The following is a 127,995-nucleotide window of genomic DNA, read 5'->3' on the forward strand; positions in this document are numbered from 1 at the left end:
GCTACTTCGTTTATTCTTCTTTTTCATTATTTTTGCCTCGCTATTTTCACATATTTTTCCATAAGAACTTCTAAGTCAGCTTCTTCAGTTCCAAAAAAAAAAAAAAAAAAAAATGGGTTGGCATTTATCTCCCTGGCTCTCTCTCCTATTCCTCTTCCCCCACTCACTCTAGGATCTCCTGACTTCGGCAATATTGACATTTTGGACCGAATGCTTCTTTGCTCTAAGAGGCTGTTCTGTGCACTGTGGGATACCGAGCAGAATCTTAGCTTCTATTAATATTTAGTAGAAGCCAATAGCAACCCTCTCCCCCTCCAGCTGTGACAATGAAAAATGTCTGTAGACATTGCCAAATGTCCCCTGGAGGGCAAAATTGCCCGTGGTTGAGAGCCACTGACTCACTCTGACCTAGAACCCTGGCCCCTGCTGTCTGGAGCCTGGGGGGTCCCCTCCTGCTCCCTCGCTGCTCCAATCTTTCCTCAGTGGTCCCTTCTCAGCCTAGTTCACACGACAACTCCCTCATCTGCTCCACACTCTCTCTCTACAGCCTCCTTGACTTTTCTCTATTGTACTTTTCATCTTCTGACATACCATGCAATTTACTTTTTATTTGGTCTGTCTCTCCCACCTCTGTAAGAATGTAAGCCCCATGAGGACACGGATTTTTGTCTGTTTTATTCACTCCTGTTGCCAATCCCAGAGGGTCAGCGTCTGGGAAGGGGCTCCTTGGAACAGCTCTGGGCTCTTTCCCATAAGAGGAGGGCTGATGCTCATCTTTGAGTTCTCCCGCGGGGGCTGGCGACACACAGGCTGAGGTGACCTTACCTTACCTGGCCAGCTCTCCAGCCTAACGGGAAGGGCCATACCAGATGGCCCCTCACCCCGCGATGTTTTCCCTACACGGTCCAGTGGAGGAGGAGGATGGAGGAGAGACCGTTCCTTGGCAGGCTCTGAGAGGACAGAGGGGGGAAAGGCCCTCCTTCCTTTCTTGTGTTTCCTGATTCTTCCACATGGGCCACCCCCGTCCACAGTGCAGGAGTGTCTGAGAGACCGGGAGGCACAGCTGAGCTCCGGTCTCTCCTCGCTGGGTGTAGTTCCTTGCCTGTGAAATGGGCACGATGACCCTGCTGAGATTCTGAGGGCTCATGTCAGCCATTGCGGCTCCTCCCCAGGCTCTCCTTTTCTGCAGTGGTTCTGAGGATGCCCATCAGGACCACATGAGTCCCAGATCCACCCCAAGGCACGCTCCAGATGGGGCTGTAGCTGTGACCTGGTGCCACCCAGGGAAGGAGTAAGACTTTTAGAAGCACCAAGCCCCAGAATGATTATGTGGCCCCTCCCTCTTCTTGCGTAAGTCAACAGAAAACAAGAGTACGCTTGTGAGGAGACCAGCGCCATTGACTGTGGAGAAGATGCTGTGTAGGGTCCTGCCTGCCCCTCTCCCTGCACTGTCTCTGGGACCCCTCCATGCGGCCCCACGGGACATTACCAGGTGGGATGTAGAAAACAGCTCTGCTCAGAGCCCACAGAACCTAGGACAGGGCAGGTCTGAGGCTTGGTGGGCTGGCCCTGCAGGGAGGCTGGGAGCAGGCTCCTGCCCGCTGCTGGGTTGCGGCAGTGTCCCGCGGTTCGCCACTTCACATTTATAGCTACAGTGCTTCTCAGCTTACTGTCCCTGCGGTGGGAGGCCTGGCTCTCTGGTAACCACCGCTGTGGTTTGCTGGGTGCCTGCCTGAGTGCTGAGCTGTGAGGGAGGCTCAGAATTTTCCCAGGACACTGAGGCCGAGCCCAGAGCCTCAGGCTTGCCCTGGTCTCTTCCTGGAACCTGACTGAGGCTGGAGGGAGCCGCCAGCATATTGAGGGGCTCCTGGCACCCCTGCTGTAATCTGGTGTTCCAGCAGGAGCAAGAACCTTGCCAGAGAGCAGGGTGTTCCTCAGGCCATGGGGGGACTCCTGAAGACAAGGGAATGGACGGAGGAGGTGAGGGCATCCTGAGGCTAGAGAAAGGGCAGGAGCCAGGTGACAAAGTCCTCTTGGCCCCTGTGGTGCCACAGCCAGTGCTGTTTTCAGAGCCACCAGCTCCTCCCCTGCTGCCAAGAGCCCAGGTGGGCCTATCTGGCCGCTTACAGAACCAGGGATGGGCTACCTGGAGCTCGAGGTTTGACGTGTGCACAGGAAGCCTCCAGATGATTTCCAAGCTGCCAAAGCTGCTGCTCTCCAACCCGAATTTCTTTCCCTGCTGGGTTCCACAAACAGTTCCTCTGCTGGAGTGGCTGGTCCTGTGCCATCCCTGCCTCACAGTGTGACTTGGTGGGTCCTCTCTGCAGGTGATGCCCCCTTTGGCCGCTGAGGACTCTGAGGCTTGCAGGGGTTTGTCCAAATGGAGGAGCAGGACCAGAACCGAAACCCTGATTCCAAAGCCTCTGCTCTTTGCACTGCGCCATGGGGCCCCCATGCATGATCCGAGCTAAGGAGTGGGACCCTGCTGGCTTGACAGAGGCCTGGGAGAAGCAGGGCTTAGCTCCTTCTGTGCACCAGCCATCCATCTTCTGCTCTTTGGATCAGGTAAGGGACAGATCCTGCGACAGACTGACTCCCTGCCTGCCTCCTCTCCTCTCACAGGGCCCTGGCTCTGGCCTGCTTCTCACTAACTGCAGTGTCAGGGAGGGAGGGAAGGGGCCAGTTTGAGACAGGCCCCTGTGATGTCTGGAAGCTCAAACCCTGCAATCGAGGGAAACCCCAGAGAGCAAACAGGGGAGCGGAGGTGGGGCAGGTAGGGCTGTGATTACCGGGTGGGGTGTAGAAGGAGCTGGTGCAAAGGCAGGACCCACCTTGGGGAGGTGAGATGGGAGGGCTGTTACCTAAAAACAGACCAGATTTTCATATAAATAGAACATCTATTCACTGTGTTTCTTTTTTTAAAGTTAGGATTTCAGTGTCTTCTTCCTTAGCAAACATCCCTGGCATGCCAGCCTGGGGTGGTTTCAGCCCAATAACATGGGCACTTGGCTGGTTCAGGTCATGGTGCCCTTAATCTGAGGCTGAAGCAGTGGGCGGTATGTGTGTGCGCGCATATGTGTTTGCAACTGCAAAGAGCAATTCAGTTCTACATTTACTGACCCTTGGTCGACGCTTCTTCTGTGCTGAGAGATGGGGTCACAGAGAAGAATCAGGCTCTGTCCCTCTCTTCGAGGATACAGCCTAGTAAATGGGGTTAGCTTGGTCTGTGTGAATCAGCAAAGTCTTCATCGGATCTATTTTAGGCAGAGTTTTAAAGACAAATAGGAGTTTTCTAGATTCTTCTTTTTTTCTTCCAAGAACAGTTGCTGAGCACCTACTACATGCTGTGCATAAAACTAGCGACAAAGGGACAGGACACAGATCCTCCCTTGAGAAGTCTAGCAGGAGACAGTGATAAGCATCGTGACAGTACAATGTCTTGAGGGCTAAAACAGAAGCATGTGTAAGATGCACCATTGGCTGGAAGAGGGAACCATCCACGTGGGGACGTGAGAACAAGGGCCTGTGCAGGGAGTGGGCTTGTCCCCTGGCGTGGCTGAGGCAAGGGAGCAGTGCAGTGTGCACCAGGAGAAGAGGGGGGCTGGGAGACAGGCACTGGGCCTGAGCTTCCTTGGGCCTAAGGGCTCAGCAAGTTGCCCAAGGGCGTGGGACCACCAAGGCGTTGCTGAGGCACAGCCAGGAGCAGGCCTGGTGGTCTCGGGCCAGTTGCCTGTGGATGCGCTGTGTGGTCCAGGGGTGTTAGGATAACTCAGTCCCAGCTCTGATCCCCTCACTTATGACCTGAGAGGCCTTGGTCATGCCACCTGAGCTCCATCTGTTCATGTCTCAACTGGAAACTGTGATAACACTAACCACACCCCTCGGCAGAGTGACGGGAGGAGTAAATGAGATGGTGAGTGAAGGGCCCGGATAGAGCAGGTCCTGCAACGCCTGGATGAAAGGATGCTGTTCTGCCTCCCCCGCAAGGCTATGGGGAGGCAGGACTGGGCCTGGGAGGGCCATGTGGAGAAAGGGCAGTTGGCCCTCCTGACTCCTGCTGGTAACCCAGGTCCACGAGCAGGGAGCCAGCCCCACTCTGGCTCTGTCTGGGTGCCATCGTGGGGCTGAGGGGTGGTGCTCACACTGGAAGAAAAGCTTAGTTGGCCTAGGCCTGGTCAGCCAGGCTGTCCATGGAAGCCTGGCCCCTTCACACTCCTTGGATGTTTTTCTTCTTCTTCTTTTCTGAATTTAGGCCCCTTTGGGCAATAGCAGCCTGTCTGTGACAAGTGTGCGGAACAATCAGGGCTTGGCCCATCTGACCCTGGGACCCTGGTCAGGGCCAGGGAGAGCAGCATTTGGGAATCTTCGAGGGTGCAGATGCTCTGGGATAGACCTGCCCAAGGTCTGGTCCAAGGACGGTGCTCACCTCCGCTTCCAGGCCCCTGGCTCAGCCCTGAGGCCCAGGGCTCAGGTTGGGCCAAGCGGTAGCATCTCAGCTGCTCCCACACCATCCGGGGTCTTCCCGAAACCCTGGTGCTGACTTGGCCTTCGTGGAGGCTGCCCTGGGAGGGGCTTCAACGAGACAGGCCTTGAGAAAGGCCCATTACCTGCCAGTGCTCGGCCTCCAAAATAGAATTTGAAGGGAGCAAAGCCTTTAATTCCATGTGTCCCAACAGCAGGTCGGTGTGGGGATAACTATGATCTGACTGGTCTTGAGCTATAATTACGGAGTCAGAATAAAAAATTACAGGCATTGTGTGGGCTTGTTTTAAATATAATGTAATCCATACCATCCTCTCTCTTATTTGCTAGATTTGAGGTGGAGGCTTTGGCAGTTGGCACAGGTTTTGCCTGACGTGTAGCAGATAAAAATGGCCTTTGCTCAGTGAAGAGGGCATGGTGGGAGGCCTCTGAGACCCTCAGTGTTCTCAACTGCCCACTTCCCACAACCACAGGCACGTGTGCGTCCGTGCGAGCACTCTTTGTCGATCTCATTATCTGTATGTTGCGTTTCCCAGCTGGCCTCCCTATTTCCTGTCTCCCTCAAGCCAGTCCACCAGAAACATGTCTGTAAAACCCAGCTTTGATGCTTAAGGACCCATCAAGCGCCTCTCTCTGTCTATAGGGTAAATCCAAACTCCAAGTTTCTTTATGACGTGGCTCTGATCCACATTCCAGCATCATAGCCGGGAACAGGAGCTGTGGCATGGAGGTGACGTGAAGTACAAGGGCCCTGGGGCCCAACGGCACAGGCTCCAACTCGGGCTCCAACTCTTAGTAACTGAATGTGAGTCCAGGCAGGTTCCTTTCTTTTTCTTTTTGAGATGGAGTTTCGCTCTTCTTGCTCAGGCTAGAGTGCAATGGCGGGGTCTCGGCTCACTGCAACCTCCACCTGCTGGGTTCAAGAGATTCTCCTGCCTCAGCCTCCTAAGTAGCTAGGATTACAGGCGCACACCAGCATGCCTGGCTAATTTTTCTATTTTTAGTGGAGACAGGGTTTCGCCATGTTGGCCAGGCTGGTCTCGAACTCCTCACCTCAGGTGATCCACCTGCCCCAGCCTCCCAAAGTGCTGGGATTACAGGCGTGAGCCACCGCGCCCAGCCAGGCAAGTTCCTTAACCTTAATCTGCGTGCTTTAGCTCCTCCACCTCTTGCTATTTATGTGGGGTTTCTGTGAAGACAGAATGAAATCACACACTCTTAGAACCACCCTCGGCATGTCCCTTTTCCTCTCCAAGCCTTAATTGAGCGATCACTGAAAGGAGGCAACAGAAATACTGTCTTTCGAGTTAGTTGATGTTTCTCTCAATGATATTTCTTGGTGTAGTTGATGGTGTGTGGCGAGATGGGCATGTGTTAGTTCAACCTTTCTCAAAAGTAAAATAAAAATACACATGCGAAGTCTTAAAACATGCCTATACCCTATGAGTAGGAGTCTAAGCTAAGGGAAAAATCAAATCGTGGACAAAAATTTATGCATAAAGATGCTTACTTTAGTATGTTTTGTTTTGTTTTTGAGACAGAGTCTCATCCTGTCGCCCAGGCTGAAGTACAGTGGGGCCATCTTGGCTCACTGCAACCTCTGCCTCCTGGGCTCAAGTGATCCTCCCACCTCAGCCTCCCCCACTCCAGCCTGCAAGTAGCTGGGACTACAGGTGAGAGCCACCATACCCAGTATTTTTTTTTTTTTTGAGATGGAGTCTCACTCTGTTCCCCAGGCTGGAGTGCAGTGGTGTGATCACAGCCCACTGAAACCCCTCCACCCCTCCAAGTTCAAGCAACTCTCCTGCCTCAGCCTCCTGAGTTGGTGGGATTACAGGCGCCTGCCACCATGCCCAGCTAATTTTTGTATTTTTAGTAGAGACAGGGTTTCACCATGTTGGCCAGGCTGGTCTCAAACTCCTGACCTCAAGTGATCCGCCCACCTCAGCCTCCCAAAGTGCTGGGATTACAGGCGTGAGCCATGACGCCTGTCCCAAGATGTTTACTTTGGTATATTTTTATATCCTTGAAAAACTGAAAACATACGTACCTAACATTTAGGTAATATTAGTTAAGGTGTGTCAGCTCAAAAGACTATTATGCAGTCATTAACAGTGTTTTTAAAGAATAGTTTGTTATATTGAAAATGCATATAATCTGAGGTAAATAAAGCAGATACAGAATCACATATAATGTATGATCTCAGTGATAATAAAAATATGTGAGCACAGAAAAGGCTGATATTGAAATAGCAGTTATCCTTGATGAACTGATAGGAGGATTAATATTTTCTCCTTTATAGTTTTCTGTATTTTCCAAATATCCTAGAAACAGGCATGCATTACTTGTATAATTTTTTAAAAGCTTAACATTAAAATGTTAAATAAAATGAGAGGGTGCGGATGGGCGTGGCGGCTCACGCCTGTAATCCCAGCACTTCGGGAGGCTGAGGCAGGTGGATCACGAGGTCAGGAGTTCCAGATCAGCCTGGCCAATATGGTGAAACCCCATCTCTATTAAAACAGAAAAATTAGCCGGGCATGTTGGCGCATGCCTGTAGTCCCAGCTACTCGAGAGGCTGAGGCAGGAGAATTGCTGGAACCTGGGAGGTGGAGGTTGCAGTGAGCCGAGATCACGCCACTGTACTCCAGCCAGGGCGACACAGAGAGACTCCGACTCAAAAAAAAAAAAAAAAAAAAGAGAGAGAGAGAACTTGATGTCAGAGTTCCCTTCTGGCTGTTATCAATCTACGATTCTAATGGGCTGGGACCACCCACAGGGTCTGAGAGAGGACTGTAGAGAGCCCTCAAGACCTGCCTACCTCAAAGACAAGCAGCAACAGGGCAGGTCCAGAGCCCGGAGTCAGCAACTCACTGACCACGAGGATTCACCAAGTACATCTACACAGACTTCCCTTGAAGCCAGCTGCCTTTCTGAAATCTTTCTGAAACTTTCCCAAGTGTTGAAGACTCTTCAATGCCATTGAAAGTGGGCAGTGTGAGAGCCCTGCTCCGACCCTGCTAAACCATGGGGCCTCGGTGGCCCCCCGTCCGCCTGGTGCCAAGTAGGGTTTGGCCTGAGAGGTGAGCTCTTTCTGCCACTTCAGGTAAGGGGCTCGTTGGAGAAGGCAGGCAGAGCCATTGTCACCTCTGTGGACCTCTCTACTGTCCACACATCTGGACTTTGGGGACACCACTTTCTGGCTCTTTCAGACCACACACCCCAACGGCCAGGACACACAACCCTGTCTGGTGAGTTGTCCTGAGGGTGGAGCATCTGGAACACTTCCTAAGAGGGAGTCACTGAGGGACAGCCGGCTCACTCCCAGCTACTTCTGGGATCTCAGAATCACTGGATCCAATCGAGCAGGTCAGCCCAGGTGAGGCTACCTGGAGAAATGAAAAGGGCCTTTGGTGAGGCCCTGGTGGAAGGAAGGGCACCACGTGAGTTCACAGAGGGAGCTCCCCAGGGAGGGAGCCCTTGGAGGCAGGAGCCTAGAGCCCTGTGCCCAGAACCCTGCGCCCAGCCTCTAGACTGCAGCTTGTCAGGGCTTGGCTAGGACCTCCACGAACCAGCTCCACACCTGGCCAGTTAGAAACCAGAGAAACTCCGAGGAATCAGAGGCTGAGACACTGAGACAGACAGGCTTAGAGGGACAGTAAGAACAACAGTCAGCGGGAGGCAGGCAGAGGTGTGGGGAGACACAGGCTGAGAAACAGACAGTGCCTGAGACAGGGCGGAGAGGCCCCCACTGGGCGGACTGTGCACATCAGCACCTCCAAACAGGCTCACCCTCACGATCATCAGGGAACGCAAATTAAAGTGCCCCTGACGTGCCATTCTTTTCACACCTATGAAATTAGCAAACATTAACAAAATTATAATGTCTCATGCTGTTGAAGCTGTGCTGAAACCAGCTTACACACACTGCCAGTGGCAGTGTAAATTAACACCACCTTTTTAGGGGAGAAATTGGGCAATACGCTTCCAGAGCTATGAAAATGTTCATACCTTTTAATGTGGTAATTCTGCTCCTGGGAATGTGTTGTAAAGAAGTCATTCAACAGAACCATGAAAGATGTGTATCTAAAGACCATGAGGGCAGTGCTCTCTGCTATATCCCGTGAGCTCCAGTATGGCCGCCATGAATATTTTTTAAAATAGGGAATATTAAGACTATAGGCTGGGCACAGCGGCTTGAGCCTGTAATCCCAGCACTTTGGGAGGCCGAGGTGGGTGGATCACCTGAAGTCAGGGGTTCGAGATCAACCTGGCCAACATGGCAAAATGCCGTCTCTACTAAAAATACAAAAATTAGCCAGATGCGGTGGCGGGCGCCCGTAATCCCAGCTACTCAGGGGGCTGAGGCAGGAGAATTGCTTGAACCCGGGAGGTGGAGGTTGCAGTGAGCTGAGATCGCATCACTGCACTCCAGCCTGGGTGACAGAGAAAGACTCTGTCTCAAAAAAAAAAAAAAAAAAAAAGACTATATAGTGGAACATTTAAGGGTTCTTAGAATATGTGAAAATGAGCAGAAAATAAAACCATCTGTACATTAAAATTAATAATTCCATAAAACAGCTGCCTGAAAGCTCAAGGCAGCCCCACCCTTGCTGGTGGAGGGTGAACGGTTCTTGATTCCCAACTGGCCATACAGACACTCCTGTCTTCCCACTGAGGGGCCTGCCCTGCCTCTCCCTGTCTAGAAGCCTAATCCGCAGACCTCAGACCAGTGGGGAGACAGGCTCAGCAAAGCCTGCCCACCTGGCCAGCTCATGGGGGTGGCCCTGGGGAGTCTGAATGGTGCTCACTGAGTCACATCCGCTGAGGTGTGTCTCTGATGTCACACCTACAGAGGCCAAACCAGAAAGGAAAAGAAAGAGTTGGTGGGGTTGGGTCTTGGTTTAAGAAAGGGATACAGTGATTCTGCAAGTTCTGAAGTGTCTTGCTAGTTGCAAGCACAGCGGTCTGTTTAAGCCAGCTGACGTCTGGACTCCCAGCTGGTGCATCACCGGCTGAAGACAATTTAGAATAGATTGAAGGCAAAGGAAGAAGGGATCCTGGGGTCACCCCTCCTGGACTGCCTGACAGTAGGCACGATCTCATTCTAAACTTGATCGTCCAGTTCTGCATGTTCCCACCGCTATTACCCATCACAGAAGCTGGCACTGAACCGGAACTCAGTGAATTGTGGGTGGATGAAAAAGTGAGAATGTGACATATTCTAAGACCACAGAGTATAATGACCACGTAGTATGAATGAGCACGTGTCACCAGACAATTCCGTCTCTATCCAAAGCCTGTCTAGCTTTTCAAAGGTGCCCTTCGTTGTGTTCTGGGGATGCTATGCCCCTTGTGTCTGCCCTGCTAACTGCCAAGGGGATGCCCTTCCTTACAGAGGCCAAGAACATTCAGTGACCGTGCCCAGGTCCAGACAAGCCCAACCTTGTTCATTCGCTCCACGGATAGCTACAGAACACAAAGAGGCTTTGTGACAGGCCTGCCCTTGATGTGCTTTCAATCTCACGAGAGAGACACCGGGAAACAACAAAGAATCATTCACGGAGTGATCACATGGATGCTGTAAAAACAGGCAGCAGCAGTGGGGAGTGAGAACACCCAGGAAGTGGGCTCAGAGTCAAGGACTGGGCAAGTCTCCTTGCGCAGGTGGAAATGGAGCCGGAATTTGAGGACAAACAGGAGTTTATCTGAGAGAAGGAGCAACCGAGGTCAGGGGCACGTGTGAGTTCGCTTCAGCCTTCCCCAGCTTCTCATCAGTGAACCACCGGCAAGAAATTCATCCCGACCATTCCTTCGTTCCTTCATTTGTTCCTTCCACCAACACTTACTGCATGCTGACTCTGTGCCAGACATCATTCTAGGTTTGGAGACATAGGGGCAAACAAGTCAAAGTCCTTGCCCTCCCGTGGGGAACATAGATCATAAACAATTAAGCAATGAATAAATAATATCAAGTCCCATTTCAGTAGACGCTATAGAGAAATAGAAAAGGTTGACCGGGCGCAGTGGCTCACACCTGTAATCCCAGCACTTCGGCACGCCGAGGCGGGCATCTGATCACGAGGTCAGAAGTTTGAACCAGTCTGGCTAATATGGTGAAACCCTGTCTCTACTAAAAATACAAAAAATTAGCCGGATATGGTGGTGTGCACCTGTAATCCCAGCTACTCAGGAGGCTGAGGCAGGAGAATCACGTGAACCTGGGAGGCGGAGGTTGCAGCGAGCGAGATCACGCTATTGCACTCCAGCCCAAGCAACCGTGCGAGACTCCCTCTCAAAACAACAACAACAAAAATGAAACTAATTAATCCAGAACAAGATGCCCAGCCCATGAGAGGTTGGTGCTCAGGACGGAGGCCTGGGTGAGAGAGACATCCGCAGTCAGGCAGCGGTTGCCATGTGAGTGCCGGGGCAGTGTGCAAAGTGAGAAGCTAAGGCGGAGGAAAGAATTCTGGGGACCACTGACATTTGTCGGGTGTGGGGGAGGGGGAGAGAGAGTTCAGGCTTCTGGAGAACAACAGAGGAAATACTTTTGAGGAGGAGGGAATTGTCCCCAGAGTCAAATGCTACAGAAAGGTCAGAGAAATTGGGGGTCGAGAAGAAGCCATTGGATTGGGAACGGGAAACAGCACGAAGTGACATTGGGAAGGACAGATTTGGTGAGGTTGCAGTGCAAGGGCAGGGAAATATGATCAGGACGGGGACGTGTGAGCAGCGAGTGTAGACAGCTCTTTGAAGAGCCTGGGAAATAAAACGAACTATGGCTTAGAGTGTGCAGGGGTGGGCAAGAGGCAGAGAAGAGGGAGTCCAATTAGGGCAGAGGGGAGATGAGACATTTTTGTTGACCAAGGCAAGGGATCAGGAAGAGAGGGAAAAGCTAAAGGCTCCAAGGAGGAAGATGTGACCCAGGGACTTCCCACTGCTTCCTTCCCACCCCCTCAAACTCGGGCTACCTGGGACCCCCCAGGCTTCCTGTCCAACGCCAAGCTAAATGCCCTCTGTGGCACCTGCCCCCACAGTGGTTGCTCAGCGTTTGTCTGCTCTTGCTTAAGAAGACAGAGTCCTCACCGCCACAGGGCTGGTTCAACTGTGAGAACTGTCTTCCCGGGAGATCTGACACAGACGTGGCACAGTGCACAGTGTGCTTGTCTGTAGAATAAAGTTTGTGTGTTTTTTTTTAGGTGAAGTCTCACTCTGTTTCCCAGGCTGGAGTGCAGTGGTGCGATCTCAGCTCACTGCAACCTCCATCCCCTGGGTTCAAGCGATTCTCCTGCCTCAGCCTCCCGAGCAGATGGGATTACAGGTGGCTGCCACCGTACCCGGCTAAGTCTTGTATTTTTAGTAGACGCAGGGTTTCACCATCTTGGCCAGGCTGGTCTTGAACTCCTGACCTCGTGATTCACCTGCCTTGGCCTCCCAAAGTGCTGGGATTATAGGCGTGGGCCACCGCGCCCGGCCAGATTTTATAATACATTTTTTAAGGTCTTTTTTTTTTTTTTTTTTCTGAGCCCAAATCCTCCTAGCTTTTCATCGTTTGATTCTAGTTCTGCTCTTGAGGCTGCCTCTGACAAAGACAGCCCTTCAGAGAGCAGAATGAAGTGGTGCCTGCGCATTCTTCCTGTCTTAGGCTTGAATATCCCCTGCTCTTCTGATGGCCTGCAGGGTTTCTCCTAACCACATCACACTCTCAGTATCCTTAGGAGTAGATCAGTAGGTAGAAGACTAGGCATTTATTCCTCTTGTACCAACAGTGGCTGGTGGTTAAGAGCATAAGCTCTGGAGCCAGCTGGCCTGGGTTTGGATCCTGGCTCTGCTTCTTCCTAGCCAGGAATGCTGGGTAAGTCACCTAACCTTCTCAATCCCCAGTGTCCTGACCTACCTCATCGAGGTGTGAGGAGTGCATGAGTTAGTACATGTAGGGTGCTGCAAACAGTGCCTGGGGGAGACTGAGAGCTCAGCGTGTGTTCGCTGCTCTAGGATATTAGAGTTCCAGGCCAGGTGCAGTGACTCACATCTGTAATCCCTTTGCACTTTGGTTGGCTGAGGCAGGCGAATCACCTGAGGTCAGGAGTTCGAGACAAGCCTGGCCAACATGGGGAAACCCTGTCTCTACTAAAAATACAAAAATTAGCCGGGCGTGGTGGCGCTCATCTGTAATCCCAGCTACTCGAGGAGGCTGAGGCAGGAGAATCGCTTGAATCCGGGAGGTGGAGGTTGCAGTGAGCTGAGATCGCACCATCGCACTCCTGCCTGGGCGACAGAACGAAGATGGTTTTACAGGATCTTGGTTTAAAAGTAACTAGACACCTGGAAGTATTCCCAGGAAGGTGAAAAATATCCAAAGACAAGGATCCAGCCCGTGGATGGAGACTGGAAAGTGGCTGCAGTTATATCACGCAGAGAGTGCTGCGATGCCTAGCAGGAGCAGGTACTTGTGCCCTGTCTGTTTCAGAAGCTTCAGGCCTGGCTTCAGGCTTCTGTCCTGCTTGGCAGTCGCCTGTGGTTTCCAACTCCTCCGAAGTCCAGACTTTGCTGCTGTGCGGGGATTGTCTGCCCTCTACTGTCCATTGTCTGTCATGGCACACGCTTAACAGATGGCCAGGAACTCAAGAGGGGGCACTAATTGGGAGAGACCTTAGAGAGGCACTTTTCTCCAACTCTTTTGACCATGACTCGCAGAAATATATTTTACACTGTGATTCCAAACAAAAAAGTTTCACAAAATAATTTTTACCAGCCGGGCGCCGTGGCTCATGCCTGTAATCCCGACACTTTGGGGCCGGGGCGGTGGCTTACGCCTGTAATCCCAGCACTTTGGGAGGCAGAGGCAGGCGGATCACCTGAGGTCAGGAGTTTGAGACCAGCCCGGCCAACACTGTGAAACGCTGTTTCTACTAAAAATACCAAAAAAAATAAAAAATAAAAAATAAAAAAAAATTAGCTGGGTGTGATGGCGCGTGCCTGTAATCCCAGGGACTCGAGAGGCTGAGGCAAGAGAATCTCTTGAACCCAGGAGGAGGAGGTTGCAGTGAGCCGAGATGGTGCCATTGCACTCCAGCCTGGGCGAAAAGCAAGACTCCATCTCAAAAAAATAAAATAAAATAAAAAGAAATGTATTGTCTTAGGCCTCTCCTGGCCAAATACTGTGCTGAATCTATCAGTCTTAGGACTTTTAGAGAGAAAGCTCCACACTATTATCTCCTTGGAGGCTGGATATCAGTGTATGGACACCTTGACAGAGCCATTTTGAGACCTTCCTAGACCATACACATTCTTATTTTTGGAGATCCTGATCCATATCATATGATGCATACCAAAATTTATGCACATTGGGACTTACTGTCTTAGTCCACTTTACATTGCTATAAAGGAACACGTGAGGCTGGGTTATTTGTAAAGAAAACAGATTTATTTGGTTCACAATTCTACAGGCTGTACAAGAAGCATGGCAACAGCCTCTGCTTCTGGCGAGGGCTTCAGGGGGCTTCTACTGATGATGGAAGATGAAGGGGAGCAGGCATCACAGGGAGAGAGCAAAGGAGCAAGAGAGAGGGGAGGTGCCAGACTGTTTTCAGCAGCGATATCCTGCGGGAACCAGGAGTGAGAACTCAATTCCTGAGGGATCCGCCCCCATGGTCCAAATACCTCCCACTAGGTTCCATCTCGAACACCAGGGATCAAATTTCAACAGGAGATTGAAGGAACAAATATCCAAACTATATCACTTATTAATTTCAATTTTGTTTTCTTTTTGTATTTTGAAGCCAATCAATTTTTCGGGCCTCAACGATTTTTGCAGGCCCTTGAAAAATTCACAGGCTTTAGGACTGTACCCTATTATGACTAATGGGTGAAGTAGCCTTGGTTAAAAAAAAAAAAATCTGATCAATGAATACACACTAAGGAGAAATTTAATTACTTAGCCCTTCTCTCCTGGTCTTTTTTTTTTTTTTTTGGCGGCTGTGGGGGGAGGGGATGGAGTCTCGCTCTGTCACCAGGCTGGAGTGCAGTGCTGCGATCTCGGCTCACTGCAACCTCTGCCTCCCGGGTTCAAGTGATTCTCCTGCCTCAGCCTCCCAAGTAGCTGGGACTACAGGCGTGTGCCACCACACCCAGCTAATTTTTGTATTTTCAATGGAGACGGGGTTTCACCATGTTTGCCAAGATGGTCTCGATCTCTTGACCTCGTGATCTGCCCGCCTCGGCCTCCCAAAGTGCTGGGATTACAGGCCTGAGCCACTACGCCCGGCCTCTCCTGGTCTTTTTAAAGGGAAACGTGGACAGGCCATTAACACTAAATACATGAGTTTCCACTGGTGAAATCTTTGCTACTCTGGTAGACTGATGGGGGCAGTACCACTGCAGGTGGGCCAAATGCCATGCGACTGGCAAGGTGTTCTCACTCCAAGCCTCAGTTTCCTCACAGTAAAACAATGGGATGAGATTAGCTTGATGATATTCAAAGATTTTGTTTTAGCATTGGGACCCTTTTGCAAATGAAATCTTATGAGGCAAAAAGCAGACCTGGGATGGATAGACTTCTGAGTTTAACAGCTATGCAGGATGTCTGTGAAGATATCCAGGAGAACCTCCCCTAGGTGCCTGCAGAGATAGAGAGGTTTACTACAGGCAAGGACAGGTTTAGGGACCCCAGGAATTCCTGAGGCCTTGATTGGATCTCAGCTCTTAAGAACACAGCAGTGTTTTTCAAACCTCACTGACAGTGACACACAGCCAAAAATAAAGTTTGCTTCAAGATATGGTACATATGTAGTGAAATACAAGTTTTCATAAAATATATACACTGTAAAATAAAAGATTGTCCCACACGCTGGCTAGGACAAAGATGTTTTGGGAATATAAGCCACAAAACTCTTCTTGGAAATCAATTGTATGTCTAATTAAATGCTTAAGCCATTTTCTGAGGAATTTTAACGAGATTATGACCTCTTCTTAGAAACCAGTTACCTATGCACTCAGCTAATGTCAACCCTGGAGGGAAGGAACCCAAGGGCCTTTAACTGTCTTTTAATAAATCTAATAATCCCTAACTAGAACTTCTTTTCTTTCTTTTCTTGTATCCAGTCTAACAATGATTATCTAGTCATTCTCTTTTCCTCTAAAGTGTCCTTACCCATAGGCACTTGTTGAATTGACTTAGCAAAAGCCTCATTTCTTGCCGCAATATTGTAATGAAAACTTTGACACTGGGTCATAACTAAATTGTCCAAATCCGGCCAGGCGTGGTGGCTCATGCCTGTAATCCTAGCACTTTGGGAGGCCGAGGAGGGTGGATCACCTGAAGTTGGGAGTTCAAGACCAGCCCGGCCAACATGGTGAAACCCTGTCTCTACTAAAAATATAAAAATTAGCCGGGCGTGTTCGGCACTTGTAATCCCAGCTACTCAGGAGGCTGAGGAAGGAGAATCGCTTGAACCTGTGAAGCGGAGGTTGCAGCAAGCCACTGCACTCCAGCCTGGGTGATAGACCGAGACTCTGTCTCAAAAATAAATAAATAAATAAATAAATAACTAAAATAAATTGCCCAAACCCACCTCCTTTCTTCCCCTTTCCTCTTTCCTTCCTTTCTTCCTATTAAACAGTGTGATGTATTCTGATATTGTTCTACTGATATGTTTTGTTCTACTCTATTTCATTTTTTAAAATGCTGACTGGGACCCCCTAAATTGATGTCACCAGTCTTTTTTTTTTTTGAGACGGAGTCTTGCTCTGTCGCCCAGGCTGGAGTGTAGTGGTGCAATCTCGGCTCACTGCAAGCTCCGCCTCCCAGGTTCACGCCATTCTCCTGCCTCAGCCCCTCCGAGTAGCTGGGACTACAGGCGCCCGCCACCACGCCCGGCTAATTTTTTTGTATTTTTAGTAGAGACGGGGTTTCACCGTGGTCTCGATCTCCTGACCTCGTCATCCACCCGCCTCGGCCTCCCAAAGTGCTGGGATTACAAGCGTGAGCCACCGCGCCCGGCCAATTTCACCAGTCTTTAATGTATTGACTGCAGTTTAAAAATCACTGGGATAGCAATCCTGGTGGACCACTTTATTAAGACAGAAACACATTGTTGCCATTATAAAATAAAATCAGAGATGGAAACCAGGAAGGATAAAGGCACATGGTGAAAGCTGAGCAACTGTCTTCTGAAATTAAAAAAAAAAAAATTAAAAGACGGGGACAAGCCAAAAACTTTGAGAATATGTTTGCAACGCAAATAAGTGAGAATTTGTCTTCAGAATATTTAAAGGACTCAAGTAAGAAAAAGACATGAAAGAAGCAAAACAAGCAAAGATATGAACAGAGAAGTCACAGAAAAGAAAACCCACAGGGGCAATAAGCATATGAAAGGATGCTCTACCCCACTAGTAGACAGGAAAGAACAGAACCTGGAATTACTAAAACTTTGGAAACTTGGAGGAAGGACCCTGGAGAGCTGAAACTCAGACTTTTGATAAGGGGTGCCAGTTGGCTGGTGCTGGTATTTTGAACAGGGATGCGATAAAACTGCTTCTTCAAACATTAGAAAGTTGCAAAGTGGATTCAGCTGCCACTAAGGGAAGGAACGGCTGCTACCAGGGTGAAGTAGTTACTGGTGTGAGTTCAACATGGAGCCTGGTGGCAAGGCAGGAATATGACTTGCAGAGACCTAGCCTTAGACACGAAGCTGAGTTTAGAAGGTAGAGGGTTGGAGCCAAGGACGAAGCCTAACTCCCACAGTCAGTTCTATTGGTTAATCAGCATTTATATTTAAACTTCCATACTAAAAAGAAAAAATGGGCCAGGCGTGGTGGCTCACACCTGTAATCCCAGCACTTTGTGGGGCTGAGGCAGGCAGATTACCTGAGGTCAGGAGTTCAAGACCAGTCTGGCCAACATGGTGAAACCCTATCTCTACTAAAAATACAGAAATTAACCGGGTATGGTGGCACACGCCTGTAATCCCAGCTGCTCAGGAGGCTGAAGCAGGACAATTGCTTGAGCCTGGGAGATGGAGGTTGCAGTGAGCCGAGGTCGTGCCACTGCACTCCAGCCTGGCTGACAGAGTGAAACTGTCTCAAAAATAAAATAAAATGAAATAAAATAAAATAAAATAAAATACAATAAAATAAAATGTTCTTTTCTATCTAACACAATGGAAATATTCTTCATAGAAATAGAGATGCTATTAGTCTCTTCTTGAGAAAAGAGACACACAAAGTCCCAAAAGTCACTGCATCTCTGGGAGAGAGTAATAATATTCATCTCTGAGCTATGATAATTACTCCATAAATGGAGTCACAGTCCTGTCTGAATATTCTGTTATCTAAAAACTAAATTATAAAGTTAATCTTCCACAAAATGTATATAAAATAGGAGGAGACCTCCAGCTGGAGTGAAGTAAGGAACTGGATTTACCCTCTTGCCTGAAATAACTGAAGAAACAGACAAAAGTGGGCCCCACAGTTGCCCCAGCTTACTCCCTGGAGAAAGCTTTCCAGCTGCAGAGGAGGGAGGAGCAACCCTGGCAGAGTCCTATCATCCTCCTGAGTTAAGGAGACAGAGAGAGCTGGCAGTACTGGGAGGCCAATACAGCCAGAATTCATAGGGCAGCATGCTGAAATTGAGGGAAATAGAGAACTCTAGAGAAACAAAGGTCCCCATCGAGTGTTCAGCTGAATACAGAAGAGAAGGGGATAAGGTGTTACCTTGAAGATAGGATGTATCAATGACAGGCACCTCAGATGGCCACAGCAATGACCTCAGCCATCAAGTGTCCCCTCAGAAGATGAGACTGCAGCTCATGGAGCTGGAAGTCAGAGCTGCGCACCCAGCATTTGGCCAGAAGCCAGGCCATTGGAGAATCCGTGGGCAAGAAAAGTGGAGGTGGCGGGAATCCTGTGCTGGGCAGTTGGAGCTGCAGCAGGGACAAGGTGTGGGGAGAGAAGGCATGAGTGCCGGGCACTCAGCGATTCCCGCCCTCCCTTGCATGTTAACCTCGCCCTTCATCCTCCAAACGTGTTCTGCTTTCCCCGTCTCACTGCTGCCGCTCCCTACAGCTCCCATCTCCTCCCCTCCCTTCCTACCCGCTCGGTGCATTAGCACCCTGCCAGCTGCTTCGCCTCCAGCATTCTGCAGAAACTGCTCTTCTGGTGCCTCCTCCAGCCTCCACTTCCCCTTTCAGTCCCCACAGTGTGGACAAGATTCAAACCGCCTGCTTCCTTCATCCCACACTGTTTTTCGAAATCTAATCTTTTAGCCCCACTTCTACACAAATGACTAAATCTCTTGTTCTCAGCTGCCTGCTGGACAATTTAAACGTCTTCCCGTTCCCTCCGCATTGGCCAGACAAAAGTCTACCTGGGCACCCTGTTCTCTTTATTGGTGCTATTTCTGCAGGCACCTGGCCTGGCTCCCCTTTCCCCTCTCCTTGATCTCCCTCTGCACTCGCATCCACCTGTCCTCTCCATCCCGAAGGTCACTACCCACATCCGAGCTCCCCTCCTCCTGGGGTCAGTGCTGGCATATTGCCCCAGTCCCTGTTTCTAGCATCTCCCCCCTCCAACCCACCCTAAACACCACTGCCCACACCGCGTGCCCACAGCACGTTTCATCACAGCCTTCTCCAGCTTCCCACCTCATACTGCTTAGCCTGGCTTAGTCTGGCCTCTGGTCCAACTGTCCCCTAGGAATCTCTTGACTCCTCTACCTCAGCCTCTGCCCAGTCTGTCTTGCCCCTGAGGACCGGTCCTTCCTCTCCCGCTGCTTGTCTGAGACCTGGCCCTCCTCCGAGGCTCATGACACCCCACCTCCCCAATCCCTCCTGGCCTGTCTCTGTCCTCAGGGACTTCCTCAGTCGTGGAGCTTCTGCAGACTGGCCCCGTGTGTCTCTCCAGCTACATTGCAAGGCCTTCAAATCAGAGACTTGGCCATTTCCTCCTTTCACGTCTCCCCAGTGCCGTAGCTCAGTGCCTTTGAAGATGGTGCTCAGTGCATTTTGATAAGGGGCTGATCTGAGAAGGCTGGAGACTGGGAGCAGAAATCCTGAGTCCTCTCACCTGGATGACCATGGGCAAGAGTTTCCCATCAAGCTGCAGTTTCAGCATGACCAGAGGGGCAACCAGATGTTGCTGGCTACAGAGAATGACGTTGGCCTTGATCCCATCCAGCAGGGAGAAGTCAGCTTCAAACAATGTGCCTCCCTGGGTGGGGGAAGAGGTCAAGGGCTGCTATCAACATAAAGCATCTTCTTCCTACTCTGATTCCTCCAAGGGGGAAGAGAGAGAGAGGAGCTAACTTGTCTCCACCACCTACCTTGTACCAGGTAATGGATCATGTGCTTATTGCCTCATATCATTGTGTTTTTTTTGAGCCAGGGTATTGCTCCATTGCCCAGGCTGGAGTGCCATGGCAGGATCACCACAGCTCACTGCAGCCTGGACTTCCTTGGGCCCAGGTGATCCTCCCATCTCAGCCTCCCAAATAGCTAGGACTACAGGTGCATGCCATTACATCAAAAATTACAGGTGATAATTTTTGTACTTTTGTAGAGACAGGGTTTCACCATGTTGCCTAGGCTGGCCTCCAATTCCTGGGCTCAGGCAATCCTCCTGCCTCGACCTCCCAAAGTGCTGGAATTATAGGTGCAAGCCACTGCGCCCAGCCTTATAATTTTTATACATAGTTGAAAGAGCCTCAGTTGCACAGAAGAGGAAACAGATAATCAGAGAGGTTGGATATTTTGCCTGAGGTCACACAGCTTACAAATAGCAGAACCAGGATTCACATCCAAGCCTATCTGCCCCCATGAATTTCCTCTCTGTTCTTCCATGTCGCCTACTGATGAACAGCCACAGCACTCTGACCCTGATTCTCTTACTCTGCACACTCCCTGAATCCCTAGCACCAAGGGCCAGTCACATTTCTTCATTTGACCGTTTCTATCCACCATTCCACCTTGCACACCCTCCCTCCACAGCTACTCTCGTGTGGGAAGGAGGCCGAGCAGCTGAGCTTCTCCAGGGTCCCTCAGGACCTCTCCTGCAGAATCCCTCCTTGCTGGCTGGCAGCAAGCCAGGCCCCCAGTGGGTCCCGCAGCAGCAGCATTGACACTAGCCCACCCCACCTCACTGTTGAGCTTCCTCAGGGCTCTGATGTCCATACCTCCAGCTCCTTCTCCAGCTGGGCCTGCAGTTCCTCCATGCCTGGAGGGAACACAAGGCGAGCAGGAAGGTGAACAGAGCGCCTCAGCACCATGGGGTTGGTGCCATTAAGAAACTGGTACCCAAATAAGGCATCTTCCTTCCAGGAGTCCCGCACACTCTCTGGGGAAGGCAGTTGTTGAGCAAGTTGTGGGATCTGAGCTCTTGATCCTTCCAACCCCACCAACCATGCCCCCTTGACTCCAGCCCACCAGAGGGACCCAAGTCTCTGGTCTCCCCACCCTGCCTCTTTCAATTCCCCTGGGTTGGGTGGGATCTGGGGGTTAAGTGTCCTGGGAGACATATTGGGGTGGGGGGACTGACCAGCCAGCTTGCTTTGGCCACACCAGAAAATCCCATTGAAGTCATTCAGATCGTTCCAGCAAGTTGGAACATTATTTTATTTTTGAGATGGAGTCTCGCTCTGTCACCAGGCTGGAGTGCAGTGGCGCAATCTTGGCTTACTGCAACCTCCACCTCCTTGGTTCAAGCAATTCTCCCGCCTTAGCCTCCCGAGTAGCTGGGACTACAGGCGTGTGCCACCATGCCCAGCTAATTTTTGTATTTTTAGTAGAGATGGGGTTTCACCATATTGGCCAGGATGATCTTGATCTCTTGACCTCGTGATCTGCCTGCCTCAGTCTCCCAAAGTGCTGGGATTATAGGCGTGAGCCACCAGGTCCAGCGTCAGAACATTTAGTTTTTGATAGCGAGGTCAGCCAGCCTTCAGCACAGGATGGGGCAAAGGGTTCGAGCATCATTCTGAGACTCCAATATGACAACCACAGGCACCGATCTTGGGCCGGTCCAGTGCAGTGCAACCCATAAGCCCCTTGGCTTCCACTAGACCAGGACACCTCCCTCACCCAGCCTCCCCTTGCTCTCACCCTTTGGCCAGTGAAACCTCAAAGTCAACACTCCTGTCTTCCAGAAATTGCTCATCCACAGGGAGGTCACATAGTTTTGCCCCAGCCACATTCAGAATTAACCCATCCTTCCAGTTTCCCCACCTGTGGGGCAGGAGGGAAATCAGGCGTGGGTGCTGGAAGCATCAGCAGCTCACGTGGGGTCAGGGGAGGAGGGCTCACTGGTACCGCTTCCTTCTCTTTTCCAGCTCCTCTTCCTGGTGTTTCTGGAACAGGCCTCGAGGGTCGTCGCCCACAGTGCAGCCTAGAAGGACAGAGGAGGGCTTGGCCAGTGACTTTTGGTGAGCGCCTCTTCTCGCCCCTGCCAGGAGAGCCTCTTCACCCCGTCCTTCTGTGTGGCCCCTGCCTCTTCAGCATCATGCCCTTCCCTCAGGCTCCAGCCACTTTGTGCCAGCTGCAGCCACCGCCCCTTCCACATCCCCAAAGACCCCTCACTCCAGGTTCCAGCACCCCCATCCTGCTCCCTCTTCTCCACACGCGCATCCCCCCAGCTTCTTTCGCACCCCAGAGGCCTCCTGACACCCCCAGCCCCGCGCTCACCGGTGCCTTCGGGCAGGCTCAGGACGCCGTCGCCCTCCACCCAGCGGTTAACAAGGCTCCGGGGACCTGCACGGAGATCCAGCTGCAGAACCTGAAGGAAGTACTGTTTGCGCAGTTTCACAAACAGCAGCGGCCCCAGATACTCCGGTACTTCCACCTTGAATTCTGTCTCCTGAGGGCGACAGAAGAGGCTCAGCCCCGGTGGGGCCTGGCGGGAGGGGCACCCGGCTGAGCCCTGCTCCCTCCAGCGCCCATGCCCTTCCTCGGAGCCTCTGAGAGGAGGAGACGTATCGGGGTGAGGGGACTGAGCCAGAGAGAGAGGGACCGGGCCGAGCGGGTGGCCCCAGGGCTCGGTTCTGAGGGGAGGGGGACGGCAGGTGGGAAGGTGCGCTCCTGCCTTCACTTTCTATTCCCTGTGGTCATTGACTGTGCCAAGCGCTGGGCTGGGCGCTGCCGCGCCCTGGACAAGCGCGCTGTGGAGCCGGGACGCACTGGTGGCAATTCCCGCTGTGCGACCCCCCCACCCCACCCCGCCCGAGGCTGAGGACCTGCAGGGGCCCCATCGGCCTGGGGACAACCTTCCCGGAGACCTGGAGGCGGAGAGGGCTCAGCCAGGGAGAGTGACAGAAAGGGAAGGCAGGGGAAAGGCGCGCTGGGCAGAGAGAGCAGCGGGGAAGGGAGGGCGAGCAGCGTCTTGGAGCTGGAACTCAGAGCCCAGGTGCGCGGGGGGTCAGCAGGTCCGGAGGCTCTCGAAGGTGGCGCCCAGGGCTTTGGGTTTGGTCCCGAGAACAAGCGGGAGCCGTTCGAATGTGTTAAGCAGGAGGAGTGAATTAGGGAGACATCATTCCGGCTTCAGAAGGGCTTGGAAGGTCCGCAGCAGAGGTGGTGAGGCCGCTGGAGGTTTGAAATGGCTTTTAAAATAGAGAAAGCGGGAGGACAGACGACCGCTCTGGCGACCGCAGTTTCCAGACACCAGAGCTGTGTGGAATGAGGGGCGCTCAGGAGCATCCCCTTAATTCCAAGGAGATCGAGTAGCGGGAACATTTATTGAGCGTTTACTGTGTGTCACCAGCTGCCCATCATAGGGAGGAAAAAAAGGAGGAGGGAGCGCCTTTCCACCTTCCGTGCCCCGTCCCCTCACCATGGAGTCGCGGGGCCGCCTGCTCCGTGCGCATTTTCTCTCTTTCTGGCTCCTTTCGCCCCGCGTTCTCGGAAGCTCGGAGCAAGGGCGTGGGGTGCGGGGAGCAGGGCTCCGCGGGTTCAAGGGGACGCGGGCGGTCGGGGGCGGGACGGATATTGGGCAGGGACGCGGGAGATGCTCAGGGTCTAGAACTGACTGCGCCGGATTCTTGCTTAGAGGGATGTGAAGCGAGGGAGGAGGCGCGGGTGACACCGGGGGAGGCAGGAGGAGAGGGCTGGGAGGTGGGGAGAGGGGAGGACCTCATCCGGGCATGTTCCTTTGGCGTTCCCTAGACAGACATCCGGATTTGGGGATCTGGGAGAGAGCTAGAGCAGTGATGGGAATTTGGGCTTTCGCGGAAGAAAAAAAGTAACAGGACGGGGTACAACATCAGGTAGATATGACATGAGATATGACGGGAGGTGGGTCGGGAAATCGAGAGCGTTCTCCTGTCTTGACTCCTCATCCCTTCCCTCTCACCACCCACCCCACCCCAGGTGATAAAGCCTGAAAGGTCGGAGATCCAACAGCGCTAGCGGTTGAAATGTTTGTTAAAATACAGAAAGCGAGAGGACCGACGGCCGCCCCGGTGACTGCTGAGTTTCCAGACAAGGGAGCTCTGTGCAATGAGGAGCACAGGTGCATGCCCTCAATTCCAAGATCAGGTAGCCAGAAAATTTATTAAGCGCTTACTGTGTGCCACCTGCGTGTTTTCTGTCCAAATCAGAAAAGGATTTGGACAGAAAACACGCAGGAAGAAGGAATCAACCCCTGGTACAGCAGGCAGGCGAGGTAGGAGTAAGAGTTATGCACGTGTATGCAAGCCTGGATGGCTGGGAAGCCAACCTCCATCTAAAGGCAAGCGCGGACATACACACACATACACACACACACACACACACACGCGCGCGCGCCTCACAAGTTGGATTGCAAGAGAGGGTGAAGTGGGCGAGGAGACCCAGTCAGCCGTGGCATTTGAGGAAGGTACATTTAGGCCACTTAATTAATTCCACCAACTTTGCACACTTGTCTTCCTTGTGCCAGGCTCTGGGACTCATTCCTTTTGAGGGTAAAAGTCTGCCTCCCTGGGCTCCTGCCCCTCAGGCGCTCCCACAGCCCGGCACCGCCCCCTCGCCATTCAGCAGCCAGCGCGGGGTGAGCGGGCCTGGCCGGGGCGGGCCGGGGATGAGCGGAGCCACCGTCTCCATATTCCTCGGTGCCCCGGGACCGGAAGAGGGAGCCGTGGTTTCCGGAACTTCTCCTGCCCCTCCGGGCTTTTCCTCGGTTGGCAGGTGGCGATTCCGTGTCTTTGCCTGTTATGGCCGCTGCCGTCGCCATGGAGACAGGTGAGTAGCGCTCCGAGCCTGGAGTCTTCGCAGATAGAACTCCCCTTGGCCCAGACCGCTTCTCCCGCTTCCCCGGGGCCTCCTTCCAGGCCTCACTCTCGGCAGGCTTAGTATTTGGACAGGGAGGAGAGAAGGCTCTTGTAGCGTCTAGAAAGGCTAAGGTACTCTGCAGTTTTCCTAATTTGGTTTGTTCGCACATCTTTGCTATTCAAACACGACCCCACCAGCTTCCCAGCGTGGGCGAGACTAAGGGAGAGGACTTGTGTCTTAAAGCGTGTCCTGGATTGGTTTTCTGCTTCTCAGCTGAGCTTGCATACGTTTGAAATATCGTTGCCAGACTTGTGTATCATTCTGTTACTTGTGATTCTTACATATGCATATGTTCCATCATCTTTTAGGCTCTCTGGAGTCTCTTGTTCAGCTTGCATCCTAAGTTTTTCTTAACGGATTCAGCACGTAGCTTTTGCGAAACTTAATCACTGTTAACAATTGTTACAATGCATTATTAAAATAGGGGAAGCCACAGTCATTACAGCCTACTTCAGTGATCACTGTTAAAATTCCTACATAGTGGCCCACGAGTGGGAGGTATTGTGTCCCGTTTGTGTTGCTGTTTTCTTTGATGATTCCTCTTTACCTTTAAAGGTAACCCTCTTCCATGACTGTTCCTTAGGTCTCACTACAATCCTGCTATGCAGAAGTGGCGTTCCGTCCCAATGGACCATGCTCTAGCTTTCCAAGCTGCTAGAACTGTCAGTGTTTCTCAGCCTCGGCACTATTGACATTTTGGGACCAGTGATTCTTCATTGTTGGCAGAGGGGAGGGTGTTGACCTGTGCACTGTAGGATGTCAGGTGGCATCCCTGGCCTCTATCCACTAGGTGCCAGTAGCACCTAATGTGCTAGCCCCCCTTCCCCACAACTTTTCCACCAAACTAAAGTGTCTCTAGAGGTTGCCATATATCCTCTGGGGGACAAAATCACACAGTTGAGAACCACTGTCCCACATTCTACGCACAGAAGCCAAAAGGATATTTTTAAAATGTAAATGGCATCATGTCATTCCCGTGTTGGAAACCCTTCAATGTTTTCCTATTGACCTTAGAATAAATCTCAAATTCCTTACTGTGGCTTAGAAAACTTTCTGTGGACTGGACCCTGCTTGCTTTTAACTCCTCTCTTCCGTTCTGCTTCCATGTCTATATAATTGACTCTCTTTCACTCCAGCCATACTGGCCTTCTTTCTGTTCCTTGAACATTCAAAGGTTGTTCCCATCCAACCTTTGTATTTGCTGTTCTTCTGCCTAGAATGCACCTGTTCCAGATCACTGTTCATTCACATGTATCTCAGATTAAATGTTAACTAATCAGCAAGACCTTCCCTGAACATTTTATCAAAAGAAGCCCCTTACTTCCATTCTCTACCACATTACCCATGTATTTCCTTCATAGTGCTAATCACAATAGAAAATTGTCTTGTTTCATCATTGCTTGTCTGCCTTTTCACCAGAGTGTAAGCTCCACTAGAGCTGGGACTTAGCTTTTTTTTTTTACTGCTACAGCCCAAGTTCCCTGAATACAGACAGTTCCCAACTTAAGATGGTTTGACTTATGATTTTTCGACTTTACAATGGTACAAAAGTGACATTCAGTAGAAATAGTACTTTAAGTACTCTTACAACTGTTGTTTTTCACTTTTAGTACAGTATGCAATAAATTACATGAGATATTCAACATTTTATTATAAAACAGGCTTTCTGTTAGATGATTTTGCTCACCTTTAGGTGTTCTGAGCATGTTTAAGGTAGGCTAGGCTAAGCCATGATGTTTAGTAGGTTGGGGTATTAAGTGCATTTTTAAATTACCATATTTTCAACTTACAATAGTTTTAATGGGAGGTAACCCCATCGTAAGTGGAGGAACATCTAGTGCCTGGCACAGAGCAGGTTCTCAATAAATATGACTCTTCTCCATCTTCTTCAAACCTCAGGCCAAGTTTCAATGACCTCCTCTCACTTTCTCTTCTAAGATTATTTTTGCTTGCTGGTGGGTTTACTGTCATTTTTAACTACATCTAACCTACCTTAAAAAAGTGTATGGATGGGGGTGCCAGGTACAAAGACTTAGCATAAAGAAAACAACCATTTACTTTTTGAAACATAAACAAAGGCCAATTAATAATTTATGAGTCTGTTCCTTGCCCCTCAAGTTTTTAGCAGGCATGGAATCATTCCACAGGTCATGCTTTCAGTTTGGTCTCTGTTCCTAAGGGGTGAAGGTCTTCTGAGGGCTGTGGATCCCAAACTCACCTGGCTCAGAGGCCCAAACAGCCTCTTTGTCCATCAGCCCGATTTAGACAGCATCCTGGGCCTGAAAACCTTTTGTGCTGTCTTCAAGTGAAAATAGTTCACTGGGTCACAAGTAGGCTGGTCCAAGACGCAGGACGGTCAATAAACGTTGGCTGTGTTCACAAACTGCGGCTTGGCTGTTTCTTACATTGATTTATGGTTTGTTTCCATGAAACCGAAAATGATTGGTCCACCTGGCAGCTGGCTGGCTGGCTGGCAACTGGAGGCCTTTCTGTCCTGGCTGAGGGCCCTGGCCCCTTGGTGGCCTTTGGGAAACAGCATCTCATCGGGCCGTTTTTTCGTTCTGGCGGGCGGCCGGCTTGGCCCCCGGGGCCGGGCTCTCAGAGCAGTGTAGAGACGTCTCCACCCTCAGGGACGAGGCCCTGACTTGGCGGGAGGTCGTCTCCGTGCGCCGCGAGGAGGATTCCACGTGCCGGGAGGACACCTCGAGGATGCGAGGGAGCCGCTTCCCCGAGGGGGAGAGGGAGGGCCCCTCGCTGCGGCGCTGGGAGGTCTCCACCCGTCGGGACGACGTCTCCACGCGGTGGGACGAGGTCTCCACGCGGACCGTGGACGCCTCTGTGTAGCGGGTGGTCCCCACCCGGGGCGAAGACTGCTTGGCCCCCGGGGCTGAGGCCATTCTGCCGGCGTGAGGGGGCCAGGGAGGCCTCGGGGCACCCCACAGCCCAACGGTCACCGCAGGCAGAAGAGAAAAACTACGGTACTGCCATAGCCGGGAGCGCCACAACACGATGACGTGGAAGCACCAAGGTCCTTCGAAGGCTAAAACGCTGGGCTCCTGCCCCTCAGCCGCTCCCACGGCCCAGGCCCCGCCCCCTCGCTATTTTGGAGCCAGCGCGGGTGGGGCCATCCCAGGGCTGGTGGGGGGATGGGCGGAGCCTCCCCGCCCCATATCCCACAGTGCCCCGGGACCGGAAGAGGGAGCCGTGGTTTCCGGAACTTCCCCTGCCACTCTGGGCTTTTGCTTGATCAGGCTGGTGGAGTTTTGGTATCTTCGTTTGTTATGGCCGCTGCCGTCGCTATGGAGACAGGTGAGTAGCTCTCTGATCTTGGAGTCTTCGCAGATGGAACTCTCCTCGGCCCAGACCGCTTCCCCGTGGCCTCCTTCCAGGCCTTACTGTTGGCAGGGTTAATATTTGGACAGGGAGGAGAGAAGGCTCTTGTAGCGTCTAGAAAGACTAAGGTACTCTTTGGAGTTTTCCTAATTTGGTTTGTTCGCATATCTTTGCTATCCAGACACCACCCCACCAGCTCCCCGGCGTGGGTGAGACTAAGGGAGAGGACTTGTGTGTTAAACCGTGTCCTCCTTGATTGGTTTTCTGCTTCTCACATGAGCTTGCCTAAGTTTGAAATATCGTCGCCAGACTTGTGTATCACACTGCTACTGGTGCTTCTTATATGCATACGCTCCATGATCTTTTAGGCTCTGCGCAGTCTCTTGCATCCTAAGTTTTTCTTTACTGATTCAGCCCGTAGCGTTTGCGAAACTTAATCACTGTTAACAATTGTTACAACGCATTATTAAAATAGGGGAAGCTACAGTTATTACAGCCTACCTTAGTGATCACTGTTAAAATTCCTACATAGTGGCCCACGAGTGGTAGGAATTCTCCGTTTGTGTTGCTGTTTTCTTTGATGATTTCTCTTTAACTTTAGAGAAACTTCTAACTTACTCCTTTTAATCAGGGCTCCGCTTTTCTTAGATTTCGAAGGAAGGTTTATCTCCTCCCACTCCTAGTTTAGGAAGACCATCTCAACATTAGTCAGGTTTCTTTATTGCTCTTTCCTTACTGCAAATCAGTATTATATACAGTGACCTTTATTTTCCATGATTTTTGCTGTCTTGTCTCCTAGATGATGCTGGAAATCGACTTCGGTTTCAGTTGGAGTTGGAATTTGTGCAATGTTTAGCCAACCCAAATTACCTTAATTGTAAGTTGTTAAGCACCTCATTGAGTAGCTATTAATGATTTCTGACAGAAGAGTTGCAGTTCAAAATAGTATTTAGTTTTACACATTCTCAATTGAATGACATTACACTTATGCTGGTATATAGATATAATTGCGCACTGGGACTTGTGTTTTGAATCCAATGTGTGTTGGTGGTGGGGGTGTTATGTAAATAGATCGTTTATATTAGGGGTAACAAATCATAGTTTAAGGATTGGTTTGACCTACAGATTTTTTTTTTTTAATGCTTTTCAGTTCTTGCCCAAAGAGGTTACTTCAAAGACAAAGCTTTTGTTAATTATCTTAAATACTTGCTTTACTGGAAAGACCCAGAATATGCCAAGTATCTAAAGTAAGTTTAATTTTTATAATCCTAAGCATGTGTATACTTTATTATATAATAGATTTCTTAGTTTCACATTGGCAAAAATGTATTTGGAATCTCTCCACTTCTTTTCGTTATCACCATCTTAATACAAGACACCCTCATCTCTAACTTGTAACACTGCAGTAATCTACTCCCTGGTTATCTCTGCTTCCACTTTTACCTTCCTGCCCCCATCTCCACCCCAAACCAAACCAAGCAAAACAGCTTTCTACGCAGAAACCAACTCAATCATTTTAAAAATGTAAATCAGAACACTTTACTTTCTTGCTTAGAACCTTTCGATGGCTTTCCATTCCAGGCAGAATAAAATCCAGTCTTTTTTCTTGGGCTAAAGCCCTATATGATCTGGCCCTGCCTTTTCTGACCTTGTCTTTTACCACCCTCCCCATCTCACCGGGTTTCTTATCCCTAAGAACTCACAATCTGTAAATGTAGTGGCATAAGCCATGGGCTGAAATTAAAAGAGGGTATCTGTAAGGAAGGTGTTTCTGGGGTTATTTGGAGGAGGTGATCTTACCTGAGTCTTAGAGTTGCTGTCTTTTGTTTAAGGCCTCTTATGTGCCAGGAACAGTGCTAAATGCTTCATATGCATTAACATATATATATATATATTTACCATTCAGGTCATTCAGCAGACACTTTCATGTTAAGGTTTACTAAGTTGCAAGAAGCATATTATAACCACAAAGCAATTCCCTTTTAATGATTAAAAAAAAAAAAAAAAGAAAAAAAAAAACCACCTTGAACTCACACCACTGCTTTGTCTTAAGCAGGTAGAAAGCCATAGTGAACCTTTAAAAAAAAAAAAAAAAGTTTGAGAGGAAAATGTTTCAAACTTGTCTCGAAGTCACTTTTCTGTGTCCAATAACAATTGACTCACAAAGCATATACGTTTTATGTTGCTTGCAGGACCCTTTGCACCTTTTCTGGCTTTTTATCCATTTAATAATCCAAAGAAAAGACTTTTAAGAAAAGTAGACTTCAACGAATGTTGTATGTGTGTAGATTTACAGACTCAGTGTTGGAAGCCTTAGCCACCACCAAGTTTTAATCTTACCCACAACATTGCTGAGAGATGGTCATCTACACCCTGCAGATTTCCATTGAGCCTGTGTTACTCTGTCAGGGACAGCTGATTCGATTGTTAGCCTGATGTTAGAAAGTTCTTCCTTATATTGTGATGTAATGTACCTCCTTGTAGCTCCAGTCTGTCCCTGGGTTAAGCTAGAACCATGCTATACCCTCTTGAGGACAATAGCCTTCAAGAGAGACTGCAAATTAGCCCCTTTTGGGCGTTTTATTCAGTCTGCAGAAGATTTGTTTTTTTAATACTTGCCAACATTTAAAGATCAGAAAGTTTTATATAACAAATGCAGATTTCCAGCTACTCTTTCAAATCTGGAAGATCTAGTAACCATAGATCTTAATTCTCCCAAGTCAACAACTGGGCTGAAGCTGAGAGCAGCTGTCACTACTAGCTGCTTTCCACCTGGTAGAAGAGACACTTTCTACCACTTGGCCTGCTTCATTGATAGCCAGTAGGTGCCACTATAACATCTCTCTTCCATCTATTTTTCTCAACTACCCTCAGCCTTTGTGCCATGGTGTCCAGAGTTCTCATGAGTTGAGGTTCCCTCCTTTGGATATTTGGCAGTTGTACTTTATGCAGTTCAGCCAGGAACTAAACACAGGCCTTCAGATGTGGTCAGAGTACAGTGGGCCAGAGGTCCTTTCTTTTCTTCATGTGGACATACACCTCTATTAATTCAACTTAAGTTTATATTACTTTGGGGGGTGGGGAGAGGATCACATTGTTGACTTGCTGGAAGGATTGTGTCAACTAAAATCCTTCAGTTCTTATTTTCCTCAATGCTGTTGGGTTCTCCCTATCTTGTTTCTTTTTAAAAACACCAAATGCAGAACTTCCCTTTTATACTGCTTCTGTTTCATCTTGTTGACTTGTAGCCTATCAGAGTGTGATTCTTTATTGTCATCTAATGTATTCTGATATAATCACTGTATGTCTAAATTCTAGTTATTGACTAAATGCTACTTGAGACCATTCTCTTGGTTGTCATATTATTTTACAGTTGAAGAAACTGAACCTTAGAGAGGTTGAGTACCTTGTTAAAGGCCACCCGGCTGAAACTTACATCCTGGCCATTTTAACTGCTAATGCTGTCATGAAAGGGAGTTAGCCAGGGCCGGTGTGAATAGAGCATTCTAGCATAAGCAGCCAACAATTAGAGCAACTGTGTGTTTTTAGTGTGTGGATAGCAAACCTTTGCTGTCTTGGAAGTTACTATCTTAGAAGCATGGTATTAAGCCCTCTATTCAATGTGGTGTTCACATCAGTAGCATTGGTTTCATTTGGTAGCTTTTTAGAAATGCAGAGCTCAGGCCCCACTCCAGGCCTAAGGATTCAATCTGCATTTTAAGAAGTGACCCGTATACACATTAAAGTTTTAGAAGCATTGTTCTAGTATCCTATTTTCCACACTTTAGTCATTTGCATATCACTTGTGCAACTTTGGCTTTATCTGCATACTTCCTGAAGGGGGCCTGCCCCTCCACACCTGTAGGTATTTCTTGTCAGGTGGAGATGAAAGACTGAGAAAAGAAATAAGACACAGAGACAAAGTACAGAGAAAGAACAGTGGGCCCAGGGGACCGGCACCAGTGCCAGTCTCGCTTGAGTTCCCTCAGTATTTATTGATCATTATTTTTACTATCTTGGCGAGGTGAGTGTAGCAGGGCAACAGGTGGCGAGAAGGTCAGCAGGGAAACGTGAGCAAAGGAATCTGTATCATGAATAAATTTAAGGAAAGGTACTGTGCCTGGATGTGCACGTAGGCTAGATTTATGTTTCACTTTACACAAACATCTAACTGTAGCAGAGAGCAACAGAGCAGTATTGCTGCCAGCATATCTCGCCTCCAGCCACAGGGCGGTTTTCTCCTATCTCAGAATAGAACGAATGGGAATGGTTGGCTTTACACTGAGACATTCCATTCCCAGGGACCAGCAGGAGACAGAAACCTTCATCTTATGTCAACTGCAAAGAGGCCTCTCTCTTTCACTACTCCTACTCAGCACAGACCCTTTATGGGTGTCAGGCTGGGGGATGTAAGGTCTTTTCCTTTCCCAAGAGGCCATATCTCAGGCTGTCTCAGTTGGGGGAAACCTGGACAATACCCAGGCTTTTTTGGGCAGGGGTCCCTGCGGCCTTCCGCAGTGCATTGTGTCTCTGGTTAATCGAGAATGGGGAATGGCGATGACTTTTACCAAGCATACTGCCTGCAAACATATTGTTAACAAGGCACATCCTGCACAGCCCTAAATCCACTAAACTTTGATTCAATATAGCATGTTTCTGGGAGCACAGAGTTGGGGCTAAAGTTACAGATTAACAGCATCTCAAAGCACAACAATTTTTCTTAGTACAGATCAAAATGGAGTTTCTTATGTCTTCCTTTTCTACGTAGACATAGTAACAATATGATCTCTCTCTCTTTTCCCCACACTTCCTATATTTTAATGTATTTTAATTGCCTCAGTTAGCTTTTATGTCTTTTCAACTTGAAATAATTTCACTTACAAAATAGCTGGAAAAATAGTAAAAATAATTCCTGTATTTTCTTCACCCACATATTCCAAATATGTAAAACTACAATCAGCAAAAATCAGCACATTAATATTATTACCTAATCTACAGACCTCATTCACATTTTGCCAGTTGTTCTGCTGGTGTGCTGTATGTAGTGCAGGATCCAGTCTAGGCCCGTATGTTGCATTTTGCTGTCGTGTCTTCTTAGTCTCCTTTCATCTCAATGGACTTTTCTTTTCCATGACTATGACAGAAATGATTTTGTATCCTTCATATATCTGCAGTCACATGAAGTCTATTTGTCCCACTACTGGTGACATTAATTTTGGTAACTTGGTTGAGGGTGGTACCTTCTAGGTTTCTCCATATTAAGTTACTATTTTTCCTTGTGTATTTAATAAGTATCTTACGGGGAAAGCCTTTGAGACTATGTAAATATCATATTACATATACTTTTGCCCATTTTATCATCTTTTGAAGATACTTGCTTGAAACATTTTTTACTGTGACGATTTTCTAATTCTATCATTCTGCATTTATTAGTTTGGAATTCGATTGTAAGGAAGTACATTCCCTTGTTTTCTATTTATTATTTTATTAAAGAAATTTGCATCCATTTAGTGTGGACTTTTGGATTCTTATTTTTAATAGAATTATGAATTAGAATTATGTATTTTCTTGCGCTAAGTATTCCAGATTTGGCCATTGGGAGTCCCTTCAAGTTGGCTCCTGAATACTTTTGATCCTCCCAAGAATTTTTAGCACTTTTTCTTCTGGCACTACGTAATGTTCCAGGCTTATCTTGTACTTTCCCTGTCTTACCCGAGTCACCCTTTTCTCCAAGGAAACCTGCTCCTTGGAAACCACAATCTGGACATTGTGTGTTCATTGGTACCACAGTGTCATTGCTTCTAGGCCCTCTCAGTACACAAAGCTCAAGAACTATTTATATGTATGTATGTGTATACATGCACACACGTATACATCTGTGTATTCTATCTCTATTAAAAGCCGTAAGTACATACTGATGTTTTCAATACCAGCTCAGTAACACAGAGTTCATTCTAGCCTTTTTCCTTTCCGTTTCTATAACTCCTTTTCTGATAGCCAGAAATCTGGCTGTCCTTATCCACAGTATATCTACTTGTCCAATCCTACAGTATATCTAATTTCAGAATTGGTATATCCCGGTGGACAAGAATACAATGTATGTGCATAGTCCTCTTTCACACTCACTTTTAAATGAAAGTTGTCTTTTTATCCCTATTGATGGAAAAATGAATAACGATTAAACACATAATTACTAAAATATGTTTATGTTCTTCACGTTGGAAGCCGCTAGAAGGGAATAGCATGGTTTGTCCCTAAATTTTCACTCTGCTGACCAGTTACTGTGTTGTGTGGTCCTGAGCAAGCTAATTTAATCTTTCTGAACTTAAACCTTCTCATTTTCAAAAATATTCAACACTGACCTTTGATGACTAATCGGGAAAAAACCCTATGCTACCAGAGTGCACTAAGTTACTGTTATAGAAATGGTAGGCTACAAGATCGTTTTTAAGAGAATAACTGAACTAGACCTTGGCATTATTTACTTAAATTATGTTGTTCATTCACTTACAAACTTAAACCCAGGTACCCTCAGTGTTTACACATGTTAGAGCTGCTCCAATATGAACACTTCCGAAAGGAGCTGGTGAATGCTCAGTGTGCGAAATTTATTGATGAACAGCAGATTCTACACTGGCAGCACTATTCCCGGAAGCGGATGCGCCTTCAGCAAGCCTTGGCAGAGCAGCAACAGCAAAATAACACGTCGGGAAAATGAAAAACTGGATACAGACGAGGCTCTTAATACATGTATATAATGTATTTCTTTTGTACAGTGAAGACAAAACAAATGAAAACTCTTCCTATCTACCTTTATTATGGTAGCCCTTAGAACCTTTAGTGTGCTTTTTAATCCAACTTTTTATTGTTAATAGACTATTTCTGTTAAACCTGAATTGTTCTTTGATTTCCCTGTGGATTTTTAAGGTGTTTTTCTTTTTTACGCATTTAGCATAATCACCTGATTAAGAATGGAAAAGTTAGGTGCTTTAGACCAAATAAGGCACTGGGGCATGGGGTAGGGGTGGGCCACCAAGTATACTGAATTCTAAGGCTAGCTCTTCCTGATATATAGTAGGGCAAGACCATCTCCTAGAACCTTACTGTCTCTCAGATCAACTACTCTACCCCACTTACCTATGTAGTGAGAGTAGCGGAGCAGTGACCTCTTTAAATCACAGGACAGGAACTGCATAAAGGTTCTTAAATTCTGCAGGACAGGAAATACGTGTATTACCTGCTTTGCAAGGTGGCTTTAAGAATCACTGAATCACTGTGGCCTCACTTGACCTAGTCATGGCAGGACGACTAGTGGTTAATTACTAACTGGACTCTTGACTTTGGAACAAACATGAGGACCCTCAAATACTTGTGTTCATTTGGGAAAGCTACCATTGATTTGGGAGGTACCACAAACCAGGTGCTATGTTAAGTGCTTCCTTGAATTCTCATTTTATTCTCAGAACCTTGTTTATAGGAGAGAAAACTGAGGTTTGGACGGGGTGAGTAACTTGCCTGTGGTTACACAGCTAGTAAGTGGTAGAATCAGTGTGACTGACTCCCAGCTTGGAGTTCTTCCCACCACTGGGTTATATAGTCTCTCCAGCCGCTCTCCGCCGCCTGCCTCATCCCAAGTCAAGCACACTGAGATAGCTGTAAAACAAACTACCTCTAGTGCTCAGGAGTCTGTTTTTTAATAAACAAAACAAAACTGCCTGAATTAAGCAGAGGCTGGATTAGAGGTAATGTGCTTTCCTTCAGTGGTGAGGTTAGGTTCAACATTCCAAAATTGAAGGGGTTTCAGGAATATCATCAGTTGCTTTGCAGATGGAGAGAATTTAAAATAAAAGATACTGATCCTTTGAGAGATTGGAAGGTGTGCTCTGCACCTTTAGGAGTTTTTAGGTATTTCCGTCACCTTCAAGAATACATTCCTTTGAGCCTTTACTGCTACTTGTGAAGACTTCTTTATATCTTAAAAATATCCATGTATTACAGGCAAACTAAAGGTTCATGGGCATTTTAATAGCACTCTATTGTTTAGACACATGCCAGTTTTTTAACATCATTTATTGCTAACATGAATTCAAAGCAAGTATACAGTTTATTGATACTAGAACAAATCAGGAAATCAAGACATCATTGCCATCCTAAAATCTTAATCTTCAGAGAACAACATTTCCACCAGGTTGGCCTGAAGACACTCAGATTCTACCAGTTTTTGAGGCTGTAAGAGAAGAACAGTCAAATCTTCACTACTCCTATAAAATGTTATTAGGAGTGGAATGAGTTCTGCCTTGAATGACACTAATCTTTGAACACAGAAATTATGCAATTCAGAAACTATCATCTAGTTATAACAAGTTTTATGAAAGAATCAAGATATTTGCTGTGAGATGAATCACTAACATACTTGGCTCAAGAGACTTAAACCCCAAATACCAGGAAGCTTCACAGACTAAAACAGGAGACAGCAAGCCCAGTGCCCTCTTCTTCCCCTCAACTCTTTAATTTAGGATCCCAGGGGCATGACTGAACTAGAAGAGATGCCCTTACTTTTTAACCAGAATTATGAATTAAATAGAAAACAACTGTTGGTGCAAATGTTTAAGGAATTATGAGTCAACCTACTTTTTTTTTTTTTTTTTTTTTTTTAGAGTGACTTAACATGAAAAAGACCTAATAGCTAGATACTTACATTATTAGTTTATTGGGATTGGCCATAGGAATGGACTTTCAGCAGCACTCTGAACAACAATGGAATTGAGATGAAATGTGAAGCTCTTTTCAAATCTGGATCCACAGCAAGTTAAAAGAGTTCTGACAGTGAATTACAGGCCCAGCATATTTAAAGATACTTACTGTTCCATACTTAAGTAGTGTAGGCACTGCTGTTACTTTCAAGTTTTTTCTGAAGTCATTATTTGGATCTTTCCAACTATTCCAAGAGAAAAAGTGATCATGAAAAAAATTTACTTGGTTTATTACAGTTTGCTTAATATTTGACATATTACTACATTTAATTTGTTAGTAATCACTGTTCTTGCAAACACTTAAAAAACCTTGCGGACTATGGCTTAATCTATTTACCCTGTGCAAAGTTTTAAAGTGTGACTGAGATATAAAAGTAAAGCCAGCTAAGTTCTGGGCTTACACCAGACCAGATTCGTTGAATTACCCTTACTTAATTCAGGTGGGCATTTTAAATTTGTATTTAATAGCTTCTAATTGTTTAACTTGTCAGACATTACCTTGTAACACAAACTGGGTGAGTCCCTGAGGCCCTTCCCGCCTAAGTTTGCAATTTGTGCACGTCTGTGAGGTAGATTATACATTGCCACTTACTAAGGCTTTTCTCCTACTTGGCAGTAGATGAACACACATCCTTCACTAATGTGCTTCAGCCCTTCTCGTACGACTGGTTCAGCTTTAAAAAAAGTTGAGATAAAATAATCGCACGTCAACTCTACAATCAGGCACGTATAAACAGTGTTGTTTTCCCCTTCCCCCAGTCTTGGTAAGCACTCAGACTTTAACCTGCAGGTAACTGAAGAGGTCAGCAGAAGTGAGGTTTTCACTTCTGGTCTTAGAGCCACGTTAAGGGTAAGGACCAAATCCCAGTCCCGATTTGCCCCTGCACCACCGCGCCCATAACAATGGAAAGCACATGTATTTGCTGACCAACTCACGTACCCTGTAAGACACTAATGGTACTGGGGGAGTGAGAAGTTTTAAGGAAGTAGATTCCAAGATCATCCAGGTAAAATGGTACAAGGAAGAACGCTCTTGGCAGGGCGGGGTAGAATTTAATGGAGACATGGGGACAGCTCAGATTGCCTCGCGGATGTCTGAAACCAAGACTCTGCCTCCGCTAAGCCCCCTTTCTGGCTGTAGGCTCGACCTTCCTGCCATTTCCATTGGACAGCAGCCCCCGAATCCCGGCCTCACCCTGCACGCAGTCGGGGCACCAGCTTTTCCCTCCGGCGTCCTTAGAACCCGTAAAGTAGGCGAAAATGGTCTTGCCATTGTGCTGTTCCACGGCCCGGTGGAACTCCTCGAAGCCGGACACGCTTACCTCCTCGTAGCGGGCCATCGGCACGACGTGCAGCCGCTGCTGGAAGAGTGCACGTCTGGTCGCTGCGGGTGGGGCCTACGTGGGCGGGGCGAGGCTGTTTCCGGGTGGGCAAGAGAGGGCGGAGCGTGGGGAAGCCAGCGCCGCTGAAGAGTACGGGAGCTTCTGAGGATCACAATCCATCCGCATGGCTTTTTGCTCTAGTTTCTCAGCTCTTTCTGCGCTAGTGGCACTCCCAAGCCCAGGCTTAGATCTACCCTAATCTAGTCCCAGCCCCGACCCCATGGACACTGGCTGCAAAACTTACCGCCTTGCAACACCTGGCTCCTTAAGTAGTTCGGCGCCTCAACGGCTCCCAAGCCGCCCTGCGCCTGTTGCTATGGCGACTGGGCTGGCGGCCGGAAGCGCGGCCTAGTTGGGGGCCCCCTTGCCCGCCTCCCAGTAGCCGCGCCTCTCCCCAGGCCAGGTGGGCTCGGGCTGGGGCTGGGGGGATTCTGGGAAGTCGCATAGAGTCATGGACCTGGGGGAGAGGAGATTTGACTCGGAAAGCCTTTGTTGCTTTGTCCCCCCAGTTACCTTTTCTGCCGTCTAGGCTTTAGGGGGGCCTGGGACTGGGGGCGGGTTCCCGAGACTGGGCGGGGGTGGGATGGGTGAGGGGCTGGGAGGGAGAAAGGCTGCAAGGCCGGAGCTGAGTGTGTGAGTGCGTGTGTGCAGCAGCTTAGGGAGCGAGGTGCTAAGACAACCCCCAGGGCTGCGGTAGGGAGGAAGGGAACTACCCTGGAGCTATGAGCCGGGCGACTGGCCGTGGGGCCTTGCCCAGGCTGCGCCGGGGCGAGCAGGCGGCTAAGATGCCGGGTCGCTGCGTGGGGCCCAGCAGGTCCGGGCGGGGAGTTCGGCGGCCGTGGGGGAAGAGACGGGGCGCAGGGACGTCCCGAGGCCGTGGAGCAAGGCGCCGGGCGAAGTCCTCGGAGTGGGAGACGCGCTGTGTGAGTGCAGAAAGGCCACAAGGCTGTCAGCGGCCATGGGGGACTAGACAAGCGGAGGAGACAGCCGACGCCGCCGGGGCGAATGAGGCTTTGGGACCTCCTGGGACCCCAGGCTCCATCGAGGCTGCAAGGGACCCTGGGGCTGTGTGGGTGAACGGGGCTGTGGGGGAGCCCGAGGTGGTGGGGCCTGCCGGGGCTGTGTGGGTGACCGGGGCTGGGGAGGAGGAGACCGAAGATAGGAGTCCCCGGGGCTGCGAGAGAAAAGGTCGCCCGGGATCTCTGGGCCATGAGAGCATTCTGCACCTGTGGCTGAAGGTGCAGGCTATGAGGGCCGCCTCGGGATGTGGGGAAGGAAGTAGAGTCGAGCTCCATCCCGTGCCTGCGGGAGAGGGACCTGTCGAAAGGGGTGTTCCTGGCCGAGCTTCCTGGGTAGAGACAAGCCGTGGCGGTCTTACAGGGCCCTGGGTGAAGGGACAGGCAAGGGGGATCCCTCGGGCCCCCTCAGGGCCTACAGCTCGGGGCTTAGGGGCAGCTTATGAGGGAGCCTTAGGCTTCTGTGGACAGGGACAGGCTGGGAGGGTGCCTCCTCCTGTGAGTGTGCCTGGGGCTCTGGCGTCAAGTTCTGAAATGGCCCCGCACCTGTGGAGGGGACAAGCTGTGGGGGTTCCTGGGACTGGGAGAGAGATAGGCTATGGGCTTGTCTCAAGCCCTTGTGAAAAAGAACAGACTGTGAGCGAGCCTGGGACCGTGGGGTGGACTGGGGCTGTGGGAGCGCCCAGAGGCGTGGAAGGAGAGCTCGGCTGCGGGGGTGCTGCAGGGCTGTGGGGGAGAGGACAGTCCCCACAGATTCCTGGGGCTCTGACACATGAAGCAGTCTGTGGGGCTACCGCTGGCGTATGGGGGAGGGGACAGGCTGTGGGGTTGTCCAATGCTGTGGAGGAGGAGCCTATTTCTGTGGGTGCCGCAGGTGTGTGTTACAGGAGACAGGCTGTGGAAGAGACAGACTCTGTGGGTATGCCCGGCCCGTGGGGCACAGGACACTCTGTTGGGGTGCCCTGTGCTACTGAAGAGGAAACTAGATGTGGAGGTGACCCAGGGTTCAGGGAAAGGGGACAGCCTGTGTGGGTGGAGACAGGCTCTGGGGGTGATCCAGGGTCACGGGGAGCTGCACAGACTGCAGAGCCATCATGTCCTGGGGAGCAGGCAGCAGGTTCTGGGGGTGCCCCAGGCCTGTGGGGGATAGAACAGGCTACAGGGGTACCCAGGGCCTTGGGGAAGGGCACGGGCTGTGTGAGTGTCCCAGGGCTGTGGGGAGCGGGACAGATGGTAGGGGTGCCCCAGGCTGTGGTGGTACCTGGAGCCCTGGGAGAAGAACTGAGCCACAGCGGGGCCCTGGGCCTGTGGGACGGACAGCAAGCTCTTGGGGGGCCCCCAGCCGAGGCAGTGCCTGGGCTTGGAGAGGAGACCTGTGGTGGCAATATGCTGAGCCTGTGGGAAAGGAGGCAGGCTGTGGGGGAGCCAGAGAGTCTGGGGCCTCCAGCTTTAGGGGTCCCTGGGTCTGTGGATCAGGAGGCTGGCTGTGGAGATGTTGCATGTCCGTGTGGGAGGAGGCAGGCTGTGGGGGTGTCTGAGACGGTGGACATACCCAGGGCAGCAGATGTGCCCCAGCACAGGTGTGCCACAGCAGGGGTCCCCATGGCAATGGGTGTGCCCGGCTCTGGAAAGGTGCCTGCCAGAGTGCCTGCTGCTGTGTGGGCGTCTGGCCCTGTGTGTCAAGAAGGCAGCTCTAGAGACATTTTGAACCTGTGGGAAAGGACTCGGGCTGCCAGAGTATCTGTGGCTTCAGGGGGACCCGTGGCTCGGGAGGAGCTGTGGTCTGGTGGGGAGGAATCCGTGGCTTCAGGGGGACCTGTGGCTCGGGAGGAGCTGTGGTCTGGCGGGGAGGAATCCGTGGCTTCAGGGGGACCCGTGGCTCGGGAGGAGCTGTGGTCTGGCGGGGAGGATTGTGGTTCTGGGGCCTTCCCGGGCCGGTGGGGAAGGAGACAGACTACTGGGGTTCCTGTGGTGCCTGAGGGGCCTGGGCTTGGGGAAGAGAGTGACTCGGGGGGTATCTCAAGACCCTGGGGACGGAGACAGAGGGTCAGGGCTCCTGTGGCCACCGAAGTGCTTCCGGCTCCTAGGGTGCCTGGTTCTGTGGAGCTGGAGCCTGGCACTGGAGGCTTCTCAGGCTTGTCGGGGAGGCAGCAAACTGCAGGAATGCCTGGCACTGTGGGGCTGTCTGCAGCTAGTGGGGTGCCCGTGGCTTCCAGGGTGCCTAGGCCTGTGCAAGAGGAAACTGGCTCAGAATTGTGGGGTGAAAGAGAGACAGCGGGCGGACCTGCAGGTGCCAAGGGTCCCACAAGGATGGAGGTGCCCACCTTGACCAGGATGCCTGGGCCCATGGGGGAGAAGACTAGCTCTGGGGGTGTCTCAGGCTTGTTGGGAGGCAGACAGACTACAGGAGTGTCCATGGCTGTGGGGCTGCTGGGGTCTGTGGGGGAGGGGACCCTCTTTGAGCATGTCTCTGGCCTGTCTGGAAGAAGGCAGACTGCTGGGAGGCCTGTGGCTGCTAGAGGTTCCATGGTCGTGGGAGTGCCCACAGCTCTTGGGCTTCCTGGGCCAGTGGTAGGGGATACCGGCTCTGGGGATGACGGCTCAGGCATATGGGGAAGGAGACTGGCCACTGAGGGGCCCACAGCTGCCAGGGTTCCCGGACTTGTGGAGGGGGAGACAGGCTCTGAAGGTGTCTCAGGCCTGTGGAGAAGGAGACACGGTGGAGCCATTCCCGAGGCCGGGAGGGTGCCTCTGCCTCTGGGGGTGCTTGCAGCTGTGGGAGCTCCCATGGCAGGGCGTGCGCCTGCTGCGGTGTGGGTGACCGGGTCCTCAGGAGCAGAAGCGGATGTGGGTGTCTCAGGTCTGACCGTGCGGAGGAGACAGTCCACAGGGGGAGTGGGGGCTTCAGAGGATGAGACAGGAGGTGGGAATATTTTGGGATTGGCCGGGAGCAGCCAGGCTGTGGGGACATCTCACACCTGTGTGCCTGGAGCCAGGTTATGGAGCTGTCCAAGGTCTGTGGGGGAAGAAACAGCCTATGAGAATGCTCTAGGCATGTCAGGGACAAGAACAGCTGTGGGGGTACCCCCAGTTTCAAGGGAGGAAGTAGGCCTTGGCCATTTCAGAGACCACCTACAGCCAAGTGGGAGGAGGCTGGCTGAAGGAGTGTCTGCAGTCAGAGTGAGAGGGAGCAATTTGGGAGAGAGTTATGTGGGGGAGGCTAGATTGAGGGGGGCGTTCCAGTAGTGTGTGTAGGGAAGAAGTTGGGGCTCTGTGGGAGGGAACAGGTTCAGGGGAGGTTTGTCATGGGTTGTGGATGAAGGCACAGGCTGTAAGGGCATCTCAGCATGGCGGAGAAAGGGTTTTCGTGGAGACGCCCCAGGGTATGTAGAGGGACAAATTGGGACGTTTCCTGGAGCAGTGGGAAAGGGCCAGATTGCAAGGAGAGTCCCAGAACTTTGTACAGGGGGACAGTTTAGGGGTGGGTGTCCCTGGACTTTGTGTGTGTGTGTGTGTGTGTGTGTGGCATCACTTGAGGCATCCTGGAACTGTGGGGATCACCTAGTTTTTTCCTAGTGGAGAATGGACTATTTGGCCCTTGGCACCTAGAAGCAGCCAGGGGGGAAGTACTGACCATTTAAAAGTTGCAGATCTCCGGGTCCCATTTCTGCAGCCTTCATTCTGCAACTCCAGCCACCCACCTGTGCCGACGTCAAGCCGGTTGGGATTGCCTTGCTCATGTGCCTCCTCCCATCTGTTTTTTTCACCATGTGTCTACAGCCTTAGAAATAAGGGCTCTTAGACAGCTGTCTTTATATTCCTAAGAAGTATCTGTCTTTAAGCAAATCTAGTCTGCAAATTTTGGATTTATTCAAAAGCTTAAATTAGGGTGTTTTTTTTTAAAGACCTCGAATTTCCCAATTGATTTACTGTAGCATTTTTTGAGAGAAGAAATTCCCCAGGGATTTAAAACTAGTCAGTTCACAGAAAATCAGCTTAACTCAACAAATGCTAAATTGTGTACTATGCTCAGAGCACTTTGTTACGGGAAATAGAAGAGCAAGACAAGGCCCTTCCCATCAAGGCGCCTTGTCTGGCTGGGAAGATGAGACATATACATGTGAAATAGGTAAATAACAGTATGAGACAATACTATACGTGATCAGTACGTGAGTGGCAGGGATAGTAAAGTCTATAATGAGGCCTTCAGAGTAGGGCAAGGCAATGATAAGGGTGTAGCCCTTGACAGCTTACCGAGTGCTTTCATATTTATTATCTTGTGTACATACGTGTAGGGTGGGGGAAAGATCGGGGGAAATGAAGATTGAGAGAAATCATTCAGCTCTCCAAATGACAGATCCTGGCTTGAATCGAGGAATTCTGATGCTACAGGTTTACTTAGAGTCATTGAGAGTTATGTGCCTTCGGGTCACCTGACAGAGTGAAGCATACTGCTTTCTCACTAGTATTAAGACTTGTTAATGTAGACTGCGTGTCCAAAAACCACCCTGCCGGAACATGCTAGTTTACCATGGCAAAGCTCTGTTTTGAGAATAACGCCTTGCTGGAGACCTTTGAGATTTGAAATTTGGAATGGAAAGGGCTCAAGAGATTATTATTAAAATAGTAAGTGTTCCCCTATTTTTTTTTTTTTTTTGAAATTAAGAACTTCCAAAGTGTGGTTGCTTTTATAAATGGAAGAAACTATCGTTTACCTATCTTTAAGCAGTCACTCTCAGTATGAGGTTACTATCGGCTACTTCTAGCATATTGCTACATGCACATGGCACTGTGTTTTATCTGTTCTTTTCCCTTGTTCAACGCTGTTGCTCTGAAGTAGCTTTGTTTCGTTTTAGGAATGGTTTTAGGGAAGACTGTTGCCTGATGACAAGGCTGTCACTATTGTTCTGTACTACCTGACACGATGGGACCAGGCCAGCCAGCTTCAACCTGTGTTCATCTAGCACCTAGGACCCAACTTGATGGGAAGAGCGACCCCGGAGTACTTCAGACCCAGGTAGTTCTATTTTTGCCTGAGATTTTTATTATTAAATATTTCAAACAAAGAAAATTTGAAAGAAAAGGACAGTGAACACTTTTGAAATCACCTCCTAGATTCAGCTATTGCTAACAATTTTTTCTGTTTTTCTACCTACTCAACCATCTGTCTTTAAAATTTTTGCAGAATCACCCCAAAGCAAATTGCAGTCAACATGATACTTCTAAATATTTGAGAATACTTCTCCTAAAAATGAACTCTCCTACTTAATCATAATACTATTCTTACACCATTTCTTATAAGAAATGGATCCAAAAAATTCCGTTATCCAATAACCAGTCTTTATTCAGCTTTACTCAGTTGTCTCAAAAATGTCTTTTTCCCTAGCATTATATTATGAAAATCTTTAAAAATACAGCAAAGTTGAATTTTACAATGAACACCTCACCTAGATTCCATTATATTTCATTTATTTGTTTCATTGCATATCTATCACTCAGTCATCCCTCTAGAGATCCATTCATCAATCCATCTTATTTTTTGACACATTTCAAAGTCAATTGCAGGCACGAGTATCCAAACTACTTCCATATGCATGTTGTACATTAGAATTCACTCTGTTTAGGGCCGGGTGCAGTGGCTCATGCCTGTAATCCCAGCACTTTGGGAGGTCCAGGTGGGTGGATCACCTGAGGTCAGGAGTTCGCGACCAGCCTGACTAACATAGTGAAACCCCCATCTCTACTAAAAATACAAAAATTAGCTGGGCGTGGTGGTGCACACCTATAATCCCAGCTACTTGGGAGGCTGGGGCAGGAGAATCGCTTGAACCTGGGAGGCGGAGGTTGCAGTGAGCAGAGATTGTGCCACTGCACTCCACCCTGGGTGACAGAGCGAGACTCCATCTCAAAAAAGAAAAAAAAAAAAGAAATCACCCCGTTTACTGATTTTTTTCTTTCAATATATGTTTTACATCAGAAATGGTGAAAGATGTACACATTGCAATGTGTACATCTTTTCATATTTGCTGAGTTTTGACAAATGCATACATATGTGTAACCTATACCTCTATCAAGATACAGATCATTTCTGTTATCCTAGAAAGTTCTCTTAATGCCCCTTCCTAGATAACCCCCACTCCTCCCCTCCAGAGGCAGCCACTATTCTTATTTTTTCCACCACAGATTAGTTTTCCCTGATCTAGAACCTTATATAAATGGGATTTTGTATTTTTTTGCTGTTAAGACTTATTTCACTAGCTGTAAAGTTTTTGAGATCCATCCATGTCATTGCGTGTATCAGTAGTTTATTCCTTTTTAATCCTTTTTTCTCATTCCATACTATGAGTATACCACAGTTTATCCATTCTCCAATTAATGGAGACCTCGGCTGCTTCCAGTTTGGGATTATTATAAATAAAGCTGCTATGAACATTCTTATACAGATCTTTTTGTGAACATGTTTTCCTTCCTTTTGGGTAAATATCCAACAGTGAAATTGCTGAGTCATGGGGTAGGTGTATATTTAGTTTTATAACAAACCATTGGACCTTTTTACATAGTGGTGGTACCGTTTTACATTCCTGCTGACAATGTATGAGAGCTCCAGTTGCTCCACATCTTTGTCAACACTTGTTGTTGTCTTTTTAGCCATTCTGGTGGGTGTTTAATAATATCTTATCATGGTGTACAAAGAAATTTAAAAAATTTTTTTGACATAATTTCAGACTGACAGAAAAGTTGCAAGAATAGTCCACAGAATTCCTGGATACTCTTCTCCCAGATTCTTCAAATGCTAACATTTAGCTATGTATTCCCTCCTCTCTCTCACTATCTCTATGCACACACAAATTATTTTCTAAACCATTTAAGAGTAAATTGCAGACACAGTGCCCTTTTACCTCTATTTTTTTCCTAAAAATAAAGAATTCTATTATATAACCATAGTACAATTATCAGAATCAGAAATTAACATTAAATTAATACTATCATGTAATCTGCAGACCTTACTGAGATTTTGTTAGTTGTCCCATTAGTGTCCTTTATAGCAAAAGAAAATAGAAGATCATAAGGTGCATTACATTGTCATGCCTCTGTAGTCTCCTTTAATCTGATTTCTGAGTCTGTTTTTAGGTTTTGTGACATTGATTTTTTTTAAGAATATAGGCCAGTTATTTGTGGATTTTCTCTCAGTTTAGATTTGCCTGATGTCTTCTCACAATTACGTTCAGGTAATGCACTTTTGGCAGGAGAACCACTGAATGGTACTGAGTGCTTCTCAGGACACCCTATCAGCAAGTACATGCTGCCAATTTAGTCCCAGCACTAGCAGTGTTGACTTTCATCATTTGATTAAGGTGGTATCTGCCTGTTTTTTTCATTGTAAAGTTACTCCTTTGCTTTTTGTAATTATTTGTCTTGGAGACTATGTTAATGTCTTTTTAACATCTCAAACTTTCACCAACTACTTTTAGCATTTTTGCCTGAATCAGTTTTTTATGATGATGGTTGGCAAATGGGGATTTCTAATTTTACCCTTCCTTTTGCATTTACTTGTTGCCTTACTCCTTGCAGTCTGGCCCTTTCCCACTGCTCCAGGAAACCCCTTCTTTTCCTAGTACTTATTTATTTATTTCAGCACAGACTCATTATTATTTTTTATTCTCATTATTTATTTTGATGTTCCAATGGTCTTTGATTTAGCCAGTGAGAGCCACTTCGCGTTGGCCCCAGTGTCTCTTTGACGTGATCTCATCAGTCTTTGCCCACTTTATGGTGTAAAAAGATACTCCAAGGCTGGGCGTGGTGGCTCACGCCTGTAATCCCAGCACTTTGGGAGGCCAAGGCAGGAGGATCACTTGAGGTCAGGAGTTCAAGACCAGCCTGGCCAACATGGTGAAACCCCATCTCTGCTAAAAAATACAAAAAAATTGGCTGAGCATGGTGGTGCACACCTATAATCTCAGCTACTTGGGAGGCCAAGGCAGTAGAATCACTTGAACGCAGGAGGCAGAGATTGCAGTGAGCCAAGATCGTGCCACTGCACTCCAGCCTGGGTGACTCTGTCTCATAAATAAATAAACAAATGAATGAATGAATGAATGAATAAATAAATAAATAAAAGATACTCCAGGCTCAACTTGTCTTTTCTTTGTCCTGGCCCTGGAATTAACCATTTATCCAAGGAGACTTTGATTCTTCAGTGGAGAATGAAATTTAAAAAATCACTGTCTGGGACTGGATGTGCTCCTTGATACTATCATGTCATTGTTTTAGGCCCTCTCAGAGGACAGAACTAGGAAATAGATGTATACTTGTGTGCATATACATACATGTACACACATTCATAAATGCACATCCGTACTCACATGTCTGTAGCCACACTTTCTCATCTCCTTCCTCTTTCTTTCTTTCTCTTCCCTTCCTCCTTCTCTTGCTGTCTATGTATCTTTCTGTGTCTGTCTGCCTATATGTCTGTATTAAAACTCACAAGTTCACACAGGTATCTCCAATTCAAATCCAACACTACATATTTCCAACTCCCTTGTCCCAGAGCATGAAAGCTGGCTGTCATTATCCACAATATATTTACTTTTTTGCTCAATTCTGGAATGTACAAAAAGTAGTTTCCAAATTGTAATCCGTGTCTCTGCTCAAAAAGAAGCCTGCAAAATTAGAGTTCAGTATTTGTTTAGAGTACATTTGTCTTTAGCCTGACGGCATATAGTCCAAATGCTATATTCAAAAGTTACTGGGGTTAATTTTTTTCATCTTCACTTTTTAGCGTGGTTATGTTACTTATCTGAGACTCAGTTTGGTTCATTGGTTTCTGTTGGTATTTATTTGAGGGTTTTCCGCTATCCTTATGGATTTTTTTTCCTTCCTTTCCCTCTTCCTCCCTTCATTCATTCATTTCTTTCTTCCTGTCTCTCGTGTGTATGTGAAACATTAACATGGTTCCAAATATACAAAAAGGTATATTCAGAAAAGTTATCTGCTACTCCATTCCCTCTGTCCTTTCCATCCTATTCCTACCGGTTCCCTGTAGATAACTAATCTCATTAGTCTCTGAGTTTTGTTTTCTGTTTCTTTTTGCACAAGTGATTCAGATGTATATATATTTTCTCATGTTTTTTTATATGAAGGGTAGTGTATTATAAATATACTTTTTGTGCGTAGTGCTTTCTGCTGAACAGTATATTCCAATCTCTCCACATTAATTCATAGAAGTGTCACAGAGATCTTTCTCATTTTTTTTTTTTATATCTTTGTTTTACTCCAGTTTGTGGATAGACCATTGTTTATTGAGCTACTCTCCTCCACGGGGACTCAGATTGATTCTAATAATTTACAATTGCAAACAATATGGCAGTGAGTAGCCCTATGCATTGTGTATTGTTGGAGGTGTATCTGCAGGGTAATTTCCTAGAAGTGAGACTCCTGGGTCAAAAGTTAAATGTGACACTTGTCCTTCAAGTTGCCTGCCTGGGTCTCTTTCAAGTGTCTTTTCTTTCTTTCCTGCTCTGAAGCTTTTTAATTAAAAAAAAAAAAAGTGATGAATGCATGTTTTTGTTAGCGATGCCAAGTTCCCCTCCGTAAGAATTATGCCAATTTGCATGACCACCAGCACCTCTTCTGTGAGTGTGCCCGCTTCCCACAGCCTCACCAACAGCACGTATTGCTATACTTTCAAATTTTTGCTAATCGGTTGGGTAAGAGATGGTATTTCCATGTGTTTTTAATTTGTGTTACGAGATTGAACATCTTTTTATGTACTTAAGGACCTTTTTTTTTTGGTAAATTGGTCATATGTTTTTCTCTGTTTTTATTGAGTTTTGATCTTTTTATACTTCAATAATTATTATTATAATTATTATTACTACTTAGACAGAGCCTTCCTCTGTCATCCAGGCTTGAGTGCAGTGGCTCAATCTTGACTCACTGCAACCTCCACCTCCCAGGCTCAAGCGATTCTTGCATCTCAGCCTCCTGAGTAGCTGGGATTACAGGCGTGCGCCATCACGCCTAGCTAATTTTTATATATTTTTTAGTAGAGATGGGGTTTTGCCATGTTGGCCAAACTGGTCTCAAACTCCTGACCTCAAATGACAAACATTGTTCATCAGTCTATGTATCTTTCAGATGGTAACTATTTGTTTTCTCTTTAGCGAGCTTTTTAACTACTTCTTAAAAATCCGAAGTACTTTCCTGAAGTTTTGTCACAATGGATTATTTTTAAGTGACTCTTGATGCCTGCAATTATATAAACACATTGATTGTGAGAGCTGGGGAGGCCATCTCCAAGGTCATGGCATCACAGGACTGGGTTCATTGAATTTGTAGGCATGAATTCTCCTCAGGCTATTGACCGGTCTTTGCCAGGCTCATTCTGGTAGGCCTAAGGAGGGTACATATTTAAAGCCATAAAATCTTTTCTTTCCTTTAACCTGATAATCCCAGAACAGATCATTTATCCTAAGGAAATAATTTTAAAAAGTTAAAAAACTAAATGCATGGAGATATTAATTGAGGTAATATTTCTATTAGTGGAAAACCTGGAGCAGTCTAAATGTTTAACATTAACATTATAGTTAGGCATGAAAAGACCATTCATTGGATTTGGGAAAATGCAACAATGACAAATAAAAACTGTAGGGATATGGAAACATGTTTATGTTTAAGTGCAAAACGAAACAAAACTTGCACTTATTATGAGGAAAACTGACAAAAACTTGAGCCTGCGTAAGAAAGCATAAGTGGACTGTTTCAAGTGAGACACTTAGGGGCAGGGTAAAAGATGGATCCAGCTGCCAAATGAAGTCTCAGGAAGACCTGAAGAAGTACTATCAGATGGCTTGGGTCTATCCATGGAGCAAATTTTAAGAAAGCTTCAATGGGTTATATTGGTCACTTGCTGGGGCCTGACATTTTGAAATAGGACAGAAGTCCATAACTGGGAAATTGAAGGACTTAGTGGTTGCTGCTTGAAGCTTTCTGGGTTGACTTTTTAGAGGTGGTTCCCAGTATGACATGAGTAAACAGAAGGATAATAGTATGGGACTGGATGATTGTAGGATAGAACCAGGGGTATGTGATGAACCCAAGGGTATAGGAGAGTGGCTGTGTCTATCAGTAAAACAGAAAAATGCCTCTTAGCACTAATGATCTGGTGGAGAAATTTTAGGAATTTGATAATAGACATGTACCAACTGTGCGGTATGGAGTTTTTCTGATGTCTGCTTACTTTTATTTGCTTTTTAAAGAACCAACTGCAGTTTAATAGGAATGTTCCTACACATTCAAGCAACTTGGCGATCCGATATTCTTGCCCACATGCCATTAGAATTGAAAAACTGAAGCACTCATACGAGGACTCATACCATTGTAAAGATGGAGATGGTCCTGACCTAGGCAGTTCCGTTTCATTTTCCGTCATATCGGAAGAGAGACTTAGCTATGCTGTCCACCTAGCCAGAAGAGATGTGAAACGAAGACAATTTGAAGAACATATAAAAGAACATCATCTCAGAAGTCAGCCTCAAAGCTCCCAGAAGTGTGGACATACTAAGTATAAAATACCCGACCGCAGGGTGCAAAGGAAGGAATCAAAGAGTCAAGCAGCCTGTCAGTGCAGCCACCAGCCATCCAAAGTAGAAATCTCCAGCTCTGGTGCCAAAGTATACCTTTACTCATCTCATCCAGGCCAGTCAGAGCTTACTGTGCCAAATTCGCCACCCACCCATGATCCGGGACTTCAGCCTCATCCCAGAATAGGTGACCACAAAAACATAAGTGAACAGAAAAGCTTGCTAGGAGTCCAGCGACTCCAGAAAGAACTGAGCAGTTGTATCCACAAAATTGAAGAGGTAACTAAAAAAGGTGAGAAAAACTAGATTCTTTACTTCGACCTAAGGCTGTGAGAATGGGGTGGTTTAAATGCATTCCTTGAGGACCCTCAACCCCTACAGCAATTTCATTCCTCCCTTCTGTGAATTGGTTCACTGGAGTGTGAGCACGCAGGACAAGACAGTTAGGCTTGGAGTTTGAACAGTGTCTTGTCCCAGCTCCTCTTTCCAGCGGAGGGACATGGAAGAACTTCTTCACTGCCCTTCGAATGTGCACTGACTGAGGGCCCAGCCTAGGAGGTGGCGTTAATGTTGGCTGAAACTTAGGTCTTCTGGGACCTGAGTGCAAGTTATCCTATAATGTTTTCCCTCTTCTGGGAAAATTATTTTTCAATTTGCTCAAAAAGAGAGCATAACGTATTTATATTATAGGTAAAACCAGTTCTCACTTGGGCAGTATTTAGGTGAGTACACACCAGTGACAAGGGAAGTTGTGGGTATATGTGTAAAGTGAGCACAGGGTAGGAAGGAAGGAGTTTAATCATCATATATGGTTTTCTACAGTTGTGCAGTGTTCTCAGGGCCCTTGCATTTCCCTGCTGAGTAGAAGACTTGTTCTACGTGGAGAATTTGGGGTTACCATAACTAACAAGTAGGGAATCAAGCCCAGCTTTCAGATTGCAAGGGGTATGGAGTTGAGCATCAAAAGAAACTGTTTTGTATTAGGGTAGTACATAGTCTAGAATTATTTTTTGCATTTTCAATTTAATTAATTTATGCATATGTACATATATGCATCTTATGTAAAGAATTTAAGGTACCTTAAGAAATACCTGTGATTGAATAAGATAAAACAAAAATGCACATGAGGATATTGTGGCAAAAGAAACAGTAAGGAAAGGAAAAACATTTACTAGGGATGAGTCACAGATTTGCTTCTGAGCTCCCTAGGAGCCAGCTAAAGAGGGAACTTCAATCACTTGGAGAATTTACAAAGTCTAAGACAGAAAAAAACAATTGTGTAAGGAAAACAATTATTCCACATATTAAGGCCAGAAAGAAATTTCTCCTGCGGGTCTTCTTAAAGTGTGTGTTGTATAATATCATGAACAATTCAAAAACATTCCAGTATAAAAATAACAGAAATGTTGTGGCTTGTTTCTCTTAATATTCCTTAGTGTCAGCCTGTGGCGTGGACCCCCGCATATTTTGATTGCAAGCCCTGCAACCAGGGGAACAAAGCCACAAGGCCCACTGCTCCAGTGATCTGGCCTAATACTGGGGAACTGTTAGAACAGAGCTTCCAAAGTCTTCGTGGGGAAGGACTGGGTTGGTTTATTTTATTTACATGAATTTTCAGTGTGTCATAAGTCAGTACTTTGTGAACTATAATAAAAATATCACAGTAGCGGCAAACTGCTATGGAAACATGTAAACATATACTTTAAATTTCTGTACTTACCTTTCACGGACTAATAATAGTTTGCGATGGCCCCTGGCTGCAGACCCCCTTTGAAGTAGCCCCGAAGGCCCGTTTGTGCTTCCCAATGCTGCTCTGTAGACAGCTGCAAGCGCTGCGTGAGAATCGTCTGCAGTGAGCCTTCAAACCCCCCACCTAAGCCCGTTCCATTTATATTCATAGAAGTATGTGAATCCAGATTTTCCCCTACCATGCAGCCCAAACGAGACGAAAGTAATTAGACATATAGAGTCTCATGAGACTGCATCTGTATCTACAACTCCTGACTTCAGATTTTTGCTTTCTTCAAAACAGCCTTATACTCTTTGCATTGTTTGATGTTTTAAAGAGTAAATATTAAAAATTTGAACTTATAAAATATACTTTTACTAATTGAAGATTCCCTTTTCTTTGATAATTGGAGTATGTTGGAGTTTTGTATAAGAATTTGTTTGTATAAGTGTATTTGAAAACCACAGCTTGGAAGGAATAGATAGATTGCATCTCCTTCAGGCAGTTTTCCAGAAACAGTTTCTTTGAACCAATCTTTTCAAGATGTAGAGTACCAGTGTGTACAAGGGTATGCTTCCTGAGAAATACATGAAGACTCTAGACACTCAAATAATTTTGAGACTTGCTATCTTAATATGTTAGAGAAAAGACTTGTCTTTTGAAATCAAGATTAAGGCTGGGCATGGTGGCTCACACCTGTAATCCCAGCACTTTCGGAGGCCGAGGCAGGTGGATCACTTGAGGCCAGGAGTTTGAGACTAGCCTGGCCAACATGCTGAAACCCTGTCTCTACTAAAAATACAAAAATTAGTTGGGTGTGGTGGTGTGGACCTGTATTCCCAGCTACTCAGGAGGCTGAGGCAGGAGAATCACTTCACCCGGGAGGTGGAGGTTGCAGTGTGAGACTGGTGACAGTGTGAGACTCTGCCTCAGAAAGAAAAAGAAAAAAAAATGATTACGATAAGATACTATCTTAATGTCTCTCTCTCTCTTTTTTATTCTTCTCTTTTTTAAGACAGCCTCATTTTGTCGCCCAGGCTGGAGTGTAGTGGCGCGATCTCAACTCACTGCAACCTCCGCCTCCTGGGTTCAAGCAATTCTCCTGCCTCAGCCTCCCAAGTAGCTGGGATTACAGGTGCACACCACCACGCCTGGCTAATTTTTGTATTTTTAGTAGAGACAGGGTTTTGCCATGTTGGTCGGGCTGACCTTGAACTTCTGACCTCAGGTGATCCGCCCATCTCAGCCTCCCAAAGTGCTGGGATTATAGGGGTGAGCCACCACGCCTGACCAGGATTTCTCTTTTGAATTCAACATTTGATTATTCTCTATTAAACAGCAAAGAGTAAAGACCATGTTAAGTGTCTTTCAGGACATATTTAGTGGCTGATCAATAGGCATTTATTCATACCTTCTTTACATTGTAAAACTAATTTTGCTAAACATAAAAATAGGCCAATAAAAAGTTTTTGAAAAAATAGCAAGAATAACAGATTTTGGCTCAATATAAGGAATTCTAAAATAGTAAGAGTTGCCTCATAGTGAAATCGCTGTCCAGTGGGAATTATGGCTGGACGGGAGCTTGATGGAGTAAATGTCTTCATGTCCCTTCCATCTCTCAGTCAGTACACAGGTCCACTTACTGCTGGTTTCTTGGCTGATGAAAAATGAAATTTTCTGTTATGATAGCCTCATTTTTTTCTTAATAAAACCAGAGATCTTCAACTTTATTATTTCTGTAAGTAATCGAAGTCTTTGTAAGTTTTAATATATGGTTTATAATCCACTTTTGGGGAAAACTATTAATATTTTCAGATAGACTAGAAGAAGCTTTGGATCCAGATGAAGAACGTCGAATCCGTATCAGGAGACAGGAGCAAGCTGCTCGCTCTGCCCGAATGCTCTACGTCCTCCAGCAGCAGGTGTGAAAAGTTCAGGGAGAAGTAGGGCAGTCAGCCTTGTGTACTGCTTCCTTAGAGAGTTTCTGTTTTCCTTTTGTCTCAGAAAGATTAGCACTAGAGTATCCCATATGAGTTCTGACAGATTTGTGAGGCTCAATTACCTGAACACATGGGCAAATAATTCTCATTCTTTTTGCAGTGTGTGTGTGTGTGTGTGTGTGTGTGTGTGTGGCGCCAAACTCCTTAAACAGTGGTTCTTGACTTTTTGAGGTCATAGACCTTTGAGCATCTATTAAAAGCCACTCCTCCCCACCCCCAAGATGCTTATACATTATATAGCACATATTTTTGTGTAGGAAGTCAGGTGGATCAGTTACCCTGAACCCTTGGTCCTAGCTATGGACCCCAGTCTTAGGGGAAAGGGAGCTTGTTAGTTTCCCATCTATTTCATGTTTATAATATATAGAAGTTTGTAATAGTAAATAATTTGGTAAACAGCAAAGAGTAGAGACCATGTTAAGTGTCTTTGAGGACACCTTTAGTGGCTGATACACAGGCATTTACGTTCTTTACATTGTGATGGATTTTTAAAAAATGTTTGTTGTGACTTTCATGCCTTATACATTAGTAAGCCTTTTACTCATTTCTGGTCACTGAAGTCACATGTTAGCCTTTATTGCTTGAATCAAAAATTGTACTTTTTCATTTAAAAGAAAATGCCTGAGTTAGGTTTTGCAGTGTATTCTTTTGAGTTCTATTTCAGTTCTTATTCTACACTGCTGCTGTAGAGATTGCTCTAAAACATGAATCTTACCATGTCAGACCTCTGCTTAAAAGACTTTAGTGGCTCTCTGTAACTTAGAGGATGAAAGCTAAACTCTTCAGCGTGGCATGTAAGACTTCACGATCTGGCCCGCGTACATTTCCAGAGTCACCTCCACCTTCACTCCTTCATGCTAAATTCCTGTTACACTGGGGACCAAGGGATGGAAGGTGAACACTGCCTATTCACCATCTTGAACTGGAAACCAGTAACTGTTTTTTGGGTGCATGAATGAAGAGCCTTTTTTCATTTTCAAGTGACTTGAATTAATAATGGTTATATTTGGACAAGAGATATATCGATGTATCCTTTTCTACAAAAAAGATCAATGGAAAGGTATGAAGTTTTCTTTTTTCCCCTTTACAAAACAGGTAAAAGAAATCCAGGAAGAATTGGATAAATTGAGTCCACATAAAATTAAACACACTAAGAAGGTATGCTGCAATTAAATTATGATCAATACTTTTCTGTAGATGACATTTCCCAGTGTTTTGTTAGTATTGTGTAGGGTCCTCTGCACTAATGTTATTTTCAGTACTTGTAGAAACCTGTTAGTGAGGGAGTGAGCATCTTAAATATTCTGAATATGGTTGCCTTCCGAGGAACAGGTTCTAAAAAGTAGATTTTTGTTGTTGTTGCTGCTGGTATAAGAAATTGGAAGTAGCAGGGAAAAGACTGCCACTAGAAAACTTTAAACTTTACAACTCCCTTTACTATGAAAAAGTTTTCACAATAGAAAGCACTTTATACAGAAGACAGGCTATAAATATTCTTAGAAGTTGGGTGAATGTTAGCAAGTTCTGAGTATGGAAATAACTTCTCTCATCTTGTTTATTACTAGTCATGGGCAATGTCTAAGCTGGCGGCTGCCCATCGAGGAGCCATTCGGGCCTTACAGATGTTTGTCACTCAGTTTACTGACCGAGGGGAGCATCCACTTCCTGCTCGGTGTAAGGAACTGGGCAGCCTTATTCGCCAGCTTTCACTTTGTTCTGCCAAGCTGGATGCAGACCCTTCTGTTCCTGATGTGGTTATAGATATTCTGCAACAAATTGAGGTATGCAATTAATTCCAATTTTTGTTAGAGGTGCATTGGAAGTAATGCTTACTATTACCTAGTTTCATTAGGATTTATGGAGAATACAGGACAAAGCCATTACCTAGTGAATTAAAGCTTTGCAGAGGGCAGAAGAAACATGTCTTTTTATTTTGTTATTTTTACAGTCTAGTCTGTATTATTGTATTTCACTACTTCGAAAATTGGTAACTTGAATATAAAACATGTAACAACTTTAAACCACGTTTATTAACGAAACAGAATGTCCTATTCCCTGGTCCATGCCATTTGAGAAAAAAAATTTATTAGCGTAGAAAAAGAAACCAGTAAAGCATTCTTAGATTAGAATATCAGTGTTTAATTTAGATGGATTTTAGAAAAGAAGAAACACTTAAAGGTACAGTATATGGAATCAGAGCCTCAAATCTTGTGATATAGCTAGAGACTTCTAGAAATCACAACTGGCATGTATTAGACAGGAATTGATACTGTTCTTAGTTTTCATTGGTGACAAAGACACATTAATTTTATAGGTCTCTGAAGTTTGCATGGTGTTATCATGTAATTATGCCATGTGAACCTTTCTATGGCAGTATGCTTTGCAATGGGTTTTACTGCTGTTGTACAGATTAAGTTTTTTTAGAAAAACAAACGTTGGAGAGATGACAGTTATTTTTCTTGAGAGCTAGGCATCAAATTCTATCTTCTGACTCCCATGCTAGTATTAGTTCCCCCACGCCATACATTTTCATCCACAAATAGAAAGGTGATCTTTATGTTAGTGTGGCATAGTAAGCTGTTAGCTGTAGAAGACAGGTGGATAGTGGAGAGAATTCTAGACTAAATGACACTCCAGTTCTACCACCATTAACCAGTTCTTGGTGGTCTTTAAGGCCCCTTCTGCCTTCACAGTTTCATTATCAAGCAAATGTGTTTGTGATTTTCATTGGTTACATTCGTGTATATAGAACTCACTGTGAGGAATGCTGTTGTCAAATTCAGACCTCAGAATTTTAGGCAGCATCTCAAGTCATGTGATGCTTTTTTTAACGTATCCATAAGAAACATTTATTGGCCAAAATAACCAAATTTAGAGTACACATCTTCATAGTCCTAGAAAGGATCTGAAGAGACTCTCTAGTCCGTCTCCTACATTTTGAGCTTGAGTAAGAGTACCTTTAACCTAATGTTTCTTAAACAGAATGTTTATCTCCCCTACTTTTCAAAATGCAAGAAATGTGCTATTTTTCCTCTTGTGGCCCTACATCATTTCACAGCATATTTTCTTACTATATTACTGTTCTCTGAACTAAATCTTCCTGACCGTGTTCAGTTGTCCTTAATCTGTACTGACCAAGTGGAGACTGGGCCCTGGCTTCCCAGTAATGAATGGGTGGGAACTTATTAGAGGAAATGCCTTTTTTTAGGAAGGTGAGACACAGACCCTCTACTCTTATTGACCTATTAAGTGGTCTTTAGTTCATGAAAATGTATGTTAAGTACAGTATGTGCACCCACTTAAAAGACTGAGTTTATGAGATTTTCGTTGATGATTAAAATGCTTTTGAAGCAGATAGGATAATATTCTGAAGACTATAGTTAATTTCTAAAATGATGATCCTTTAAGATTTGAATGCCTTTAAAAGTAGTCATATTCATTATGTCTTTGCTATTGGCTTTAGTGAGCTACACATCTGAAAGTACTCACAGAAATTGTTACTAATTAATTAGATATCCTAAGTAATAACATGTTTTAATTAAGATTGTGCTAACTGTTAGAGATAGCTATTTAATAACACATTTCCCTGGAGTCCTTATTTTCAGTTTTGTGATTAAAAATCATACTTTTGTGAGATAAACTAAAAGAATAATCGATTGTTTTCATGGCAGGCTTTGGAATCTCTCCTGGAAAAGAAACTGTCACCAAAAAAGGTGAAAAAATGTTTCAGTGAAATTCGGAGCAGATTTCCTATCGGTAGCCAAAAGGCCTTGGAGAGATGGCCAAGTACATCACCAAAGGGTGAGAGGAGGCCCCTCACAGCAAAGGACACATTCCCACAGGAAACATGTCGACCTTCTGTAGCAAAACAGCTTCTGGCCGGTATGTGTCTTAAAGTGTTTATTGCAAGATATTTTATTCATTACAATTATCTGGGCTATAACAGTTACTGCACTGAGGGGAAAGTCAGGATTTAGGACCTAGCCCACAACAGATGAACTTTAACTAGGATCAGTAAATAGCAACCAAGATGCTTCCTCGGGCTGGAGGCATTCTATAGAGGAAGCTTGAGAAAGTAGCATTTCCTTTGCTGCATCATAGCGTTTGGGCTACCCAAGGCAAATTCCCATAGAGCTGGAAGTTAGAACCCTACTTTAAAAAAAGCTTTATTTTATTTTAATGACAGAGATGGTACACACACAGAGACACACACATACATTCTATATATATATATTTTTTTTTTTTTTCTCAGATAAATTTTTGTTATTCTAAGAAGTGGAATTGTTAGGTGATATAGTACATACATTTAAACAGATACTGCCAACTTGCCCATTAAAAGTGGGCACACATTTATGTCTTGACTAGCGGTGACATCAGTATGTATTTCCCCACATCTTCACCAAGTATGTTGTATAATAAAATTTTAAAAGCTTTCCAGTCTCAGTGGACAGTGGCATCTTCTTGTTTTCTGTTGCGTTTCCTCGTTCCTGGTGAGGGTCGTCTTTTCTTCACACGCTCCTTAGCCATGTGATCTCCTCTTCTGTAACTTGCCTGTTCATATCCTTGATCCATCTCCCTGCTGGGTTCTAAGTATTTTGCTTATGGATGTGTATGTCAGGATGCTGCATTTTGTTGGTCTGAGGTACACATTTGAATGCTCCTGAAATCATTATTAATTGATGACAACTTGTAGTTAATTGTAACATTTTAAAATTATAAACATTTTAAACATTTAAAAATTCCTGGTGATGTATAAAATACTGATGTATCTTATAATTGATGTTTTAGATTTGATGAAATATGGGACTTTGTTAGTTAACTCTTGTATTTCTCTAGATAGATGAGATCACCTACAAATATGTATGGACAAATCCAGTAAACTTTTTTTTTTCTTTTTTCTTTTTTTAAATTAAAGTAGATCATACAAGTTGGGGGCGGTGGGCTCACGCCTGTAAACCCAGAACTTTGGAAGGCCAAGGCAGGTGTATCGCTTGAGCCCAGGAATTTGAGACCAGCCTGGGCAACATAAGTAGACTCTGTCTCTACAAAAAATGCAAAAATTAGCCAGGAGTGGTGGCTCATGCCTGTGATCCCAGCTACTTGGAAGGCTGAGGCAGGAGGATCACTTGAGCCTAGGAGGTGGAGGTTGCAGTGAGGTGAAATTGCACCACTGCACTCCAGCCTGGGTGACAGAGTGAGCCCTTGATTAAAAAAAAAAAAAAAGGTAGAACTTACAGATAGAAAAGTACACAAAATAATATAGATTTATAGCTGAATTAATTACCAGAAAACAAAAACATCTGTATAACTACTATCCAGGTCAAGGAATAGAACATTACCGGCATCTAAGAAATTCCCCCTTGAGTTACCCCTTCCAATGTTTATCTTCTTCATCTTCCCCAGATTATTCTGATTTTTTTTTTTTTTCTTGAAGTGGAGTCTCGCTCTGTTGTCCAGGCTGGAGTGCAGTGATGCGATCTCGGCTCACTGTAACCTCTGCCTCCTGGGTTTAAGCAGTTCTCCTGCCTCAGCCTCTTGAGTAGCTGGGATTACAGGTGCATGCCACCACACCCAGCTAATTTTTGTATTTTTAGTGGAGACAGGGTTTCACCATGTTGGCCAGGCTGGTCTTGAGCTCCTGACCTCAAGTGATCCGCCTGCCTCAGCCTTCCGAAGTGCTGGGATTACAGGCATGAGCCACAGCGCCTGGCCTATTATTGGAGTTTTTAATTGTTTTAAGAGTTCTATATTCCATCTACTCACACTTAATGAGATTAATGACATATTTGAACATTTTTCTACCTGATTTTGTTTTTCATTTGCCAAAGTTTTTTTCTTTGTTGTAATTTACTACATTAATCAAAATTTTATTTCATTTTTTCCTCATTGATTTGAAAGTTATATATATCAGTCCAGAATTCAGTTGATTTATTTCTCAATCTACCACTATTCTGTGGAACCTTAATAGTTTAGTGTTCCACTTCTACCACAAGTGTAACTGTAAGAGACAGGAAAAACCAAACTGTTTTTCCTGCTTAAGACTCTGAATACTTCACCTCTGGCAACAAATGTGTGGGTTTTTGCCACACCAAACAATTCTCCAGGGGACACCAACTGGGTATCCTGTAATTCAACTCAATTCTGACACTATCTCCCTGGAATTAGTCAGATACCATGGGTTAAGGTTCAGTCCCATAAGGCACCCCAACTTCAGATACCAGTCACAAGTTCCAGATTGTGACCTATGCTTCTGAGCGACAGGCTATAAAATTGGGGTTCCCTTGACCCCCTGCTGGGGTTTGCTAGGATGGCTCACAGAACTTTGAGGAACACTTTACTTATGTTTACCCATTTATCATAAAGGGTATTATAGAAGATACAGATGAACAACCAGATGGAAGAGATGCGTAGGACAAAGTATAATATGTGGAAGGGCACAGAGCTTCCATGCCCTCTCCAGGGGAGCCACCCTCCAGGAACCCCCACGTGTTCACCATCCTGGGAGCTCCTCAAACCCTGTAGTTCTGGGATTTTTTTTTCTTTTTTTTCTGAGACCGAGTCTCACTCTTGTTGCCCAGGCTGGAGTGCAGTGGCGTGATCTTGGCTCACTGCAACCTCCGCCTCCCGGGTTCAAGTGATTCTGCCTCAGCCTCCCAAGTAGCTGGGAATACAGGCATGCATCACCTTGTCCAGCTAATTTTGTATTTTTAGTAGAGACAGGGTTTCTCCATGTTGGTCAGGCTGGTCTTGAACTCCCAATCTCAGGTGATCCGCCCGCCTCGGCCTCCCAGAGTGCTGGGATTACAGGCGTGAGCCACTGCGCCCAGCTAGTTCCAGAATTTTTACGGAGGCTTCCTCACATAGGCATGATCGATGATGAACTCAGTCTCCAGCCCCTCTCCCCTTCCTGGAGGATGGAGGATGGAGTGGGAGTTCCAAGCTTCTAAATCATGGCATGGCCTTTCTGGTGACCAGCTCCCGTCCAGGAGTCCTCCAAGAGTCCTTATTAGAGAAAAAACAAAACAAAATGCTTCCTTAGCCAGGAAATTCCAAGGGATAAGAGCTCTGTGTCGGGAACTGGGGTTAAAGACCAAATATTAGGAAAAAAGATGAACCTGGCACCCCTAGTGCTTGGGAAATTAGAAGGGTTTTAGGAGCTCTGGGCCAGAAACTGGGCTAGAGACCAGATGTATATTTTTTATTATATTACAATAAAAACCTAATTTATTCATTTACCGTTAGATATTTATTCACTTTAGTGGGATGTTCGCCTCCTTCTTTGGTAGGCAGGTAGAACTAATAGAGTATCTTCCTTCTAATTAGAAGTCTGCCTTTGCCAGCCTTTCCCTTGAGGGTGGGTGTCAGATTTATTTGTCCTTATATCCTCTATGACGAGCCCAGCATCTGCCACACAGTTAGGCACTTAAGTGCTTGTTGAAAGACTCTATGAAGAAGTGTAATTGAATAAGAAAAGATTTCTGAGCAGCAAATCACAGTAACTTGAGTTCTGGGTGCTAGGGAGCTCATTTTGATAGACTGGATGAAATGGAGAGAGCATTCCAGGCCTGCACACAGAGAAGTGTTTGCTAAATGAGGTAGAAGATTTGAGGTGCCCATCAGCTGACTAGTGAAAAGTGGACACCAGTTTCAGAGAGAAGCTGGAAAACCTGCTAACCTAAAACTCATTACAGGAACAAATGTAGGAAAGCTGGGAGGCAAAGGGGGGAAACTTGGACCAAGGAGACCTAGATTTTAGTCCCACCTCTGCCAGTTTGTGAATCTGGGTTGACTTAATCTGTCTGAATCTTATTTATTTATTTATTTTGAGACGTAGTCTTGCTTTGTTGCCCAGGCTGGAGTGCAGTGGCACGATCTCAACTCACTGCAACCTCCGCCTCCTGAGTTCAAGCGATTCTCCTGCTTTAGCCTCCCAAGTAGCTGGGATTACAGGCATGTGCCACCCCGCCTGGCTAATTTTTTGTATTTTTAGTAGAGATAGGGTTTTACCATGTTGGTTAGGCTGGTCTCGAACTCCTGACCTCAGGTGATCCACCTGCCTTGGCCTCCCAAAGTGCTGGAATTACAGGTGTGAGCCACCTCACCCAGCCTGAATCTTAATTTTTTCATCTATAAAATGGGAAGGATAGTCTTTGTGTTTTGTGACTTAGTTGTTGTAAGTGGCAAATTATCTAATTGCTAAATGCTGTAAAAATGTAAGGTGGCATTTTTAGTTCTTAATAATAGCACCAAGTTATTAAGAAAAGGCTAGATTGTGTTAAGCATATTCTAACTAAGAAAACAAATCTTTGGTGGCTATTTTAAAAGGAGTTTTGCGTGGCCATAGAGAAGTAGACTTAAGTTCTCTGGAAAATGGATTTATGGGGAACAGCTCCATGGTCCCTGACAAGGCAGAATGAATGGGACTCACCTGGGACCGAAAGCCAGAAGACTTGGCTCTGCCACTCCTTGGGAACCTTGAGTAAAACACTTAAGGTTGTGGTAGCCCTGTTAGTTTTATTTTATATTTGTTGTTTTTTCTTGTCCTTGTCTGGATTTCAGAAGGTTACATTTTCCTGTTTCTGTTTTAGGTATCACTCTACTCAATTCTTCCATTCTGGTTTCCTAAGGTCTCCTCTTCCCCACCCACCCCTGAAAAAATACCCTAGGGAGCCACTTGGATGGAAAACCCTCCCTGTGTACTCTTCATTTGGAATATACGACTGAGCCTGATTTGATCAGCTATCTTGTGATTTACATAATAGTTGGCTGGTGCAGTTTTTTCACAGCTTCTGAACTGTTCTTACATTGGTCGATTGCATTAGTGTAACTTGTCAGCAGTGAGGGTGGTGGCTTCCCTCCCACTACCAGCAGTGTCTTCAAACTCACTCCTGAAACATGCTGATTTATGCAAATCATTACTAGAAAGGTAACAGGACTTAACAGTCAGAGTTGCTTTGATGTATATAAGCTTGGGAGTTAAATAAATTACAGACCAAGGATTTAATTTTTTTTTTTTTTTTTTTTTGAGATGGAGTCTTGCTCTGTTGCCCAGGCTGGAGTGTAATGGCATGATCTCAGCTCACTGCCAGCTCCGCCTCCCGGGTTCATACCATTCTGCCTAAACCTCCCGAGTAGCTGGGACTACAGGCACCTGCCACCACACCTTATTAAGTGGAACACTTTTACCTTTTCACTTAAAGGGAACATTTTCCAGCTTCTTCAGCATATCTGAATTGCCAGCATCACTGTAGTTGCTCTTTGAGGCCATTATGAAGTCAAGTTCAAGGTTACTTGAACACAAGCAGTTTGATACGAGACAGTTGCTGTGATCACCAGGACAGCTACTAGGTGACTAACAGGCAGGGAGCATCTACAGCATGGATACACATTTTAAAACTTATGGGCCAGGCGCAGTGGCTCACGCCTGTAATCCCAGCATTTGGGGAGGCTGAGGTGGGTGGATCACCTGAGGTCAGGAGTTCGAGCCCAGACTGACCAATATGGTGAAACCTCATCTCTACTAAAAAATACAAAAATTAGCCAGACGTGGTGGCACACACCTGTAATCCCAGCACTTTGGGAGGCCGAGGCTGGTGGATCACTTGAGGTCAGGAATTTGAGACCAGCCTGGCCAACACGGTGAAACCCCGTCTCTACTAAAAATAGAAAAATTAGCTGGGCATGGTGGCACATGCCTGTAATCCCAGCTGCTCAGGAGGCTGAGGCAGGAGAATCTCTTGAACCCAGGAGGCGGAGGTTGCAGTGAGCCGAGATTGGGATTTTACTCTATATGAATTTTGGATCAACTTATTTAGATCCTTGAAAAAAAATCTGTTAGGGCTTTAATTGAATATGCATTGAAATTACGGATTATCTGGGGGGAGAACTGACATCTTTATGGTCTTTTCATTCATGAAAACAATTTATTTAGATTTTCTTTCCATTCATGAAAACAATTTATTTAGATTTTCTTTCATGTCCTTTACCTTTTAAATTTTTCCGTAAAAGCCTTGTACTTCTTTCATTGGATTTCTTCCAACGTGCCTTATAGTTTTTGTTGTCATGTTAATGAGATTTTTTCTTATATTTTCTATTAGTTATTTTGATATATGGAGATAATACTGATTTTATGTTTTCGTCTTCTATATCCAGAAACCTTGCTGACCCCTCTTCTCAGCTGTAATAGTTTGTCTGTAAAGTCTCTTTGATTTTCTATATTGTCTCATTTTCAGGTAAAGACAGCTTTATTTCCTTTCCCATTGCAGGCTGCATGTCTTATATGGAGTTCAGACTTTATTCTCTATCAAATTAGGACCCATTGAAGGGTTTGAGTATAGAAGTGACATTTATTTATTTATGTATGCATTTATTTATTTTTATTATTTTTAAGATGAAGCCTCGTTCTTGTCCCCCAGGCTGGAGTGCAATGGCACGATCTTGGCTCACTGCAACCTCTGCCTCCCAGGTTCAAACGATTCTCCTGCCTCAGCCTCCTGAGTAGCTGGGATTACAGGTGGCTGCTACCATGTCTGGCTAATTTTTGTAGTTTTAGTAGAGATGGGGTTTCACCATGTTGGCCAGGCTGGTCTTGAACGGCTGACCTCAGGTGATCCACCTGCCTCAGCCTTCCAAAGTGCTAGGATTTCAGGCGTGAGCCACCGCACCTGGCCAGAAGTGACAATTTAAGTATTGCATTTGAGAAGAACAATTTTGGTAGCCAGAAGACAGTGTGAAGATAAACAAGAGATCAGTTAGGAGACACTGTTATTCCAGTCACAGGATACTGCAAGCCTGACCTTGGGTAATAGCAAAAGGGAAGGAAGGTAAGAGCTATTTTAGAATTAGGATCAAAGGGACCAGGTAAATGAGGAAATATGAGAGCGAAGATTCAGGGAGCCAACCGTGACACCTAGGTTTCTGCTTATAAACCTGCAGTAATATTCATAGGAAGAGGAACAATGTTGACAACACAACATCTGCTTCTCAGCAGGGCTAGGATAGGTATTTGGAGCCTATCTGTGTATAGATAATCATTCTCAGCAATTTGATTTGAATAGCATTTTCCTCAGTTTGTTCTTCAAAAATCTCCATGTAGATAAGTATCAGCCTGATATGGAGCTTCCGGAGACCCAGAGGTTGCAGAGTGAGCTTGATGTATTAGATGTGGATATACTTCCGGAAGAAGGACCGTTTATTCTAGACCAAAGTGCAAGCTTCAAAGACGAGGTGTTAGCCGTGGCAAAAACAAAAGCAGTGAAAAAGAAGTCTGTGACTGAGAATGTGCCATTTAGGAAGAAAGATACTCTGGCGCCAGCAAGACAGCAAGTATGAAATCATTCCTTTCTTTTGGCCCATTTGTGTTAATCTGACATTGTCAAGGTCACATAAACTGGTATACGCTGGAGCCAGTTCTCAGGCAATTGGATGCTGCAGTCCTTGAGTCTGGCTATTTAAGTCGTTTATATATTTTAACAAAAAAATAACAATTTTTAATATTGTTACTAGAATAGAGAATTCTTTCTATTCCCGGTTCGATAAGATCTTAACTAATATGATACCAATATCCTAATTGGGCAGGAGATTTTAAAATTCAGGTTTTTTCTGCTTCTGATTTGGAAGTGTGAGATTTGAGGGGATTAAGATTTGGTTCCTGCCAGGTGTGGTGTCTCAGGCCTATAATCCCAGCACTTTGGGAAGCGAGAGGATTGCTTGAGGCCAGGAGTTTAAGACCAGCCTGGGCAACATAGTGAGACCCCATCTCTACTAAAAACAAAATTAGCCAGATGTGGTAACTCATGCTTGTAGTCCCAGCTATTTGGGAGCCTGAGGCAGGAAGATCACTTGATCCCAGGAGTTTGAAGCTGCAGTGAGCTGTGATCGAGCCACTGTACTCCAGCCTGGGCAACAGAGTAAGACCCTGTCTTAAAGAAAAAAAAAAAAAATTAGTTCCTGCTAAAGATAAATATCAATCAATAATAATTACTGCATGTTAAAAAGGCATCCTAGGGTGAGTGCTTTCTAATATGGCTTTGGGAGCCAGCAGGGTACAACTTGATTTGAAACTACGTTATATTTTAAGCTTCTGTTTAAAACTTACTTATGGCCCTATCAGTGGAAAACTGGCCAAAAGACCACCTCCTGGTTGAATACCCTTATTGTATTAGTGACATTTGGTGGTCTTGCCCAAAGGCTTCTTGAGCAAATCTGTTTATTTTCAGGTGGCCTCCAGGAAAGGAGAGTTAGCAGTTATCACAAGTTATTGACAGATAATGGATTAGGATCAAGTCTGTTTCTTCCAAAACTTCTATGGCAGGGGGTGGCCATGAATCATTGAGATGTCAAGATTGAACCTGCAAGAATTCAGATGGGTGCTCTTCTCCACAGGCAGAGCCCATTCTTGATAACATTTTTTAAATCGCTAGATTCATTCTGTTTAGACCTAAGGCCCAGAGAGGTTAAGTATTTCAATGAAGAATGTTTTACTCATTACTTGAGCTCAGGAGTTCAAGTCCAGCCTGGACAACACAGTGAGACCCTGGCTCTACAAAAAATAAAAAATTAGCCAGGCATGGTGTCTCACACTTGTGATCCCAGCTACTCAGGAGGCTAAGGCAGGAGAATTGCTTGAGCCCAGGAATTTGAGGCTGCAGTGAGCTGAGATCATACCTCTGCACTCCAGCCTGGGCAACAGAGCAAGACCTTGTCTCTTAAAATAAAAAAAAAGAAAAGAAAAAGAAAAAAGAAAAATAATTTAACAATATGGTGTGAAATTTTTTTTGTTTAATTAGGAAACAAATTGTAAATAAATAAAAATATATTTTATATATTGTTTATATGTTTAAAGGTGTCAGGCAGAGCCAGGGATTTCAATTCTACACCCTCCACCCCTGCCCCCTACCATGATTGTTTCAATTAAATTTACACCCTCCCCCAAATTTCTGCCACAGTGCTTTCTACTCAGGTTTTACCGAATGGATGCATGAATAACATGGAGAACTTGGAGCTTCAGTGAGTCAGAGGTTGAAACCATAGTTTCTTTGGTATTTGTGTGGCCTTATAATTCATACTTATCTCTCACAGGGACTCCGCAAAGCTGAAAGAAGTGGACAAAGCCAACCTCACAGTAAAAGCAGAGTGCAGCAGACAACAGTTTCATCCAGATTAAAAATGAACCGGCAGCCTGTGAAAGACCGCAAGGCACCATGGATACCCCCAAACCCCACATCCCCACCAGCGTCTCCTAAATGGTATGTGATAACTCAAGGGACTGTTTGTGTATGTGATTCTGTTTTTCCTCCATATATCAAAGGTGACCTGTAGCTTATAAGGAGCAAATTAAGTAGTAGCCTTAATTTTTTCCATTGAGCAGAAATGCTTTTTTAGGTGAGTCATACATGAGAAGTCTTTGTCCGGAAGCTTGTTGGTTCCTTCTTCTGGCTGACTGTGGTTGGAACACCCTTCCATGGGCCACCCCAACACCAGGACATGTGTGATTGAATGGAAGATGGTGGGCTTCCCTTCACTTGTCTCTTCTGCCAATAGATTCTAGTAACTTGAGGCCAGGGACTGTGTCTTTTTTATATTTGAATGTCCGGTACTAGTCACATAGTGGGCATTCAGTAAATCTTTGCTGAGTAAATAAATACTTTAAAATAATTCTGACTCTAAGTCAAGATAATTATGAACTATAAAACCATATAGATCTCACCAACACCATCTTAGTTTCAGGGAGCAATTAGGATAATGTTGACGTTACTGTCTTGTCATCCTCACTCATAGCACATTAGAATGAGAAGCTGCCATTCCACAGGGCTAGAGAGAAGAGGAGCAGGGTCCAGTTAGGTGGAAATAATCTTTGGGGGAATCGGTTGAAGATAAAGGGGAGCTCGTTTGCCGTGAGGCAGTAGTTCTTGAAAACACAATGGAAAGGACCAGGAGGTGGAATGGAAAAAAGAAAGAAGTAAAAAGCAGTCATGTCAGGGGAGAACAAGGGAGAAGATAGGTGACTGCAGGGTTCTGTCTTTGGAGCCATCAGAAGTCAGGGTGAGCAGCCCGGTGGAGGAGAAGCCCCCTAAGATTCCGAATGAATGTGAAGGAATAGCTGTGCTCGTCCATCCACTCTCATTTTCAAGTTAAGGAAACAATGTTTAGAGAATTTAATGTCTTTTTCATGTAACAGCCAGACCTAAAATCAGGTCTTCTGACTTCATAATGTGCTTTTTTTGTTTTTATTACTGTATTCTGTTTTCTGTATTTTTGTATACAAATATTAATATGGAGATGTACATTCAGTTGGTAAGCTCAATGGTTGAAGTTTGTATTACAAACCAAATATATAATGAACTGTCTTTTAGAGTGCATGTGTGGTGGGTAGAGGAGGGTAGGTGAGGCTTCTAGGCTCACAGTGCTGTTAGGCCTTATAAAGATACGGAGTTGCCTTATAATATGGAATGTAATTAGTGATCCAAATCTATATATTGTAACAGAGTTTTGTTGACACTCACCCAGTATTCTGTAATTGATCACTGTTTCTCATTTAAAATGGTGATGGCCTCTTTGAAGCAAAGGAGAGTTTCTCCCCTTTGACACTGTGCCTGAGTGCAGGAGGATCTCACTTTTCTTCACATTCAGCTTCTACTGTAGGGCCCCGTGCTACAGATCACCATTAATTTAATGCTGTTGTCGTCTCTGAGCTGGCACCTACTTGGATGAGTCATTGGATACGGAGTGAATGATGACAAAGGTATGCTTTTCCATTTATTTCAGTGCCGCATGGCTAAAGGTGAAAACTAGCCCCAGAGATGCCACAAAAGAGCCTCTCCAGCAAGAAGATCCTCAAGAGGAAAGTCACCTGACAGGTGCTGTTGAGCATGAAGCAGCCAGGTTTGTGCTGGTATTTTTCAGATCTTTGAGAATTAAAGAGCTCCTTTTATGTAGACTTGGAAGTGAACCCTTTCTTCTCCTACATTTAAAGTTGATTATTTAAAATGTAGATTATTTTAAAAAATAGAATAAATACATAAACTGTAGTTTATTAAACTTTTCGGTCAAACTATACAGCGTAGAGTGAGCTCTTCTATTTTTTCTTATTCATTCATAAATTATATATGTGTCGATTATATATCACTTGCTAGTTTTGTATGTGACACTGTTATGAGCTCTATGGAGACTTTAAAAAGGGCAAATAGGCCATAATCCCAGCCCTTGCTTATTTATAGTCAATAGAGAAGTTATGTAATTAACTATAATTTAAGATAGAACACGGTATGTAACCTAGGAACTGAGAGAGTTTAGAAACGGGAGAGGGTGACTTCTTGCTGCAGAGGTCTAGGCTTCATGGATGGAAATTAAACTAGGACCTGAAGAACAGTCAGGATTTCAATATGGGAGATGAGGTGAGAACATTCCATAAGAAGAGAACAGTGAAAACAGGTTTCTCTCTATTCATTTGGCTGAAATTATTCTTACAGTTACGGGAAAGCAGAAATGAAAGCGGTCCATTAAATAATTTGACAATATTCATATATCCTAAACCAAAAGAATCAAAGCACTTTTACATACAACAGAGTTGTTCACAATTAACTTTTCCCTTTTGTTTTTATTTGACTTCACCATGCCTATGTGGCTCCTGGGGGCTCATTGTTTGTCTAAACTTGAAGATATAGCAAGGGTTTTGTTTGAGTCTAATAAGAAACCCCAAGTACAAGTGATAGCTAGTTTTCTTGAGAACCTTTGAGACAGGTTCTCATTGCGTTGTGCATAAACGTTTTCTGACATGGAAAATGTTCTAGAGAGCTTTAGGGGTACGGAGAGGTTATGTTACCTACTGAGTAGCTTAATAGATCCTGGATTGGTGCTCTGCTCTGCGGCGGTCCTGACTTCTGGTCTGTTTCTGTGATGATGACACCCTGTAGTGTCGAGGCAGAATTGGTTTGACTCTTGACTGTCTGCTAGGCTCGCTTGGCTTGATGCTGAAACTTCCAAAAGATTGAAGGAACTAGAAGAATTAAAAGCCAAGGAAATTGACAACATGCAAAAACAGAGGTAAATATTTGCTCCTGAGGTAGGAAAAGGTAAACAGGCCTATTCTACATCTCTATACGTTAATGATAAATAGAGATTATTTAGGCCTAGCTACACTTCTGCCTCCTTAAAAGACTGTGAAGTCACTTAAGAAGCCAACGGAGGAGCCAAGACTGGAGCTCAAGGGAGCCCCGACTCTGCCTTGAGGAGAGTTGGGGTGACTCTTGATACTGTTCTCTAGGCTTGACTGGCTTGATGCTGAAACTTCTAGAAGAACAAAGGAACTGAATGAGCTCAAAGCTGAAGAAATGTATAGACTCCAACAATTGAGGTATGTGTTTGCTTCTTAGGAAGAATAGTGGATGTTTGCTTGTTCTAATTGATCTAGATAGTTCTAGCAACCAACCTGAACTGTTAAGGCCTAACTTCATTACATGAAAGAATGAATAGCTGCATGTCTACCTGTATATTATACCATATTTTTTTGCTAGGAAATGCTTCTTTTGTGTGGAGTTTGAAGGAGAACTGAAAAAAATCTGTAATTGTAGAGAAGTTCTGTCTGAAAGATCAGTCTTATGTGTATTTGCTTGGACTACCCTCAAAGGTACTTTTCTCTAGCCAGATGTCAGTCCTTCTAAGGGCAGAAGATTAGTATGATGCACATACATGTTCTGTTCATGTGAATCAACATATAGCTACTTTAGTTTCACATGTTAGCTTGAGTGCAGGCTATGGTTTTCGAATGAGGTTCCCTTTTTCTATTCACTCCATAAGTGTTTTCAAAACTATAGGCACCGTAGACATAAAGAAGCTTGTTAAAAGATTTAGTTCAGCTGCTGCTGCAATTACCTCATTTTTCCAACTCTGATAATAATTCATCTTGTAGTCACATTAACAGAACACTCATTGAAACATCTGTGCATTCTGTCACCATTCATGATGGAGTGTTCAGTCTCAGGTTAGAAGGGCTGTGGGTATATCATTAGAAGGCCAAGAGTTTTTGTCTGTAGTAAAGATGTCAAGTCATACAATCCCAGAATGTTGGGATTTGAAGGATCTTTCCCCCAACTGAGGCTTTTGGCTCCTCTCTACTATCTCTACTGAGGAACTGTCCAGTATATTTACACACACCCTCTGTGATGGGATAGTCACTACTGTCTGAGGGAATCATTTATTGCTAAGAAGGTGTGACATCAGGCTGTGTTGAAATTTGATTCTCTGTGACTCTTACCCACTTGTCCTTTGGGCCATATAGCAAAAGCTTCATCCTCTGTGTCCCATTTATTCCTCTGTGTGTTTTTACTTCAAAAATTAAACATATCACACATATAGAAGAACATACTAAATGCACATGTGCAATCCAAAATATTACAGAATGAACATCCACGCACCACCATTGTAAGCCAAGGAATCAACCGTTGCCACTGCTGCAGAAGTTTCCAGTATATCCCTCCTCAGTTGCATCCCCTTTCCCCCGAGAGGCAGCCACTGTCCTGATTCTTGTGTTGATCTTTTCATTACTCTTCTTCATAAATCTGTCAACTTTGTGTGTATCCCTAACAATATCTTGTTTAATTTTGAAAACTGAGAAACAGGTACAAATCTAGCTGAACATGGAAAGGGCAGTGTTGCTGGTAGTATCAGATGAAGACTCCTAGGGGAAGACAGGTTGAACAGAGCCTGGATCCTGATCTGATTTGTGCTTTCATAAGAGTTTGTAGGTGCCCCACTCAGGAGGTCACCGAGCAGGGTTGGGAGTGAGTCCTGCACACACAGGGCGTCCTCCATCTGGAGGGCCTGTTGGTGAGCCAGGTCCACTGGACTTCGGGAGGAAGCCTTGTCAGGAGAGGGGCTGCGCTGTAACGCATGGCTTCTCAGCTCTTTCTGGTCAGCTACTGTGGGGATGGGATGACTATCCTTAGCAGACAGCAGGTCTGCAGGGAGTAGCAGAAACTTCATCAGCAAAGGGGCAAGACAAGCCAGGAATCTAGGCTTAGACCTCCCATTTCCCATATTGTGTTGTAATCTTCAGTTTACTTGCTTGTTTTGATGGGGCACATGCTAATGTAGCTGCTGCTGCTCTTTTTTTTAAATTAGAGACAAGGTCTCACTATGTTGCCCAGGTTGGTCTTGAACTCCTGGGCTCAAGTGATCCTCCTGCCTTGGCCTCCCGGAGGGCTGGGATTAGGCATAGGTTAATTTAGCTTCTTGAGAAAGGATGAATGGGAAGTAAATCCTTTCAGACCTTTTAAGTCTGAAAATGTCTTTATTTGCTGATAAACCATCTCATATTTGCTGGTAGCCTTACTGGGTATAGAAGATTATTTTTATTGGAAATTTTTAATTAAACTTCTTATTGTGAGGTAATCGTAGAGTCACACGAAGACCCAATTTCCCCAAATGGTAGCCTCTTGGGAAACTACAGCACAGTACTACAACCAGGATATTAACATTGGTATAGTCGAGATACAGAACCTTCCCACCCCCAAGGAGCCCTCATATTGCCACACCCACTTCTTTTCTGCCCCCATTCACTGCTTGGCTAAATATCTCCTGACAACCACTCCTCTGCTCTCCCTGTCCATGATTTTGTTATTTCAAGAGTGTTATTATAAGTGGAAGTGTATAGTATGTAACTTTTGGGGACTTCTTTAATCATTCTCTGGAAATTCATGGAGCTCATCACATGTATCAGTAGTTCATCCCTTTTTGTTGCTGAGTAGTATTCATGGTGTGGATACAAACAAACCATAGTTTAACCACGTACCTCTTCAAGAACATCTGAGCCTGTGGTCCCAGCTATTTGGGAGGCGGAAGTGGGAGAATCACTGGAGCCTGGAAAGTGGAGGCTGCAGTGAGCCATGATCATGTCACTGCACTCCAGCCTGGGCAACAGAGCAAGACCCTGTCTCAAAAAAAAAAAAAGAACATCTGAGTTCTTTCCAGTTTGGGGCTATTATGAATACAGTTTCTATAAACAGTTGTGTACAAGTATTTGTGTGAACATAAGTTTTCCTTTTTTCCTGGGATAAATGCCCAGAGGGCAGTTGCTGGGTTGTATGCTTAGTGGTATGTTTTGTTTCGCTTTGTTCCAAACTGCCATACTGTTTTCCAGAGTGGCTCTGTCTGTTCCCACCAGCAGTGTTTGAGGGATCCAGTTGTGCTGCATCTTTGCCAGCACTTGGTGGTGTCACTCTGCTTTTTTGTAGGTGTTCTGATGGGTGTATAGTGGCTTCTGAACATCTTTTCATGTACTTGTTTGCTGTCCACTCAGTCTTTGCTGGCATGTGGCCATGGGTTTTTCTGCAGTGTCTGGCTGCAGTAGAGCAGTTATTTTCTAAGTTTTCCATCTTTCTAGGCTGCCCCTTTCTTGGTCCTTTTGATAGAGAGAGCAGACTTTATTTGCATTGGAGACTTCTTTTTTGTCTGTGCCTATTGGTGTTTCTGGGTTGCTGGCTTCTCCAGTACCTACTCTGGGATATATGAGGCAAAGAGAAATCCCAGAGAACTCACTGCTCTGTCATTCTTTTGGTCCCAGTGTCCCTAGGTGATGTGCCTTCTCTACTTCTCTCCGGGTCCTCTTATGTTTGCATATATTTAATGTCCAGGATTCTTAGTTGTAATTAACAGGAAGAAGTGGGGAAAGTACATTTTTCAACCTCTTCAGAAGCAAAAATCTGAGCATTTCTGCTCATTGTCTTGTTTCCAATGAGAAATCAGAATTGCTTTTTATCCTTCTCTGGAGGCTCACAGACTCTGCTTTCTCCCCAGGGTAGCTCAGATTCGTAATGATAGGACTTATTATGGGTGTGTTTTCATTGGTCAGTGGACCTTTTCAGCCTCGCAATTTATTTCCTTTAATTCTGAGAAGTTTTCGTGCTTTATTTTGTACTTTTTTTTCTTGTCTCTGTTTTCTCTATTCTCTCTTCCTAAAACTCCTGTTCTTTGATGTTGGACTTCCTTGACTGGTCCTCTGATTTTCTTATCTGTTTTTTCCTATTTTCTTTCTCTCTTTCCCCTCTTCTACCTCCTCCCCTACCCTTCCCCAGTAGGAGATTTCCTCCAACTTTAACATTTAACCTATTGAGTTTGTCATTTCTGCCAGTGTTTAAATTTTAAAATTTAAAAATGTTGAGAGCTCTATTATATTCTCCAAATATCTCCAAATATCTCTTACTCAGTGGTCGCCTATCCTTCTTTCATGGATACAGTGCTGTTTTCTTTCTGAGTATGTTAACACATTTCCTCTGCCTTTTGACCTACATAATCTTTTTCTTTTCTTCCTCAGATACCTAGTAATCTTGGCTATCTTCTCATGTTTAAACGTAGGGGGAGTGATTACTGATCGAAAACTCAGAGTATGTGGGTTGGAGTTAGTATTTTAGTTTTTTAAATAATTGTTTCTATTGTGGTATAATTTACATATAGTAAAATGCAAAGAACTTAAAGGTACAATTCAATGAATTTTGACAAATGCATATCCCTGGGTAACCAAAACGCTAATCAAGATAGATAATTTGTCCTTCAACCCAGAAAGTTCCCACATGTCCGTTTTGGTCGTTCTCTACTCCACACCCCCATCCCTCATGGAGGCAGTTGCTTTGATTTCTTTTACTCTAAGTAGCTTTGCCTGTTCAGACTTTATATGAATAGAATCATCAAGATCTACCCCATTGTGTCTGGCTTCTTTTGCTCAAGAAAATGTTTGCGATTCATCCACGTTGTGTGTGTATCAGCATAGTTCATCCATTTTAGTGCAGAGTAGTATTCCACTGTGGGAATATACCACATTCTGTTTGTTCATCCTCTTGTGAATTGACATTTGGGCTTTCTCATTTATAGTTAGTATGAATCAAGCTGTTACGTACATTCTTGCACAAGGCTTTTTGTAGAAATATGCTTTCATTTCTCTTGGGTAAATGCCTAGGAGTATAATTTCTGGGTAATAGGATAGGCAGTTGTTTGATTTTATTAAATGAGCCATATACATTATCCAGAGTAGTAGCGTTTTATACTCCCATCAGCAGTGCATGCGAGTTCGTTTCTATTGGTTTCACATCCTTGCTAACAATTGAGCTTGTCAGTCTTTTAGTGATTCTGGTGAGAACGTGGTGGTATCTCTTTGTGGTTTTAATTTGTGTTTCCTTGAAGACGAATGATGTTGGACACCTTTTCTAGTGCTTATTATGAAGTGTCTGTTCAAGTCTTTTGCCTATTAGAATTTTTTTTAAGTGTTGATTTGAGTTCTTTGTATTTTCTGGATACAAGCCCCTTGCCAGATATGTGTGCAGCAGATATTTTCTTGCAATGCTATGGCTCGCCCATAGATCTTTGTAATGGTGTCTTTTGATGACTAAAAGTGTTAAATTGTGATTAAGACCAGTTTATCAATTTTTCTTTTCTGGTTAGTCATTTTTGGTGAACTAGCTGAGAAATCATTGCCTATGTTAGGGTCTCAAGGACTTTCTCTTGTGTTTTCCTTTAAGTGTTTTATAGTTTTACCATTTATTCTTATGTCTGTGATCCATTTAGAATTAATTTTTGTATATGAGATGAAATACTGATCAAAATTCATTTTCTTTAATGGATATCTGGCTATTCCAACACCATCTGATGAAAGTAACACCTAGACTATTTGTTAAGGACACTTATGTTGGTCTTTAGATCTTTCCTTTGGCCTGTGTCAGACTGCCCAGAGAAGTTTTCTGATCTTTGGCCCAGAGAGTAAGATCAGGATGTTGCTTCCTAGGAGCTGAGTTGGGGAAGAGGGCTGTGAGTCTAATAACACAGCATTTAGCCTGCATATGTGACCCCCGCCTCTTTTCAGTATGGTACCTACAGCCTCAACTGTGATCGGGTGCCCCTAATCAAGAGACCCTCACACAGAGAATGAGCCATCAGACTTCTCCTAGAGTTGGAAAGAGGTGACTGTGTAGTTGTGTGAAGTAGGGAAAGGGATCTAGGAGTCTTAATTTCTCAAACATCATTTAGCTGTTGTCGTCAGTTTTTAAACCACTCCCTCCCAGCTTAGCCCAGGCCTAGATGTACCTGGTACTACCAGTCATGTGCCTAAGTCAGCAGTACAAATTGTGTGGGTTCTAGTTTTTCTCACTACTGGCCCTAGAAGTCAACTTCCTGTCTACGGCCATACCACCCTGAATGTGCCCAATCTCGTCTGATCTCGGAAGCTAAGCAGGGTCGGGCCTGGTTAGTACTTGGATGGGAGAAGTCACCTTTCTCAGATCAGCTAAGTTAGTTATCACTTTTTTCCTTTGTTTTCCAGCACCATTTTTTTCTTCCTTATCCTTGTGGGTGTAAAGCTAACTCTACGGTTGTTTTAGTGGGATTTGGTGAGGGAACAAAATTAGTTTCTTTTGTTTAGTTTACTAACCTCTTTAGCCGTTAATGGCAACCATTATTTTTTTAAAGTGTACTCAGTGTAGGCCGGGCGCGGTGGCTCACACTTGTAATTCCAGCACTTTGGGAGGCCGAGGCGGGCGGATCCCGAGGTCAGGAGATCCAGACCACGGTGAAACCCCGTCTCTACTAAAAATACAAAAAATTAGCCGGGCGTGGTGGCACGCACCTGTAGTCCCAGCTACTTGGAGAGGCTGAGGCAGGAGAATGGCGTGAACCCGGGAGGCGGAGCTTGCAGTGAGCCGAGATTGCGCCACTGCACTCCAGCGTGGGTGACAGAGCGAGACTCTGTCTCAAAAAAATAATAATAAAAAAAAATAATAATAAAGTGTACTCAGTGCCTAACACACTTCAGATGTTACCTAAATCCTTGTGCATAAAGTAAGGCCTAGGACCAGCACTGTCACATCACCTAGGAGCTTGTTGGAAATGCAGACTCTCAGGCCTTACTTAGACCAACTGAATTGGAATCTACATTTTCATAAGATCCCCAGGAGATTGGTGTGGCCATGAATGGTTAGAGAAGCTCGTGGTCATTTTATTTCCCTTCACCTGGAGTGGCAAATAAATATGTAAAATAGGATATTTTATTGTCTTTGATTTTAATTTTCAATTTTATTTCTAAATAGTGTTTCTGCCACCCAGTTAGCAGACAAGGTAGAGGAGGCAGTTCTGGATCGTTTGAAGCCTCTCTTGGTCAAGGCCCAGGTAATCTATCTAGTTCATTTCATTTGCTTGCTTTTTGGAAGTTCTGGATTTAAAATGAGTTGCTACAGAGGCCTCGTTGATCCTTTATAGGGCTAAGTGTCTCTGTGGCAGCTGGAAGATACCCCCAGACCACCAACTACTGATATGCCCTTCATTGCGGAGAAGGGATAGAGATAAAGGGATAAGGGGAAAGTCCTCCTCTTGAGAAAGTTGAGATTTTAGTTTGGGAAACAAGTTGGGATTGTAATCCCTGTTCTGAATGAAATGGATCTGTTGATGAAGTTAGTGTTCCATTAGCAGCTTTCACTCAAATGCTGTGTTTTTTCACCTCAGTGGTTTGGAATGATGAGCTCTATTTTTCCAAAGGAGAGAGGTGTTAGGACAGCTTCTGTGCACAATCCAGTACTTTCTTGAGGATGAAATTATATATGGTATCACCAAGAGGTTGTGCCATCCTCCCATAAGCAGTAAGCTCAATTCTATAGCCAGACCCTGTAGCTCCACCCTGTAAATAGAAACAATCTTGTGTATATGACTAGATGAGGCCACAGAAGAATATTATAAATTTCAGTGGAATGAATGACATTCGGGGTCCCTAAACAGGCCACTGAACTTCTCTATTTTTAGTTAGAGAAATGTTAAATTTGTATTAGAGTCCATGGAAATCTCAGTAGCGTAGAACTAGGAAGACTCTTAGAAATCAAGCAGTCTTGAGCTGTAGGGTGGCTGGAAAAAAAAAAAAGAAATCAAGTAGTTCAACTTCCTCGTTTTATCATTGAGGAAGCTGTGGAACAGAGAAGTTGAATGACTTGCATAAAGCATGCAGCTATTCTGACAATGTTTACAGAGTTGAGGGAAGAAAAAGGCTGGAAAGCCAAGATCAACACATGGCATTTGTTTCTATGAAGACAAAGTGCTTTGAATTGCTACAAAAAGCCTAATGTAGCTAAAGCTGATGAATAGTTCCACACAAGTTATTCTGGTAATAGAATTCATTTGTACTAATAGGAGCTATAAGTTTTTATACTCCATGAATGTATTTGTCTGTTTTAATAGAGAGTCAATTCTACTGCAGAAGCAAATATTCATTTGAAAGATGGCTCGTCAGTAAACACAGCGACAGCCCAGCCTGCACAGGAGGTATGCGTTGTGTGATATTGACATTCTGGTATTATTGCTTGATAACGTCTTTAGTTGTAATGAAAATGAAATACAGATTACTTTGCAAACACTAGATTATCCTACTCAAGAAGTATGAATATTATTTTTCACATTTGGCATGTTAATTCTTCCAGTGTATATTTAGTATTATGACTTAGGTCAGCCTTGCAAACAGAGCACAAAAATCTTAGAGCTGCAGGTTTTTGTTAGTGGCTCCATCCCTCCTCCGGATCACAGAGTGTGGTGCCCTGTGTGGCCCTGAATGTTGATGGCCTGCGGCAGAAGAATGGCTGCCTGCCCTCATTTCCTTTCATTCAGCCTAGTTTCACTCATTATTGTCCTAATTTTCTTTATACTTGGGGCCTAATGTTTATTGTTAGGCAAGCATGTTTTGAGTGCCTAATATGTGACCAGTATCTGGCCTAGCAGAGAAAAAGGTGACCCAGGAAAAAAATGAGAACATTTGAGAAAAATAAAAACACATGTTCTTGTTGTCCACTCTGTACTCTTCCTCTGGAGGACCTGTTTTTAATATTTGTAGAAATGTTTCTGCCTTGCCTAGGCTTAGAGCTGCAGAGCAGAAGGTACAAGTTGCATCCATTTAATCTTTGTGGAGTTTAGAAAGATATTTATTGCTTTAATTGCCCAGAGCAAGGCAAGGAAGCTTCATTCCAACTTCCTCCTTAGGTTTCAGAGCAGAAGGAAATTGGAATGAAGCTCCATTGGCCCAGTGACCTTAGGGGCAGGAAGAAGGTAGATTTCAAGGATGTGTCCCTATTCTGATTATTAAGCAATATTTCAGCTGTAACATATTTTCATAATCTCTGTGATTATAACTTTATCGTACCAAGGTTTTATGACATAATCTGATGTGAGGTGAGGCTTCTAAGACTGAAAGCTAAAAGCCTACATTTGGCCATTACAAATTCAGCTGTGTTATGACTTGGTGTTTTATGCAGCTTGGCCACTAAATGATATATATTTTTTTTCTGGAGGAATAGTAAGGCTAACATTTAACCCAGAGAGGCCACTCCATACTGCACTTTAATATGAAAGGAAAATGAAGTGATTATGAATGCTGGCAGTGAAATAGACATGTTTGAGTGTACTAGGAATGATCAGCCTGGTATATCAGAATTATTTTGTAGGCATTACATGATGTTTAACACAATTTATTGAAACAGAAAAGTAACTCTGTGTAGTATTTAGAATTCTGGGCTGTTGTTAAATAGCAGCTTCACTGCAGAGTATTCCAGGCAGCACCGTCAAGAGTCAGTGTTTACAAAGAACTGAATGATTACTGTAGCCTTGTAGTATAGTTTAAAGTCAGGTAGCGTGATGCCTCCAGCTTTGTTCTTTTGGCTTAGGATTGACTTGGCGATGCGGGCTCTTTTTTGGTTCCATATGAACTTTAAAGTAGTTTTTTCCAATTCTGTGAAGAAAGTCATTGGTAGCTTGATGGGGATGGCATTGAATCTATAAATTACCTTGGGCAGTATGGCCATTTTCACGATATTGATTCTTCCAACCCATGAGCATGGAATGTTCTTCCATTTGTTTGTATCCTCTTTTATTTCATTGAGCAGTGGTTTGTAGTTCTCCTTGAAGAGGTCCTTCACATCCCTTGTAAGTTGGATTCCTAGGTATTTTACTCTCTTTGAAGCAATTGTGAATGGGAGTTCACTCATGATTTGGCTCTCTGTTTGTCTGTTATTGGTGTACAAGAATGCTTGTGATTTTTGTACATTAATTTTGTATCCTGAGACTTTGCTGAAGTTGCTAATCAGCTTAAGGAGATTTTGGGCTGAGACAGTGGGGTTTTCTAGATGGGATCTCATTAAACTAAAGAGCTTCTGCACAGCAAAAGAAACTATCATCAGAGTGAACAGGCAACCTACACAATGGGAGAAAATTTTTGCAACCTACTCATCTGACAAAGGGCTAATATCCAGAATCTACAATGAACTCAAACAAATTTACAAGAAAAAAACAAACAACCCCATCAAAAAGTGGGCAGAGGATATGAACAGACACTTCTCAAAAGAAGACATTTATGCAGCCAAAAAACACATGAAGAAATGCTCCTCATCACTGGCCATCAGAGAAACACAAATCAAAACCACAGTGAGATACCATCTCACACCAGTTAGAATGGCCATCATTAAAAAATCAGGAAACAACAGGTGCTGGAGAGGATGTGGAGAAATAGGAACACTTTTACACTGTTGGTGGGACTGTAAACTAGTTCAACCATTGTGGAAGTCAGTGTGGCGATTCCTCAGGGATCTAGAACTAGAAATACCATTTGACCCAGCCATCCCATTACTGGGTATATACCCAAAGGACTATAAATCATGCTGCTATAAAGACACATGCACACGTATGTTTATTGCGGCACTATTCACAATAGCAAAGAGTTGGAACCAACCCAAATGTCCAACAACGATAGACTGGATTAAGAAAATGTGGCACATATACACCATGGAATACTATGCAGCCATAAAAAATGATGAGTTCGTGTCCTTTGTAGGGACATGGATGAAACTGGAAAACATCATTCTCAGTAAACTATCTCAAGGACAAAAAACCAAACACCGCATGTTCTCACTCATAGGTGGGAATTGAACAATGAGAACTCATGGACACAGGAAGGGGAACATCACGCTCCGGGGACTGTTGTGGGGTGGGGGGAGGGGGGAGGGACAGCATTAGGAGATACATCTGGTGGAGCCAAGATGGCCGAATAGGAACAGCTCCGGTCTCCAGCTCCCAGCCCCAGCGACACAGAAGACGGGTGATTTCTGCATTTCTGCTTGAGGTACCGGTTTCATCTCACTAGGGAGTGCCTAACAGTGGGTTCAGGACAGTCGGTGAAGCGCACTGTGTGCGAGCCGAAGCAGGGCGAGGCATTGCCTTACTCGGGAAGCGCAAGGGGTCAGGGAGTTCCCTTTCCTAGTCAAAGAAAGGGAAAACAGACGGCACCTGGAATATCGGGTCAGTCCCGTCCTAATACTGCGCTTTTCCAACGGGCCTGGAAAACGGCACACTAGGAGATTGTGTCCCGCACCTGGCTCGGAGGGTCCTATGCCCACAGAGTCTTGCTGATTGCTAGCACAGCAGTCTGAGATCACGCTGCAAGGCGGCAACGAGGCTGGGGGAGGGGCGCCCGCCATTGCCCAGGCTTGCTTAGGTAAACAAAGCAGCCAGGAAGCTCGAACTGGGTGGAGCCCACCACAGCTCAAGGAGGCCCGCCTGCCTCTGTAGGCTCCACCTCTGGGGGCAGGGCACAGACAACCAAAAACTCAGCGAGAACCTCCACAGCCTTAAATGTCCCTGTCTGACTGACAGCTTTGAAGAGAGTAGTGGTTCTCCCAGCACGCAGCTGGAGATCTGAGAACGGACAGACTGCCTCCTAAAGTGGGTCCCTCACCCCTGAGCAGCCTAACTGGGAGGCACCCCCCCAGTGGGACAGACTGACACCTCATTCAACCGGGTACTCCTCTGAGACAAAACTTTCAGAGGAACTATCAGACAGCTGAATTTGTGGTCTCACGAAAATCCGCTGTTCTGCAGCCACCGGTGCTGACACCCAGCCAAACAGGGTCTGGAGTGGACCTCTAGTAAACTCCAACAGACCTGCAGCTGAGGGTCTTGTCTGGTAGAAGGAAAATTAACAAACAGAAAGGACATCCACACCAAAAACCCATCTGTACATCACCATCATCGAAGACAAAAAGTAGACAAAACCACAAAGATGGGGAAAAAACAGACCAAAAAAACTGGAAACTCTAAAAAACAGAGCACCTCTCCTCCTCCAAAGGAACGCAGTTCCTCACCAGCAACGGAACAAAGCTGGATGGAGGATGACTTTGATGAGTTGAGAAAAGAAGGCTTCAGACGATCAAACTACTCTGAGCTACGAGAGGAAATTCAAAACAATAGCAAAGAAGTTAAAAACTTTGAAAAAAAATTAGAAGAATGGATAACTAGAATAACCAATGGAGAGAAGGGCTTAAAGGAGATGATGGAGCTGAAAGCCAAGTTTCGAGAACTACACGAAGAATGCAGAAGCCTCAGTAGCAGATGCGATCAACTGGAAGAAAGGGTATCGCTGATAGAAGATGAAATGAATGAAATGAAGAGAGAAGGGAAGTTTAGAGAAAAAAGAATAAAAAGAAATGAACAAAGCCTCCAAGAAATTTGGGACTATGTGAAAAGACCAAACCTACGTCTGATTGGTGTACCTGAAAATGATGGGGAGAATGGAACCAAGTTGGAAAACACTCTGCAAGATATTATCCAGGAGAACTTCCCCAATCTAGCAAGGCAGGCCAGCAATCAGATTCAGGAAATACAGAGAACGCCACAAAGATACTCCTCAAGAAGGGCAACTCCAAGACACATAATTGTCAGATTCACCAAAGTGGAAATGAAGGAAAAAATGTTAAGGGCAGCCAGAGAGAAAGGTCGGGTTACCCACAAAGGGAAGCCCATCAGACTAACAGCTGATCTCTCAGCAGAAACTCTACAAGCCAGAAGAGAGTGGGGGCCGATATTCAACATTCTTAAAGAAAAGAATTTTCAACCCAGAATTTCCTATCCTGCCAAACTAAGCTTCATAAGTGAAGGAGAAATAAAATACTTTACAGACAAGCAAACGCTGAGTGATTTTGTCACCACCAGGCCTGCCCTAAAAGAGCTCCTGAAGGAAGCACTAAACATGGAAAGGAACAACCGGTACCAGCCCCTGCAAAAACATGCCAAATTGTAAAGACCATCGAGGCTAGGAAGAAACTATAGCAACTAACGAGCAAAATAAACAACTAACATCATAATGACAGGATCAGATTCACACATAACAATATTCACGTTAAATGTAAATGGGCTAAATGCTCCAATCAAAAGACACAGACTGGCAAACTGGATAAGGAGTCAGGACCCATCAGTGTGCTGTATTCAGGAAACCCATCTCACGTGCAGAGACACACATAGACTCAAAATAAAGGGATGGAGGAAGATCTATCAAGCAACTGGAAAACAAAAAAAGGCAGGGGTTGCAATCCTAGTCTCTGATAAAATAGACTTTAAACCAACAAAGATCAAAAGAGACAAAGAAGGCCATTACATAATGGTAAAGGGATCAATTCAACAAGAAGAGCTAACTATCCTAAATATATATGCACCCAACACAGGAGCACCCAGATTCATAAAGCAAGTCCTCAGTGACCTACAAAGGGACTTAAACTCCCACACAATAATAATGGGAGATTTTAACACCCCACTGTCAGCATTAGACAGATCAACGAGACAGAAAGTTAACAAGGATATCCAGGAATTGAACTCAGCTCTACATAAAGTGGACCTAATAGACATCTACAGAACTCTCCACCCCAAATCAACAGAATATACATTTTTTTCAGCACCACACCACACCTATTCCAAAATTGACCACATAGTTGGAAGTAAAGCTCTTCTCAGCAAATGTAAAAGAACAGAGATTATAACAAACTGTCTCTCAGACCACAGTGCAATCAAACTAGAACTCAGGATTAAGAAACTCAGTCAAAACCGCTCAACTACATGGAAACTGAACAACCTGCTCCTGAATGACTATTGGGTACATAATGAAATGAAGGCAGAAATAAAGATGTTCTTTGAAACCAACGAGAACAAAGACACAACATACCAGAATCTCTGGGACACGTTCAAAGCAGTGTGTAGAGGGAAATTTATAGCACTAAATGCCCACAAGAGAAAGCAGGAAAGATCCAAAATTGACACCCTAACATCACAATTAAAAGAACTAGAAAAGCAAGAGCAAACACATTCAAAAGCTAGCAGAAGGCTAGAAATAACTAAAATCAGAGCAGAACTGAAGGAAATAGAGACACAAAAAACCCTTCAAAAAATTAATGAATCTAGGAGCTGGTTTTTTGAAAAGATCAACAAAATTGATGGACCGCTAGCAAGACTAATAAAGAAGAAAAGAGAGAAGAATCAAATAGATGCAATAAAAAACGAAAAAGGGGATATCACCACCGATCCCACAGAAATACAATCTACCATCAGAGAATACTACAAACACCTCTATGCAAATAAACTAGAAAATCTGGAAGAAATGGATAAATTCCTCGACAAATACACCCTCCCAAGACTAAACCAGGAAGAAGTTGAATCTCTGAATAGACCAATAACAGGTTCTGAAATTGTGGCAACAATCAATAGCTTACCAACCAAAAAGAGTCCAGGACCTGATGGATTCACAGCTGAATTCTACCAGAGGTACAAGGAGGAACTGGTACCATTCCTTCTGAAACTATTCCAATCGACAGAAACAGAGGGAATCCTCCCTAACACATTTTACGAAGCCAGCATCGTCCTGATACCAAAACCTGGCAGAGACATAACCAAAAAAGAGAATTTCAGACCAATATCCTTGATGAACATTGATGCAAAAATCCTCAATAAAATACTGGCAAACCGAATCCAGCAGCACATCAAAAAGCTTATCCACCATGATCAAGTGGGCTTCATCCCTGGGATGCAAGGCTGGTTCAACATACGCAAATCAATAAATGTAATCCAGCATATAAACAGAACCAAAGACAAAAACCACATGATTATCTCAATAGATGCAGAAAAGGCCTTTGACAAAATTCAACAACCCTTCATGCTAAAAACTCTCAATAAATTAGGTATTGATGGGACATATCTCAAAATAATAAGAGCTATCTACAACAAACCCACAGCCAATATCATACTGAATGGGCAAAAACTGGAAGCATTCCCTCTGAAAACTGGCACAAGACAGGGATGCCCTCTCTCACCGCTACTATTCAACATAGTGCTGGAAGTTCTGGCCAGAGCAATCAGGCAGGAGAAGGAAATAAAGGGTATTCAATTAGGAAAAGAGGAAGTCAAATTGTCCCTGTTTGCAGATGACATGATTGTATATCTAGAAAACCCCATTGTCTCAGCCCAAAATCTCCTTAAGCTGATTAGCAACTTCAGCAAAGTCTCAGGATACAAAATTAATGTACAAAAATCACAAGCATTCTTGTACACCAATAACAGACAAACAGAGAGCCAAATCATGAGTGAACTCCCATTCACAATTGCTTCAAAGAGAATAAAATACCTAGGAATCCAACTTACCAGGGATGTGAAGGACCTCTTCAAGGAGAACTACAAACCACTGCTCAATGAAATAAAAGAGGATACAAACAAATGGAAGAACATTCCATGCTCATGGGTTGGAAGAATCAATATCGTGAAAATGGCCATACTGCCCAAGGTAATTTATAGATTCAATGCCATCCCCATCAAGCTACCAATGACTTTCTTCACAGAATTGGAAAAAACTACTTTAAAGTTCATATGGAACCAAAAAAGAGCCCGCATCGCCAAGTCAATCCTAAGCCAAAAGAACAAAGCTGGAGGCATCACGCTACCTGACTTTAAACTCTACTACAAGGCTACAGTAACCAAAACAGCATGGTACTGGTACCACAACAGAGACATAGATCAATGGAACAGAACAGAGCCCTCAGAAATGATGCCGCATAGCTACAACTATCTGATCTTTGACAAACCTGACAAAAACAAGAAATGGGGAAAGGATTCCCTATTTAATAAATGGTGCTGGGAAAACTGGCTAGCCATATGTAGAAAGCTGCAACTGGATCCCTTCCTTACACCTTATACAAAAATTAATTCAAGATGGATTAAAGACTTATATGTTAGACCTAAAACCATTAAAATCCTACAAGAAAACCTAGGCAATACCATTCAGGACATAGGCGTGGGCAAGGACTTCATGTCTAAAACACCAAAAGCAATGGCAACAAAAGCCAAAATCGACAAATGGGATCTCATTAAACTAAAGAGCTTCTGCACAGCAAAAGAAACTATCATCAGAGTGAACAGGCAACCTACACAATGGGAGAAAATTTTTGCAACCTACTCATCTGACAAAGGGCTAATATCCAGAATCTACAATGAACTCAAACAAATTTACAAGAAAAAAACAAACAACCCCATCAAAAAGTGGGCAGAGGACATGAACAGACACTTCTCAAAAAAAGACATTTATGCAGCCAAAAAACACATGAAGAAATGCTCCTCATCACTGGCCATCAGAGAAATGCAAATCAAAACCACAGTGAGATACCATCTCACACCAGTTAGAATGGCCATCATTAAAAAATCAGGAAACAACAGGTGCTGGAGAGGATGTGGAGAAATAGGAACACTTTTACACTGTTGGTGGGACTGTAAACTAGTTCAACCATTGTGGAAGTCAGTGTGGCGATTCCTCAGGGATCTCGAACTAGAAATGCCATTTGACCCAGCCATCCCATTACTGGGTATATACCCAAAGGACTATAAATCATGCTGCTATAAAGACACATGCACACGTATGTTTATTGCGGCACTATTCACAATAGCAAAGAGTTGGAACCAACCCAAATGTCCAACAACGATAGACTGGATTAAGAAAATGTGGCACATATACACCATGGAATACTATGCAGCCATAAAAAATGATGAGTTCGTGTCCTTTGTAGGGACATGGATGAAACTGGAAAACATCATTCTCAGTAAACTATCGCAAGGACAAAAAACCAAACACCGCATGTTCTCACTCATAGGTGGGAATTGAACAATGAGAACTCATGGACACAGGAAGGGGAACATCATGCTCCGGGGACTGTTGTGGGGTGGGGGGAGGGGGGAGGGACAGCATTAGGAGATACACCTAATGCTAAATGACGAATTAATGGGTGCAGGAAATCAACATGGCACATGGATACATATGTAACAAACCTGCACATTGTGCACATGTACCCTAAAACCCTAAAGTATAATAAAAAAAAATAAAATAAAATAAAATAAAAAAAAAAAAAAAAAAAAAAAAGGAGATACATCTAATGCTAAATGACGAGTTAATGGGTGCAGGAAATCAACATGGCACATGGATACATATGTAACAAACCTGCACATTGTGCACATGTACCCTAAAACCCTAAAGTATAATAAAAAAAAAAAAAAAAGGAAAAAAAAAAAAAAAAACGAAGAACTGAATGAAAACAAACAAAAGCAAACAAACTCATCAAAGTTGGCATGGTGAAGGAGAAAACTGTTTTTAGTATGTTAGCTTATAAAAGAGCTGGGATACCTTGAACACAAATTCTCAGTATTCTCATCTTTAAAATGGAGGAGACATTTGCAAGTAAAATACAGCTCTCTGTAGATTTACTTATAGGCAAGATTCTCTCTCATATCAGGAAAAGGCTTTTGTAAAAGTACCGTTATAACGTATCTGTCTATTGCTGCTACTGTTGTCATTAACTAAACTTGCACATGAAATATATATTTTTCCAAAACGTATGAGTTCTTTTAGAATTAAAAGTTATACATACACATGGCCAAAATTTTAAATAATTCAGAAGAAGTATATGAAAAGTTATACCTCCCCACAAGCAGGTGCCGTTTGCTGTTCTATACTCTGCTTCTTTATTTATAATATATTTTTGTGCTCTTTCTGTATCATTGCATTGAGACCTTCCTTATCTTTTTTAATGGGACATAGTATTTTTGGTGTTCCATTCTTTATAGATGGAAAATATACACATGCGAGCATTATTGGTTGTCTCTTGATTTTTTTGTAATTTTATTATATTGATTATTCAGTTTGATTTTTATTTCTTTAACTTTGACGAAGATTGGACATTTTTTCATATCTTTATTGGCCATTAACATATTTTGTTCTGTGAATCATTAAAGGTCTCTTAAATTGCTGTAGCTGTAACCATTCATTGAGTGTCTTATTTCATGCCGAGCACTGTGCTAAGTGTCTCAACATGCAAGCTCTTATGCAATCCCTACAGCTCTGAAATACAAGGTTATTTCCATATTACACATGAGAGGATTGAGGCCCGGAGAGGTCAAGTAAACTTGCCCAAAGTTGCAGGCTTATGAGTGGGCAGAACCAGAATTTAATTCTAGAAATATTTCATCCTATTGCCTGATACAATTAATTCCCCCAGCAAACATTCTTTGCAAAAGCCTCTTTCAGGGCAGATTATAAACATGCATTCAAATCAAGAGAAATACAGAGCATGTAAAATTGCTTTGGAAACTGGAAAGTGCTTTTTGAATGTACAACATACCAGGTCAAGAAAGGCTGGTAGAGCTCTCCCAAATGATAGGTACAGAGTTTCAAAGACAAAGAATCCTGAACTTTGTGATGTCATATGAGCAGATGTTTTCACAGAAGCACTGCACCAAAAGAGAATAGTTACATCCTCGGAATGTGTGACGTGTAAAATATTGGACATTCTCCTGAATGTAGCAAAAAGAAGGTATTTGTTCTACCAACTGGAAAAACAGATGATAGTGATAATTTACATGGACAATAATGATATTACTTGGTTAATGCTATCATTTAAATGACTGTGATAAAAATCATTCTAATGTTATTGCTTTTGATACTTACTGACTTAGGAGAATCTTGTTTTACCATAGAAACTCTGCCATTTGGATCTGTGTGTTGTTGGTTTATCATGATTAACAGTAATTTTTATGTTTTTCTGTTTTCATCATATCGTCTTCCCACCCCTAATCCACCCCATGCCTCTCCTCCCCACCCCACCCCATCTTGTAGGTTGCAGCTGTTGATTTTGAATCCAACAACATTCGTCAGCTTGATGATTTTTTGGAAGATTCTGCCCATGAGCTCTGGGCTGTGACTCATGCTAAGATCTTGGGGTCTGAAACCTTAGCCACCGTTGAGGACAGCAAGGATAGCCCAGATCTGGAGATGATGATGCGCCGAATGGAAGAGATGGAGGTAAGGTCTGGGGCTCCGGGTGTGGTTCGCTGCTAGGGGCTGGCCTCTGCCGAGTGCAATTTCTCCTCATGCCTCTGCAGCTTCATCTGTCAGAGTCACACAGTCCCAGTTTTAAATCCCTGCTCTATTGCCAGCTAGCTGTATGACCTTGGTATCGTCAACCCCTCTGATAAGTAGGGAGTTTTAAGGATAAAAAGAGGCCTAGAGTATTCAGCTCACGGCTTGCCATGTAATCCAGTCAGTGACCATTATTATTATCCCCCTGATACCACTGATGTGTAATTCCAAAGACCCTGAGACCAGGGCCTGGGCCCACAAATGGAGTCATAGGCTTTTGCATCTGTCAGCTTGTACGTACTGTTCAGTTGCCTCCTCTTCCCAGCTGGAGTGTGATCCTATCAAATCACAGATAATTTTATCTTCTTCAGTTTCCGTGATACCGCTTCACCCAGCCTAACCCCTGGATTATTCAGTGCAGGAAAATGAGGTGCAATAAGGAAGTAAGTGACATGGCCAAGGTCACAAAAAAATCCTGGCAGAGCCAGAATGAGAATCCAGGTCTCCTGACTCTCAATTCAGCGTTTTCTTTTTCATCGCACCATGATTAAATCTAATTTCTGCTTTGCTGCTAGATAGAAACACTAGAGGGAAAACAATTGGTTTTTTTTTTTTTTTTTTTGGATTTGAAAGTTTAAAGATACGCAGTTTACCCCAGTCTTGAAATCTCCCCTTGGCGATAGTTGTCTAGGCCTGGGGTGCTCAAAACAGTAGCCACTAGCCACAGGTGCTTATTAAACTGCAAATTAGTGAAAATTAAATACACTCTAAGGAGTCAGTCAGTAGTTAGTGGCTACTGTATTGGACAGGGCACATATAGAACATTTCCTCACTGCAGCAGCTTCTAGTGGCCAGTGCTGGGCCAGATTGCCTTTATGCTAATTGCTTCATTTTATTTTAGACTTCGTCTCATGAACTAATTACTTCCTGGCCTGACAGATGCCCATGTCTGGCAATACGTCCGTATCAGTTGTGTCTGCTGAACTTTTACATCTTTACCAGTTCTGGTTTGTAATTAAACTCATTTTTTCTCATAAATTAAACTTTTTTCTTTTTTTTTAAAGAAATACCAGGAGTCCGTTCGTCAAAGATATAATAAAATTGCATATGCTGATCCTCGACTTTGGATGCAGGAAGAAAACAATGGTGAGTGTTTCCCCCATGTTTCCCCTAACATTTTATTCTGAAGAATTTCAAACATACAGAAAATTGAAAAAATTGTACAATAAACACTGCTATTCTCATCTTCTAGATTCTACAATTAACATTTCACTCTCTTTGCTTTGTCACCTATTTATCCCTCTATCCATCCATCAATTCATCTTATCTTTGCATTTCAAAGTTGCACATATCAGCACACTTTACCCTAAATATTCAGCATGCTTATTATCAACTAGAGTTTAATATTTCCTTATGGCTCTTTTTTTCAAGATAAAATTTACAGGTGATAAAATGCACAGATCCTAACTGTGCTATTTGGTGGTTTTTGACAACTGGATACATGTCTATTATGCAAACCCCTATCAAGACATAGAATGTATCACCTCAGAAAGTTCCCTCATGCCCCGCCACGTAGGCAACCACTGTGCTTTCTGAGTTAGCTTTGATTGTCTAGAGTCTCATATAAATGCAGTCATATGGTGTGTACTCTTTTGCCTAGACTTCTTTCATTCACCGTAGTGTTTTATAAATACTATATTTATGTCATAAATATATTAAATCTGTGTTGCTTATTTCCTCTTGCTGTTATTAACAAATTTAAGTTTGTAACAAGTTTAAGCCACATATTTGGTGGCTTAAAGCACAAATTTATTCTCCTATAGTTCTGGGGGGTCAGAATCTGAAGTGAGTTGTAAAGGATTGAAATCAGGGTGTTGGCAAGTTCATTCTAGAGGCTCCAGGGAAGGATCTATTCCTTGTTTCTTTCAGCTCCTAAATTTTGGGCTATTAGGAATAAATCTACTATGAATGTATTCATGTGTATAATCTGTGTGTATATCTTAAGTTTTTCTCTTGGATAAATACCTAATAGCAAGCTTGCCAGATCATTAGATTAGTTTGTGTTTAACTTCCTAAAAAATTGACAAATCTTTATCAAAGCGGCCTTGCTCCTGTTTCCTACATCCTTGCCAACATTTGCTGTCATCAGTCTTTTTTGTGGTAACCATCCTGGTAAAGGTGAATAATGATATTTAGAACCTTTCCACGTGATTTTTTTTATTTTTTGAGACACAGTTTCACTCTGTTCCCCAGGCTGGAGTGCAGTGGTGCAATCTCGGCTCACCACAACGTCTACCTCCCGAGTTCAAGCGATTCTTGTTGCCTCAGCCTCCCAAGTAGCTGGGACTACAGGTGTGCACCACCATGCCCAGCTAATTTTTTAATTGTTAGTAGAGACAGGGTTTCGCCATGTTGGCCAGGGTTTTGCCATGTTGCCTTCAGGTGACCCACCCACGTTGGCCTCCCAAAGTGCTGGGGTTACAGGTGTGAGCCACCACGCCCAGCCTCCCGAAGTGGGATTACAGGTGTGAGCCACTGTGGCCAGCCTCCCACAGTGCTGGGATTCCAGGTGTGAGCCACTGCGCCCGGCCTCCAGAAGTGCTGGGATTACAGGCATGAACCACCGCGCCTGGCCTCCCAAAGTGCTGGGATTCCAGGTGTGAGCCACTGCGCCCGGCCTCCCAAAGTGCTGGGATTACAGGCGTGAGCCCCCTCACCTGGCCCCTTTTCAGGTGATTATTAGGTATTTGTATATCTTCCCTTGTGAAGCGTCCAAAATCTTTTGTCAGTTTTTTTTGGGGTTGCTTGTCTTTTTGAGTCATAGAACTTCTTTATGTATTCTGGGTACAAGTTCTTTTCCAGATACATGTTTTTGTTTGTTTTGTTGTTTTTCTAAAATAATTTTAAGGAGATAATTTATATACTTAAATTTCACCTTTTTAAACTGTACAATTCTTTCGTTTTTAGTATATTCACATAGTTGTGCAACTAATTCTAGAACATTTTCATCACTCCCATCATTCTTCTTTCTCCCACCCTGGCAGCCACCAGTCTACTTAGATAGAGGTTTTACAAAATTTTTTTTTCCCATGGAAAAAAAATTGGCTCAGCTGCTTATTTCCAAAAATGTTTTATTATGAACAGACATTTTTAATTTTGATAAAGTCTAACATCAATTCTTTCTTGAGTGGTTTTTGCTTTCTATGACCTGAGAAACCTTTACCTACTCCTAAGTGGGAAGAGATTCTCTTGTTTTCTTCCAGAGGCTTTATGGTTTTAGTTTTATATGTAGGTCTATGATCCATCTTGCATAAAAGTTTGCCTATGATTTGAGGTAGAGGTTGGGGTTCATTTTGTTTTTTCCTAATGGATGTCCATGTGTTCTAGTTCCATTTACTGAAAAGACTTTTGCTTTTCTCCTCCGCTTTTCAAAATGTATCTATATGTACTTGGGCTGCAATGGCTAGGTTACTGTCACCACTTTGGCTGGGAAACGTTACTCAAATTCTGTTTGACTCTGCTTATCGGTTACTGCCTTACTCAAGAAAAGAAGGAGAGTAAAGTGTGGTTAAACATTACCTCTAAGGAATGTAAGCGCCGTGAGTACTACCCTCATGAAGACAAAAGGAAATGGGGGATGGAAGGTTTACCACAGCAGCCTGTGTTGCGTGTCATCATGTAAAATAGGACTTGGAGGTATTGTGGTAGAAAAAGTACTCTCCCTCTCAAATTTTGACCAAAAGATGAGCCATCTAAACAAAACACTAATGTGTTATCTTTTGTGTGCTCTCTGTTTTCGAGTGCTCTGTACTTTGCTCCTGTTGTTCTCTCTTCCCCTCAATCCTCCAACAGCCTCCATTTTCATCCTCACATAACAGTCAAGCCGTTCTTCAAGGCCAGGCTCAATGATCCTACTCGGCCTGTGCTTTCCCTGGCATCTCTGCACTGGAACTTAGTTCCCTTCCTGGCCTGTGAACACCCATAGCACTTTCTGGCATGTCCTGCCATGTGTTCGAGGTATTTGTGAAGGTGTCTCATCTCTCTCAACTAAGCCACAGATTCTTTGAAAGCAGAGAGTTTGTCATTGTGTGTTCCTCACTGTGCCTAGAACAGGACTGGCCCAGCGAGGGCCCTTTTCATCATCGTTTAGTCAGCCCGTGGGCATTTTAGCATCTTTCTTTGTGGAAGCAGAGGAAAGGTAAAGGTTGGAGGGCAATTCGTTTCCCTGATGGTTTGGCCACTGGCCACAAAGTTAGGTTGCATCATGCAGAAGACAGTCTTACAGAGGACTTGGTGTTCTCTTTTTTCAAGGATGATTTAAATTATTAGTCACTATTTGTGACTCTGCCGAGAGTCTAGGTATGCATTTAAAAGGAGCTCTCTAGGACACTAAGAACTGAAATGAGGTTTTGGACACATTCTGGAATCATGGAATGGTAGTAAGAGTCCCGTTTCTGGTTGTTCTGTTTGTTTAATTTCATCACAAAACCCAATTTAAAGTGATCTTTTCATTGTGCAGTATCTTTGTCTGTTATCCCCTCTGAGAACAATTGAAAATTTGATTGCACTCTCAGTAATAGTTTTACAAAAGCTGACTTATATCGTACTCTCTGACAGCAAGAAATCATAAGCATATAAATGTGAGCCAAGTCGCTTGACATATAGATGCTCCCTACTTAAGAAAAGGACAAATTTTCTTCCTACACTTGAAATACATTTAAAATTATAAATAATCTGAAACTCAGAAGAGCTGTCAAGCCTGCGAGTTCTAGTTAATAAATTAATGTTTTGACAATCATCATGCAGATTTTTTCAGCATTGCCCAGAGACAAATTAAATCAACTAATTCAGTGTTCAGGTGTGAGTGTTTTTTCTTCTTCCTCTTTCTTCTTCTTCTCCTTCTTCTTCTTCTTCTTCTTCTTCTTCTTCTTCTTCTTCTTCCTCTTCCTCTTCCTCTTCTTCTTTCTTCTTCTTCTTCTCTTTTCTTCTTCCTCTTCTTCTTTCTTCTTCTTCTTCTTCTTCTTCTGCTTCTTCTTCTGCTTCTTCTTCTTCTTCTTCTTCTTCTTCTTCTTCTTCTTCTTCTTCTTCTTCTTTTCTTCTTCTCCTTTTCCTCTTCTTCTTCTCCTTTTCTTCTTCTTCTTTCTTCTTCTTCCTTTCTTCTTTCTTCTTCTTCTTCCTTTCTTCTTTCTTCTTCTTCTTCCTTTCTTCTTCAGTAATCAAAGCATTTAAAGGTTAAAAAACCCAATTGCTTAAGACTCTTTGAGTGGGTGACTGGGTCCCAATGGAAGCCATGTAGCCTGGGGCTTTTCATAGACCTCCTTAAGAAACCTTCCTCAGAGCAAGTTCATTATTTCTTAAAATGTATTCCTCATTGGTTTCTTTGTAACATATAAATTCATCTTTGCATTTAAAATGAGCATTTTCCCATTGCACTGCTAGCCAACCCTATCGTGCTTAAGAGATTTCCATGTAACTTGCTCTCAGGTTCTTGGCCACTAGGACAGCTCTAAAATGGACACCAACTGTTCTTTATATGCAGTCATTTTATGACCTTCCTTTTCTAGACCAAAAAATCTCGGCAATAAGTGAAAAGCCCCTGTCTCCTCATCCAATCAAAATCACAAAGACAGTGGATCGCAAGGATCCAGCTGTGAACATCATGTTAGAAAGGCCCTGTAATGGCAAGTAAGTGGCAAAGACACTTTCTAATTTCATTCTAGTCGGTCACCTTTGATGTTATTAGATTTTGAAATCTTTCAGTTCCCATAAGACAGAGAGAAATTCTTCCTTTGAGCAAGATCTTGCCAAACTCCAAGATGGCTGAGTAAATAGCATGTTTACCAGATGGGCATTGAGCGTGTTGCATCTTAAGGAGCTTTTCCGTATTCAATAACATTTAGATGTTTTTTTTTAATGTGGAAAGCATCACATCAGTACATGTGGGTTGTAGTGATATTTACTGCATGATTTGCTTTAAGAATGCTGTTGTCTAAGGGACAGATATTCCCACATGTTGAGGGTTGGTTCCGTGAAAAGGGGAAGCAATGCATGGTGTTAGGATGTTGAGTTTTGTTCATTGTGAGAAAGAGAAATCAAGATGAGCCTTTGGCTATCAAACCATGAGGGTAAATTAACAGTTTAGCCTTGCTTACAGATGATCTTGAATGCTTTCATCATTTTTATTTGTTCTCAGTTCCCTGGATGAAAGTGTGGGAACAGAGGAAGGATCAGAGAAAAGAGAGGCTCCTCTTCTCTCCCTAGCAGAAGATTCTCAACAGAAAGAAGGCCGAGCTCCCCTCTTTGTCCCTCTGGGTATGTGGCACAGCATCGGTGACTACTGCAGTCGTTTTGAGCAGTACCTTCGGATCATATCTCATGAGGCTATAGGCTCCTTCAACCCGTGGCTGATAGCTGAAAGGTCAGTAAAATGTTACGGTCCTCTGTTTAGGAACCAAATGCGAAATTTTAGACTTAGAAAAAGCTGGAGAAAGCATTAGCCAAGGTCTTATTCCATATGCTTTTGGGCCCTGGAGTTTCAGTGGTTGTTCTTGGGCTAGGAGACAGGCTTTCTATTTTCAGACACAGGGAACCGTAAAACAGCACGGGCAGTGCCATCCACAGGGGTGCTCTGCAGCCTTCTTTTCCTAGGCAGAGGGTCCCAGTCAGCTCAGGCTGTCATCACAGAATACCATCAACTGCGTGACTTAAACAAGAATGTATTTCTCACAGTTCTGGAGGCTGGGGAGTCTAAGATCAAGGTGATGGCAGATTGAGTGTCTGTTGAGGGCCCTCTTCCTGGCTTGCAGATGGTCGTCTTCTTGCTGTGTCCTCAAGTGACAAAGGGAACTGTGGTCTCTTCCTCTTCTCAGAAGGGCACTGATCTCATTGAGGGACCTCCATCCTCATGACCTCATCTAAACCTAATTATCTCCCAAAGGCCCCACCACAGATACTACCACACTGGGGGGTTAGGGCTTCAACATATGAATATGGAGGAAACACAGACATTCAGCCCCTAACAATAGAAGTACAATACTCAGGAGTCAGTCGGAGCTGATTTCCTGTTGCTGTTAATGCTAATGGTGTCCCATCAGAGAACACAAAATATTCCTGGGCAGGAAACAGCCATGACCATGGAATGTTCTTGGTGGGGACAAATTTGCTTTTATCAGTAGCAGGCCTCTGATTTTGCAACACTTTCTTTAACCCTTCTCCATCTTTCTTTATGTGGGTAAGGTAGTTTTGTGGAGTCACAAAACAAGATCCTGTAGCTACTAAATTTTGAAGAATGGGTAGCCCTTTTTTTATGTACAAATAATTAAAAGATAGGTGTAAATCTATTCTTTTTAAATAGGGCCCACGTTTAAATTCCTCGCAAGTTACCACCTTGTTACAAACATGCAAGATATTTTTCATCATTGAGCTAAGTAGTATACTATAATTACATTTATATAGTAGTATAGTAGTGTACTATGATTACATTTCTTTTTATTTGCTAGTTATTTTATATATTTGTTAACTTTACCTATGCAGTAGCCTCTCAATAATATAATTTTTGTCTGGATCAAAAGTATCAGTTAACCTCTGTGACTCGGCCCCACCCTTACTTTTTCCCCTGAAGCCCCTTTTCCTCCTACCCGAGTCCGGGCGGTTGCTCTCCAGATCTACTGGATGGTTTTCATCCTGGGGCTTCCCTTCCTCATCACCCTTCGTGTTAGGTTACGTCTCCCTGTAATAGATTCCCTGTTTTCTGATGCCCTTGTCTTCCGCTTTCTTGGTTTACTCTCTTATTTTGATGGTGCATATCCTGTTTTGTGTATTGGAGGAAATTTCTTGAAACTTACAAGTGTGAAAGTGTCTGCCGTCATACTTGATTGATGACTTGGCTGAATTTAAAATTACTGGCTTATTTTTTCCAAAGAATATACCTTCCTTCTTTTGTGGGGATGAGGAAGGGATTGTCACTTAGATGCCAGAATAGGGGTGGAGTGTGTCAGTCCAACTGCTTGTTCTGCAAATTTTCAGCCAGTCTCCTCATTTTCTACCCCACACTGCACTCTGCCTTCATGATTCTCAGCACTCTGAACTTCCTGAGCCTTCATGATGTTTTATAGGACAAATCAGCTTGTTTTTGCCTGGCATCCCTCCCACCCCCACTTACACACTCTTAGGTTTCAGCTCCCTCTATGCTGCTAAATCAGTTATGATTCTTCTGTGTGCGTTTATCTCCTGAAAATCTTGGACATTTCTCACCCACATGTGTCTCTTTTTGTAGATTTATGTACTTGTTTATCTATTTCCTTGTATTTAAGTGGGATTTTGGGTGGGATCAGGGATAATCACTTGTGTTTAAGCCCTCAGGTTGACCCTGAAGTCCTGAGACTTCTCTTTGGTATATATGATAGTACCCTTCGAAGTATATAAGATGCTTTGTTCTGGTAGAGACACAAATTTGTCTTCACATGTATTCTGAAGGATTATCTGGGAGAAGAGAAGAAGTAAATGTGACTTGCTTCCTTTCGTTAACATGCGCTCCTGTAGCATATGTACTCGTTTTCTTGTAACCTGTCCAGCTCGCTTAGGCTAACCGGGATATTGGGAAATCCAAAAGCAAGCCAAGAAAGATAGACTGTTCCTTGTGTGTTCTTACCACCTGATCAAATGACACATTTTGTTCACAGTTGTTAGGTGGATGTAGGGAAAATCTCTCGGCCTGTAAAGAATAACAGGTTAAAATGTAGAGGACAGAGCTATTAAAATATGCCTGGATTTTTACAATATTTTCCTCTGCTGTTCTTTGACCCCAAGTGACAGTGCATATGAACAGTCTAGCTCTGTTTCATTTTTATCTCCTCTTTTTTTATTATTTTATTTTATTTTATTTTATTTTAGATGGAGTCTCACTCTGTCACCCAGGCTGGAGTGCAGTGGTACGATCTCGGCTCACTGCAACCTCCGCCTCCTGGGTTCAAGTAATTCTCCTGCCTCAGCCTCCTGAGTAGCTAGGATTACAGGTACTGGCTACTACACCTGGCTAATTTTTGTGGTTTTAGTAAAGACAGGGTTTCACCATGTTGGCCAGGCTGGTCTCGAACTCATGACCTCAGGTGATCCACCTGCCTCAGCCTCTCAAAGTGCTGGGATTACAGGCATGAGCCACTATCTCTTCTTTTTTAGTTTATGATTTGAATATTCCAAAGATGAGAGTTATATTGATCAGATCTTTAAAAAGCATCCAAAGACAGTTGACTTCATCTAAAGCCTCTTGGGTAAGGAGAAAGCTGAGTTTTTTCCTTTCTTTTAATGTCTTTATTCCTCTTTATACCTGAAGAAAAGCACTGTTCCAGCAATTAGCATGAGCAGGTGATATAAACTGAATGCAAATAAAAGAGTGATATGAAAGGAAAGGCTTAAGGTGACAGTGCTGTTATTGAAAGGAAACTCTTAAGAATTCCTGGCTTGAAAAACAATCAAGTGAATTCTGGTTGAAAAGGACAGATGAATGTATATGTTTCTGTTTACTTCCTATATCTCTATCTCACTATATGTCACTACAAGAATGAATAAAACACATGAAACCATCAATGACAGCAAACAAGAAATATCAATAAAAACTTGGAAGCCATAAAGCAGTTAGACAATGGTGACTGACTTAGCAGGCTAGAGAAAGATAAGTGCCTAATGAGGATGAAGGCAAGAACCAAGTTTATCTGTAAAGAACATTGGTTGAGACTCAGGAATTAGAAGCATCAGATGCTTGTGAATGCATGGATGTAGGTGTATTGGGCCATTCTTGCATTGCTATAAATACCCGAGACTGGGTAATTTATAATGAAAAGAGGTTTCATTAGCTCACAGTTCTGCAGGCTTTACAGGAAGCATGGTGCTGGCATATGCTTGGCTTCTCAGGACACCTCAGGAAATGTACCGTCATGGCAGAAGACGAAGTGGGGAACAGTCACATCACATAGCAAAAGAAGGAGCAAGCAAGGGGTGGGGGAGAATGCCACACACTTTGAAATGACCAGATCTCATGAGAACTCACTCTCATGAAGACAGCACCAAAGCATGAGGGATCCTCTCCCGTGATCCAAACACTTCCCACCAGGCCCCACCTCCAGCAGTGGGGATTACAGTTCATCATGAGATTTGAGTGGGAACAAATATGCAAACTATATCAACAGGTGAGCCAGGAAATAGGAGGCTTGGTTGACATTCTTATTCTTGAAAATGAGCAGACAGCTGAGATGACAAGATATTTGATAAAAGATACATAGGCTATTAGTAAGCACTCTGAGGAAGCAAAGCAGACAATACAGTGAGAAGAATAAAACATTAAAAACAGACTAGAATTAATATTCTCAGAGAGCTAAGTGAAAGTGTTATATCATGAAACAAGAACAGGATACTATAAAAAAGGAACTTTCAGGGAATGAAAAGAAAGTTCTTAGAAATTAAAAACATGATGGCTCAAGTAAACTCACTAGAAGGATCCAAAGAAAATGTCAAATGTCTCAGGCAATAGAATAAAAAGACAAGAAGCTAGATAATAGAGAAGAAAATATTTTTAAAATTAGGAGCCATTCTAGGAGATTCAACATCTGAATCACTGGAGTTCCAGAATGTGGGAAAAAGGAAAAAGGAGCAATGGGAAATTATCAGAGAAATGCTATAAGAAAATTTCCCAGAAGGCTGTTAGTCTTTAGATTGAAAGGGTTCATCAGTTGTCTACTTGTGAGTGAGTAGTAAGTGAGTGAGTGAAGGAATAAATGAATAGAACAGAACACACCATGGTGCATCATTATGAAAAGGAAATTTGAGCGTCTCAATATAAGAAAAAGAAAGATGACAAAAGATTCCAGAGGGTAAAAACTGTACACATTCAAATAATCAGAAATGAGAATGGCATATTGTTTTTAGTAGCAACACCAGAAGCCAGAAGATATTAGAGCCTGCTTCCAAAATTTAACCTAGAATTATGTGCTCAGATAAATTATCAGTTAAAGATAAGGGCAGATAGAATAGAAACATTTTTAGGGCTGGGAATGGTGGCTCACATCTAATCTCAGCACTTTGAGAGGCTGAGGTGGGAGGATTGCTTGAGCCCAGGAGTTTGATACCAGCCCAAGGTGAGACTTCTTCTCTACAAAAAATAAGAAATTAGCTGGGCATGGTGGTACATGCCTGTAGTCCCAGTTACTCAGGAGGCTGAGGTGGGAGGATTGCTTGAGCCCAGGAGGTCAAGGCTGCAGTGAGCTGAGATGGCACCACTGCACTCCAAACAAAAACAACATTTTCAGGTGGGCAAAGTGTTTAAAAATTTAGTTCACATGCTACTGGAAGATCTAAGTTACCAATGCAAGATGTACATTAAGAAAGAGGAAGACTTGAGTTTTAGTAAACTTAGACTCTACTGTGGAACTTCCAGAAGAATGGCAAAAACCTTTCCAGGACAAGATTTTTCAGTGAGCATAGAAAAGAACTAGTCCAGATTAGAGTAGTGGGAAAGAGCACTCCAGCGGGGACGGTTCCACAAGGGGAAATGCAGAACGGGCAAGATTAAAGAAGGAAGAAGAAGAAAAACAGATACAGTACCTAATGTGTTGGAATGTAGCGGAAGTACCTTTGTATTTCTCTCACAATTTGGATATAAATTAGTGATAGGAATATAGAAAGTGAAGCAAATATAAAAACGAGGTAATCACTTTTGCTTCTAGTGATGACGCACTTGGTAATCTGGACCACCTCTCCCACTGAGGATAACTGTTAATAGAAAAGCTGTATTAAAAATAAAACCTATATTCTTGAAGGCATCAAGAAGTTAACTAGGTAATGAAGAATAACTGGGCCAGGGTCCTGGAGAAGACAGAGCCCTGGGGAGGTTAGCCCTTTGTTGAGCACTGGATAGTCAGTTTGTAGGGAGATGAGCAGCACTTCTGACAGCCTTCTCAGAACAGAGGACAGAGGCTGGAATCAGAGGACAGAGGCTGGAATTCGTGGGTTGCTAAAGTGGGAGAATTGTCCTGGTGAACTTTCCTCACTTTTAATTGAGCTCCTAAAAGATTGCACTCTGGAAGTACAGGTGACCTGGATATAAATAGGCCTTCTCAGGGACTCCACTGAGCTCCAAATTATCTCAGATTGGATTGAGGTGATTCTAGATTGTTACTGCCCCACAGGCACCATGCATTAGAAAACATAAATTTTCTCTGGAGGAAAATAACATCATCTTAGGAAACAATTTATTTCTATGATTGCTGAATACATTGTTTAGTATATGGTGAAAAATAACCAGGCAACAGAGAGACAAGACAATAACAAGAACAGACCTATGGCAGATACAGATATTAGAGCTATCAGACACAGACATTAAAATAACTGTGCCTAGTGCATTCATAGAAATAAAAGACATGAATTAGAACTTTGGCATAGAACTGGGAACTAAACAAAATCCAAATGGACATTCTAGAATGAAAGATAAAGTTTCTGAAATGAGGAATTCATTGGTTGTGCTCAATAGCAAATTAGACACAACAGAAGAAAAAATTAGAGACCTGGAACATAGGACAGAAGAAAATATCCAGAGTGATTCCCAGAGACACACAAAAAAAGATGAAAAGTGAAGAAGAGAGGGAAAGGGACATAGAGGAGGTAAGAAGGTCTAACGTGTTGTTGGAATCTCAGGTCAGGCGAGAGAGAAAATGAGTCAGAAACAACATCCCAAGAGATAATGGCCATCACTTCCCCAGGGTAGCAAAAGACATCAAGCCATAGATTCAAGAAGCTCCAAAAACCCCAAGCAAGAAAAATAAAAAGAAATCCATACTTAATATTACTGAAAAATCACAGATAGAGAAAATCTTAAAATCAGCTGGAGGAAGAAAAATCAAGATAAACAAAAACAGTGGAAACTGGAAGACCTGGCATATCTTTTAAAATTCCAAACAAAAAGAACTACCAGTCTGGAGTTCTAAGCCCAGTGAAAGATACATCAAAAGGCAAGGTGAGAAAAGAGTTTCCTAACAAAGCTGAATTAGCAGTAGACCTTCACTGCAGGAAATATTTAAAAGGGTATTTTGGGGGCAGAAAGAAAACAGTCACAGATGGAAGGTCAGAAATATAGGAAGGCATGGATTTTAAAAATAGGTAAATAGGTAGGTTAAAGTGAATATTGGCTGTATGAAACAATACTGATGTTTTATGGATTCGTGTGTATGTGTATCCACACGTTTAAAATATACAGTAACAATAGCATGTATGAATATAAGTCAGGAAGGGAATAGAGTTCGTATTCTAAGGTTCTTGCATTGTATGGGAAAAAAAGTAAGAATATCAATTAATGTTAGACGTCAAGTCATGGATACTTGTTGTAATCTAGGGTGGCCACTTAAAGAATCATAAAAGTGTGTGTAATGTCCAAGTCAATAGAGAAGAGCAAATGTAGTTTAAAAATTACAAAATCTAAAGGAAACCAAGAAAGAAGAGAGAACAAAGAGACAAATATAGAAAATACCTATTATTTTAGAAGCATAAACTCAAATATATCAGAATAACATTAAATGAAAAAGGACCTTACATGCAAATTAAAAGACAAAAGATTGTCAGATTAGTGAAAAAACAAAAACTGGGTGGGAATGGGGTAGAAGGAATAGGAGAGGGGGACTGAAACTTACTTGCATTTACCATTTTCGTGTAACTCTGACTTTTGAAACCATGTTAATGTTTCTTATACATCCCCTTTAATCAACAGGGATGGGGAGGGGGCCTTAAGTCGAATACAAACAGAAACATGAACCTAACTGTATTTCAAATAAATAATATAATCACATTAACGGAATGAAGCCTAAATAACTTTTGAACACAGTATGTTGACTCTATACCTCTGGCTAAAGACAAAAAGAACTGTAAACACATAACTGGATTCTAGTTTGTAGGTTTCTTTTACACAGTGGCATGGGTTAACAGTTGAAAACTACTTTCTCTATATTTTAGGATTGGTCAAATAAGTAAGTACATTGTGAATAATGGGAGCAAGGTTTCTAGGGGAAGGCTGGGATGAATATACGGTTATTTATAGATGTAGAAATAGATACAGGGTGTTTCTTAGTTTGTCTGCTGAGAAGGCCCAGAAGCAGAGGCGCCAGTAGCAGTGAGCACACCCGGTACCCACATCTTGGTTTCTAAATACCGTTCTCCATGAAGAGGCACCAGATGAAGAGGCACCAGGGCTTCTTGGAAGAATGGCTGACTACAAGGCTGGGGCTGGAAAAATGTAAGATAAGCCTCAGACATGCTGTGCCAGAAAGGAAGTGCTCAAAGAAGGATGGGGACATGTCGAGAGTTCACAGGAGTTCCCAAGAGGCGCCTACTGGCCAAATCGAGGACGTTTTCAAGCCTCAAAGTACATAATAATAGTAATGGATTACAAACTATACAGTCAAATAAGAATCTATAAGGCCAAACTGATAGGAATGAATACATAAGTAAAGGAGAAGGGAAAGCTTTCATTACAGTAGAATGCCAGCTATTAAATGGAGAAGGAATGATGGAAGTAGAAAATCCGTGTTTGGCAACCCTGTAATAATTGATTTAGGTGAATTTCATGAGAAACAGGAATTTACATAGTCTCAAAGTATCTCCTTCCACTATACCTATTAATTACAAAGAGGAAAACGTAACTTTACAAGGGCGAAGCCTGGCAGACATCACCATAACCCAGTGATGCAAAATTAACTGACATCATTAACGGATATCAAATAGATATCATGGTGCACTGAAGGGACACACTATCCTTCCATGGCGTCTCTTTCAAAAATGTATGTCCCGAATCTGATCTTAAGGAAAAAACCCAAATTGAGGGACATTCTCCCTGCCCCCTCCCCAAAAAAAAGGCTTTTATTCTTTAAAAAATGTTAAGGTCATGAGAGGCAAAGAAAGACTGAAGAACTATTTTAGATTACAGTAGACTAAAGAGCTATGACAACAAAATGCGACATGGAATCCCAGACTGGAATCTTGGACTAGCAAAAAATTTCTTTTGAAGGACATTATTTGGATGGTTGGCAAAATTTGAATAAGGCCTGTAGATAGATAGGCCTGTAGAATAGATAATAGTTTTGTATCAATGTTAATTTTATAATTGTTATAATTGTACCATAGTTATTTAAGAGAATGTCGTTGTTTGTAGGGCTACTTGGGGCATATGAAACTTGCGCCATTCAGAAAATAAAGCAGTGTGTGTGTGTCTGTGTGTGTACAGAGGAGCACCCGTGCAGAGTCCCCTAGTGTCCTCCCCCATCTCCTACAGAGAAGGCACACCCCTTTCCTCCGTTGGCCAGTCAGGCAGCTGTTAGAGGTGGAGCTAGGTTGCAGCTGGTTAGTTTCTGGTCGCCTCTGGTTTCAAACACATTGAGGATGAAGTCCATCCTGTGTATGTTTTAGGCCCATCCCTCTAGCAGGACTTTGGGATCTAAGCACCACCATCCTTCTATCTAGGAGAGCAGGGCCTCTCACATTGTTTTTCTTCTTCAAAAGTATCTTGGCCGGGCACGGTGGCTCATGCCTGTAATCCCAGCACTTTGGGAGGCCGAGGTGGGCGGATCACGAGGTCAGGAGTTTGAGACCATCCTGGCTAACATGGTGAAACCCCATCTCTACTAAAAAAATACAAAAAATTAGCCGGGCATGGTGGCGGGCTCCTGTAGTCCCAGCTACTCAGGAGGCTGAGGCAGGAGAATGGCATGAACCCGGGAGGTGGAGCTTGCAGTGAGCGGAGATGGTGCCACTGCACTCCAGCCTGGGTGACAGAGCGAGACTCCGTCTCAAAAAAAAAAAAAAAAAAGTATCTTGGCTGTTCTTGGCCTTCTGAATTTCCATTTAGATTTCAGAATTGACCTGTTAATTTCCACAGCTGAGTAAAAGAATGGCTTCCATATATGGCTGTACATACCTTTATTTTATTTTATCTATTTTGAGACGGAATCTTGCTCTGTTGCCCAGGCTGGAGTGCAGTGGCGTGATCTCTGCTCACTGCAATCTCCACCTCCCAGGTTCAAGTGATTCTCCTGCCTCAGCCTCCTGAGTAACAGGGTTTACAGGCGTGCATGCCACCATGCCTGGCTAATTTTATGTATTTTTAGTAGAGACGGGGTTTCACCATCTTGGCCAGGCTGGTCTCAAACTCCTGACCTCAGGTGATCTGCCCGCCTTGGCCTCCCAAAGTGCTGGGATGACAGGTGTGAGCCACCACGCCTGGCCTTGAACATACCTTTAGTTGTGTTGTTTGTCTTCCAGCTTTTCAGAAGAGCTGGTAGATGAAGCTCTGGGTGCCGTGGCTGCTGAACTTCAGGATATGTGCGAAGATTATGCAGAAGCTGTGTTCACCTCAGAATTCTTAGAGGCTGCTACATAAAGTCTCTCCGAGGCGAGGCCCTTTGGGTCACACTGGAGAAGGGATGGCACCACCCTTTGTTTTGGCCCACAGGAAATTTTCATCCTCAGCTGTCCGTCCAGGCCCAGAAGGTGCTGCCCACTGAAAGGAAGGCAGTGCCAGGGAGGTCATCCCCACTTTGCATTTTCTTTGGTCATGGCAATGGTTCTGGAAATGTATGATGCAATGTGTCACACTTACCAGTGCCCAGGCAACACAACTTGATTATGGCAATGTTTTCAGAATGTGTACTTTTCCTATTGAAATATGATGTTCATTCCTCTGGCTCAGTTTGGTGATGAAAATGTTTTGAAAGATAATCGATACATATATTTCACACAGGGATTCAGGTTGCTGTGGAACCCTTGGTGGCATTGATACCAACACAAGTGCAGCTACTAGCTGGTCCCATCACGGGGCCCCTGTTTTGCATCTTTGGCGATTTCCTGTCAGGACCTCTGGCCCTACTAGGCTGTAGACTCAGGGAGAGCACAGTCTGGCTGTGCTGTCAAACCTCTGCTCCGCTGCAGTTTATTACAAACAGGAGCCCTCTGGCTGTCAGTGCACAATAATAGACACACATTTCTTCAACGTTCCATTCCTAGGTGATTTTCACATTTTTAGTTCCTCGGCATATTTTATTGCTGTGTGTTGACACAATCTGGTATAAAAAACTTTCTCTGGATTCAGAGGAAGTTTGAGGAATCAGGAGAGGACCAGGCCTTCTCCTGTGCCTGGGTGAAGGTACAGAGCTCGCTCTGTCTCCGATGAGGTCAGAAGTGTCTCTATTTCATACCACAAAGGAACCCCGAGTGGGAGTAGAGAACAGATGGATGGCACGAAGACCTCTGTGTCTCCCCAGAGAAAGGAAGAAACTTAAGAACCATCATAGCCTGGTCCTCCAACATCTTACAGATCATGTTTTCCAAGAGAAAAGCCTGTGTTTTCAGAAACTCTGAATTCAGAAAAAGAAAAGGAATGTGCATAAGAATCAGGCCACCGCCTGGAAAGACTTTCTGGCAATTCGTAGCCTGAGGCTCAGTGAAGGAAACGTGCAGAAAGAATGCCTGGGACGCCCCCAGGGAATAAGGGAACTCTTTATAACCCGTCCAGTGCTGTCATCTGGGATTTTTCTCTGAAGTACAAGAATTTCAGGTGACTTAAGCTGCTTGATCACACTTATTTGTGCAAAATTGATTTTCATTTAATGTTAATGTTTTCCTGCTTAATTTTATATAACTTCAGAATGTAAAGAGTTTCAAGGTAAATTACAAGGTGTTTAACCTGGGGAGTTAAATGTGTACACTTGAATTAATAGGAGCACCTGTTGTTGCTAGTATAAAGTAATTTGTGTGGCAGTTTGTACTGTGCTGATTTTTTAAAATAAACCCAATATTTTAAAGTATGTGCCTGTCTATTTGAAATAATTTACATCTCCTTTTTTTCCCACAGGCAAAGTGAAATGTGATTTACAGAAACCACTGAGAATACTTTTATATGTGATATGAGTATAGTGGATTATTTGCCACCCCTTCCCCCCGAGAAAAAAATTAATGATAATAAAAGCTAACATTTATTGAGCACCTACTAGAGCATTGCTCTCCGTGCTCGCCATATAGTAACTTATTTAATCCTCACCTCATTTCTGTGAGGTGGAGAGCATCATTGTTCCCATCGTACAGATGAATAAAACCAGGCACAGGAGGAGATAATTTGACCAAACAAACTTGGAGTTCACCTGAGCTCATCTTCCTGCCTTTCCCTATCCCCACTCAGCGTGTGCTGGAGGAGTCCCTTTCCTCACACTTCCTGCTGCAGCCTGTGTCCTGAAAGGCCCAGCCCAGGCTTTGCCTTGTTTCAGGATCTTCCCACTCTTTCTCCTGCTCCTCCCACCAGGCGGATCTGCCCTTCTCTGACTCATGTGGGTGGAGCTTCAACCAGCCCCAGTGTCCAGGTCTAGACTTTATATCCCTGGCCCATGGCAAACATCCGCAGCCAGAGCATTATCCAAAGACACAAAAATATACTGCAAGAAATAAACATTTTTATTTGAAAATTGAAGCTAAATCCTTAGAATATAAAAGTTCCTGTTTATCGCCTTGCAGCCAGCCAGACATCTAGAATTTTTTGTTCTTCATGAACAAGGGCTGACCGTACATCATTCTTTAATTGCTTTCAGCTTTGTCATGAACTATTCGTGTACTATTTTCAGAAGCAGAAACACACGAGTTCAGTGTTTTTGTGTTGCATAGGCCGTCCCCAGTGTACAGAGACATGAAAATGCACTCCGAGTGCTCCACTGGCACAGCTTGGTCACACGGGATTTCTGTCTGTTTCTGTGCTTACCTCTAGTCTGTTTAGCTCCTTGAGGGCAGGGACCCTGCCTAGCTTGTAGTTGGTGCTCAGTAAATTCTTCTGAATTAATGAAAGGTGAAGGGCAGACTGATTGATTTTATACAGGGGGTCTGTCACATCTCATATAGTCCACAGAAATCTGTGATGTCTTTTTGTGACCCCGAGATAGAATGCTATTTGAGAACTATAATTCCATCTTGGAGGTACTGCTGCCATTGCAATTCCAGCTCAGATGGCAAGAACTTGCTTCCTCCTCCTGGAGCAGGGGATGGGCCTCAGCCTCATGCTGCTCCTGACCTTGAGCAAGCCTTGGCCAGGGTGCTCCTGGGGTACTAAGCTGGGGCGGCACAGGGACTAGAGAAGACAGAAGGATGTGCATGGGAGCCCCTTGCCTCTCGTGTTCTGTTACTATTTCAGCACTGTGATCCCTTCTCCTTCTGCCTGCTGGTGCTGCGGTTTGGAGGAGAGATGGTGAGGAGAGAAGCGCTTTCCTCGCTCCACTTCCTCCCTGGGCTAACGGTTGCTGCTTTCCTGAAGGTGGTCCAAATGTGTGTGTGTGTGTTGGGGGAGTGGGGGAGGTGGAGGCATGAACTGCACTGTGGCCAGTGGGTCTGAAAGGCAGGAGGAAGGGCCTGAGTGAAGCCCCAGGGCCAACAGCAAGGGGAAGGATCCGAGTCAGGAAGTCCCCTGTGCTCTCTGTGGCAGTGTAGGTTTCCATCACGCTTCTGTGTTTCTGAGAGGAGCTCTCTTTATTTTGGCAACGTGAGACAGTAGTGAGAATTCCCTGCAGAGCCTGTAAATCAGGGGTGTCCACATCATCATGGGCTTGTTATCACCACAGAAGTGCCCTTTGGGAGGGGCCAGCCTGTGAAAGGGCACCTGTTTCTCTGGGCTCTTGAAAGGCAGCAGAAGGGCAGTGGCCTTGCCCCACTCAGCTCCGTTAATTCAGGAGCCGAGATCTCAGATCTGTTTCCACACTGGCATGTTGACTGAGTCCAATAACGTGGGCCTGGATTGGAGGGGCTTCCGCCTGACATCCTGTGTACTTCCTATCAGTCCTCAGTAAGGGCCCTAGGAAATCCCAGAAAGGGACCCTGGGCTGGTTGTCAGGCCCAAGTGAACTCAGGCAACGGACCCAGCAGGATCATTCCCCGACCTAGAGTGCACAGCTGGCTTCCAGAGTCAGGGCTCCCCTCCTGGTTCAGCTCCAGTGCTGGGTTCCCCTCTTGCCAGCCTGCCCAGGGCCTTGTTCCACCCTCCCCAGTCTTCTCCCCAAGCCTGCACCTGCCTTCGCAGATGACCCCTTTATCTTTTATCTGCTGCTGTCCCTAGAGTCCCCTTGGCTGTTCTTGTCCTCATATACCTGGAAATCCTTTCCTTGAACCAGACCTGCAACCTTTTACTATTTTCCCTGGCTCGCTTTCCATCCATCCAACTGGACTTCTGCCTGTGGCCTGGAGTTAGGTCCATCCGTTCCCACCACCAAAGCTGCCTTCCAGCCTCCCACCTCGTCACAGCTGGCTACTCCCCTTGGGGAGTCCAAGCCGCTCGCCTATGCTGTCCTCTCTCTCCCCGGTGGTATCATTCCCCATGACACTCTGGGTCTCATAGTTTTATCCCTCCCTCCACTCATTCCAACACCTCAAAAGCTTTTCTGGAGAACCTTCCAAGGTCTTACCCAGTCGTTTCTGGAGCACCTTTACACCAAAGAGCACCCTTACACTATCTCAGCTGAGACCCCGTCCACCTCCATGTCCTCTAAAACCCCTTCTGGTCACTGTCGGCCCTTTGCTTTCATTGCAGCCCCCCACCCCGTCCCCTTTTACCCTCCCGACTTGGGATCTCTCCTCTTGTGTTGCTCTGCGGCCTCCTCCACCCCCACCCTTCCTCTCTGCCTCCCTCCCTGAACTTAGTCATGCATTTCCCTTCTGGTCGGCTTGGCTTCCCAGAATCTCCCACCCACACATCGTTCCTCTGTCTTCACTGTGGGTCTTGGTGAGGTCAGCCTAAGGCCTCTCACTCCTGGCCTGCAGAGCCCTGCAGAAGGTCACCGTGCCTGTGTCCTGGAAGCCCACAGCACATTCCTGCCACCTGCCACAGGGAGGCCCTCAGCGCCCCGAGATAGCTCTATCCATGCCTGGCAAGTCTTGTGGACTGGGGAGAATTCTAGGGAGACTTCCAGCTCTGAAATGCTGCGATCACGAGGGGCAGCAGCATTCAGGTCCCAGACATGTCGGCTCTGCCATCTGCCCCGCAGCCCCAGCGGTCCCTAAGCCTGAGCTGAATTTGACTGAGGAAGCCCTCAGCAGACACTGATTTCTCGAGTGCATGCAGGAAGCAGGGAGTCCAGGGAGCCGTGGAGATCAAACTGGCCACTAAACTTGTGCAGCCACCGTCCTGTGTGGCCCTAAAGACCTCCCGGGAGAGAGTGGCATCTCCAGGGCCAGGCTCAGTAAGAGATGTGGCTTTTCTTAACCATAATTAGCCAACGCACTCCTTCTGGAGAGTTACTAGAGGTCCAAAGAAGTTCCCTGAATGCTTTGAACAACAGCTCACGTATTAGCTGGCACTTTACAATTTATAAAATGCATTTACATATGTTCTTTCCTTGCATCACTATAACCACTCCTGTTTTGTATACCAACAGTAGTTCAGCTCATTAAGAATTCCAGCCACAAGTTAAACTCCTGTGTGATTTTCATGCCTTGGTTTTCTAATAGGTGAAATGGGGATGAAAAAATAGCACCCACCCAAGGTTTTTGTGAGGATTAAGGGAAACATGAAACCACTTAGAATAGCGCTGGGCAGACAGTAAGTGCTCAATAAATGTTACCTATTAGACTCCCCACTGAGAACCTCGTAAGAGGGAACCTTTTAGCTTGTCGCGTTGGCTTGGTTCCGAAGTGTGTCCCTGGCCTTCTTCCACCCATTGCACTCTCTCTCCTGCTCACAATCCTGTGTCTTTCTTCACCTCGCCTGTCACACCAGACACTCGACAACACTTTTCCTGGCCTGGCCTTTGGCTGCCCTGAGTCACATACACATCTGGCTTCTCCCTCCAGCTGGTCTGCCTGGGCTGCCTCAGTGGACGCCCTTGTTCTAGGGCTTCCGGTGCCACCAGAACTTTCTAAACTGGACCGCGTCCTTATGGGGTAGTTGAAGTATTAGCCCCATTTTACAGATGAAGAAACTGAGGTTTGTAGAAATTAAGGGGTTTGCTCCGTGTCATGCAGACATGGGGAAAGGGCCAGAACTCAACCTGGGTCCTTTGACTTCAAGTCTAGTAGCCTTTCCATTCTGCCACACAGTTGGATCTTTCTCCCAAGTAGATGATTCTTAGATGGCCTAGGAAATCTTAGCAGATGTCAAACATAAGGGCAGTCTCCATTTTTTAAAAAATCACCAAATATTTTCTGTGGTCCCACTCTTCACCAGGCACAGCGGTGCTTAGTTCTGGGCGTATAAAGAGGACTGAGATCTGAGATGTCTTGCTTCATTTTCTTTTTCTTTTTTTTTTTTGAGATGGAGTCTCGCTCTGTCCTCCAGGCTGGAGTGCAATGGCGCAATCTCAGCTCACTGCAACCTCCGCCTCCTGGTTTCAAATGATTCTCCTGCCTCAGCCTCCCAAGTAGCTGGGATTACAGGCGCCCACCATGCCCTTGCTTCACTTTCTAACACGGCCCGGCACAGTGACCAGGTCAGAGCTGAGCTGCAGCCTCAGTTTCTAGCCACTCCATCAGGGTCTGCTTTCCTGAGCCCCTACACTCCTGCTGGGGCTGGAAACCCTGCCCACAGAGTAGCGATCACCCCACTGCTCGGGTGCTGTATCCTAGGTGCTTTATTTACATCACCTCATCTGAATCTCACACTAGCATTGAAATACAGAGTATCATCCCGTTTTACAGATGAAACGGAAACAAAGCAAAGTGCAGATTTTCCCATCTGGAAAGTGGTTGTCACCGGGTCTCGTTACGGATTTGATATTCTTCCCAGCATACTGCAGTGCTGCTCCCTGGGCCCTGGCATCCAGCCTGCCACTGGCCAGGCCCCTGTCTCAGAGTCTTCTGCCAGGAGCTGGGGCTCTGCTCTGAAGGCACAAGTCAGGCAGCAGCTGCATGCTGTGCTGTGGTCTCACCTGTGGCCTTGCCCGCCTGTGCCAGGTGACTGTGAATTGGACATGCCAGTACCAGCCCTAGCCTGGGCTGTCTCTGGGCCAGCTGTGCCCATGCAGTGCTGTTCCCCAGATGACTTTCCGCTGCACCCAGGCCAGCCTCCGCAAAGCCAGCATCCCCAGCGCACCTGTCTAGTTTCCTCACTTGCCTCCCAAAGGCAGCATTCTCAGGCAGCCTCTCCCCACGTGGTGGCAAAATGGGCCCAGCAGCCTCAGCCTGACGTTCTCTCTATTTAGCAATCAAAGCAGAAAAGAAGAGCCCGTAATCCCCAAGAGAGCCGACCAATGCCCCTGGGTTACTGCTCTCTGCCTCTGATTGGCCCACCTTGAGTAACAAGCCCATCTCCCATCGAATCCCTATGCTCTGATTGGTCAAATGGGAGTCATATGTCCACCCCCGGAAAAGGGGACGGATCAGCATCATCTTAGCTACAGGGAACATGGGGCAGGCAGCTCCCTTGAGGAAGATGGGGGCCCTCTTACCTGAAGCGGAGGGAGTTGACATTGGACAGGCACAAACTGCCACTGCACATATAAAAAGCAGCGCGCCTGGTCATAGACAGTTTTCAATTTGCATTACCATTCATTTAAGGTTCACTACATGCTACAGAAATGCAAAGAGAGGCCGGGCACGGTGGCTCACGCCTGTCATTCCCGCACTTTGGGAGGCCGAGGTGGACGGATCACTTGAGGTCAGGAGTTTGAGACCAGCCTGGTCAACATGGTGAAAACCCCGTCTCTACTAAAAATACAAAAATTAGCCTGGCATGGTGGTACACGCCTGTAGTCCCAGCTACTCAAAAGGCTGAGGCAGGAGAATCACTTGAATCTGGGAAGTGGAGGTTGCAGTGAGTCGAGATCATGCCACTGCACTCCAGCCTGGGTGACAGAGTGAGACTCTGTCTCAAAAAAAAAAAAAAAAAAAAAAAAAAAGCAAAGAGTTTAGACATAGACCTTTTCAAAGCAGAATAAAAACAAAGCAGGAGGAGAGGGAAGCTAGTGTACTGTGGTTGTACATCGAAAGGGGCGATTCACTGTTACTGAGTGAGGGTTGTGGTTTTGATGGTCTTCATGGAGGAGGTGGCATTTGAATTAGGCCTTGAAAGATAATTGACGCTCTTCCAAAGCGTGAGGTCTTGGAAGTGGGAGACATAGGTGTGCACACAGTGTGATTAGACAGCAAAGGTGCTGGCGGTATTTACCAGAACTGAGAGGTCCACACTGCCATCGCAGCCCTACGCAGGTGAGCAGGAGGGCACCCTGTACCCAAGGAGGCTGGATGCATTGGAGGCAGTGAGGAGTGGCCTCAAAAGCTCATTACTCCACCAGGCAAAGAATTTTGTCCAGCTTCAAGAAGATGCTGTTGAGTAGGAATAGACAGCTTCCCCCATCCTGTCCTCCCTCCCTCCCTTTGAAAGCAAGACTTACCTCGGATTGCACTTACTCACGCTTTCTAATCTTTATTCCGTTTCTAAGTGGAGGAGTCTACCGGGAGCCCCAGGCCCTTGCCAAGTGCTCCATCTGTATTTAATCAATCCCTCCTCTGAAATCCAATCCGTCATAAATTCCAGCCGCACAGTAAGTGTGCAGAGAGGTCTGCAGACATGGGCTTGTATAGTCAAAGAGAAACAGAATTGGTGCCCAAATGATTGAATCAAGAACAGTGGGACTCCGAGAGAGGTGTGTGCAGGAGGGGGAAATATCGGAGGGCGAGCGGCTGTGCCCGGAGAGCCTGCTGTTCTTGGCCTGAGTGTGTGCCCTCCCAGCAAGCCGGGCACGTCTTCTGCCGGCCTCCCCGCCTTTATTAGCTCTTGGTAATGGATTTTATATCTGCTCAGTGTGATGAAGGAGTCTTGGCAGTCCTCAAAGACCTGCAGAATCTCCTCCCAGCCCTCCAATGAGAAGCTGGCAGCCTTCGTCACCCTTGTAGGTGGCTCTCTGGCCAACATTTACTTTAATGTCAAAAAGAAATCCCCGGCATGGGATTTGAAACAGACGCGGGGCCAACCGGGCAGCTGGGTCTTTGCGAGGACAATCCAGGCAGGGTCTGGGGGCCTGGGCTCTTTTTGTACATGTTGATCGTGGTCTAGACTCTGGAGGGGCAAGTAGTGGGCTCCTCATTCCGGGCTGGGGCCTCGGGCTGGCATGCATCACTTGTGACCTGCAGTATGTGTGACAGAGGCCGCCTGGGCATGAGGGCGGAGGCTGCTGGCTTGGCCGCCAAAGCTTTTAATTAACTCAGATAATTGTTCACAGCTTTAGGCATGAACAAGCCCCAGGCTCCTCACACTGACTTAGGGGGCCTGTTTCCCATCTGAACAAAGGAACTGACTAAAACTGGAGTTCTTGCTATTTTGAAGGGTCAGGACCCCTTTAAAAACCTGGACAATGCTGTGGACCCTTTCCTCAATAAAGACACACACATAGGGGCTGGGCGCCGTGGCTCACGCCTGTAATCCCAGCACTTTGGGAGGCTGAGGCGGGTGGATCATGAGGTCAGGAGCTCAAGACCAGCCTGGCCAACATGGTGAAACCCCGTCTCTATTAAAAATACAAGAATTAGCCAGGCATGGTGGCGCATGCCTGTAGTCCCAGCTACTCGGGAGACTGAGGCAGGAGAATGACTTGAACCCAGGAGGTGGAGGTTGAAGTGAGCCGAGATTGCGCCACTGTACTCCAGCCAGGGCGACAGAGTGAGACTCCATCTCAGAAAAAAAAAAGCCAGAAACAACTATCTGGAACAGTTCATGTACATAGCAGTGTCCTCGTCACAATGCACTTTCCAATCTCTGAGGCAGGCAGAGAAGGATTTACCACCCCTTTTTCTGTGAATGAGAGCAAAAACCCAGAGTGGAAACAGGTCTCACAGGAAATCAGGAGCAAAACTGGGACTAAATCTACGGTCCTCTGATTCCCAGTCTGGTGCTCATTCAGCTGCATCACTATTTCCTCTTGCTTTTTTAGCCTGTGCTCTCTTTTGATGCATGAAAAAACCCCAAACAGACCAAAACAGAAAACCTCATCCCCCAACCCCGGGAATGTCCAATAACTCTTCCCCTCTGTGTACGGAGGGGAGCAGAAATCCACTTCCCCAAGTGGAGCCTCACTGCGTCTTAGGCTCAGAAGGCTTTTGTTAAGTATTACTTTCTACAGCTTGAAATAGAATGTCAAGAAATAGAACTCTGAAAATCATGGTTGTTCTTACTTCCCAATATGAAATACTGCAATGTCGAAACATTGAAAAGCACACAGCCTACGGCAGCCCCAACAGAAAAGCACTACGGGAGGACCAGCAGCCTCTTCCTCCCTGGGAGGTGGGGAGGGATCGATCTGGGAGACCCCCCAGCCCCTTCTATGCAGTTTCCTGCAGAGGATGCTCTCACGTCCTCATGCCGGGAGGAGTGCCCATCACAGGTGGCTGAAAAGTCCCTCGCTGACACAACCCTAAACAAAGGCAGCTGCACCCTTCTGAAGGTTTCTGGAACCTTTAACTTTGGCCAGGGTCTCGGGGTGAGCTCTGGGGGGATTGCTGGGTAGGTGTGATGACACAGCCCCTACTGTTGAAGTCATTTGGAATTCATGATGCAATCCCTCATGAGAATTGTCCAACCCTCAGAAGTCTATTGCACTCTCCATGTCCTTGGAATATGGTTATGTGGATACAGGGCCCTGCCTCCCAAGACAGGACCCTTCAATCTTTGTCTCCCACACCTGGAAGCTGGGGCATGCATGGCCCAGGTTTGGCTAATCATGCTTGGCTGGAATGAGTGATTCAAAACTGGTTTCTTTAGAACCCATTCATTCAGGGGCTGGTGTCTACAGTGCAGAGAGTGGCCATCAGACTAAAGTCCTTCTGCTAAAAGGTGACTGCTGTGCTTTCTAGAAATTCTTGGCCTTCTCCAGCAGCCTCAGTTCCCATCTGCTTTTCTTTTTTTTTTTTTTCTTTTTTTTTTTTTTTTGAGACAGAGTCTTGCTCTGTTGTCCAGGCTAGAGTGCAGTGGCATGATCTCTGCTCACTGCAACCTCTGCCGCCCAGGTTCAAGCAATTCTCCAGCCTCAGCCTCCCGAGTAGCTGGGGCTACAGGTATGCACCACCACACCTAGCTAATTTTTGTATTTTTTTTTTTTTTTAGTAAAGATGGGGTTTCACCATGTTGGCCAGGCTGGTCTTGAACTCCTGACCTTAAGTGATCTGCTCACCTCAGGCTCCCAAAGTTCTGGGATTACAGGTGTGAGCCACCGTGTCCGGCCCCATCTGCTTTTCAAGCCTATCCCTGCAGGCTCCTCTGATTCTCTGAGACCCTGATAGCCTGCCAATAAACTCCCTTTCTGCTTCGGAGAGACTGAATCTGTGTCTGTTACTTACAAAGGGAAGCAACCGGTGTTGCATACACATCACCCGCATCTTCTATGACATCTGCAAGCAACTGCGGTCTGTGTACCTGCTACCTGCTGCTGCTTCTCTTGACAGCGATGGGTGGAAGGGAATGATTCTCAGGAGGACACAGAGAGGAAAGACTTACCGACACAAGCCAGGGACAGCTGCCTACATCTCCATGGGAGAGTGGGAGGAGAGAGCCTTGAGTTAAGAGCCTGGACTCTTTCAGTCCCAGTTGTGCCACCAAATGCCCTGTTTTTGACCCCACCCCCACCCCCATTACCCAGCGCTGAGCTTCCCCATCAGTACAGTGAGGTGCTGGGTTGGATCCCGTGGGCAGCCTTCCTCCGCCACCAGGTTCCAAGTCCAGGAAATCCTTCCAGCTATTCTGCTTCCTCATCTGCACAAAGGAAACCCCCACTCAGTTGAGACTCCCTCCCTAGGTGCTCTGAACCTGAAAACAAAAAGCAGTTGTGTGGCCCTCCCTGTCCATCACTTTCCCTGCCCCTCACACCTCTCTTCCTCTCTCCCCCTTATAAACTGCATGACTGAAGGTCAGGCTTCCAAGGAATACTTTACTTTTCGCCTTTGCCTTCCTGCCTTTAGAAATTGATTTACATAAAACAACCAGAGGGGATTTCTGAAACTGCGTCTTCATTCACCAGCAGCCCTTCTGGGCCAAGATGTTTCTTTGATGGACTGTGTCCTTCAGCCGGTAATTTAATCGGCACCTGCTTGGTGCAGCGTCTCCCACTGTAGTTTACCAGGAACGGCTCGGAAAGGGATGTTTCCGTCTTTGTGAAAGACTATGATGCCTGGAGTCCCCAGAGTGTCCTTTCGCTCGGCGTGTAATCTAGTATATCTTTAATAAGTGGAGTCAATTCACTTTCAAAACCCTTGTAAAATTCAGCCTTTTAGTCATTCTGACCAGAAGCATTCAAATTGCAATATGAATAGATAGCCTCAGCAGCCCTGGGAGATCTGCCCGGGATACTAGGTTGGCAGCCACAGAGGAGGGAGGCATTGATAGCCTCAGGAGGCCCTGCCCAGGCAAAGGCAGCTGCCTCTGGGCCCTGGAGAATCTTGCCAACTCAGCTCCTCCCTCACCCCCTCTACTTGTCAGGGCACCTCGCACAGGGATTAGGAAAACCATAGGATCGTAGCCAAGCCGCAAAGGCTGTGGGACACCGGTGAGTCTAGCAGGCTCGCTGTATAGACAAGGAGGGGCTTGCTTTGGTGAATTGCCTGAGGTTGCACCAGCACTTAGTGGCAGAACCTCAGCCTCTTGGTTTTCTGTGTCTGGTTTTCGTCTTATTTTTTCCTGTCTTCTTCTTCTCTCGTGGCTAAGGCAGGAGTGTGCTCATTAGAGGGACTGGGTTTGAATACCTGCTCTACCACTTATTAGCTGTGTGACCTAAATACTTGCTCTTCCACTTATTAGCTGTGAGGCCTCTCTAAGCCTGTTTCCTTATCTGTAAAATGGGAATGGTTCTGAGAATCCCTCCCTCCTAATGTTGCTATAAGGAGTCAAAGAGGAAGTACGTGAAAAGCACTTAAAACACTTCCAGGCACATAATAGTCACTCAGCAAATATCTATTCCTGTTATTCTTTTTGTTGTTCTTTTTCTTTTCTTTTTTTTTTTTTTTTTTTTTTTGAGACGGAGTCTCGCTCTGTCACCCAGGCTGGAGTGCAGTGGCGCGATCTCGGCTCACTGCAAGCTCCGCCTCCCGGGTTCACGCCATTCTCCTGCCTCAGCCTCCTGAGTAGCTGGGACCACAGGCGCCTGCCACCACACCCGGCTAATTTTTTTGTATTTTTAATAGAGATGGGGTTTCACCGTGTTGCCCAGGATGATCTCGATCTCCTGACCTCATGATCCGCCCACCTCGGCCTCCCAAAGTGCTAGGATTACAGGCGTGAGCGACCGTGCCCAGCCAGTTGTTATTTTTCTTAGGTGCTGCTGTACAGCAGGAGAGAAGTAGAGGCAACAGGAAGAGCTTCCCAGCTGGTAGAGTTAAAGAACTGGAATGGCCTCCTTATAAGTGAAGGGGTTTCTCCCCTACAAGCTTTAAGCCAGCAGAGATCTGAAGGTTTTCACAAAGTCTGGAATTGGGGAGAAGGAGGGAAGAACAGAATGACTCTTTTTTTTTGAGACATAATCTTGCTCTGTCGCCCAGGCTGAAGTGCAATGGCGCCATCTTGGCTCACTGCAACCTCCGCCTCCGGGGTTCAAGCGATTCTCCTGCCTCAGCCTCCCAAGTAGCTGGGATTACAAGCGCCCGCCACCATGCCCAGCTAATTTTTGTATTTTTAGTAGAGATGGGGTTTCACCATGTTGGCCATGATGGTCTCGATCTCCTGACCTCGTGATCCGCCCGCCTTGGCCTCCCAAAGTGCTGGGATTACAGGCATGAGCCACCGCATCTGGCCCAGAATGACCTTTTCTTAGAGGCTTGCTCCCCACAATGACTGTCTTAGCTTTTATTCAGCAGCTGCCTGGGCCCCCAGCAGTGTGGGGTCCTCTCTTAGGAGTCAGCAACAGTAGACTTTCAGGTCTGGGTCAATGGCACAGATTCTGCCTCTGCAGGGTGGGCTGTAGTAGGAGTTTTCATCACGTGAATGTGTGATAGTGGGGTGGAGGTTGGGGGACACCAACAGTTATTTCTGTTGTTGCACAGGATGCCTTTCCATGCCGACATCAGCTCACACAACCCACTCTTCTCCCCTGCCTTCTGGGAGGGTTGTGATGGACACTATTGCACTTGAGAGAGATGGAATTTCTTTTTTTTTTTTTAAATTTTTTTTGAGACAGAGTCTTGCTCTGTTGCCCAGGCTGGAGTGCAGTGGCGTGATCTCAGCTCACTGCAACCTCTGCCTCCCGGGTTCAAGTGATTCTCCTGCCTCAGCCTCCCGAGTAGCTGGGATTACAGGCGCTCACCACCATGCCCAGCTAATTTTTGTATTTTTAGTAGAGATGGGGTTTCACCATGTTGGGCAGGCTGGTCTTGAACTCCTGACCTTAGGTGTTTTGCCCACCTCGGCCTCCCAAAGTGCTGGGATTGCAGGCATGAGCCACTGCACCCGGCCGAGAGATGAAATTTCTATCCCAGGGCAGAGGTTCCTGCTCAGTGAGACTGCAGCCACCCTGCTGGCTCTGCAGGAGACTCTGAGGAGAGGCAGTGGGCCCTGGAGTGTTCTGGCCAGGGGAGCCCTAGGTTAGATTTCCAGACACTTGCTTTTTTTTTTTTTTTGGAGGAGTTTCACTCTTGTCGCCCAGGCTGGAGTACAATGGTGCAGTCTCGGTTCACTGTAACCTCTGCCTCCTGGGTTCAAGTGATTGTCCTGCCTCAACCTCCTCAGTAGTTTGGATTATAGGTGCCCGCCATCCATGCCCTGCTAATTTTTGTTGTTGTTGTATTTTTAGTAGAGATGGAGTTTCACCATGTTGACTAGGCTGGTCTTGAACTCCTGACCTCAGGTGATTCGTCCGTTGCCTCGGCCTCCCAAAGTGCTGGGATTACAGGCATGAGCCACCATGCCCGGCCTCAAGACTCTTGGTTTCTAAAACTAGTGCTCACTTTCCTGCTCTGGGCTTGGGGTTTACCATCCTTCAAATGAAGGGACCAGCAGAACAGCCTCTCGAGAGGGCAGTTTGGCGATGAGTTATTTAGGGAAGCGGAATGTGCAAGTTCCCTATGGCCCGACAATTCCAACCCTGTGTGAGAGCCCCAGAGAGGCTCTCACATGGGAACACAAGAAGTGCGGGGGCTGTTTGCTGCAGCACCATTTGTAACAGCGAGGAACTATGAGACCTAAATGGTCCTTTAGAGGAGATTAGAAAAATAAAATGAGGTATATCACACAACCAAATAGTATGCAGCAGTCAAAAGGAACAAGCCAAATCTACAGATACTAATGTGGATTCATCTCAAAAAACAATACTAAAGGGGAGAGTAAGAAGCAGAATGCTGTCCCCATGGTGTCCCCATGCTGTCCCCATGGTGACATTCCGTAATGTTTGAAATCCATACACACAAGTATGTAACACTCATGTATACACACAGATGGGGAAGAGCTTTAGAAAGTAGATTGGGAGGCCAGGTATGGTGGCTCACGCCTGTAATCCCAGAACTGTGGGAGGCCGAGGTGGGCAGATCACCTGAGGTCAGGAGTTCGAGACCAGCCTGGCCAACATGGTGAAACACATCTCTACTAAAAATAGAAAAATTATCTGGGCGTGGTGGCCAGTGCCTATAATCCCACGTACTCGGGAGGCTGAAGCAGGAGAGTCACTTGAACCTGGGAGGCGGAGGTTACTGTGAGCCGAGATCTCACCACTGTACTCCAGAATGAGACTCCATCTCAAAAAAAAAAAAAAAAAAAAAAAAAGAAAAAAAAAGAAAAGAAAAAAGAAAGTAGTTTGAAAAAGGTGCAGATTCAGAGTAGACTCCTGGAGGAGAGGAATGGAATGGGGTTTGGGGACTAATAATGGAGTGTGCCCAGACTGGTGGGAGATGCCATGTGGGGTAGCACTGTACCACTGGTCCTATGATAGCCTACCATGTGCACCTTAGGTTAAAACAAAGTCAAGATGGTTTGGATCCAGGTGATCCCACGGGATCTTCCAACACTGCCATGTTGGTTTCTGTGGGACTTGGATAGCAGGGCCACAGCTGGAACCAAAACAATGGGCTCGAGTGAGGACCTCGGAGAGTAGCAGAGCCTGAAGGGAAACCTGTAGCCAAGGCAAAGGTGCAAGAGCCATAACAGGTGGAGATAGTAAACCAGATGCAGAGAAAGTCACCATCTTTTTTTTTTTTTTTTAGACAGAGTCTCGCTCTGTCACCCAGGCTGGAGTGCAGTGGCACGACCTTGGCTCACTGCAACCTCCGCCTCCCAGGTTCAAGCGATTCTCCTGCCTCAGCCTCCCAAGTAGCTGGGACTACAAGCACCCGCCACCACACCCAGCTAATTTTTGTATTTTTAGTAGAGACGGGGTTTCACCATGTGGGCCAGGCTGGTCTCGAACTCCTGACCTCGTGATCTGCCCGCCCCGGCCTCCCAAAGTTCTGGGATTACAGGCGTGAGCCATAGCGCCCGGCCACCATCTATTATATCTCATTTTACATGATCTGATTGTGATTTTCTGCCCTTGTCCAACACTGTTACGTTAGTAATTGGGCAGCTTTTCCCCCTTGATCTGTCTGCCTTATCATCTAGCACTGTATTTGATCTTCTGAGTTTTGGAATCTGTCAGAAACAAACAATATTGTGTGTGAGGCTGGGGCAGGGGAGGGACACGGCTGAGGTCAGAGCCTCTGGATTTGCTTGTTCCTCGGCACCCGGTGCTGATGGGAATTTGCAGGAATGCAGACACAAAGAGCCCATCCTGCAGAGAGTTTTAGATTTTCACCCAGTTTCTAATTTTAATTTGGTCTAAGTGTAACTTGAAGACAACTGGGCTTGCTTGGGGCCAATCTCAAGTCTTGACAGCAAACAAGCGCAAAACGGAGATCCAACTGCCAAAGCTTTGTGAGCGAGATAAATTGTTACTGACATTTTCAGGGGCAGATAGGAGGGCTCCACAGCAGAACCTATTGGGCAGCCTGATTAAGCTCTTTCCTCATAATTCCTCTCCTTACAGCAGCTGCTAGATCTCTCCTTGCCTCTACCCAGCCACACCTCAGCCTCTCCAGATCCCCTCTCCAAAATCCCATCTACCAGCACACCCCATTCAATAAGGCAAAAGAAAGCTAAACAGCAACTGAGAAAACGCAATCTAGGCTTGGGCCTCAACTTATTTCAGCATCTCAAATAAAAACCTGGGCCGGGCGTGGTGGCTCACGCTGTAATCCCAACACTTTGGGAGGTAGAGGTGGGTGGATCACTTGAGGTCAGGAGTTCGAGACCAGCCTGGCCAACATGGTGAAACCCCGTCTCTACTAAAAATACAAAAATTAGCTGGGTGTGGTGGTGTGTGCCTGTAATCTCAGCTACTCAGGAGGCTGAGGCAGGAGAATCGCTTGAACCTGAGAGGTGGAGGTTGCAGTGAGCTGCGATAGGGCCACTGTACTGCAGCCTGGGTGACAGAGTGAGACTCTGTCTCAAATTAAAAAATAAAATAAATAAATAAATAAAAAATCTGATGAGGTCCAGTTCAACAGATTCTGCAGATGTCTCCAGACATGTTTTGAAAACACAGCGGAAACACGCACATGTATGTGTTCTAGATTTTGCTGCCCACTGTGGTGAGAATAAAGGGCGAATGCAGTCTCATGTAAAGGCAGAACATTTTGCTTGGTCTGCTGGGCGGGGTGGGGGTCTGTCTTGGGTAGGGGGGTCCTTACACATGGGGGTCTAGGGTTCACCTAAAAGGTCATGTGTTAACCTTAAGGGAATCTTCCTGCCCCTGCAGGAAACCACACATAAGACCGTGGTGACCAGTGCCTTCTTTATAGCATCTGCCTTGAGGGTGAAGCCACAGCTGTCAACGTAACTGCTGAGAATGGGACTCACCAGAGGGGATTAAGACAGGCAGGTCCTAGCCCTTCTTGGGGTCGAAGGTAGAAGCACACACTAGATTGGCTGGGCACGGTGGCTCACACCTGTAATCCCAGCACTTTGGGAGGCCGAGGCGGGCAGATCGCTTGAGGTCAGAAGTTCAAGGCCAACCTGGTCCAACATAGTGAAACCCTGTCTCTACTAAAAATACAAACATTAGCTGGGTGTCTAGTCCCAGCTACTCGAGAGGCTGGGGCAGAAGAATCGCTTGAACCCCAGAGGTGGAGGTTGCAGTGAGCTGCGATTGTGCCCCTGCACTCCAGCTTGGGTGACAGAGTGGGACTCCATCTCAAACAAAACAGAAGCACACACAAGATAAGCCACAGCCACCAGCAGGGAGAAGGAAAAGGAGGAGGAGGAGGAAGAGGAGGGGAGGAGGAGGAGGAAGAGGAGGGGAGGAGGAGGAGGAAGAGGAGGGTAGGAGGAGGAGGAGGAAGAGGTGGGTAGGAGAAGGAGGAGGAAGAGGAGGAGGAGGGGAGGAGAAGGAGAAAGAGGAGAAGGAAGAGAAGGAGGAGGAGGGGATAAGGAAGAGGAGAAGGAGGAAGGGGAAGAGGAAGGGAGAAGGAGGAGGAAGAGGAGGAGGAGGGGACAAGGAAGAGGAAGAGGAGAGGAGGAGGAGGAAGAGGGAGGAGGATGAGTAGAAGGAGGAAGAGGAGGGGAGGAGGAGGAGGAAGAGGAGGAGAGGAGGAGAAAAAGGGGAGGAGGAGGGGAGGAGGAGGAAGAGGAGGGAAGGAGGATGAGGAGAAGGAGGAAGAGGAGGAGGAAAAGGAGGAAGAGGAGGAGGAGGGGAGAAGGAAGAGGAGGAGGAAGAGGAAGGGAGAAGGAGGAGGAGCAGAGGAGGAAGAGGAAGGGAGAAGGAGGAGGAAGAGGAAGAGGAGGAAGAGGGGAGGAGGAGGAGGGAAGGAGGATGAGGAGAAGGAGGAAGAGGAGGGGAGGAGGAAGAGGAGAAGGAAGAGGAGGAGGAGGAAAAGGAGGGGAGGAGGAGGAAGAAGAAGAGGAAGAAGAGGAGGAGGAAGACGAGGAGAAGGAGAAGAATGAGAAGGAGGAGAATGAGAAGGAGGAGGGGAAGGAGGAGGGGAGGAGGAGGAAGAGGAGGAGAGGAAGGAGGAGAATGAGAAGGAGGAGGATGAGGAGGAGGAAGAGGAGGAGGAGGACGAGGAGAAGAGTAGTTCTGGATGGAAGGGCATGTTCCACTCAGTGTTCTGGATGCTGGGTGGAATTGGGGGCATCCTGGGGCAAGAAGGAGATGGTGAGAAGAAACCAGCTACTCTGAGAGCAATTCTGTGAGGCTCCAAGGAAGAGCAACTGTGTCTGGGACTACTTTTGTGATTAGAGGTGGTTCCCATGGCAGTGGACAGCAGCCATGAGACTTTAAAGCATAGGAACCGGAAAGGAGGGGGTGAAGAAGGGTACAGAGTCAGGCTGGGAGACACCTCAGGAAGAGGTGCTTCCAGTGGTCCAGGTGAGATATAGTGATGTGATATTGGCCAGGGAGTGAGACTCAAGGACAAAAGGGGCTGTGGAAATTTAGAAGTGGAAATTTAGAGTGCACACTCCTAGCTGGGTGTTTGTGTTTGGCCTGGGAGGATGGCCCCACTTGCTTGTCCACGTTCATCTCATCCTCTTGGCTTTGGCCCATGGTCCCAGCTCGTCAAGGCCGTGGTGAATGGCCATGCATCTGTCCAGTCTGCATGAGCAGCGTCCTTATGCAGCTTATTCTCTCTTGTGAGCACTTTTGCCGAGATGCTTGACATGGCTCAAGTTCTGGAGGGAGGTGGAGGCTGCCTCCACTGGAGCCCATCAGGGAGTGGACTGGGGTAAGCCACTTGACCAGGCTATCTTCTTGCTCCTGACTCCCTTTGTTGTTTACAAAGTTACCGTCAGAGCTGGGCAGCAGCCATGCCCCAACCCAGGCCCAGAAGGCACGGCGATGCCCAACTCCACTAGTTGTTATAACCATGTCCAAATAGGAAATGAGCTTTGCCTGGCATGACTAACTTTCAGGGGGGCCATGTTGGCTCCTAGGAACTGTCACTTAGCTTTCCAAGTGCTGACACCAGCTGTCCAGGCTGGATAGCCAGGCCTGGGGTCTGTCATGTCGAAGAGTTGTCTTGCAGCCAGCTCCCACTCCCTACCCGCCTGGAGCTCTCCAACCTGTCCACATCTCTGCACACGTCACGTCCTCCACGGCCATTGACAGGATGGGCCCCTGCTCATTTTAACTGGTTCTCTGGGCTAGAATGCTTGCCTGGGCCTGGGAGCAGCTGGCCACTGTGAAGGCAGGAGCAGAATAAGCTGTGGTCAGAGGAAAGGGCCTGGGTGCCAGGTCTCAGAGAAGGGATTTGATCTGGACCCCTGGCACAGTAACTCTGGTAACTGGGAGCTGGGAGGCCCGGGAGGCCCTGGCTGGCTCCTGCCTCTCTTTCCTCCGGGCAGCAGAGGTCAGCATCGCTAAATTGCTAGTTATCCCTTTCTTCAATTAAGGACAATTCTTCTGACGCAGGAAGTTAACTCCCACCAGTTAATCTAATGGCCTTGAGTTCTGATGTGTTTGCTCTGTCAGAAGGCTGGGCTGGAACTTCCTTGGCAGCTGGTAACAGTCAGTACCTTCAGGAGCTGCCTTGGGGGCAGACAGAGGCTAGGGTGAAGGTTTAAAGAGGGGAACCATGGATCTGGGTTTCTGAGTCGTGGTTTTCAGGGGACGGATCTGGCTGTCTTCCCATCTGAGAAATGGGGTGTGGAGTGGTCTGGAGAGATGAGTTCTGAAACTCCCATCAACTTGGCACCTCCCCTTAACCGCTCCACCCAGGCCCTCCTGGGTGACTAGTTTAGGGTTTGTGAGGACTAAGTGGTGGGAGGGGAAGGGGTCTGGGTGCCCACCCAGGGAGCATCTCTCAGCAGGTGTTTGCCTGTGTCTGTGTGTACGAGTGTGCCTACACACACCCATGCATGCATCCCTAAGCACACACAAGCACACATACGTACACCCCATGCACACATACCCAGGCACACACACAAACACAACGTGAAGCTGTGCCCAGAAGCAGGAGGGCCCTTGATGCCCTCTGGTCACTGCTGCTGCTGTGAGCCAGGGCTAGGGAGGAGCTCAGGCTCAGGCGTGTCCCCTCTGTGGCAGGCGCATTGCTTCTTCTGCAGCCAGTGTTCTGTCTCCTGCGTGACCACTCACGCTTACAGACCAGGTGGCCAAGCCTGGACATTGTCCAGGCTATCAGGCCTCTGAAACGCCTCAGGGAAGGGTGAGGCCAGTGAGACCCAGTAGACAAAGCACAGGGGCCTGAAATTGAATCCTCCATGACCACAAGCACCGAACTTTCTAAGCCCCCACTTCCTTATGTGTACACTGAGGATAATGCAATGTAGCTGAGAGTATGTGAGGGTAAATACCGCCTGTTCAATCAATAGTCCTTGCTATTCTCATCCCCACTCCCATCCTCGTAGTGGGGAAAGGCTGCAGGGTCCATTCCTGCTCTCCCAGCTGGTGACCAATGGCAGGTGCTGGTGAACAGCGTTGGATTCAGGTGCCCAGAGCTTCTGAAATTCTCCATCTGCCGGAGTTGGTGCTGTCATCCAGCTCTGGGATCCAGAGTTCTTGGGACTGATGGCTTTCCTGGGAGGTGAGCTCTGGCAAACATGGATGGTTGTTCTCCCTGGGTGAAGCCACACTAGGGAGTTTGGGTAGAGGGCCCTGGGAAGCCCTGGTTTTGTCGGGTGAAGTGTCAGAAGGCAGAGCAGAACTCATGGATGGGACATGCGGGATGTAGATTTCAGCTCAAGCGAGTAAGAACATTCTTAAGGCCAGCACTGGCCAAAAAAAAAAAAAAAAAAAAAAAAAAAAAAAAAAAAAAAAAAAAAATTAATAAAAGGAAGAACTCTCACTTAAGATACTGAGCTTCCTGTCCTTGGAGGTAACCAACCAGGAGCTGAAGGACTGCTTAGCAGGAATCTTGTGAATGGAGTCAAAGCCCCAGAGGAGGCGCTGGACTGAGAGCCCCCATCTAACCCCATGTGTGCCCTGTTTCCATAGAGCAGCTTGCAGGACCCTGGAGCCTGGACCATGGATGGAATTCTCCAGTTGACCTTTTCCCTGTTAAGTGGAGTGGGACAGGGTGGGTTGGGTGCCTGGCTATACAGATGGTAACTGGGCTTCAGCCTTACCAATTCCTGGGGGAGGCAGGGCACCCTCTCAGTGGAGGGTTGCTACCTTCAGGCACTGCCAAATACAATTAGCCATCTCCTGCTCTCTGTTGGGGCTGGACTGTGGATCCCTGCTGCCCCTAAACAGAAGTCATA

General features: G+C 45.3%; 7 protein-coding genes across 22 annotated transcripts; 3 read left to right on the forward strand and 4 right to left on the reverse strand.

Moving 5' to 3' along the window:
• Nucleotides 1-13,913: 13,913 nt before the first annotated feature.
• LOC129470684 (polyunsaturated fatty acid lipoxygenase ALOX15-like) lies at nt 13,914-21,775 on the reverse strand. Its single transcript, XM_063629620.1, has 5 exons — nt 21,702-21,775; nt 20,654-20,814; nt 19,549-19,692; nt 18,199-18,407; nt 13,914-15,105 (listed from the first exon to the last, which is right to left on the reverse strand). Exons 2-4 carry the CDS (start codon nt 20,744-20,746, stop codon nt 18,231-18,233), a joined length of 414 nt encoding a protein of 137 aa, XP_063485690.1. The 5' UTR covers nt 20,747-20,814; nt 21,702-21,775; the 3' UTR covers nt 13,914-15,105; nt 18,199-18,230.
• Nucleotides 21,075-27,066, reverse strand: LOC134731306 (uncharacterized). Its single transcript, XM_063629608.1, has 5 exons — nt 26,992-27,066; nt 24,355-25,162; nt 22,158-22,329; nt 21,780-21,861; nt 21,075-21,701 (listed from the first exon to the last, which is right to left on the reverse strand). Exons 2-5 carry the CDS (start codon nt 24,880-24,882, stop codon nt 21,575-21,577), a joined length of 909 nt encoding a protein of 302 aa, XP_063485678.1. The 5' UTR covers nt 24,883-25,162; nt 26,992-27,066; the 3' UTR covers nt 21,075-21,574.
• On the reverse strand, nt 26,277-27,670 carry C20H17orf100 (chromosome 20 C17orf100 homolog). The gene has a single exon (XM_055258749.2). It carries the CDS (start codon nt 27,668-27,670, stop codon nt 27,314-27,316), a length of 357 nt encoding a protein of 118 aa, XP_055114724.1. The 3' UTR covers nt 26,277-27,313.
• Nucleotides 27,671-27,919: 249 nt separating this feature from the next.
• Nucleotides 27,920-35,013, forward strand: MED31 (mediator complex subunit 31). The gene is made up of 4 exons (XM_055258747.2): nt 27,920-28,082; nt 28,906-28,983; nt 29,257-29,353; nt 34,632-35,013. The coding sequence occupies exons 1-4, from the start codon at nt 27,920-27,922 to the stop codon at nt 34,822-34,824; spliced, it is 531 nt and encodes a 176-aa protein (XP_055114722.2). The 3' UTR covers nt 34,825-35,013.
• Nucleotides 35,014-36,157: 1,144 nt separating this feature from the next.
• TXNDC17 (thioredoxin domain containing 17) lies at nt 36,158-38,561 on the reverse strand. 2 transcript variants are annotated; one of them, XM_055258748.2, is made up of 5 exons: nt 38,486-38,561; nt 38,055-38,220; nt 37,452-37,533; nt 36,969-37,044; nt 36,158-36,333 (listed from the first exon to the last, which is right to left on the reverse strand). In XM_055258748.2, exons 2-5 carry the CDS (start codon nt 38,197-38,199, stop codon nt 36,265-36,267), a joined length of 372 nt encoding a protein of 123 aa, XP_055114723.1. In that variant the 5' UTR covers nt 38,200-38,220; nt 38,486-38,561; the 3' UTR covers nt 36,158-36,264. The 2 variants fall into 2 exon arrangements, with proteins under 2 accessions (XP_055114723.1, XP_063485691.1); XM_063629621.1 differs by lacking the exon at nt 38,486-38,561 and adding an exon at nt 36,805-36,853 and having other exon boundaries at nt 38,055-38,199.
• On the forward strand, nt 37,478-107,805 carry KIAA0753 (KIAA0753 ortholog). Of its 14 annotated transcripts, none has more exons than XM_063629572.1 (19): nt 37,478-37,582; nt 44,114-44,274; nt 50,519-51,134; nt 54,387-54,493; nt 55,667-55,729; nt 56,137-56,352; nt 58,243-58,453; nt 65,667-65,896; nt 67,652-67,818; nt 69,338-69,454; nt 70,526-70,615; nt 70,836-70,925; nt 77,641-77,719; nt 78,776-78,859; nt 89,547-89,732; nt 90,854-90,935; nt 95,354-95,474; nt 95,983-96,207; nt 106,561-107,623. In XM_063629572.1, the coding sequence occupies exons 2-19, from the start codon at nt 44,182-44,184 to the stop codon at nt 106,694-106,696; spliced, it is 2,913 nt and encodes a 970-aa protein (XP_063485642.1). In that variant the 5' UTR covers nt 37,478-37,582; nt 44,114-44,181; the 3' UTR covers nt 106,697-107,623. The 14 variants fall into 14 exon arrangements, with proteins under 14 accessions (XP_063485642.1, XP_063485648.1, XP_055114708.2 ...); XM_063629578.1 differs by lacking the exons at nt 37,478-37,582; nt 106,561-107,623 and adding exons at nt 38,552-38,644; nt 107,671-107,805; XM_055258733.2 differs by lacking the exon at nt 37,478-37,582 and adding an exon at nt 38,552-38,644 and having other exon boundaries at nt 106,083-107,623.
• Nucleotides 38,964-42,505, forward strand: LOC129470679 (collagen alpha-2(I) chain). 2 transcript variants are annotated; one of them, XM_055258731.2, is made up of 2 exons: nt 38,964-40,994; nt 41,109-42,505. In XM_055258731.2, exons 1-2 carry the CDS (start codon nt 38,964-38,966, stop codon nt 42,501-42,503), a joined length of 3,426 nt encoding a protein of 1,141 aa, XP_055114706.2. In that variant the 3' UTR covers nt 42,504-42,505. The 2 variants fall into 2 exon arrangements, with proteins under 2 accessions (XP_055114706.2, XP_055114705.2); XM_055258730.2 differs by having other exon boundaries at nt 38,964-42,505.
• Nucleotides 107,806-127,995: the final 20,190 nt, after the last annotated feature.

Source organism: Symphalangus syndactylus, chromosome 20 (assembly GCF_028878055.3).
Source record: "Symphalangus syndactylus isolate Jambi chromosome 20, NHGRI_mSymSyn1-v2.1_pri, whole genome shotgun sequence".
In the NCBI taxonomy this organism is placed as follows: Eukaryota; Metazoa; Chordata; class Mammalia; order Primates; family Hylobatidae; genus Symphalangus; species Symphalangus syndactylus.

What these genes read in the sequence shown, in the direction of transcription:
- LOC129470684 (XM_063629620.1), bottom strand. Translation starts at nt 20,746, where the DNA reads ATGGTGCTGAGGCGCTCTGTTCACCTTCCTGCTCGCCTTGTGTTCCCT. An exon ending in AGCTGGAGAAGGAGCTGGAG is followed by an intron (nt 19,693 to 20,653) that starts GTATGGACATCA and finishes TCCCCCACCCAG; the next exon opens with GGAGGCACATTGTTTGAAGC. An exon ending in TCTTGCCCATGGTCATCCAG is followed by an intron (nt 18,408 to 19,548) that starts GTGAGAGGACTC and finishes TCCCTGCTGCAG; the next exon opens with CTCCAACTGCCCAGCACAGG.
- LOC134731306 (XM_063629608.1), bottom strand. Translation starts at nt 24,882, where the DNA reads ATGTGCGAACAAACCAAATTAGGAAAACTGCAGAGTACCTTAGCCTTT. An exon ending in AAGGAAGACAAGTGTGCAAA is followed by an intron (nt 22,330 to 24,354) that starts GTTGGTGGAATT and finishes TGTCGCCCTCAG; the next exon opens with GAGACAGAATTCAAGGTGGA. An exon ending in AAGAGAAGGAAGCGGTACCA is followed by an intron (nt 21,702 to 21,779) that starts GTGAGCCCTCCT and finishes CCTGCCCCACAG; the next exon opens with GTGGGGAAACTGGAAGGATG.
- C20H17orf100 (XM_055258749.2), bottom strand. Translation starts at nt 27,670, where the DNA reads ATGGCCTCAGCCCCGGGGGCCAAGCAGTCTTCGCCCCGGGTGGGGACC.
- MED31 (XM_055258747.2), top strand. Translation starts at nt 27,920, where the DNA reads ATGGGCGGAGCCTCCCCGCCCCATATCCCACAGTGCCCCGGGACCGGA. An exon ending in CAACCCAAATTACCTTAATT is followed by an intron (nt 28,984 to 29,256) that starts GTAAGTTGTTAA and finishes AATGCTTTTCAG; the next exon opens with TTCTTGCCCAAAGAGGTTAC. An exon ending in GAATATGCCAAGTATCTAAA is followed by an intron (nt 29,354 to 34,631) that starts GTAAGTTTAATT and finishes ACTTAAACCCAG; the next exon opens with GTACCCTCAGTGTTTACACA.
- TXNDC17 (XM_055258748.2), bottom strand. Translation starts at nt 38,199, where the DNA reads ATGGCCCGCTACGAGGAGGTAAGCGTGTCCGGCTTCGAGGAGTTCCAC. An exon ending in GTGCCCCGACTGCGTGCAGG is followed by an intron (nt 37,534 to 38,054) that starts GTGAGGCCGGGA and finishes CTTTTTTTAAAG; the next exon opens with CTGAACCAGTCGTACGAGAA. An exon ending in CAAGTAGGAGAAAAGCCTTA is followed by an intron (nt 37,045 to 37,451) that starts GTAAGTGGCAAT and finishes CTCTTGGAATAG; the next exon opens with TTGGAAAGATCCAAATAATG.
- LOC129470679 (XM_055258730.2), top strand. Translation starts at nt 38,964, where the DNA reads ATGAGCCGGGCGACTGGCCGTGGGGCCTTGCCCAGGCTGCGCCGGGGC.
- KIAA0753 (XM_063629572.1), top strand. Translation starts at nt 44,182, where the DNA reads ATGGGACCAGGCCAGCCAGCTTCAACCTGTGTTCATCTAGCACCTAGG. An exon ending in TCTACGTCCTCCAGCAGCAG is followed by an intron (nt 54,494 to 55,666) that starts GTGTGAAAAGTT and finishes TTTACAAAACAG; the next exon opens with GTAAAAGAAATCCAGGAAGA. An exon ending in GTTGAGCATGAAGCAGCCAG is followed by an intron (nt 69,455 to 70,525) that starts GTTTGTGCTGGT and finishes ACTGTCTGCTAG; the next exon opens with GCTCGCTTGGCTTGATGCTG.